The sequence below is a fragment of the Tamandua tetradactyla genome, chromosome 4 (genome assembly GCF_023851605.1).
Source record: "Tamandua tetradactyla isolate mTamTet1 chromosome 4, mTamTet1.pri, whole genome shotgun sequence".
NCBI lineage: Eukaryota > Metazoa > Chordata > Mammalia > Pilosa > Myrmecophagidae > Tamandua > Tamandua tetradactyla.
In genome coordinates, this window is record NC_135330.1 from 95,166,764 (window position 1) to 95,310,942 (window position 144,179).

The 144,179-nt window shown below is 37.3% G+C and overlaps 1 protein-coding gene and 4 pseudogenes across 1 annotated transcript; 1 reads left to right on the plus strand and 4 right to left on the minus strand.

The window, feature by feature from the left end:
- Window positions 1–30,051: 30,051 nt before the first annotated feature.
- LOC143680414 (nuclear pore complex protein Nup153 pseudogene) lies at window positions 30,052–31,068 on the minus strand (annotated as a pseudogene).
- LOC143679193 (nuclear pore complex protein Nup153 pseudogene) lies at window positions 31,066–33,340 on the minus strand (annotated as a pseudogene).
- Window positions 33,341–34,802: 1,462 nt separating this feature from the next.
- LOC143680415 (E3 ubiquitin-protein ligase Mdm2 pseudogene) lies at window positions 34,803–87,728 on the minus strand (annotated as a pseudogene).
- A 6,880-nt stretch (window positions 87,729–94,608) lies between these two features.
- LOC143679194 (olfactory receptor 4P4-like) lies at window positions 94,609–95,544 on the minus strand. Its single transcript, XM_077155812.1, has one exon. It carries the CDS (start codon window positions 95,542–95,544, stop codon window positions 94,609–94,611), a length of 936 nt encoding a protein of 311 aa, XP_077011927.1.
- A 28,307-nt stretch (window positions 95,545–123,851) lies between these two features.
- On the plus strand, window positions 123,852–124,662 carry LOC143680416 (uncharacterized; annotated as a pseudogene).
- Window positions 124,663–144,179: the final 19,517 nt, after the last annotated feature.

The window sequence follows — 144,179 nt, forward strand, 5'->3', positions numbered from 1 at the left end:
TACTACTTGGTGTTTTTAAACTATAGTAATTTTGTTATGGTTAATATTCATTTCAATTTTGGAAATAAAAATGTAGTTGAGTGATGACCTCACCTGAAAAAATTATGGAATGATGTATTGATTGGTTGATTCATGAATTCATTAATTTCACCAAAATAAATCTTCACAGATCTAGAAAATAATATCAGCTATAGTGTCTTTTCTTTCAACTTATGAATGTAGATATTATTTGTGGGAATCAATATTTATCTTAAAATATTGTGAAGTTTAATAGGAAGAAATGTGTTGAGTTTCCTGTGTTATGTTAAATATTGTTTTATCATACAAGTTGGACATATTTCAGAATGCAAATAATCTGAGATATAAAGATTGTTTTAAGTATATATGCAAATGTATCTATTGTTGATAATTTATGGATAATTAATGATAATGTCAGTACACAACCAATTCATTTTTAATATTCCTATTCATAATTTCCAATGTCAGCTAGAATGTTTTACTTGTTTCTGAGGCCTCCACATTTATGGGCTCTTGGGCGAACTTCCTAATAAACCCTAGTGAACAGCAAATGTCCTCCTTCAATTGCTTAAACTGTCTATTCTTCTTGATGTCTTTAAACTGTGGAATATACAATTCTAGACATGGTTATCATTCCACATTCTAATTCTTTAAAGGAACATTAATCACAGCCTCATATTTCACATTCTGGTTTTCTTATTCCCTTTTTCTTGTGATTGGTATTACCATTTAAAATACACAGAACCACTTATAACTGCCAGAAGGCAGGGCAGGTGTCATTTTGAGACTGTTCTCCTACATGTAAGAACTTAAATTCTCTCATTTACTCCTCCCTGATGGTCTTTAGCTCAGGACCATTTAAAACAGTTCATCAATAAGTTGTCTTTTCTTGCTGTTGTTTTATATGAGCATATTTATTGAAAGATTAGAAATAGAATTGTACAAATGAATTGGTTGAAAGTGGCTACTTCAGTATTTATATGCAGCTCTTATCTAGTGAAACTGGTTTCAAGCTGAAGGTTGAGAACTTAGGAAAATTTTAAAAATATTTTCTACATATCACATTACCCTTTCAAACCAATTACCAAAAACCACTACAATATATATAAAAATACAAGAGGTTTTCATAGTTTCAACACAGAACAAACGTCATTTTGTACCCAATAATCAACTTAAGGTTTCTAGTTTTAATTTACCTATGACAGTTTAGAGTTAAAATGTCACATCTTCATAGGAAGACATATTCTATGTCTAGACTCTTCCCCATTTGCTTGCTTTGTATTTCTGGGAAGCTTTTGAAGATCTTTGAATTATTAATATTTTATATAATATCTACCTTGTCATGGTCAGGTTCATGTGTCAACTCGGCAAAGTGGTGGTACCTGTTTGTCTGTTTGGGCAAGTGCTGGCCTGTCTGTTGTGATGAGGACATTTCATAGAATAAAATCATGATCATGTCAACTGCATCCACAGTTGATTCCATTTGTAATCAGCCAAAGGGGGATGTCTTCTGCAGTGAGTAATGCTTAAGCTGATCACTAGAAGCCTTTTAAGGAGGATTCAGAAGAGAGAGGCTGTTCTTGTTTTGGCTAGAGAGACACTCTTGTGGAGTTTGTCCAGACCCTCCATCGGAATCATTGGCTTCACAGCCTGGCCTACAGATTTTGGACTCTGTGTTCCCGTGATCACGTGAGACACTTTTATAAATTTTATATCTGTGAGTGTTCCCTGTTGATGCTGTTTCTCTAGAGAATGCTGAGTAATACATCTTGGTACCAGGAGTGATTCTTAAGAAACAGAATCTTAAAAATGGATTTTTATGAATGGTTTCCTACTCTGACTGGACTCAAAGGCACTAAGGACTCTGATTCCCATAATCAGAATGACACTCCCAATCCACAGAGTGAGTTGGCAAAAGAAATAGTCAAAATATCACCATTTGATTCTTCTAATGCTTAGGTCGTATGAAGCCAGGCTATGGGGAATAATGTTCTGGATGCATTTACAGAGTTTTGTGAAAATAAGAGGAAGAGAGATGTTGGCTGCTTGTTGTTAGATACACTGGCTACATTAGGGAGTGAAAAGGATGGGCTTAAGGCTTCAAACAAGAAGCTTAAGCGCCATCTGACAGATGTAGATGTTTCTATGAGTACCCTGAAAGAAAATCTTATCTCCTGTAGCTGTAGACTTGAGATCTCTGAAAATCAGACTCAGAATCTTATTGTTAGAGTAGCAAGTTTAAAACATAAGCTGAAATCGCAATGTTACATGGTGTCTGCTGTTAAAGTGAGGGCATTGATTGGAAAGGAGTGGGACCCTAAAAAATGGGATGGTGACGTGGATTGATAATGATGTTGGGGGTGAGGTTGAACCTCTAGGCCATGCTGAGTCTTTTGTATATAACCCTGTAATAGTTTGCCCTGAGGACATAGCTGCCACACCTCCAGCCTGCTTTGAGGAGACTGGCACCCCTCCTCCTGAAGGGATTACCCCTAGCGTGATTAATCCTGTTTTACCATATGAAACTGCAAATGAAGGCCCGGAAACAAATGGTTTGGAAGATATTTCTAATTCTTTTCATGACCCACCCCCACAACCCCTCATTTCATTGAGACCTACAACTAGACTAAAGTCCCAACAGGACCCTAAAGGTGAGGTACAAAGTACCACACATGAAGAGGTATGTTATACTCCATAACAACTGTGTGAGTTTTCCAATTTATATAGACAAAAATCAGGGGAATATGTGTGGCAAAGGATTTTAAGGGTGCAGGATAATGGTGGGAGGAATATAAGGTTAGATCAGGCTGAATTTATTGATATGGGCTGACTAAGCTAAAATTCTACGTTCAATGGAACAGGCTCAAGGGGTTAGAAAAGGTACTAACAGTTTGTTTGGATTGTTGGTTGAAACATGGATCAAAAGGTGGCCAATATTACCTGAGGTTGGAATGCCAGAACTGCCTTGGTATAATGTAGTTGAGGGGATCCAGAGGCTTGGAATGTTAGAGTGAATTTATCATGCAAAGCATGCTCTTACACCCCAGGAATGTCCAGAAGATGCACCTTTTACCATAACAGTGAGAAAGAAATTTGTGAGATTAGCACCATCATCCCTGAAGAGCTCTGTAGTTGCTCTTCTCTATGGGTCAGATATTACTGTAGGAATTGCTGTCACAGACCTGGAATCCTTAAACACAATTGAGATGACTGGATCCAGAGTTGGCAGAAGTCAGGTGGCAACACTTTACCCCCAAAGACAGGGTAGACATGGCTATTATAGTAGCAAACTCAAAGCAGGCATCAAATTTATATGACTCACAGAGATTTATGGCATTGGCTAGTAAATCACGGGGTACCTAGAAATACAATAGAAGGGCAGTCTACTAAATTCGTGTTCGAGATTTATAAACAAAAGAGTTCTAAGTCAAGTGAACAGAAGTCTTACCTGAATCACAAAAACACGGAATCATGGCCCCTCAATCAATTTCCAGACTTGAGACAGTTCACAGACCCACAGACCCGTGAATGAAGGGGAGCCCAGGTCCCTTTGAGAGAGAACCCTGCTACACTGCCACAAATTTATACTGTTATTCTTCCTCTAAGCTTTCCCCAGAGAGACCAACAGCCTTTTATCAAGGTAACTGTGCATGGGGAAAATTAAATGATCAGATATTTTGGGGATTGTTAGACGCTGGTTCAGAAGTGACACTAATTCCAGGGGACCCAAAACGTCACTCTGGTCCAATAGTCAGAGTGGGGACTTATGGAGGTCAGGTGATCAATGGAGTTTTAGCTCAGGTCCGTCTCAGTGGGTCCAGTGGGCCCCCGGACCCATTCTGTAATTATTTACCTGGTTCCAGAATGTATGATTTGTATAGACATACTGAGCAACTGACAGAATCCCTACATTGGCTCTCTAACTCATGCAGTGATGGCTATTATGGTGGGAAAGGCCAAGAGTAAGCCACTAGAACTGCCTCTACCAAGCAAAATAGTAAATCTGAAACAATACTGGATTCCTAGAGGGATTGCAGAGATTACTGCCACTCTTAAGGACTTTAAGGATGCAGAGGTTGTGATTCCCACCACATCCCCATTCAATTCTCCTATTTGGCTTGTGCAGAAAACAGATGGGTCTTGGAGGATGAGACTGGATTGTTGTAAACTCAATCAGGTGGTAACTCCAATTGCAGCTGCTGTTCCAGATGTGGTATCATTGCTTGAGCAAATCAATACATCCCCTGGTACCTGATATGCAGCTATTGAACTGGCAAATGCTTTTTTTCTCAATAGCTATCAGTAAGAACCACCAGAAACAGTTTTTTTTCAGCTGGCAAGGTCAGAAATATACTTTCAATGTCCTACCACATGGGTATATCAACTCTCCAGTCCTATGTCATAACCTTGTCTGTAGGGTCCTTGATTGTTTCTCCCTCCCACAAGACATCACACTGGTCAATTATATTGATGATATCATGTTGATTGTACTTAATGAGCAAGAAGTAGCAACTATTCTAGACTTACTGGTAAGGCATTTGCATATCAGAGTATGGGAGATAAATCCAACAAAAATACAGAGGTCTTCCACCTCAGTGAAATTTCCAGGTATCCAGTGGTGTGGGGCATGTCAAGATATCCCTTCCAAGGTGAAGGATAAGTTGCTGCATCTGGCCCCACTATGTCCAAAACAGAGGCACAACACCTAGTTGGCCTTTTTGGATTTTGGTGGCAACCTATTCCTTATTTGGGTGTGCTACTCTGACCCATTGATCGAGTGACCAGCAAAGCTGCTAATTTTGAGTGGGGACCTGAAAAAGAGGAGGGTCTGCAACAGGTCCAGGCTGCCGTACAAGCTGCTCTGCCACTTGGGCCATATGATCCAGCAGATTCAATGGTGCTGGAAGTGTCAGTGGCAAACAGAGATGCTGTCTGAAACCTTTGGCAGTCCCTTATAGAAGAATCACAATGAAGACCTTTAAGATTCTAGAGCAAAACCTTACCATCTGCTGCAGATAACTACTCTCCTTTTGAGAAACAGCTTTTGGTCTGCTACTGGGTCTTAGTAGAGACTGAATGCTTAACCATGGGCCACCAAATTACCATGAGTCCTGAGTTGCCTATCATGAGCTTGGTGTTGTCTGACCCACTGAGCCATGAAGTTGGCATGTGCAGCAGCACTCTATTGTAAAATGGAAATGGTATATATGGGATAGGGCCAGAGCAGGTCCTGAAGGCTCAAGTAAGTTGCATGAAGAAGTGGCCTAAATATCCATGGTCTCCACTCCTGCCACATTACCTTCTCTTTCCCAGACCAGAGATATGGCCTTTTAGGGAGTTCCTTACAGTGAATTGACCGAGAAAAAGAAACCTCGGGCCTGGTTTACAGATGGTTCAGCAAGATATGTAGGTATCACCCAAAAGTGGACAGCTGTAGCCCTACAAACCCTTTCTGGGGTGCTCTTGAAGGACAGTGGTGAGGGAAATTCCTCCCTGTGGGCAGAACTTCGAGCAGTCTACCTAGTTGTTCATTTTCCTTGGAAGGAAACAGGTCCAGAGATGTGTTTGTATACTGACTCATGGGCTGTTATTAATGGCTGTTACTAATGGATGGCCTGGGATTGGAAAGACCATAATTGGAAAATTGGTGACAAAGAGGTCTGGGGAAGATGTATGTGGATAGACCTTTTTGTGTGGGCTAAAAACATGAACATATTTGTTTCCCATGTGAATGCACACCAGAGGGTGACTTCAGCAGAGGAAGGTTTTAATAATCAAGTGGATAAGATAACCCACTCTGTGGATACCAGTCAACCCTTTCCCCAGCAACTCCTGTCATTGCCCAATGGGCTCATGAACAAAGTGATCATGGTGGTAGGGATGGAGGTTATGCATGGGCTCAGCAACATGGACTTCCACTCATCAAGGCTGAGTTGGCTACAGCTACTGCTGAGTGCCCAATCTACCAGCAACAGAGACCCACACTCAGCCTCCGATTTGGCACCATTCCCCGAGGTGACCAGCCAGCTACATGGCAGCAGGTTGATTACATTGGACCCCTACCTTCATGAATGGGCAGCTATTTGTTCTTACTGGAATAGACACATACTCTGGATATGGGTTTGCTTTCTCTGCACACAAAGCTTCTGCCAAAACTACCATTTGTGGGCTTACAGAATGCATTATCCATCATCATGGTATTCCACATAGCATTGCTTCTGATCAAAGAACACACTTCACAGCAAATGAAGTGTGGGAATGGGTACATGCTCATGGATTTTTCTGGTCTTACCATGTTCCCATCATCCAGAAGCAGCTGGATTGATAGAACAGTGGAATGGCCTTTTAAAAGCTCAATTACGGTGTCAACTAGGTGGCATACCTTGAAAGGCTGGGGTTATGCTCTCCAGGAAGCTGTATATGCTCTGAATCAGCCTCCACTGTCGGTGCTGTTTCTCCCATAGCCAGGATCCATGGGTCCAGGAACCAAAGGGTGGAAATGAGAGTGGTGCCCTCACTATTACCCCTTGTGATCCACTAGGAACATTTTTGCTTCCCCTCCCTGCAGCCCTGAGTTCTGCTGGTCTACAGGTTTTAGTTCCAAAATGGGAAGTGCTTCCATCAGAAGAAACAACAGTGATTCCATTAACCTGGAATCTAAGACTGCCACCTGGTCACTTTGGGCTACTTATGTCACTGGATCAACAGGCCAAGAAGGAGATTACATTATTGCCTGGGGTGATTGACCCTGACTATCAAAGGGAGTAGGAGTTCAACTACATAATAGAGCTAAAGGAGAGTTTTCTTGGAATATAGGAGTTCCCCTAAGGCCTCTTTTAGTACTACCATACCCTGTGATTAAAATCAATCCAAAACTGCAACAACCCAATCCAGGCAGGACTGCCAATGGCTCTGAAACTTTAGGAAAGAAGGTTTGGGTCACCCCACCTGCAAAGAACCATGTCCAGCTGAAGTGCTTGCTGAGAGTAAAGGGAACATGAAATGGGTAATGGAAGGTAGTGATAAATATGAACTTCAACCACATGATCAGTTACAGAAAGGAGGACTGTAATGCTCTTTTGTTCATGTTGTACTATTTAAGTTGTAAGATATAAAGTTCAGAATGAATATTACCCAGTGATTTGCACCATATTCTGGAGAGATTTAATGTGTTTCCAGTTATATTCAGGACAGTTGAGTATTGTTAGGTTAAATAAAAAAACATGTGCTTTATTGTTTTTTTATTTAGAAATTAGGTGCGGTTTAAGGATGCATGCATAGCTGCCAAGTTGACAAGGGTGGACCGACATGGTCAGATTTATGTGTCATCTTGACCAAGTGGTGGTACATGTTTGTCTGGTTGGGCAAGTGCTGCCCTGTCTGTTGCAATGAGGACATTTAATAGAATTAAATCATGATCATGTTATGTGCATCCACCGCTGATTCCATTTGTAATATGCCAAGGGGGAGTGTCTTCTGCAATAGGTAGTGCTTAATATGATCACTGGAAGCCTTTTAAGGAGGATTCATAATAGACAGGCTCTTCCTGGTTCAGCTGGCAAGCCTCTCCTGTGGAGTTCTTTGAGACCCTCCATTGGAATTATAGGCTTCACAGATTTCCCTGCATATTTTGGACTCTGTGCTCCCACGGTCATGTGAGACACTTTTATAAATTTTATATTTGCGATTGTTCCCTGTTGATTCTGTTTCTCTAGAGAACCCTGACTAATACATACCTCATGAATTTAATATTGAGAAAATATTTCAAAAGAGCCAATCCTCAAAATGGTGGCTACATTAAAGAATAATAAACCAGCAGGAATTAAAAATCATTGGTAAAATTTTAGTATTATGATGCCTTTGGTCCTTTATTTCTTCCATCTTAAACCCATGGTCTTACTATTTTGAAACAAACAAAGGAAGATGAAATAGGAAATTTCTGTTAACAACTATATGACAGGGCAGGCCATGTGGCTCAGTAAGCAGAGTTCTTGCCTGCCATGCCAGACACCTGGGTTCAATTCCTGGTGCCTGCCAATGAAATAAAAAGTATAATGACATTTTAAAATATTCTGAAATGATTTGTATAGAGATTGAAAAACCTAGACCATTTCTTTTTTGCAGATTGGTCAGTATCAGGAGGACCTCTGCACAGCAAAGTTTTCCTGGGCTAAATAGAATATTGTATATCTGCTCTTATCCCATGCAGCATAAAAGTAAATTTAATTTACTTTCATACGTAAACTTAAAGAACCACTAGTATAATTTTTCATTTATATTTTTCCATCCACACCTCCATGTAAATTTTAATGTAATCTAATTCAATATTTGAAAATAGTTAAGGGTGAATAATGCACACAATGGTCTGAAAACTGTGTGCATGAATCCTGAACAAATGCTTACATGATCTTTCATAATATACTATGAGAAATCCCCAGAATTCCACTTGAAGTATAAGGAATTACATGTATATTTTATGTTGATGACAAGGTTTCACTTTTTCATTTTGTACAACCTGAATTTAAAGCACAGAGCTTAGCACAGAGAAGAAAATGAGCAGATATTTGTTGTAATTAATTCAATAGCAATAATATAATAAAATCCAATTATTAAGATAAACAAAATTTTCCATAGTTAAATTTATTTAAATAATTTAAATTAGTATTCTGCATACTGAAACATTGGATAAGCAAAGACTTCATGGCCCTCCCTGGCATCTGTTCCATTAGGTGCTGTTATACAATTACTTTGTATTTTTATTAACTATGCAAAGTGATTGAATAATAACACCTTGTGGAATATAATAAAATTATGATGTTACTAAATATCATACCACTGCCTTCTTGCTTCCATGTTTTCTGCTAAGAAACCCTCACATACTCTTACTGAGCTCACTTTGTATGTGCTGGATTGCTTTACTCTTGCTGCTTTCAAAATTCTCTGTTCATCGTTGACATTTAACAATCTGATTAGTAAGTGTCTTGGAGTTTGTCCATTTGGAACTATTCTGTTTGGGGTATGCTGCACTTCTTGGATCTGTAATTTTTTGTCTTTCATAAGAGATGGGAAATTTTCAGTAATGGTTTCTTCCATTAGTCATTCTCCTCCTTTTCTCTTCTCTTCTCCTTCTGGGACACTCACAACATGTATATTCATGCATTTCATGTTGTCATTTAATTCCCTGAGGCCCCAATCATATTTTTTCCTTTATTTTCCCTATATTTTATTTTTTGTTTCATATTTCAGATGTCCAGTCTTCTAGTTCACTAATATTTCCTTCTGCCTCTTCGAATCTATTATTGTAGGTTTCCATTTTTCTTAATCTCTTTTATTGTGCCTTTCAATCCCATAAGTTCAAATGTTTGTTTTTCAAACTTTTTTTTTATTTGTCCATTGTCTTCTTTATATCCTCCCTCAACTCATTGATTTGGTTTTTGATCAGATTTTTCACGTCTGTGCAAACATTCTGAATTCATTGTTTTCAACTCCTGTACCTCATTTGAAGTGTTGCTTAGTTCCTTTGACTGTACCATATCTTCAATTTTCCTATTGCGACAGTCATTTTTTGCTGACATCTAGGCATTTGATTGCCTTAATTAGTTTACTCTGGAGGTTGTTTTCACTCTTTTACCTAGGTTTTTCTTGCTGGATGGCTTTCTCATTTACCTGTTCTTTGATACTTAGGTCAATCAATTCTATAACCTTAGCATAGTTTCTTTAACTGATAAAATTTTTTTCAGTTCTTGTATTTCTGTTTCTTGGCCCAACCTGTATAGAGCCTTTTATTTTCAGGAGGGACTCCTCAGATGTTATAGACCTCCGTCAGATTATTCCAGACCACATAGCCCTTCTTTTCAGGAGGAAAGTGTATCCAGTATCAGATTTCCCTGGAAGTGAGATCCAGCAGATTGTCAGACTTTCTTATGGAAACTCTCCTCTCTGTGTTTTTCCTATCTTGTTCAGGTATATGGTGCTTCTCTGTCTATAGCTTCCCCCCAGGTTAAAGTGATGTGGTGCCTTTAACTTCAGTGGACTCTTCCTGCCAGGGGTGTATTGAGACTGAAGTGAAGTAGTAGGATACATTTTACTGTTTCTGTTTTCCAATCCCTGGGGCTTGAATTCCTTGAAGGAGGGATTCCACTTGAACTGGGTCCCACTCTGTTTACTTGGGAAAGATACACCCAGGAATTAACCACTTTCACCTGACTAGTTACTTTGTCTCTCAAATAATTTAATTCCACCATTGCTTGGAGTAGTTCTGGAGCTTGAGAGTGATTCCAGTTCTGTCTAATGAGCTGTTTAAGGAGTGAAAAAAAGCAAAAAATCCTTTTCAGAGGTGGGCTCCCTCTTTTTGTGCTTGTCAATCAAGAGTCTGCATTGATACATGGCTCTATGTATATCCAGGCTCCATGTGCCATGTTTTCTTAGGGTAAAGTCATTTTCCAGTATTTTTTGCTGCCCAACCCAGAAAAGACTGTTTTTAATCCATCAGCTCTGCCTCCTCTCTGTCAGGCCAGAAAAATTCCCAGTTCCTTTACTGGTTATTCCAGGTTTATCTGTGCTGAGGGTCTGTTTATGGTACTCAGAATTTGTTGATTAATTCAACAATTGTACCTTGGTTGAGCTGAGCCTTTGCTGCTAGTAAAGTATGTTTCCTTTCCCCTTGGGAAACCAGCCTGCTAGGCCCATTGTGGAGGGGCATCAGCATCCCTGACTTGGGGGATTTACAGTTCTCTTTGAGGTCTCAGCCTTTTTACCTGTTTCAGACTTGTGTACATTGTGTGTCCAGTCACTGATGTTCCTCCAGCAGTTTTTCAGTGCCATTCCTGGCTATTTACTAACTTCTCCTGAGGATGAACCAAATTCTACATGCTACTGTGCTGCCATCTTGCTCTGCCTCTGAATACTTTAATTCTTCTTTGCAATTTCATTGTGTGCTTTTTGTTTGGAGCAATGTGTTCACAAAACTCTATGATTTTACTGGTTGTTTGTATTAGAAATGAAACACATATAATTCTGCAGACCTAAAGGTCATTCAGAAATGGGGTACAATTTCCTTTATAAACAGACTAGCATGTATAATTGTATATCCTATATAAAGATGCTTCCCCATTGTGAACAAATCAGTTCTCCTAATACAGAAGGACAGAAATACCAACATTTCCTACCATCTTGTTTAAAGAACTGTCAAAGTGAGGCAGGTTAGATAGGGAAGAGGGAGGGGGAAGTGACCCTAAGACCCATAAGAAGTTCCTTTTGGCATGCACACACCAAGCCCCCACACACTCATCCCTCACTCAGGTCAGTACCTGAAAAGAACCAATGAAAAGTGCAGCTCATCAATCCCTCATTATTATAACTAGAGGGAGAAAGGCCCTTCCAAGTCCTTATAATGCAAGAATCCCAGTCTCAGGGAAATTCTCCTCCTTTGGAAAAAGTCCAAGCTCAATCCCTTTGAGTGTGTATTTCTAGTATGTGTTAAACTTTTTGGGCTGTACACACTGACTACTCCTTGGATTCTTTGGTTGTTCACACTGGCTAATCTGCAGAGAAATCCCAGATTTCTGTAGCATCCAGCCTAGAACTTCCAGGGCTCTCCTGCATCAAACATATTAAACTATTTGACTATACACACTGATTAGTCCTTGACTTATTTCTTGCAACTGAACCAAAAACTCTCATGGCACCTGTCCTTGGTTGAGGTCACAACTTCCCTGAGAATTCATGGGACTGTCCAGCATCTAAAGTAGGGGTAGGTTCCTGTGCCATTTCATTGCAATAGAAACTGCTCTTTTGCCTGTTCTGAATCCAATTGCTTTTTCTTTTTTTTTTCTTTTTTTTTTATTAATTAAAAAAAGAATTAACAAAACAATTAGAAATCATTCCAATCTACATGTACAATCAGTAATTCTTAATAACATCACATAGTTGCATATTCATCATTTCTTAGTACATTTGCATCGATTTAGAAAAAGAAATAAAAAGACAACAGAATAAGAATTAAAACAATAATAGAAAGAAAAAAAAACAAAAAAAACAAAAACAAAAAACCTATACCTCACATGCAGCTTCATTCAGTGTTTTAACATAATTGCATTACAATTGGGTAGTATTGTGCTGTCCATTTCTGAGTTTTTATATCCAGTCCCGTTGTACAGTCTGTATCCCTTCATCTCCAATTATCCCTTCTCTTGCTTTTTCTTTTGATGACTGATAGGAACACCCACCATTTCCCCACCCATCCACCCAGGCGAGTGGTGTGAAGATCCATCCCTGTGTTGCTGGAACAGCCATCCTTTGCCAACATTTCAGAGCTATGGCTCAAGCCTGTTGATGGTCAGATATACTAGTGAACATTACTCCTCCTGCATCTTGCAAACAAGCCTTTTGTCAAATATGTCTATCATGAATATTTTCTTTAAATCTATGGGTTGACTTTTAATTTTGTTAATGGTGACAATCTAAGAGAAGAACTTCTAAATTTTAATGAAATCCAAGATGTTATTTCTCTTTTACCAATCTTAACTTTGTGTCCAATGTAAGGATTCATTGTCTACTCCAAGATCATTTGAATATTTTCCTATGCTTTCTTGTAGGAGTAGGACAACTTTAACTTCTATGTTTCAGATTTTATCCAGAAAATATAAAGAACTCAGGTCCATGTATCACAATTCACAGAAAGTCAATTTGAAATGGATGTGATTCATGGAAATGTAATCTATGCCTCAAGAATGTGGCTCAGAAGAGGGCTGCTCTCTTTTCCACTGCAGACTTTGGGCTGGGAAGCTGGCCTGGGAATGAGCCTAGACAGTGGAAACAGATGTAGCAGAAAACAAGCAAACTGATGTGCTTACTGAAGGAACCACCTCCAGCTGAAGTTTGGGTAATGACACTTTCAGCTACATAGGAATGAAACCCTTCTTTTTTTCTTTTGAACATGAGCCAAACCCAGTCACTGTTGCTACAGTGAATGTTTGCTCCCACAGTGTGGTAAGAGTTGACACTCCCTCAGCAGGTGGACTAGGTGAAGTAACTAGTGGCTTCACACCAAATAAACTGGTCAAAGCCTTGGACATGCAAAGAGGACAAGTTGATAAAACTTTCTAAGTGACAGGAAACAAGACAAATGGATTTGTAAGATTAATGAAAAGAGTCACAAAAGCCTAATTTTTTATTTAGGCAATGAGGCTAGGCTATAAAATGGAACCTCATCTTTAACAACTCAAGACAGAAACAAAGAAAGCAATTTCCAGAAAGCATGAGGTAGCTGAAGGACAGTGAAGCAAAATGGAAACAAAACCCAGCACTGACTCCAACATGTGTCTTCTAGCTCCCCAGCCTGGGTCCACTCCTCTGTCTCACAAATTCTGCAGATAGTTATCTGCAGCTGCCCTTCTTCCCTGGTCCTGGATCTTACCCCTGCCTTAGTCCAGACATAGCCCCAGGCTCTGATGCAGTTTGGAGCACAGAAAAGAATGAGAAGTTTATTTTCTATGGTTTGTCCATTGACATAATCTATATATATGAAGGTCTTAGACTCAGAAGTTTGAAATCTGAAAGAGTCAGCACAGCTACATGGTTTAGTTATAAGTGCCTACTCAAGGCATCTTCATGCATCTTTTGTTTGTTGAATTGTATATTCTCTCAAGAGAAGTTTATTCAGATTTAAGGTGGATTACATTTAAGAAAGCTACATGAATAAGACAAAGGTAAGCATATCTCCAAATAGATATTATATGGAGAGCCAGGCAGAAGGTAGATAAGATAGATTACAGGTAGAATAGATGATAGATATAGATAAATGATAGATGATTGATATACAATTGATAGATGGAGATAAATAGGTGACTGATAGAGTAGATGGCAGATAGTTGAAAAAATAGATGATAGATCAATACTTGACAGATGATAGAATAGATGATAGATGATATACAGATATGTAATTGAATAGATAAAGGAAGATGATAGATAGATGATAGATATAGATGCAGATAGATTATAAATAAGATGTAGATAGATATAGATAGATATATAGATAGATATAGATAGATATCTATCTGTAGAGATAGAGATAGATAATAGATAGATATAGATAGATAGATGATAGAGATAGATAGGTTTAGATAGATATAGATAGAGAGATATATAGATGATAGCTGCACTTAGTCATTCAGAATTCTGCATATTTACAGTCTTAAAAGTGTTTGCCCTTGCCTACCATGAGGCCTGCTGCCAAGGTCCAGGTGGTGCCAGCAGGTACCTCCCTGAGGACACAATGGCATGTTGGGGCATGAGTAGGTAGCCTTGAGTCTCCAACTCTGGTGGGACATCCCTGTGGGGGCTCTGTGGGCCACTGAATACCAGGCACCTGTGATTGCCCCTCTTTGTCTGGAACATCTTAGAATTGTCTTCCCAGCAAAGGACTCACTACCAGAGTGTTCTATTTGCTAGCTGTCAGAAAGCAACATGCCAGAAACAGAACAGCTTTTAAAAAGGGGAATTTAATGAGTTTCTAGTTCACATTTTAAAGGCCCAGAAAATGTCCCAATTATAACAAGTCTATAGAAATGTCCAATCAAAGGCATCCAGGGAAAGATACATTGGTTCAAGAAGGCTGATGAAGTTCTGGGTTCCTCTCTCAGGTGAGAAGGCACATGGAGAACACAGTCAGGGCTTCTCTCTCAGCTGGAAGGGCACATGGTGAACACAGCATTATCTGCTAACTTTCTCTCTTGGCTTCTGGTTTCATGAAGCTCCCCAGGAGGTGTTTTCCTTCTTCATCTCCAAAGGTTGTTGGCTAGTGGACTCTGCTTCTTATGGCTATGTCATTCTGTTCTGCTCTTTCTGAATCACTTATTCTCCAAAACATTTCCTCTTTTATAGGATTCCAAAAAACCAATCAAGACCCACCCAAAAAGGTGGAGACATATTGTCACCTAATCCAGTTTAACAATCACTCTTGATTAAATCACACCATCCAGCGAGATGATCTGATTACAGCTTCAAACATAAAGTATTGAATAGGGATTATTTTACCTATATGAAATGGGATTTTGATTAAAACATGGCTTTTCTAGGGGGCATACTTTCTTTCAAACCAGCACACAGAGCTTCTCTGGGTCTGCTTCTCTGGGAGCAGAGAGCCCTTGGTCAGGCTGGACACATGGCTATTGAAACACACTCCCACAATACAGCATTGGCAGCACTCAGTAAGGCCATGTATATGAGGCCTAAGAAAGCCTGCCTCTGGGGGCTTTGCAGGAGATAGACTTAGCATGGAAGGGCAGGGAAGATTTGGTGGAATTTAGGGCCTGAGTGTACAGCGACCCTGAGTGCATGCATGCTGGAAGCTCTGAGTGAAAGGACTTTGTCCCTTCATGTGTCTGGTGATATTATCCAGCAACACTTGGCTCTGGGCTTGTGAGAAAAGGCCCAGATGCACAGAGTCAGGATTTATGGAGAAAATAGGGGAAAAGTTCACTACAGCTGAGTGCATAATAAAGTGTTGACAATACTAATTATATCAAAGATTATATTTTAGAATGTGTATTCTTAAATGAGTCTCCATTCTTAGCATATTTTCAAAGACGTTTCCTAATTTATTTAAGCAAAAATCACTACCACTAATTTTATATCATTTTTCATTCTTGGGAATTGTGTTGGGCTGAAGAATAAATATTTCCAGTAAGAGCAAAATATAATAGGCCATTTCTGGGTAACTATCTGTTTTAGTTTGCTAAAGCTACTGGAATGTAATATACAGAAATGGAATGGCTTTTAAAAAGAGAATTTATTAAGCTGTAAGTTTATAGTTCTAAGGCCATGAAAATATCCAAATTAAGGCACCAACAAGAGATTGCCTTCACTCAATGGTTCCCTCTTAAAGGACTCCAGTAAGAAACCCCACCAACAATTGGGTGAGTCACTTCTCCATGGAAATAAATTAAAAGATCCCACCCAGCAATACTGAATGAGGATTAAAGAACATGTTTTTTCTGGGGTACATGACAATCTCAAACTGGTGCACTGTCCCACTCCAGACACTTTTTCTCTTTATTTAGTAAAGTGATGCTAACCTGTCATGTCACATTCCATCAGCAGTCATCTACTATATTTAAAATAACTATCTTCCTATGGAGGCTCCTTTCTAGAATGCTCCCACAGCTTCTGGGATCTTTGCCTTTTCCTGTTACACCCACACTCTGGCTATGCTGTTTTGAGACAGAAGAGCCACTGGATGAGGACATGAAGGGAGCTGAGAAGGAAAGAACTCCCACAAGCTGTGCTATGTCCACCTGTTCTCTGCTCTCTTTATAACAAATGACAGAGGGTTTTAAACTGTCCTTACAATGATTTAAAGTGCAGCAAGGCAATCTTTTATCCACTCTGATGGTTAGGTTCTGGTGTCAACTTGGCTGAATGATGATGCTCAGTTGTCTAGTCAGGCAAACACTGGCCTGACCATTGCTGTGAGGATATTTTCTTTCTGGTTGATTAAAACAGTCAGTTGATCACATCTGTGGCTGATTATATCTGAGATCAACTAAGGAGTGTCTCCCATGAGGGGATAATCCAATCAGTTGAAGGCTTTCAAGGAAGAAGAGAGACTCTTTCACCGATTCTTCAACCAGTGAGCCTCTCCTGTGGAGTTTATCCAGACCCTTTGTTGGAGCTGCCGGCTTCACAACTTGCCCTATATATTTTTGACACTTCCATTCCCACAGATGCATGAAAAACCTTTATAAATCTCATATTTACAAATCTTTCCTGTTGATTCTATTACTGTAGAGATCCCTGACTGACTCTCAGGCCCTAATCCACCAAGGTTGTCAGGGCCCAATCAGGACAATGACTTGGCAACAGGGACCATCTCATTCAGCTGTGTTGAGCCATGGGGACTACAGGGAGTTCTTCTCTGAGCCAGGAGAGTGTGAGCATTCCCCAGGGACAGAAATGATGGATAAAATGTATTGCCAGAGGCTGAATCTGTGCCCCCCAAAAGGCATGTTCAGTTACCAACAGTTACCCCTATAAGTGTGCTCCATTTGTAAATAGGACCTTGGGGCAGATTGTATTTTAAGGTATGATCAAACTAAAGGAGGGTGAGCCTTAATCCACTAGGGCTGAAGCCCTATAAAAAAAGATAATGGACACAGTACAAAAAGCCATGGGGAGTGACCAGAACATGGAGGAGAAAGAAGATGGTTTCCCCTGGTTCTTTGCCATGTGACAGAAAGCCAAGGAACCCCAAATACTGCCAGAAAGCCTGGAGATTCCAACCCTAGGAGGAATCACACATCTAGCTTCATAAACTATGAGCCAATAACTTTTTGCTATTGATCTGACCCATTGTGTGGTACTTGCTTTAGTAGCAGGAAACTAAAAGTAGCATGATCTAATTTTAGATCATTTTTAACACCCCCCAAAGAGGCCTGTAGTCATCAACCATAACTCCTCTCCAGCACCACCCCAAGCCCTAAGCAACCACTAGTCTACTTTCTGCCACATTTCCATAATCTGATATTTCATATAAATACAATCATACAATTTGTGGACTCTTGTGTCTGGCTCAGTTCATTTAACATGCTTTCAAGGTCCATCCATGACATAGGATATATCTAAACTTCACTCCTTTTTATGGCCAAATAATATTCCTTTTTACAGATACAACACATTTGTTTTCTACATTATTGGTTGATGGACACTTGGGCTGTTTCCACTTTTTGATGAATAGTCCTGCTATGAGCATTTGTATACAAGTATTGCCAGGTTTTTAAACATCTGTAAGACCTGAGGTAAATTCAGTGCTAAAAGAATACTTTGGTGCCTTTAGCAGAGAGGGAATTGAGAGGGAAGATGTTGGGTAACCCAAGGGCAACACTATACCAGGAGGTAAACAGGTGGAAGGGTTCACCTTGGAGCAAGGACTGGCCTGGGGAAAAGGATATGGGGTTCAGCAGTAGAGGGAAGGGGGTGCAGGGAGATGCCACAAAAGCCATTCAGATGCCCTCCACCCCTTCACATCCATGTTCCAGTCTCTGTTATGCCCCAGAACTAATTCCCAAAGAACACAATGAGCCATGTCCTTGTTCCCACCTCACAGAACCTCATGCAGGTCTCAGCTTCAGGCATAAGCCCTGCAAAGCCATGCACTGAACAGCAGCAAGCCTTTCTCAGCATCCTTGGCCAGTGGTCTCCACACTACTTCCCACCTGGTCCCTCCTTCTCCCCATCAGCAGCAGCCCTTTGGGATCCAGGTGCATCCAGACCAGATCTTCCTCTGATTCACTTTATTTTATGGCTCTATCAAAGGCTGTCTTTTTGGGAGGAAAGATGATGTAAATTACATGGAAAAGAGGAGAGAAATTAAAGGATAGAGTTAAAGACATCAGGCTGAGGTAAAAAGGATGCTGTAATTGACGAGGGTGCAGGGAAGGGATGTTTGTGATCTCAGGCACTTTCATCGCCATCTTTGAGGTCAGTATTTTTGTTTCATTTTAAAGCCCTACAAGGTTTAGAATTTTAATTTCCTTGAAGCTTTTGGAAGCAGCAATGGATCCAGATTTGTCTCTGTGACCACTGAGAGTCCACCCTGCACCCAGGGCTGGAGGGCACCTACAACCTGAATCTGAACATCAGCCCCTCTCACACTCCCCTTTCAGCAGAATGAGGCTGATCCCGCCCAAAGCATGTGGGAATGCACAGTCCAGAATCAGGCCAGTTACAGAAGCACATTGGTCTTGAAATATGTATGTTGGTCATTCATTTCTGGTATGGACACAGCCCTCAGTGACAGTACAGAGTGCTGTGGTCAGTTCTCCCACACAATGAGGCCCTGTTGAGTTTTAGCTAATATTCTTTCCCTGAGAAACTCAAAGTGGGATGTTTGGGATAATGTACAAAGCAGTTGGGGCAAGACTGGGTTCCACTGTCTTCTGCTTTGGTTCCCTGTGTTATCTGGGAACAAAGTCACCTATCTGGTTTCCGCATCGTGGTGAGAAACTGCTGAGAGCCTGAGAGACTGTGGCTAGAGCAAAGCCACCATGCATGTTAGTTTTCTGTGTCAATGCTATTGGCACATGACTGTGAGGCTTTACATGCAGAATAATTAACATGGGTTTGTTTTCCATCCTGAATCAGGAGGTGGAGTTAGCCCTGGAATTCAGTATTGTTAAGAATCAGTGTGTGGACATGGATGAAGTGATCCAATAGCTGAAAAAAAATGGGAAACAAAGACTGTTAGTGGGAATGTTATGGATGCCCAAAGGGAGCCAGCCTGAAGCAAGTTGGCAACTGTGAAGGGGCAAACACATTCCAGTTCATCACCTGCCCAGGTATAAAAGAGACCAAAGAGAATCTATGATGAATCCCTGTGTTCCCTTCTTGAACCAGATTTTTAATCTTGAAACTCTGTGGCTGGTGGCTTTGTTTGAGACAGCTACTTTACTTGGCCCAGAAACTTCTGAATCAGTGGGTGCTGATTTTGTGAGTTATTTTGACCCTCTGAAACAGGCCTTGCATTTTTCAGGTTCCACTAGGGTAGCCCTAGGACCGAGAAGATTTTGTGCCCCTCCACTTTTATGCCCTACCTACCCTTTGGGATGCGGACATGGCAGTTCCATCTGGGACCATGCATGGGGGGAAGGTGTCCTAGACAGGCACAGGGATGGCCAGAAGAGTGTGGGTCTTGGAACCTTCCAGTGCTTCCCAGACTATCACACCCTATGAACCACACTGTTGTGTGCTGGCTGTCAGACCAAGAGAATACACAGAAGAAGGAGAGAAGGTTTAGTTTGCATTGAGACTTAGGCTATGGACTTCAGACTTTCCTAGTTCTGGGGCCATGACTGCTGAGTCTGGTAGCCACTGTTGGAGCAGAAGCCACCCTGGGCAGCATTGGCACCTCATGAGGGCACTGTGCTGTACTTTTGCATCCACGCCCATTCGACACCTTCCTCCTTAGCACTCTACCCTGGAACAAGTAGTTTTGAGAAGTAGACAGGCAATGCCCCACTAAGTGTGTTCTTCTGTCTTTGTCATTGTATGCCTTGAGATCCCAGAGCCCTGTCTGGGCAGCCTAGAAGAGCCAGATCATGAGGGATGCCAGCCAGAGTCTAAGTGGTTGAAGGTCAGCACATAAGTGAGCACAGAGGTTATCATGGAGGTCAGCACAGAATTCTTTTTTTTTTCATAGATTCATAATATTTTAATATCTTCTTATAATTTTTATGCAGAGCACAGTGTTAGCTGATGGGGACATCATGGCGAGTTTAAATCTCTGCCTTTATGGAGCTCATATTAAACAAGTGCAATTAAAATTGCCATATACACTATGAAAGAACAAAAATGCCATTTGAAAGTATTATGTATCTACCAGTTTGAATCTACGGTGGACCCTAGAAAAGCCATGTCCTTTAATCTTCATTCAATATTGCTGGGAGGGAGCATTTCGATTGTTTCCATGGAGATGTGACCCATCCAATTGTGGGTGGTAACTTTTGATAGATGATTTCCATGGAGGTGTGTCTCAACCCATGAAGGTGGAGTTGCTTACTGGAATCCTTTAAAAGAGGAAACATTTTGGAGAAAGTCTCTTTTGGTAGAGCCAGGAGAAGGCCAGCAGACACTGCCATGTTCGCCACGTGTCCTTTCAGCCTGTTTCTAACTCCTGCTGGTCTCTGTTACCAGTGATATATTCCAAGTTGATTCTCGAATGTCGGTTCACATCAGTGGGACCATAGAGTATTTGTCCTTTAGTTTTTGGCTTGACTCTCTCAGCATAATGTTCTCTAGGTCCATCCATGTTATTACATGCTTCATAAGTTTAGTCTGTCTTAAAGCTGCATAATATTCCATCATAGGTATACACCACAGTTTGTTTAGCCACTCGTCTGTTGATGGACATTCTGGCTGTCTCCATCTCTTTGCAATTGTAAATAACACTGCTATAAACATTGGTGTGCAAATGTCCGTTTGTGTCTTTGCCCTTAAGTCCTTTGAGTAGATACCTAGCAGTGGTATTGCTGGGTCATAATCCATTCTGCCAGTCTATGTCTTTTGATTGGGGAATTCAGTCCATTAACTTTTAGTGTTATTACTGTTTGGATAATATTTTCCTCAACCATTTTGGCTTTTGTATTATATATATCATATCTGATTTTCCTTCTTTCTACACTTTACTCCATAACTCTCTCTTCTGTCTTTTCGTACCTGACTCTAGTGCTCCCTTTAGTATTTCTTGCAGAGCTGGTCTCTTGGTCACAAATTCTCTCAGTGACTTTTTGTCTGAGAATGTTTTAATTTCTCCTTCATTTTTGAAGGACAATTTTGTTGGATATAGAAGTCTTGGTTGGCAGTTTTTCTCTTTTAGTAATTTAAATATATCATCCCATTGTCTTCTAGCTTCCATGGTTTCTGCTGAGAAATCTACACATAGTCTTATTGGGTTTCCCTTGTATGTGACAGATTGTTTTTCTCTTGCTGCTTTCAAGATCCTCTCTTTCTCTTTGACCTCTGACATTCTAACTAGTAAGTGTCTTGGAGAACGCCTATTTGGGTCTATTCTCTTTGGGGTGCGCTGCACTTCTTGGATCTGTAATTTTAGGTCTTTCATAAGAGTTGGGAAATTTTCAGTGATAATTTCTTCCATTAGTTTTTCTCCTCCTTTTCCCTTCTCTTCTCCTTCTGGGACACCCACAACACGTATATTTGTGCGCTTCATATTGTCATTCAGTTCCCTGATCCCCTGCTCAAGTTTTTCCATTCTTTTCCTTATAGTTTCTGTTTGTTTTTGGAATTCAGATGTTCCATCCTCCAGTTCACTAATTGTAGCTTCTGTCTCTTTAAATCTACCATTCTAGGTATCCATTGTTTTTTCCATCTTTTCTACTTTGTCCTTCACTTCCATAAGTTCTGTGATTTGTTTTTTCAGATTTTCTATTTCTTCTTTTTGTTCAGCCCATGTCTTCTTCATATCCTCCCTCAATTTATTGATTTGGTTTTTGAAGAAGGTTTCCATTTCTGTTCGTATATTCAGCATTAGTTGTCTCAGCTCCTGTATCTCATTTGAACTATTGGTTTGTTCCTTTGACTGGGCCATATCTTCAATTTTCCGAGCATGATCCGTTATTTTCTGCTGGTGTCTGGGCATTTGATCAGATTTCCCTGGGTGTGGGACCCAGCTGGTTGAAAGGTTTTTCTGTGAAATCTCTGGGCTCTGTTTTTCTTTTCCTGCCCAGTAGGTGGCGCTCGTGGTGCTCGTCTGTCTGCGGGTCCCACCAGTAAAAGATGCTGTGGCTCCTTTAACTTGCCAATCTGAATCTCGCAGTCGGCCTGGGAAACCGTGCGTGGAGGGGGGGTCGCCGGCCAGCGCAGCTTGGGGGACTGCTGGTCCAAATTGCCCAGCTGGCCCGAGATGCCAAGTGTGGCGGGAGGGCCCCACTATCCAACGTTCCCAGTCGGACTGGGAAGCCACGCAGCACAGAATTCTTAACATGAAGGTCAGCATTGAGGTCAGCACAGAGGTCAGCATAGAAGGTCAGTATGAGATCAGCATAGAGGTCAGGTCAAGGTCTGAATGGAGGTAAGCACGCCCCTGCTGTTCCAGAACAGTTTAGGCATAAGGAGTCAAGGGCCCAGGATGGTAGATACATGCTGGGTACTATGCTGTAGCTCCAGTTTTCTCTGTCCTTAGAGGGATTCAAGGTCTAACTTCCTCTGAAAGCCAATTGCCCACACCTACTGCCCTCCCCATTCCCTGTTAACACCAAGTGCTGAAGCCATCCTGAGTTACAGAAGAACTTCATACCCTTTGTTTTGCTTCAATCCCCAAGTAGATGAAAGGTACTAAAGGAAAGAGTGCACAATATCTGTGCTTTGCCACCTGTTCAATAGCACCAAGAAACTATTTTCAAAAAACAGTTGGTGAGCACTCCTGAGGGAATCAATATCTTGGGTATCTGATTTTACTCTTCAATCAAATTGTCATCCCACACTAACCCTTAGATGTATTTAAACAGTAACACAACCATAGGAGATGCATTGGGAACATGAATGGAGAATATGTGGTCAGAGGAGGTTGCACCACCACAGAGCACCAAGTAGTGCCCTGTGTTCCAGAAGAGGTGAGTGCACAGCTCCAGAAAACAAGAGAGGGACGTGGGTTCACAGAGAAGCATGAAAAAGGAAGGAAGACTGCACAGAGTAGAGAGTGCCTGGGCTCCTCAGACCATCTGTCCTGGTCCCAGCTTGAGGGCATACTGCCATCTTTTTTAATCACAAGTGACTCAATGTAATGGTAAAGATGACAGGAAATTCTGGAGGTTACCCTTATGCAAGCTTCACACAGATATTTCATATTGCCTGAGTATATCAAGCCCCAAACAACAGCATTCCTCCAAACCCTAAAGGTACCCTAGGCTCTATCTAAGGTTTTATAAAAACTTTTCTTACTAAGTTATTTTCTTCAGACTATAAGGTCTCCAGATTGTACCTATGCCCCCCAAATCCCTGAATCCCAGAGCTACCAGTCCCTCCAAGAATATCAACCAGTTTTACCCCTCAAGCCCATAAAGTCAACTCTTTGCAGCACGAAGAAGTTAAAACAGTCACTGCTGAGATATCCCTGAAGAAAAGGGAATTATCAATTGAGAAGGAGGTGGTATAACTGAGAAATTAGCATCTAATGAATGATTATTATTACTGACTTGTTATATGGATATTTCTTTTTAGTTTCCAGTGTGTTCAAATAGTTAGAAGGAAATATTATAAATTTTTGAACTGTAGTCAAGTAGACATGCCCTTTGATAATAATTGTATAGATGCACAGCAAAAAAAGTCAGTTGCCCAGGTTTGTATGGATTTATTTCTAGCTGTTCTATTCTTTTTCACTGATCTAAACATCTATCTCTGAAAATACTAAACTGTGTTAGATAATCTACCTCTATTGTAAATCTTAAATTGAGTAGAGTGTAATATTAAGGGTCAATAGGATACTGGGTTAGCATTATGGGACTTATTAAATTTCTTTTTCTGGAATAATGCAACCTCCACATCAGGCAGCCAGCTGCTCAATGCCAGAACATGTTCAAAAAGCAGGAGCAGCAGGTGGGTTTTCTGTTGGAGATATTGATGAATGGGGGAAACCCCTGTCCTCCGAGCTTCCTCAGCACTGCTGCAGGAAGTGTTGTGCATGGCAGGGTGTGCCACAGAAAGGAGAAATCAGCATGAATCAGTGCCCACGTGATAATGGACACAGCATTCTGACAAAATTGACCAGGAATGGGCACTACAGAAGGAATTGTGATGTAGGAAGAGGCCAAGGGAAAATTAAGAGGGAAGTTCAAAAATGGGGAATTGCTGAGTATTGTCTAATCATAAGGATGGCAGAGAACTGAGCAGTCCTGTTCTGGGCCCACTGAGTGATTATGAGAACTGTCAGGTAAACCAAGGCAAGAGATTCCCAGAAGAGCTCCAAGAGTAGACCCTCAAAGTCAGAGGGTTGCTGTCAGTGCTATGCTGTCAGGGCATGTGGTAGGACATGGGTTCACATCTGTGAAGAGCAGGAATAAGGCACAGGTGGACTGAGGTATCCACAAGCAGGTGGCTGTAATGCATTGGAGTTCTGAAAGTCCTGAGAGACAAATATGGGTCAGCTGCCATCAGCCCTCAAGAGGGTATACAGGCTGAGCCTGGCAGCCCAGCAGGAGGAGCAGGTGAACCACACTGGAGGGGGAAGATGAGGTTTATAGCAGCAGAAAGCCTGGAGGATTGCCAGGCAGTGGGTCAGGAGGTGAGTTGGACCAGCCCCAGAAGCTGTGATTTCTCTTTCTCAGGGGACTTGCTGGGTCCCCTGTGCAGAGTCATCTCACATCTCATACCTCCACTGGGCAAAATGTGCTAGTGGGGGACATGGTCACCTAAAAGGAGTTTCTACTAGTCTTTAGAGCACTGTATGCCCTGAAAGCAAGTGTAAATATTGACATACAGTGAACTCCCACAAAAATGAGCAGGATTCTTAATCTGATCTGCTCAGATGATTATTTTGGCACAGATGTGAAATATGCCCTTTCTGTCTCTCTACCTCCAACTGCAAACCCAGAAATATAAATTGATTGAGTTATTTTTGAGACTGGCTTTGTCAGAGAAAGTGGACTGCTGCACAATAGGTAATATTTAAAGCAGGTGGGGAGACAATTTTGAGCGGGTCTGAAGAATAGTTTCTAAATCAGACCAGATATATAATGCTTCGTGGCATGAAGCCACTACTGCCAATGCTAGGAAATATCAATTATATGTTTTGAACAAAATCTGGGAGGACCAGCTTCTGAGATGAACACATGGAGAGCTTAAATATGCCATCAGCAGAGTTCTACAGAGAAATGGGAAAACCAACAGTAAGTGATGTTATTTACCAGAACCCAAGGAAGATGCTGAAATTTAATGGCATTTACCATGTAACCTTGAATTTTTCCAATAGTAACATCACCTCTAAGTGGAAAACTCAAGTGCTGAGATTTCCATGATGTGTCAAATGTGATTATTAAGTTTCAGTCCTAACAGGTACCTGTGCAAGGCTATTAACAGACAGTGATGGTGTCAAATTCATAAAGTAATTATTCTTGTTAAACTATTTTGGATATGTGTAACAAAAGCTGTGTTCACATTCGTGCTCCTGCAGGTCTCAGTGACACTGTTGAGAGGAGACATGTCTTAAGTGGCCATGGAGGGCTCAGATTCACCCCCAGCATGCCCCAGACTGAGGTACTTCTTGGTGGGGAGAAACTTGCCTGTGATTGGTGGTAGAGGGGTAGTGGTAGGTGTCCCAACTGATGTTTTAAGTGGGGGTGGGCAAATGTGGCTGCCTGGACCTGGAGACCCAGAGAGAATTCCTTGCAGAGAAAAACAGTTGTTAACCTGATTGCATGGAAACCAAGGGTGGGCTTTAAGGGCATGTATGCCTGATAGAGACATGCATCATTTAGCATGTGTGAATGCCAAGGACATATATGCCCAGCTTAGATGTGTATGCCCATCTGGGACATGCATGTATTCGGGTGGGGTGTGCCTATCTGGGAGATATATGCCCACTTGAGACATGTGTGACCACCTGGGACGTGTGTGTTCACATGGGAAATGAATGCTCACCTGGGACATAAAAGCCCACCTGGGACATGAGTGTGAACTTGGGAATGTGTGCCCACCTGGGACATATATGCCCATCTGGGACGTGAATGCTTTCCTGGGATATGAGCATCCTCCTGGGACATGTGTCCACCTGGAACATGAGTGTCAACCAAGGACATTTGTGCACTTTTGGGATGTGTGTGTGTGTGCCTTGGACATGTGTGCCCATCTGGGAAATTAATGCTCACCTGAGACATGAATGTGCACTTGGGGCATATGTGCCCACAGGGGACATGAGTATTCACCAGGAATGTGTGTCCATCTGGGACATATTTCCACTTGGGACATGGGTGTCCACTGGGGCTACTGGCCAGCCAAGTTTATCTGGCATTTGATGTGAAAGCACCACAGTGTCCCCATATGGGTTGGTTCTTGGGATACAGAGCAGGAAGGAGCAGGTAGGAGGGTAGGTTTTCAAGTGAAGGTGGCACCTCCCTCTCTAGCACATATAAAGTTTCATAGGCACAGGTCTTATCTGAGGACTCCAAGCTCTTCTGTTGTCTGACTAGAATAACTTCTAGAAGCTTTTGTAGTTTCTAGAAGCCAGTGCATTGTTTAGATATGGAGGTAGAGTGAAAAGGGGGAAGCAAATTAAATTCACTTTAAAAGAAAATGAAACAGTCCCAGCAGCAAACACAAAGCCTAGATGCAGAGATCAAGTAGGAAACCCCACAATGAACAGGGAACTAAGCTCTTCCATGCCCATGTATTCTGGAGTTGCTGTACATGGAGACCCTGTCCTACTCTAGTGGAAGTAGAGTCTGAGGAGTTACCAGGCTCAGCCACCTGAGGGAAGGCCCTCACCACTGTGATAGGACGTGCCTCCAGGAGTGGTCATCCTGGGCGGAGGCCCTAAAGTCTGTGATAGCGACTGCCTCCAGGTGTCACAGTTACTAAGGCCTCACAACAAGAGACAATTCCCCATCTCCTGTGGTATCTGAGGTTGGCATGGGGGTGATGGGACTGGCCAGGAGATTCTGGTTTAGCCTCTCTGTTGGGGTCCTCTCAAGGCTTCACCATAGCAAGAAGAACACTTCTAGGGGACAGGTTCCTTTGTGGGCATCAGTGCCCTCAGCATCTTCCTAAAAGCATATTCATAGGGTTGCATGAGGACCCTCCAAACATGGAAGTTTAACTGACCACCCACCAACCCAAGACAGAAGCTTCTCTGCCTCTGCAGCTAGAGTCTTCAGACCTTGAAGTCTTCCCTGAGGCCTCACTCACAATCTACCACAAACTAACTGCATCTCCTTGGTCCCCCAAACAGAACTCCAGAGGACTTCTCTCCATTCCACACCAACCCCAGGCACTATCACTCATCCAAAAGTTGAGATGGCCTCCTTGTTCTCATTTCTCTAGAGCTCACAGGGAACTATTCCCAATGCTAGCCAGGCTGGGTGTGCCACAACAGCACTTGAGAACATAACACGGGCTCACAGCCTGCCTTTTTCTCATTTCACTCAATATGCCTCAGGGAAAAGTGATGCCATCAAGCCTCCACCTCATGCTCTATTCACCCCCTACCTCACGCTGTTCTCTGCCTTCACTTGGATAGGGCATGTAGGCTTCTCTGCAACACCGATGTTAGGGATATACATGGAAACACTGAAGACAGGGACATGTGGGGACATTTGCACACTGGTTTTTATGGTGATATCACTTAGGGTTTGTAATGGATTGAGGGGGTATATCAACTGAATTGCTTCTTATAAAGGACAAAATAAAGTGGTTTCTAGAAATGAAATCTATTGCTGGTGAAGATACTGTAAACATTGTTGAAATGGCAGCATAGGGTATAGAATATGGCACAAAATTAGTGATAAAGCATCAGCAAGTGATGAAAGCATTGACTCCAATTTTGAAGGAAGTACTACTGTGGATAAATGCACATCAAACAGCACTGTATGCTATAGAGGAATCTTTCATGAAAGGAAAAGTCAAAGTGACAAACTTCACTGGTACCTTATTTTAAGAAATTGCCACAGTCACCACAAGCTTCAGCAACCAACACCCTGAACAGTTAGCAGCCATCAACATCAAAGGGAAGAATCTCCACCAGTAAAAATATCATGATTCTCTGAAGACTCATATGATATTTAGTGTTTTTTAGCAATACATTTTTTATTTCATAATTTTTTATTGATGGCATTTATACCATGGTTTAATATGTTACTTATACTGTAATAAATGTGGCTTTAATATTAAACGTCCTTATTATCCAAAATAATGTGGGACATGACTTCCACATGTGTACATCTCCCTGGCAATGTGGGATAGAACTCTAGAGATTCTCTGGGACCAAGCATCATGGGATTGAGAAAGCCTATTAAACAAAAAGAATAAAAGAAATGAGACAAAATAGCACTTCAGTGGCTGAGAGATTTCAAACAGAGTCAAGAGATTATCCTGGATGTTATTCTTATGCATTATATAGATATCCCTTTTTAGCTTATCATGCATTGGAGTGGGTGGAGGGAAGCACTTGAAATTGCTGAACTGTGTTCCAGTAACCATATTTCTTGAAGACAATTGCATAATGATAAAGTTTTTACAATGCCATTTACAATGTGACAGAGTGATGGTGAAAATCTTGTGTCTGATGTTACTTTTAACCAGGATATAGACAGATGAGTAAAAATATGGATAAAAATAAACAATAGGGGAGTAAGAGGTAACATATACTGTGTAGATTAAAATACCTACAGTCAATGAGAAGGAGGGCTAAAGAGTATGGTATTTATGAGTTTTTTCTCTTTTCTTTTTATTACTTTTTCTGGAATGGTGCAAATATTCAAAAAATGATTGTGGTGATGAATACACAAATATATGACAATATGATGAGCTGTTGATTGCACACCAAATATGGACTGTATGTGTATGAAGATTAGTCAATAAAAATATTTTAAAAAGTCATCATGTCCATTTCAGTAAATATAAAAAATATATGATTAATGCTTTGTACAATATTGATTTTGGTCCACAAAACCTGGATCATAAAAGTCAATATATTCACTTTAACAACCATCAATTTTTAAGAAAACTTCCAAATAGATTAAGGCAACTTTGAATAATAAGATTGACATAGTAAGATCTGGACAAGACTAAACAAGTAACAACAAAAAATTTCTAACACAAAAATAAATTTCAAGTTCACAATTTATTTTATGCCAAAAAAGTATAGAAACAAAATTGTATTTACACATTTTATGATAAAACAATGAAAAAGGCAAGGCAGGTGATAATCAAAAGAAGGAAAGTAGAGAAATAGCATATAATTATTAAGCTGAGAACTAGATAGTTGTAACAAGTCCTGTACATGGACCAGTGTTAATCAGGCTTCTTCTGTCAGAAAATTTTAATGCACAATGCACCCAACTCACTCACTTCACACATACACCAGCACAAACTTAGCATAGAAATCATTCATTTCAACACCCTCTTCTATATATAAAACTCCTCAATTATAACCACAACTTCAAAGAATTCCCTAAATACATATCAATGAATGCTAAGGTACAGACAAAGAGGTTCTATACAAAGTCAAATATTCAGGTTTGGGCTCTATTCCTGGGTACACCCAGACCAGGTAAAATCGATGAGTAATTTGCTGCATCATATATTATTTTTGTGAAGAATCAGTCATCAGTCCAGCTATTATTTAAAGGGGTGGGTTGGGGTCGGGGTTTTCTATAAAGAAAGAGCAAGGAAGAAAATCCCAAAGTTAATCCTCAGGCAGATCTGACTTCAGATAACTTCAGCACATAGTACAATCCCTTGTTTGAATGAAGGGCACCAGCTCTTGTTAATGAAACTATTGGGTATGAACCATTGTGACTTTATTTCCTGTATCTAACAGTAGTTTATCTTCTGAGCAGAAACTGAAGTTCCAGAAGAGGAAAGCATATATTTCCCATTTGACCCCACTGTAAATGCTGCTGGAGACTGGTTAGATTGAAATCCTCCTGAGCCTGAAGGCTGGGCTGGAACTACATGTGTGGCAGGATTTGCACCAAATGTGAACACACCTGATGGATTATTGTTGCTAAGTTGAAATTTGTTGTGCTGCTGTTAAGTTGGAAGACCAAACTGAAATTAGGAGTTGTTCCAGAGCCAAATGTAGACCAACTAGGCTGTTATGCAAACACAGGAGGCTGGTTACTGCTTGACACTGTACCAAAAGTAGGTGGTGATTCAGGCTGAGAACCAGTTGATAATATTTTTGAAGATGATAAAACTATAAAGCCTGGAGGATTAGGCTGGTTTCCACTTTGACTTTATCCAAATGTTGGAGTCATTTTAGCACCCAATACTGGACTGTCAGATAGTGTTGAAAGTCCAGTACCAAATACAAAGGACCCTGCAGAGTGAGATATGGTTGTAGCTCCAAAGTTGAAACCGGAGATTGAGGTATAATTACTATCGCTCCCAGATCAAAGACAAGTGGGGTGACAGCTCTACCAATGCTAGATGTGGTTGCTGGTTAGCTATATTGAGAAAATAGCAAAGACTAACATGCGCTGGATTCAGCCCAGTTCCCAAAGGCAGAGCTGCTCACAGGATTGCTGACCTGTTCAAGCACAAACGTGGCCTTTGGTAGAAGAGATGGTTCTACCAAAATGCCACAACCAACTGAAGTGGCTGGTGCACATGAGCTAGAGGAACTGTTGTTTATGAAATTAAAAACTGGCTTTGCTTTTCTTTGATCAGCCATAGTATTGGTTTGAGCTCCATAAGCAAAGCAGCCTTTGTTGACTGTTCTGATTCTGTCTCAGATGGTTTTGTCATGTTGAAATTAAATGTTGACTTTGAAGATTTCTCATCTTTGATTTGCTCTAAATTTCCACAGGAAAACACTGCTTGGCAATTTTAATTCTGGTGGTTCCAAAGCTGAAGCTGCTCTTGTTCTCAGATGTCACTACAGTAACCACAGCAGCAGGATCAGGGTTAACAACGTCCATGCCAAAGCTGGTATCACAACCCAGTTCCTACTCCTGGCTTACATTTGTGTTCAAAGCCTGTCCCTAATGCAGAGACAGTTGGTTTGCCATTTATATTTGGTGTGCCAATTCCAGTCCGTTTAGCAGCACTTCTTAGTGGCAACTTTGCAGGTTGACAGGTCATGAACACCTCATCTCTAACTTTGTTCTGGAGTAGACATGTATCACACTGCCATGATGATTGAGCTTTTAAACTTCCCCCAAGTCCAATTACACTAGAAGTAAAGCTACTTATCAGTGATGTTGTATAAACTAACCTGGCTTGTCATAGTAGGCTAAGCAGCAAAAGAATCTGCCTTTAGTGATATGAAACCAGGGGTTTTCAGAACATCTAAGACACTTCCTTATTTCAGATATTTTGCATGTCAAAAAGTGTCCTCAGAACCTTCATCTGGTTTCTTCTTACAGCTTGGACTATTCACAGCAGTGATATCTTGAGCTGAAGTAGTTATCATTGGGTCTGAAGAACAACTGGTGTAAGAAAGTTCTGTTTTTTCAATAGGCACATTAAATGGAAATCCAGTAGATGAAGGAGTTAGTACATCTGTCTGAGTAAATTTTATAATTGGAGGTGAAAATGTAAACACAGGGCTGTCACTGCTGCTTGGAGAAGTCATTTGTACCTTATTGGTTAATAATTGTGAATGACTGATGGGTGATGGGGAGAAAGGTGTGGTCACAGAGGAACTAAAATTGCAGACAGGCAGTGAAGAACTGGTGATTGGTGGAGGGATTTTTGGTAATACTGGCACTTCCATGCCCTGCTCCAATGGCAATTCAGATGCAGCAAAATGTAGTCTCTCTTGTATTTTGCAGCCTCCATTCCCTATTCCAGAAGATAATCCAATGGCTGAAGGCAGACTGAAATTTGGATCTGGAAAGCCACTTTCTTGTTCTCCATTTTGTCCTGGTGTCTTACTTTTTTCATATTGAGTACAGCACTTGTGAACTATTCTTTGATTAGTCTTTCCCAATTTATGAGATGGTGTCATAGATCGTTTAAAATACACAGTGTGGTTTGTTGCTATGGAAACTGGCTTTGGGATCAAGAGTTGCTGAACAAGGGGATACGGAGAGTTCCCCTTAACCCTTTTGGCATGAAAATTTGTGGAATCTATACCACTTCTATCAAGAGGATTCACAGGAGAAGAAACAGCTAAAGGAATTTTTTTTGCATCCTGTAGAGGGCTGGACATCTTCTCTAAGGATTGTAATATTCGCCAAGCTGCTAAACTAGTCACAACAGGAGATTGTTCATTGAGTTGCTTAGCTTTCATCTGTCTTCTAACTGGTGCCTGACAAGGTGTACTTAGTAGTTTAAACTGTCCTGCAGCAGCTGCTGCCCCACCATATGTTGTTTTTCCAGGATAAAAAGGAGAATCTCCAAGCTGATATTTTTTAAGGATTGAAGAATTCCCAATTGAAGAGGAAAGTGTTCCAAAGGCAGCCAAGTTGAATGTTGGTTTCTTTGAGCTGGTGGTAGTGTGCTGTGGGAGTGCATGAGAAGGCTCGGCCTCTGTGGACCACAGATGTGGGACTGAAGTATTTTTTGGAGCAGCGATGTCTTTATCAGAAGCTCTTGGAAAAAAACTGCTATTAGTTGAGCTGTTATCATTATGCTGAGAGGTAGACTCTTTAAATTCCTTTACAAGGGAAAATCCAGAACTGCCAATTGGCAATGTGGATGATGTGCATGGCTGGTGGTGTAAGTCAGAGGATTCCAACCTGGAGAAGCTCAGATGGCACTGACGAAGAGAAGGACTTGACACATCTGCGCAATTTGAAGCAGCGCTACTTGTTGAGGGTTCTTCTGTATTATCGACTTTTGGTGCAGGAGTGATCCTCCCATCACTAGTATTGGAGCTCTCCTCATTTGCCAGCATGAGATGCACATCTTCTCTATTTTCCTGCCCACGTGGTACCTCCCCCGTGTCTGCTGAGAACCTGTGTACATCTTCATTCCTGTTGAAGTATCTCTGCAGCCATCCTGGCACAATATTCCTAATCGATTCTGTAAGCCTGATAAGGATACTGCGACGCTGCTGTCGCCCCTGGGTGTAAGGATTAACTGGTCCTTGGTGGCTACGCCGTGTCCAGATCTTGCCGCCGCCCCCTCCTAGTCCTCTGGCTCCGGAGGCCATGGCGAGGCTCTGCGGCTCCTTGTCGGGCAGGGAACTGGGAGAGTAATGGAGCAAGTAAGGGGGGTGGAAGAGGTGGAGGTGGGACCTTGGGGCAGTACCTGCTGGGACCGGGCCCAGATGTCCGCCAGATGGGGTCACAGTCACCCCAGGGACCGCAAGGTTGAGAGGACAGTAGAGCAACAGTACGCACTGGCAGAGAGGGTCCTTGGCAGTTGATAAATAGAGAAGCTGACTCAGGTCTGGTAGCCCCCCGCTGAGCCCTGCGTCTGTGACGTCACAGTCTCTATGGAGATGCCCCACAGAGAAAGGCACTGGCGCAGCACGTGCTGCTGAGGTCCAGCTGGGCCCATGATGGTGGGAATTCTTCCCGTTGCCCAGGTGATCACTGCTGCACCTGAGGCCCCTGGTGTCGTCCGCCTTCGTGTCCCCTTTGAGCACAGCACTGGCCCCGCCGCGGTGGATAGCGCAGCTGTGCCTAGTCCGTTGTTTTAAATTAAGGTATGTCCACGCTTTTTATACCATAATTCTGTTGAGCACTTAATACACTACAGCATATTGTGAACATAACTTTTATATGCACTGGGAAACAAAAAACAATGTGGAACTCAGTTTATTGCAATGCTTGCTGAATTGCAGTAGTCTGGAACCAAAGCCTCAATATCTGGGACCTGACTGGATAAAGATTAGGGGCTGCCTAGTGGTTTGGGTGGAGAGAGGGAGGGATGAGTAAGTGAAGGTTAGGAGATCTTTAGGAACTGTGATATTTTTCTCTCCTCCCCTCGTCCCCAAATTTAGCTAATTTATTAGACTTCTTTGTGTCCTACTTTGATGACTTTGGCACTATGGTAGTGCAATAGAAATATAAGGTGTGAAGTTTTCTTCATACTCTCTGGAAGCAAAAGTTCACGGTTAGTGGCAGGGTCAGTGGCAGTGGTGGGAGGGAAAAGGCAGAGGACTTGTCTTCCATCTTCGGCACTGAGAGTGACAAAGTAAATTATTTATTTTATTTCACAGTTGGAGCATGTCCTCTGAAGACAGATGCTCTCAGTGCACTTCAGCTGACCTTTAGCCAGACCACTGCCCTCTTCAACATTCACTGTAACCCTCAGAGGTCTTTCCAGTCTGCTGAAGTTTTGTGCTGCGGTGAGGGACGTGGAGATGCAGGAGCTACAATGAGTGTTTTTAGGAGATTTTTACATAAATGGAGAATTATGGCAAAGTGGAGAAGAAGAGCGTGTGTGATAATCCTGTTGCTTTGCCCTTTGAGCTTGAACCGTGCTAGCCTTCAGGGTAGACTCTCTGTGAGCAGCTGCAGGATTGTCAAAGTTGACAAAACCAAACCCTTTGCCTGTGTTCCTTGTCTTATCCAAAATTACCTTTGTGGAGACTGTTTTTCCACAAGGCTGACACACCTTCCCCAGGCCTTGGCCGTGGTGCTGCCAGGGAGTCCTCAGATATTCATTTACTGTGCTGATCCCACTGTGGGGTGCTCCTGCTGCTGCTGTGACTGCTGGTGGAGCTGGGCCTGGGAGCCGCCGTGGGTGGGCTGGGACCAGAGACTGCTGCTCCAGATGGGGCGTCCTACAGTGGTGCCGCCCGGGGGTGTCTGCTGCTGCTGGGAAAGAACATCCAGGCAGATGTGCAATGTGGGGGTGGGGCAGCCCCACCGGGAGGGAGGGGAGCCGGGAGGGGCCGGCGGCTGGTGGTGCTGCAGCTAGGGGTTGAGGCCGACTTCCCCACCCTCGAACTCTGGACTCACCTACAAGTAAGGGGCGGCCAGGGGCGCCCTGGCCAAACAGTTGTCGCTGCCCTGTGGACTATGAACCTAAGGCTGCTGGCTCTCCAGGGGCAGTGGTGCTGGTTCTTCACGGTTGCTTTGTGATAAGTTTTAAGATGGAGAATGTGATTCATCCAACATCATTCTTCTTTTTCAAGATAGCTTTAGTTATTTAGGGTCCTTTGCTCCTCCATATAAATTTGGTGACTGGCTTTTCTATTTCTGCACAGAAGGCAGTAGGAACTCTGACTGAGGTTGCAGTGAATCTATATATTGCTTGGGTAGTATTGCCGTGCTAATGATATTTAGTCTTCCAGTGCATGAGCATGGAATGCCCTTCCATTTATTTAGGTTTCTAAAATTTCTTTGAGCAATTTTTCATGGCTTTTTATGTATGAGTCCTTTGCAACCTTGCTTATATTTATTGTTAGACCTTTGGATTCCCTTTGCTATTGTGGGTGGTTCTTTTTCATGATTTCTTTTTCAAATTGTACACTGCTTTGCTATTGTGAGTGGTTCTTTTCCTTGATTTCTTCTTCAAATTGTACACTGCTTGTATATAGATATACTCCTAATTTGGGGCTGTTGATCTTGTACCCTGCCAGTATGCTGAATTCATTTATTTTCCTTAGTAGTTTTGTTGTGGATTTTTCATGTACATGGGATCGTATCATCAATATACAGGAAGTATAAAGTTTTATTTCTTCCTTTCCAATTCAGATGCATTTATTTATTTTTCTTGATTAATTGTTCTGGCAAGATCTTCCAGCATAATGTTGAATAACATTGGTGACAATGGGTACTATTGTCTTGTTCCTGATGTTAGTAGGAAAGCTTTCAATCTTTCGCCATTACATATGGGGTTTTATATACACCCCTTGTCAAGTTAAGGAAGTTTCTTTCTACTCCTAGTGTGCTTAGTGGTGTTATTAAGAAAGGGTGCTTTACTTTGTCATATGCCTTTTCTGCATCAATTGAGGAGATCAAGCAGTTTTTGTCCTTCACTCTGTTAATGTGGTGTATTATATTAATCGATTTTCCTTTGTTCAACCAACCTTGCATACCAGGTATAAATCTCACTTCTTGATGACTAATTCAATTTCTTTACTGGGAATTGATTTCTTTAGGTCTTTTACTTGTTCTTGAGTCAATGTAGGTAGCTTGTGTGTTCCTGATAATCTGTCCATTTCATTTAGGTTATCTACAATCATTCAAGGTATTCTCTTATAATCATTTTTTATTTCATTGGGATTTGTAGCAATGCCCCCTTTTCATTTCTGATTTTTTTGTTATTTTTATCCTTTTGTGCTGTCTGCAATTTTACCTTCTTTCTTTGGATAGGTCATTCCTCATTTCTCTGTTTGTCTTGAGTTTTTTTTACACACTGTATATTTTCCTATTTTAAAGTTGTAATTCTGGAATTTATCCCCTGAGATGTCTGTTTCTTGTTTTGTAACAAGAAAGTCAGTGATAAGTCAGAGATTTTCTTGAGCTTCAACCCTTCTCTCTGGAAGGTCTGCCCAAGAAAAAGGCACATGCAATGTGCAAGGCTTTTTCTATCTTTTTTGCCCTAATCTTTTTCTTGTTAGTCATTTTGGGTCCCCAATTTATAAGACTTGGCATGTCCCTCTCTTTCACAGCAAATGGGCCTCCCTTTCCCAGGTGTTTGAAGCCAGCAGGCCTTAGTCCTAGGCTCTCTTCTTCTGCAGATTGTTATACTTCTCCCATTGTCTCTAACTGCTCCTTCCTGGAAGAAAAAATCTATAGGAAGTGTCACCCTTGTCATAGCAGGGCCAGAGACCCATAAAAGAGGTGCAGACTGGCTCCAAGCTTCCCTAAAGGGGTGATCAGGTAGGGTGCCAAAATAATCTCCAATGGGTCCCCCAAAATGAGTTATCCTGGCCTGCCCAGCTATTGCAGCTCATTCAACTAATTGTCCTCCAAAGCATTCTGCAGTCCTAATTCTTCATCACCTCTGCCCTTAATCTCAGATATTTGAAATAATGACTGGCAGCAACTTTTCCAGCGTGGTGGGGAAATACTGACTGCCACCACTTTGCTCCAGTGTAGTTGAAACAGTAGCTTCCCTCAGAGCTGGGCCCCAAGAGATCTGTATCTACCAACCAAAAGCCATGTCCAGTGGATTTTACATGAAAGATGAGGTTTCATTTAAGAAAAGAAACCATATGAAATATTATCACCAGTATATGGCAAAGATCATCAGTACCTATTTTCCCTTGGTATGGATTCCTTTTTACCATTTATAAAGGCAGTTTACCTATGGGGGAGTTACACTCTTGCAATGGGCAAAGTCATGTCCCTGATACTTCCTGGAGAAACTCTAGAAGATCTTTTTGCAAGGCTGGCATCTGATGTGAATACATTTCCTCCTGAGGTAATGTGCTGTGAAGACTACCAGACTGGTCTGGAAAACAGAGAACTTCTAGGGTGGTTTCACTCTCATGAAAGGTAAAACACCATTTCTAGTAATTATTTGAAAATTAAAGTGTGATGAATAATCTGAATAAAAACCTTTAGCACATTGTCATCTAAATATAACATGTATTTCTGTTTAATACTGAAATCACATAAAACCTCTCCTCAATAATAATATGGAGACTTTACTTTCATGACTAATTCTGTCTTATGCTTTGTTGCTCAAAAGACCATCTACTGGAAAATCACTCAAAATATCACAGAGAGTTTATCTACCTTTCTTGTGTAGCACAGTATCTTTGCAGATATCTACCCACAGCTTCAGGAAATATTTAAAGCTAGCTTTATAATACATTTATTTTTTAGGTATAAACATATTTTTATTATTTACCATTCTAAATATTTTATTTACCTTTATAATGCACTGTTCTATCAGTTGCTGTATCTTGAGGACACATGACATGTCAAGCACTGCTATGAGCAGTGGCCTTACATCGATGGACAGGGCAGGTGGTTGCTTGCTTCTGGAGGAATTTATATTATTTGGGTTATAATTAATTCAAAACAAAAAAAATTCAATGAAAAATCAGGCATTGCTAATCCATACATTTGCATTGAAGAAACATAAGCTTTATAAATGAGTAACATGTCCAGGCCACATACATGACAGGAAACCAAGCTGGGCCTATGATGTCTGGCCCAGTGTTCTGTCACCAATAGCAGGTCCCCCAAAATCAACTGATTGTATTTAACATGAAAGAATTCAAAAAGGTAAACAATTTTTCCTTACATAGTTTACTCCCACAAGTGTCTATTTTTCAACTTTTCAACACACAGAAATGCATACATGCAATGATTTAGACTGTTTTCAACTTGCATAGAAATTCCCCTAGTGAGAGTCTAGGTGAGGTCAGTTTCAAACCTATCAGTAGGTCAGGCTCCCCTAAAGGCCCCTAAGTCACAGCTTAAGCTTTAAATGATGATGGGGAACAGAGGCAGCACAGGCATCCATCCTGCCCACAAGCCACACACCTGGCACCTCCGTGGACTACTTCACATCCTGAAGATCTATGCAGTACAGCATTGCAAAGGCCAGAAACCCACAAGAGGGAAGGGGTCTCATGCCCTTCACACTGCCTGGATTCAGAGTGCTTCAAGAGGTTGAACTGTGCCTTGCAGGCAACCCAGAAATGCCCAGTGTCAGTCAGGGATACAGATGAGAGATGTAAAAATCAGGATGTAAAGTATTTACCTTGCTGGAAAAATGACCTTGCCGTGAATCTGTTCCCAGGTGGGCATCCAGAGCTTAGAGAGGCTTAAATACAGCATTAAGTCCTGCAAATAATGCACCAAGGAGATACAGGTGCAAGGGGAGGTACTCTTGTGAGGAACAATGTGTTCCTTATGACTTTCTGACTGGAATTTCCCCCACCCTACAGAGTGCTTCTCCTTCCTCAATGGAACCAAACTTCATAGTGGTAAACACTATTTACCTTTATGGTTTATGTTCACAGAGGTATACCTAACACTCTTTAGATGGTGCCCAGGTTCAAGTGGGCACTCTTGTGACTCTGCATGTGTTGGGAACAAATTGGGTGCACCTAAAGTTTACTGTGTCCCTGCAACTGATATTTTTGGATGAAGTGAGAGAAGAGGAAGAAGAAAGAAAAAATGGAGGCATACATAGCCCTTCTCACATGGTCTCTACTGGCTCTCCAAGGCATCAGAATGAGCAGCCTGGAAGCAGTGTAGCAACACTGCCTTGCGCTGGAGCAGCTGGAGTGAGGAGCCTCTAAAATTCAATGTCTGTCTGAGGCTGGACAATGCCCCAGACACAAAACAAACCCTCATCTTTGCCTGAAAGGATTTTCCCCTAGATACAACTGCCACAGTTCAGCCCCCTCCCTCTTGAGTCTCTGCTTTGCTGCCAGGATATTTCCCATGGAGGCCCTAATGGGGAAGTTTTGTGTGCTTACTACTGGGCTCTTTCCATGGTCCAGCCTACTCCTGGGCATTAACTCTGAGTGAGCCCTGAATGGATTTCTGGACCCCAATTACAGAAGATCTGGACACTGCCCTGAAATAACCTGTTTCTAAACTCTTAACCACTCAGTTGCCCTTTTTCTGAGTAGGGTTTCCAAGAGGATTGGAGAGGTTGGGACTATGTAAAAATATATTCTTTTTAACACCAGATACAGTAAACAAACAAATCAATAAAGCAATGCCTAAAATGAAGATGATATTGTGGTATATTTTAGATGTTTGCACTTTAGAAATAATATATCAACACACACAATTTAACACCTACAGTCTTATGTGACGATAAGGACACAATCTAAATTTGAGCCCCTGTGTGTCTGTGAGGACTTGGCTCTGCCCCTGATGAGCCATGCAAAATCTATGCAATACATAAATTTGCTCTTGCTTGTTCTACACTTTAGAATGCTGTACATTTTAGAACATTGAAGAACTGGAAACTTTTTAATTTGTTGTACCTTGATGATGCTTAATCCCTTGCGGTCCTAAATGAAACAAGAAAGCATACCTGCCATGCTGCTCATGCAATGGCAACTGTTCTTCTTAGTTGCAGGAAATCTCTACAATAGCAAGATATGTGCCTTCTACCACAGCTGGCCATTGCTGGGGGCAAAATTGGTGGCCAAAGAGATAATTTCTGAGCCATTTATGAGAGAAGGAACTTCAAACAGCTGGAAAGTAAAATGTGTGCAATTAGAATGATGGCACTTGATGACTTGTCCTACCACTGAGAAGCTTCAGAATAACCCTTAAGAAAGTTCATCAAATCCAAGATTCTCCTGCAATAAAACATTAGATCTGGTAAGTTTATACATTAATTAAGAGAAGACACTTTCTATAATAGGAGGAAGGTTCACTTTAAGGAAGAACGTACAACAGAATGAATGCTTCAAGCTGAGCTGTCAAATGGGGAGAGACAGGTAGTGGTATATTTTTCTGGCTGTACACCTGTTCTGCAGTTTGAACCCAAGAAAAATATCAGCACTTAGGTATACTGCAAGTCAAAGAATATTTAAGGAATGATTCTCAATTCTCAGGTATAGAGTGGAGGAAATAATAACCATAAGGGACTCCAAGTTTTTTGAAAACCTTGGTGAAGTTTATACTCAAGTGGCATAAAACAAAGTGATTGCCTTTGACACCATCTTTTAAAATGAAGAGAGAACTCCTTGGATTTGGTTACTGTTTTATGATGTATGCTCAAAACTTGAAGGCATATGCTACAATTGAATCTGAACATGAGGTGGCAAGCCAGAATTTCTGCTACAGAATGTCTAGAGGATATTATTTATGAGGTTTCTATCAGGATAAACCACAGGTTCCTGAATTGTTGCCTGTAAGTGTATGAAGGACATCAGGTAGTCTCCATGAGAGTATTTATTTGGTCCAAAATTTAAATTTTCTGTAACACATTATGCAATTTAACTTCTCTGGTCATTTTATTTAAACAACCTAATTACAGGAAACTAGAAAAGTGAATGAAATCTTATTTATTCTGAATAGGTTAATCTAATAGTCCAATACATCCAGCAGTATTTTGGGCAGAACAAAACAAGGATTTGCAAAGACCCTTTGGGTAAAAATGTGATACTATTAAACTTCCCTACCTGAATGATTCCTGATATTTTTTTCAAGTATTAGAAGCTACCAATACAATAAGCTAAGCCCTCAGTCTTCAGGCATGCCCTTTTGAAACTTATCTCTGCAATGGCGAAGCTAAGCCAATTTATATGTGTGCCTATATTCAACCCCTAAGAACTTCTTTTGTTGCTCATATGTGACCTCGCTGTCTAAGCCAGCTCGGCAAATAAGCTCACTACTTCCCTCCTGTATAAGACATGACTCCCAGGGCAGTAAGTCTCCCTGGCAACATAGAATATGACTCCCAGGGCTGGCCCTGGCATCATAAGACTGAGAATGACTTCTTGATCAAAGAGGGGAAAGAAATGAAACAAAACAAAGTTTCAGGGCTAAAAGATTTCATATATATGTGAGAGGTCATCCTGGAGGTTACTCTTAAGCAAGCTTCACTCAGATATTTAAAATTGCCACAGTATACCAAACCCCAACCAGTAGCATTCTTTAAAAACCCTAAAGATATCCCAGGCTCTATCTAAGATTCTATAAAAGTTTTTCTTAGTAAGTTATTTTTCTCAGAAAATAAGGCCTCCAGATTGTACCTACGCCCCAAAGACTCTGACTCCCAGAGGGCAAGGCTGTTCAAGAATTTCAACCAGTTTCATTCCTGTACACCATAAAGTCGACTCTTTCCAGCATGATGAGTTTGAAACAGTCACTTCTCATATATCCCTGAAGAAAAAGAAAATGATAAAATGAGAAAGAGGTGGTGTAACTGAGAATTGGGATTTAAGCAATGGTTATGACTACTGACTATATAGATATTTCTTCTTTTAGCTTCTAGTTATTAGAATAACTAGAATGAAATACTATAAAATTTTGAGCTATAGTTAAAGTAGCCATGCTCTTTGATAATGATTGTATAAATACACAACAAAGTCAGTTGCACATGTTTGTATAAATCTACTTCTGAATGGTATATTCTTTTTCACTGGTCTATGTATCTAACTCTGAAAATACTAAACTTAGTCAATCTACCTTTGTTGTACATCTTAAGTTGTATAGGGTGTAACAGTAAGGGTCAATAAGATGGGAGGGTTAGAGATATGGGACTTTTCATTTTTATTTCTCTTTCTAGAGTAAAACAAACATTCTAAAATTGAGATTGGTGATGAATGTACAGCAATGTGAAGATACTGCAAATGATTAGTTGTGTATGTATTGTTTTGATGGATTGAATGTATGTGAATATATCTCAAAAATTGCAATTAAAAAGAGAAGTTTCCATGAATACTAAAGAATTCTTTTATTTACAGTACTGAAAGGCAGCAAAGAAGTTATTTCCAAACCCAGCAATCAAAAACTATTATGATGAAAGAATTCTGTGGCTTATAAAAGTGAAATATTGGCTTAGCTGGTAATTTTTGCATTGTAGATAATCATTTATAGAAATTCAAGATTTTATCAATTCCCTATGAAAAATTAAGGGAATGAACTGTTCTTCAACATATGGTGCTGAGACAACTGGATATCCACATGCACAAGATTGAAGTTGGAACCTTACCTCACACCATGTATAAACATTACTGTAAATGGATCAGTGAACTAAATACAGGAGACAAAACTATAAAACTCTCAGAAGGAAGTTTAAAGGTAAACCTTCATGGCATTGGATTTGGAGGTGGATTCTTAGTTAACACCAAAAACACAAGTGACAAAATAAAAAATAATAATAATTTTTTGGACTTAATCAAAATTTAAATTTTTTTTGTGCTTCACAGGACACTGTCAGAAAAGTGAAGAGACAACCAATAAATGAGAGAAATATTTTCAAATCATATCTGAGAAAGGACTTGTATCAAGAATATATAAAGAACTCTACCATGCAACAATAAAAAAGCAATAGCGCAAATAAAAATGGACAAAGGATCTAAATCTACTCCAAAGAGATTTACAAATGGTTAATAAGCACATAAAAAGATGTTCAATATCATTACCCATTTGGTAAAACAAAACTACAAAGAAATATCACTTATGACATATTAGTATTCCTATAATAAAAATGTCAAGTAAAACAATATTGATTGGAAAAAAGAGAAACTCATACCCTGCTAGTAGGAATGCAGTATGCTGCAGCCATTTTGGAAAACAGCCTGACAGTTCCTTAAATCACTATGTGTAGAGTTATCATATGACCCAGAATTTCCACACGTATGTATATACTTTAGAGAAGTAAAAACATATTCCCATGTGAAAGCTTGTACATGAGCCTTCATAGCTGCTTTATTCATAATATCTAAAATATGGAAAAGCCCAAATGTTTTGCAACTGGTGAATTGGATAAGTAAAATTTGGTATGTCCTTATTAAAGTTTTATTATTATTACAATTTTCAACTGTAAAAAATAATGAAATTCTGGAACATGAACCTTGAAAATATTGTGTCAGTGAAGCCTTGAAAACATTATGCTAAGTGAAAGAAGCTGGTCATAAAATACTACTGACTCTGTGATTCCATTTATGTGAAATGTTTAGCATAGAGATGGAAAATAGCTTACTAGCTTCTTAGTGTTGAGTGTATGGAGTTAAAGGAGGATGCAGGCTAAAGGAGGTATTTTTTAGGTACTGAAAATGTTTTAAATTGACTGAAGTAATGATTATACCTCTCTTAATCCATTAAAAACCATTGAATTGTGTACTTTACATGATAAATTCCATAGTATTTGGCTTATATCTCCATGCAGCTGTTTAAAAATGCAAGTAATATAATACATCATTTCAGTAGAATGAAGAGCAAATTCTACATGATCTGCTGTGCAGACACAGAAGAAACCTTACAGGGAATGCAGCACTCATTTGTAAAGGAAAAGTTCAACAACAAAGACTGGAGGTAGGGGGAGGATCTGTGCAAAACTCACAGTGAACATTACACTTGATGGTGAAATATTAAGTGCTTTCCCCCAAGATGCAGAAATGATATCCTCTCTCTTGACTTATATCAAACACTGTGCTTGAGGTTATCACTTGGCCAACCATGCAAGATGGAGAAATGAAGGCATTCTGACTGGAAGGAAGAAATAAATCTATTTCCATTTGCAGGTGGCATGATCTTATAAGCAGAAAATCCTAAGTAATTTAATGGTATTGGGCAGAATTAATGGGTTCAGCAATGTTGTAAGATGCAAAAGTATTATACAAGTATCAGTTGCATTTCTACACAATAGCAGTAAATAATCCTAAAATAAAATTAATAAACAATTCCATTTATAATAGCATAAAATAACAATATATGCATGAATAAATTTAACAAAACACATGAAAAAGCTGTACCATAAAACTATAAAACATGATTGAAAGGAATTGATTAAGACTCAAATAAATGGAAATTCATATCATAATATGGATTGAGAGTCTTAATATTGTTATAATGGTCATACACCACAATGCCATCCCTTCCAAAGTCCTACCTTCCTTTTTCCTGCTTTCCAAAAAGTCATAAGGAAATTCAAGAGACTCAGAATAGCAAAGCAATCCACAAGAACAAAGTTGGGGGACTCACATTTCATGTTTTAAAGCATAATTACAGAGCTACACTAATAAAAATAGTGTGGTACTGGCATATAGATATACACCTAGATAAATCAAATAGAATTGAGAACCCAATCATTAAGTTACTAGTTAATCAGTAACTATTACATTTATAATCAATTTAATTTCAGTAAGAGTGCAAAGTAATTCAATTTGAAGAAGAGTCTTCACAATTGGTGTTAGAACCCCTCAATATACACATGTGAAAGGAAGTAGCTGGACACCTTCCTTACATCATATACAAAAATTAATTCAAAAGATAACATAGACCTAAATATAGAGTTAATACTATAACATTTTTAGGAGAAAACAAAGGCAAATCTTTACAATTTTGGATTCAGCAGTAGATTCTTAAATGTGACAGTAAAAATATAAGCAACTACAGAAAAAATAAGCAAGCTTTATTTCATTACAATTAAAACCTTTTGTGCTTCAAAAGACACCACCAAGAAAGGGAAAAAATAATCAATAGAATGGGAGAGAGTAGTTGCAAAACATATATCTGATAAGGTACTTGTATCCAGAATATATGAAAGCTGTTACAACTCAACAATTAAAAGACAAATAACCCCATTTTTAAAATGGATATAGGCTCTAAATGAATATTTCTCCCAAATGACCAATAGGCATATGTAAAAGTGTTCAATATCATTAGCCACTAAGCAGATCAAAACCACCAGGAGATACTATTCTGACTTATTAAGATGACTGTAATCAAAAGGATAGATAATAACAAATGAAGCAATTATGTGGAGAAATTGGAACTCACATGCAGTGCTGTTCATGGCATGTAAATAATATGAGCACTTGGGAAAAGAGTTGCAGCTTCCCGAAAAGTTAAAAAGCAACTTATCTTGTGACCAAGCAATTTCATTCTTAGGTATAGAACCAAGAGAAAGGAAACATATATTCACCTAAAAACTTGTATGCAAATGTTCATAGCAGCATTATTCATAATAGTCAAAATGAGGAAATATCCCAAGTGTCTATCAACTGATTATGGGTAAAGAAAATGTGGTATGTATCCATAATTGAATACTATTTAGCAACATAAAGGAATGAAAGACATTATCAAATTCTCCCAAGAAGAAGCAGAAAACCTGACTAGCTGGATATGTATTAAAGATTTGACCTCCATGTTAGGTCAAAACTTCTCATAAAATCTCCAGACAATGATGTCTTTACTGTTGAATTTTCCCAAGTATTTAAAGAATAAAACAACAGAAATTCTACAAGAACTCTTCCAGATAATTGAAGAGAATAGTTCTAAACTCATCTAGACCAGCCTTGTGATGTTACCAAAGATATTACAAAATGATACTACAAATCAATTGACCCTCATGAACAGAGATGGAAAAAAATAGTGAATTAAATCCAACGTAATATAGAATGAATAACACATGATTTATAAGTTGGCTTTACCCCATAAATGCAAGATTATTTTATCATTTGAAAATCAAAATAATCTACCATATGAGCAAATTAACAACAAAATCCATATGATCATCTCAATAAATACAGAACAACATCCGGATTTGAAGAAAATTATGTTGATGTCAGGGGGTTTGGCTATTTCTGTGTGTGAGTGTTTGGATGTGTATTGGGAAGGGTAAAGATGTGGATTCTGCAGGAAGTGTGCAATGGGGGATGCATTTTTCTCTTTAATAGAATCTTTATCATAAATGGTCAGTGTTAAAAATGTGAAACATTTGGAAGTCTTGGCTTGCAAAGTCATTTGCATATTCTAGCTGCTGAGATGCAGAATCTAGTTCTTTGATATATAAAAGTACAGATTTCCTGAGCTTGGGGTTTGCTCTTCTTACCAGGGTCATAATAATGAAATCATACTATATCTTTCCCTCTGTGTTTGGCTGATTTCTTTCAGCATTATAGCCTCTAGATTCATACACATTGTCATATGCTTCAGGACCTCATTTCTTCTTATCACTGCACAATATTCCATTGTGTGTATATACCACATTTTGTTTAACCACTCATCTGTTGATGGACACTAGGATTATTTCCATATTTTGGCAATTGTGAATAGTGCTGCTATGAACATTGGTGTGCAAATATCTGTTCATGTCACTGCTTTCAGCTCTTCTGGGTATATACCATGTATTGGTATTGCCATGCCATAAGACAACAAAATATTTAGTTTTCTGAGGAACTGCCAAACTGTCTTCTATAGTGGCTATACCATTACACTTTCCCACCAGCAGTGAATATATGTCCCAATTTCTTCACATCCTCTCCAACATTGGTAGTTTCCTGTTTGTTTAATAGCAGCCATTATTCTAGATAGAAGATGATATCTTTTGAGTTGCATTTCCCTTAGAATTAATGAAAATGAGCATTTCTTTATGTGTTTTTTTTTTTAGCTATTTGTAGTTGTCTTTAGAAAAATGTCTATTCATGTCTTTTACCCATTTTATAATTGGGTTGTTTGTTCTTCTGTTGTTCAAGATATCAAATTTTATCTAATATATGGTTACCAAATATTTTCTCCCATTGTGGTGGTTACCCTGTAATCTTTTTAACAAAGCTGTATATATATACAGCTTTCTCTCACCTGTGTTGTAGCAGAGGGCAGGACGTTAATGTGACCCAGGGTGTCATGGTTAGGTTCATGTGTCAACTAGGCCAAGTGGTGGTACCTGCTTGTCTGGTTGGGGAAGTGCTGGCCTGTCTGTTGCAATGAGGGCATTTCATAGAATTAAATCATGATCATGTCATCTGCATCCACAGCTGATTCCATTTGTAACCGGCCAAGGGGAGGGTTTTCTGCAATGAGTGATGCTCAGTCTAATCACTGGAAGCCTATTAAGGAGGATCCAGAAGAGACAGGCTCTCTTACTGCTTTGTCTGGCAAGCCTCTCCTGTAGAGTTCATCCAGACCCTCCATCAGAATAGTTGGCTTCACAGCCTGCATGAGGATTTTGGACTTTGTGTTCCCATGGAGATGTTCAGCCAGTACCAAGGCTGAGGGCCTGGCCACACTTAATCCCTGTGTGAGAATTTTCTGCTCTGTTTTTTTTTTCTATTGTTCTTTTTGTTAGATTTTTAGATGCAAATAATCCAAGTCTGAGAAGATTTCCCTGTTCTTTTTGCTTTTTGAAAGGTTAATAGGAAGCTTTAAAATGATCCTTTCCTGTTAAATGTCTCCCTGCTTCTGTTCATACCATGTCTATGGAATTACAGAGCTTTCTAAAACTGTCAAACAGAACGAAAGAACAGCTATTTAATATCCAGTATATAAAGGTAAAACTGTTTTAAAAATCACCCCAGGAGGAAAAAAAGCATCAAGTTTGGGTAAGAATGGTGATTCATAAAGGTCTCTTGGCATCATCTTTAGGTTAGAGAACATTTTGCTGGCATTTAGACAAGCAAAATGAATTTAGCAGATGACATTAATCCTCATTCAGGGCTGGCAGGCTGTAGACAGGGTCTCCTAGTGCTTTGAATGGCTGCTCTTATAGCATCTCCATGAGACAGGATAACCTCCCTTGGCCTTGCCAGTGGCACTGTGAGCCAGCAAATGCACTCCTCAGGGGCCTGGCCTGGTGTGTAGGTGTGCATTTTGAACTCTGTCTTTACCTTCTCTGAATTGGATGAGTGGGAGTTAATTCTCACCCTCTCCAAAGTGAATCCCACCTCCCTGTGCAGGTTTCTGCAGAGAGTCTACCTCTCCTTCTTCCCTGTACTCAGTATTTATGGACTCATGCTGTCCTCTGCTTGGCCTCTCACCAGCTGCTCCATGATCCCTCTCCACTTCCATCCCTACATGCCTGCTCTATCCCTTCTTTCACCACACAGACATGCACATACCACCACCAGGAGCTCACTGATGTCACACCCCCAGCCTCCACCCTTGCTGTCCAGAGCCCATGTGGTCCTTAATATCTTCTCAATTTCTGGGTTGCACTGTTTCCACAGATGCTCCCACCCCAACTTTGGTCACCTTCTCCCCTACTGCATCTGTCAATTCATGGTTCCTCTTAGGCCTTCTGTTCAGAAGCCATGACCTCTATCCTCTCCATCTCCACCCTCTTGGATCCAATCATTGTGTGGTCCAGTGAATCTTCTGTCCCCATCTCCTGGCCCCTCCCCACCCTGAGCTCCAGGCTCCCTTGCCCTTCTGGTGCACTCTCCTACAGCCACCACAGACTCAGTGAGACAGCAAATTACCATGTACCCATTTCACTCCCTAACCTATCTTTGCCTTGGAAAATGGTAGCTGACAACCATCCTCAAAAACCTTTCCTCACCAACACATAAAATTCACCACCAGCCTGCAGAGTAAACTTTTGTAAACATCTCTTGGGTCCACCCCAAATTCATGCTGGAACTCCATCTGCCAGGTGGAGTGATGTGACTCCATTTAATTCTACCATGTTCCCTCAGTGCCCTTCACCAGTTCTCATGCTCCATGACTCCATTTGCATGTCGATTCTTCCCTGTTTCCAAGACAGGGTTAGAACCTTGAAGTTGGAGATGTTTATCATTCATCAGCTCAAGAATCATTTGCAGGGGCTTCAGCCTCCATGCAGCACCACCTCCACTTGTAGCTTTCAGTCTACTGCACCTCCTCCCAGCCAATCTGTGCCTCCTTTGGTCTATGGCTCCCCCAGCTGAGAGATGAGAGGGGAGCTTTGGTGAGAGGTGGATCCCTGAAAGACATGGCATATATTTCCATGGGGTCCTCTGGCCATTTGGGAAGGTAAGATGCACCTGGGGTGGACTCATTGGCTGAGGCAGTAGGTGAACAGAGCTGGCCTCACATTGTGGGCATGCATGAAACACCACATTGGGAACATGCTGACAGGAGAGGTAGACTCAAGTGGATCCTGAGCCTGGCTTCTGAAGAGCTGGCACCACCCTGCAGGGGGTAGGTGGTACTCTGGAAGGCAGTGTTCATGGCTGGGCATCCAGAGACCAGCTGGTATTAGAAGGTGCTCAGTAAATGAGTGTTGAATAAGTATCTGCTTAATTGGGAGCTATTAGAGTGACCCAAGAAGGCCAGGATATGAGCCAGTAACAGAGATGGGGCTGTGAGTGTAGGAGACACACACCTGTTATAAGGAATGCTCTGACCCTCAGTAAGCATCTGCTTGTATGAGGGACCAAGGAAGAGAAGGGCAATGGAGGTGAACATCCTGGTTTCAGTACTGGACAATGGTGTGTACTGGTACCACCCAGCAGCTGGAAAAGTGAATTAGTTTGGAAGAGGCAGTTAGCTTTCAAAACTTTTGGTTTGAGTTGCTGATGACAGATTCATTTGGAAAGACATGAGAGAAGGAAACTTGGCCTAGAGACACACACCATCCACCAAGGACAGAGATGGTCTTTGTGGCCTTCTGCCTGGACAAGCCCTGAAATTCTCAAATATAAGTAATAAAGGTGCAAAAAAGAGGAGAGCTTCAAGAGGAGGCCCCAAAAGGCCACCTGTCCAGAGAAGGAAGAAGGTGTGCTTCCGAATGGAGGTTAAAAATGTGATGTGCTGCTGAGGCCAGGGAGTGGGTGGGGTGGGAGGTGGGAAGGATTGGGCCAAAGAGGGGTCCTGGGGGCCCTTGTGGGGCATTGCCTCAGTTCAGCAAGAAGCACCTAGTCCCTGGGAGAGATGGTCACAAGCATTTCATATCTCCTAGAGCTGATGTAACAATTAGCACAAACTGGAGGGCTAAAAACAACAGACAAGCTTAATTTCTCCTTTGTCTGGAGCAGTACTGGAGCCCAAGAAAGCTTCCATTTTTATCTAATGAGGTCTTAAGTAATAGAAAGTGAGCAAAAAATCCTTTAAGAGTAGAACTTCCACTTCTCAGGTTTGTCAGTCAAGAGCATCAGTTTGTACATGGCTCTATGTATCTCCAGGCTCTATGTGACCCCTTTTCTTGGGGTCCAGCCCTTTTGCAGTATTTTGTGCTGTCTGATGCAAAGAGTCTTGGTTTTTTTCCCCATCAGTCTTGCCCTCTCTCTGATGTGGAAAAAAAACTTCTAGTACCTTTAGTGCTTATTCCAGATTTTTTCTGTGCTGGGTGCCTATTTTCAATAGTCAGAATTTGTTCATTAATTCCACAAGTGGAGCTTGGTTGAGCTAAGCCCTTGCTGCTAATAAAGTCTGTTTCCTTCCCCCTCAGGGAAACAGCCTGCTGCACTTGTGGAGGAGGGGCACTAGATTCCATGACTTGGGGACTTACAGTTCTGTGTGGAATCTCAGCCAGTCCAGCTTGTCCAGACTGGTGCATGCTGTGTGTCCAGTCACTGATATAGCCCCAGCAGTTGTTCTGTACTGGCCTTGGCTGTTTACTAGCTTTTCTGGAGGATGAACTAAATTCTGCATCTCACTAAGCCATCTTCTTGACACTGAATTATTAACAAATGTTTACATCAAATTGTGTTATTATTGTAATTAAAGCTTTTATTATTAATCCTCATCATCTGTCCTCAAGATACACATGCATTGTATACAGTTTTAGCCTTAATTTCATATCTGGTTTTTCATTGATATCCTATTTAATTTCCTTCTCAACTTTCCCTATTACTGATCAGAATACAGAGATATTTCACCTGTAAATCAAAAAGGTTACTTATTTTTATTTGAATAAAATAGCAATATTGAATATATTACTGGTTTGAATTCTTCTAAAAATAGTCTGTGGTGCGTTTTCATTTTCATAAATAAAATCATATATGTGAGAATAAAAATCCACCCAGAAAATATGCCCATTATCTCCCCTTAAACATAGGAAGGCTCTTATATGAAATTAAGATTCCAAGGAAAAGTAATTCAGGGGAAGTTCTCAGGCAAAACCAGGTAATCAATCACTCTGTATTTATTAATGCAGAAAATAATCCTAATATTTGAATTTACTCTGCTTCTGAAACTATACAAGTATGCTTAAAATATTGCTTGAATCTCTAGTTGCGTTAGTTTAGAAAGCTGCAGCTGATGTTTAATGTCCTTGCTTGACAATCCTCCTTCTTGTTTCAGCTTTTTTATAGACTGATGACCACCATATTAATTGCCATATATTTTAGTGAAAGTAAAAGTTGAATTATTCATTGCATTTTTTTAGGAATTCCAGGTTACATGGAATCTTTCAGAAAATAAATTATATTCTTCTCAGCCAAAATTTTACTGTCTTTCCTCCTAGAATTGTAATAAATTGTCCCTTTTTAATGTGCAGGCTTCCAATGAACTAGGCAGTATTATTCTATGATTTTCATCTTATTTTTCTAGAATATGTCATCCCTCTACCAGTAGAAAGCAGTTCCTCCTTAAACTTATTTTCCTTTTATTTATTAAAATTATCTACTTATTAATTATTACAAATTTATGCAAGATAATAGGGACAGAGAAATAAGTAACATGTATGATCTTCTGAATTTATTTTGAAAATTTTCCCACCTATCTTATAGTCCTGTTTTTTTTCTTTATCAAAATTCTGGAATTTCTTTCCTCAACTATTTAAATGATTCCTTTGAAATTTCTGATATGTCATTTTTCTTAGCACAGTCCATTAGTGATATTAATTCATTTTGCTTTCTATTTTCCTGCAATTTGTACAAAAGAAAGTTAAGCAAAATTTGTACCATTGTAAGAGTTATTGTCGTCTGTCAAACATCATTTCAAATAAGTGATGAGGGGTTAGCTCACAGAGAAAGATTGAAGGAAAAGAAGTACTGTTTTCCTAAAATAATCAGACCATAGTCTATATTAACTTTATTTCCATCACCAAACTATTTCTGAAAGCTTCCAGGCTCAAGTGTTAAGTACAATTCTAAGTGAAGAACATATTATAAGGGCAAGTACATTCTTACTCATGGTATTGATTATTTTATTAAAGCTCATTATTTATATATCTCTAAGTAACCAACGTCCCAATTAGAATCCCTTTAGATTCAAGTTAACAGACAGACTCCACAAATGGAACATAAATGCTGGGCTGTGCAAAAATCTTACATATAATTGGATTATTCTATTCTGTTTATTACACAATCCTCATGAGCTTTGATGATTTGTAATTGGTCATTATGCAATTTACTTCCTTGTCCTTTCTCTGTGTATTAGTTAGGGTTCTCTAGAGAAACAGAATCAACAGGGAACACTTGTAAATATAAAATTTATGAAAGTGTCTCACGTGACCGTAGGAACACAGAGTCCAAAATCCATGGGGCAGACTGCGAAGCCGATGACTCTGATGGATGGCCTGGATGAACTCCACAGGAGACGCTCACCAGCCAAAGCAGGAATGGAACCTGTCTCCTCTGAGTCCTCCTTAAAAGGCTTCCCATGATTGCATTTAGCATCACTAATTGCAGAAGACACTCCCCTTTGGCTGATTACAAATGAAATCAGCTGTGGATGTAGCTGACGTGATCATGACCTAATCCTATGAAATGTCCTCATTGCAACAGACAGGCCAGCGCTTGCCCAATCAGATGAACAGGTACCACAACTTGGCCAAGTTGACACCTGTCCCTAACCATGACAGTCCACCCCTTGTCAACTTGGCACCTATATATATATATATATATATATCACCTTAGACCATACTTAATTTCCAAATGAAAAAAATAAGCACACATTTTTTCTTTTACCTGACAATACTCAACTGTCCTGCATATAACTGGAAACACATTACATCTCTCCAGAATAGGATGCAAATCCTTGGGCAACATTCATTCTTAAACTTGATATCTTACAACTTAAATAGTATAACACGAACAAAAGAGCATTACAGTCCTCATTTCTGTAACTGATCACAAGGTCGAAGTTCATATTTATCATTACCTTCTTCCACTACCCATTCCATGTTCCCTTTCCCCTCAGCAAGCACTTCAGCTGGACATGGTTCTTTGCCTGGTGGGGTGACCCAAACCTTCATTCCTGAAATCTCAGAGCCATTAGTGGTCCTTCCTGGATTGTGTTGTTGCAGTTTTCCATTGATTTTAATCACAGGGCATGGTAGTACTAATAGACGACCCAGAGGTTCTCCTATATTCCAAGAAAACTCTTCTTTCCCTCCATTATGTAGTTGCAGTCCTACTTCCTTCTGATAGTCAGGGTCAATTACCCCAGACAATAATGTAATCCCCTTGTTGGTGTGTTGATCCAGAGGCATAAGTAGCCCAAAGTGACCAGGTTGCAATCTTAACTTTCAGTTCAGTGGTATCACTGTTGTATCTCCTGGAGAAAGCACACCCTGTTTTGGAACTAAAACCTGTAGACCAGAAGAACTCAGGGTAGCAGGGACAGGAGGCAAAAATTTTCCTAGTGGATCACTAGGGGTAATAGTGAATGGCACCACACCCATTTCGACCCCTTGGTTCCTGGACCCATGGATCCTGACTATGGGATAAACATCACCATATAGCGGACGCTAATTCAGAGCATACACAGCTTCCTGGAAACATTACCCCAGCCTTTCAAGTGTTTGCCACCTAGTTGGCACCGTAATTGAGTTTTCAAAGGCCATTCCACCTTTCTATCAATCCAGCTGCTTCTGGATGATGGGGAACATGGTAAGACCAGAGAATTCCATGAGCATGTGCCTATTCCCGCACTTCATTTGCTGTGAAGTGTGTTTCTTGATCCGAAGCAATGCTATGTGGAATACCATGACGATGGATAAGGCATTCTGTAAGTCCATGGATGGTAGTTTGGGCAGAAGCATTGCATGCAGGGAAAACAAACCCATATCCAGAGTATGTGTCTATTCCAGTTAGAACAAATTGCTGCCCCTTCCACGAAGGGAGTGGTCCAATGTAATCAACCTGCCACCATGTAGCTGGCTGGTCACCTCGGGGAATGGTGCCATATCGGGGGCTGAGTGTGGGTCTCTGCTGCTGGCAGATTGGGCACTCAGCAGTGGCTGTAGCCAGGTCAGCCTTGGTGAGTGGAAGTCCATGTTGCTGAGCCCATACATAACCTCCATCCCTACCACCATGACCACTTTGTTCATGAGCCCATTGGGCAATAACAGGAGTTGCTGGGGAAAGAGGCTGACTGGTATCCATAGAACGGGTCATCTTATCCACTTGATTATTAAAATCTTCCTCTGCTGAAGTCACCCTCTGGTGTGCATTCACATGGGACTCAAATATCTTCATGTTTTTAGCCCACTCAGAAAGGTCTATCCACATACTCCTTCCCCAGACCTCTTTGTCACCAATTTTCCAATTATGGTCTTTCCAAGTCCCTGACCATCCAGCCCAACCATTAGCAACAGCCCATGAGTCAGTATACAAACGCACCTCTGGCCAGTTTTCCTTCCATGCAAAATGAACAACCAGGTGCACTGCTCGAAGTTCTGCCCACTGGGAGGATTTCCCCTCACCACTGTCCTTCAAGGACACCCCAGAAAGAGGTTGTAATGTTGCAGATGTCCACCTTCAGGTGGTACCTGCATATCGTGCTGAACCATCTGTAAACAAGACGCGAGTTATCTCTTCCTCAGTCAATTCACTGTAAGGAACTCCCCAAGAGGCCATAGCTCTGGTCTGGGAAAGAGAAGGTAATGTAGCAGCAGGAGTGGAAACCATGGGCATTTGTGCCACTTCTTCATGTAACTTACTTGTGCCTTCAGGACCTGCTCTGGCTCTATCTCGTATATACCATTCCCATTTTACAATAGAGTGCTGCTGTGCATGCCCAACTTTATGGCTTGGTGGGTCAGACAACACCCAACTCATGATAGGCAACTCAGGTCTCATGGTAACTTGGTGGCCCATGGTTAAGCATTCCGTTTCTACTAAGGCCCAGTAGCAGGCCAAAAGCTGTTTCTCAAAAGGAGAGTAGTTATCTGCAGCAGATGGTAAGGCTTTGCTCCAAAATCCTAAGGGTCTGCGTCTTGATTCTCCTATAGGGGCCTGCCAAAGGCTCCAGACAGCATCTCTATTTGCTACTGACACTTCCAGCACCATTGGATCTGCTGGATCATACGGCCCAAGTGGCAGAGCAGCTTGCACAGCAGCCTGGACCTGTCACAGAGCCTCCTCTTGTTCAGGTCCCCACTCAAAATTAGTAGCTTTTCTGGTCACTCGATAAATGGGCTGGAGTAGCACACCCAAATGAGGAATATGTTGTCGCCAAAATCCAAAAAGACCAACTAGGCGTTGTGCCTCTTTTTTGGTTGTGGGAGGGGCCAGATGCAGCAATTTATCCTTCACCTTAGAAGGGATATCTCAACATGCCCCACACCACTGGACACCTAGAAATTTTACTGAGGTGGAAGGCCCCTCTATTTTTGTTGGATTTATCTCCCATCCTCTGACACGCAAATGCCTTACCAGTAAATCTAGAGTAGTTGCTACTTCTTCCTCACTAGGTCCAATCAACATGATATCATCAATGTAATGGACCGGTGTGATGTCTTGTGGGAGGGAGAAACGATCAAGTTCTCTGCGAACAAGATTATGACATAGGGCTGGAGAGTTGATATACCCCTGAGGTAGGACAGTGAAAGTATATTGCTGACCTTGCCAGCTGAAAGCAAACTGTTTCTGGTGGTCCTTACTAATAGCTATTGAGAAAAAAGCATTTGCCAGATCAATAGCTGCATACCAGGTACCAGGGGATGTATTGATTTGCTCAAGCAATGATATTACATCTGGAACAGCAGCTGCAATTGGAGTTACCACCTGGTTGAGTTTACGATAATCCACTGTCATTCCCCAAGACCCATCTGTTTTCTGCACAGGACAAATAGGAGAGTTGAATGGGGATGTGGTGGGAATCACCACCCCTGCATCTTTCAAGTCCTTAAGAGTGGCAGTAATCTCTGCAATCTCTCCAGGAATATGGTATTGCTTTTGATTTACTATTTTGCTTGGTAGGGGCAGTTCTAGTGGCTTCCACTTGGCCTTTCCCACCATAATAGCCCTCACTACATGAGTTAGAGAAACAACGTGGGGGTTCTGTCAGTTGCTCAGTATGTCTATGCCAATTATACATTCCAGAACTGTGGAAATAACTACAGGATGGGTCTGGGGGCCCACTGGACCCACTGTGAGACGGACCTGAGCTAAAACTCCATTGATCACCTGGCCTCCATAAGCCCCCACTCTGACTGGTGGTCCAGAGTGACGTTTTGGGTCCCCTGGAATTAATGTCACTTCTGAACCAGTGTCTAATAATCCTCGAAATATCTGATCATTTCCTTTTCCACAATGCACAGTTACCCTGATAAAATGCCGTCAGTCTCCTTGGGGAAGCCTTAGAGGAAGGTTAACAGTATAAATTTGTGGCAGTGTAACAGGTTTCTCCCCCATAGGGACCTGGCCTCCCCTTCACTCAAGGGGCTCAGGGTCTGTAAACTGTTTCAAGTCTGGAAATTGATTAAGGGACCGTGACTCTATGTTTTTGTAATTCAGGTTAGACTTCTGCTCCCTTGACCTAGAACTCTTTTGTTTATACAGCTCCAACAAGAATTTAGTAGACTGCCCTTCTATTGTATTTCTAGGCACCCCATGGTTTACTAGCCAATGCCACAAATCTCTGCATGTCATATAATTTTGATGCCTCCTTTGAGTTTGTTGTCTATTATAATAGCCGCGTCTACACTGTCTTTGGTGATTAAGTGCTGCCACCTGGCTTCTGCCAACTCGGGATCCTGTCATCCCCATTGTGTTTAAGGTTTCCAGCTCAGTGACAGCAGTTCCTACAGTAATATCTGACCTACAGAAAAGTGCAATCACAGAGCTCTTGAGGGATGATGGTGCTAGTCTCACAAACTTATTTCTCACTGTTCTGGTAAAAGGTGCATCCTCTGGACATTCCTGGGGTGTAAGAGCAGGCTTTACATGATAAATCCACTCTAACATCCCAATATCTCTAAGCCTCTGGATCCCCTCATCTACATTATACCAGGGCAGTTCTGGCATTTCAACCTCAGGTAATGTTGGCCACCTTTTGATCCATGTTTCAACCAACCACCCAAACAAGCTGTTAACACCTTTTCTAACTGCTTGAGCTATAACATTGAATGCAGAATCTCTGCTTAGTGGGCCCATATCAATAAATTCAGCCTGATCCAGCCTTATATTCCTCCCACCATTATCCCACACTCTTAAAATCCATTGCCACACATATTCCCCTAATTTCTGTCTATATAAATTGCAAAACTCACACAGTTCTTTTGGAGTATAATGTACCTCCTCATGTGTGATACTTTGTCCCTCAAACAGGCCTTTGACTAGAGGCCTGTTGGGACTTTAGTCTAGTTATAGGTCTAGAAGAAATGAGGAGTGGTGGGGGTGGGTCATGAAAAGAATTAGAAATATCTTCCAAGCCATTTGCTTCAGGGCTTTCATTTGCAGTTTCATCTGGTGAAACAGGATTAATAACTCTAGGGCTAATCCCTTCAGGAGGAGGTTGGGTGGCCAATCCCTCAAGGCAGGCTGGAGGTGGGGTGATTATGTCCTCAGGGAAGACTATTACAGGGTTATCTAAAGAAGACTCAGCATGGCCTAGGGTTTCAACCTCAACCCCAACATCATTATCAATCCATATGTCACCATCCCAGTTTTCAGGGTCCCACTCCTTTCCAATCAATGCCCTCACTTTAATGGCAGACACCATGCAAGACTGAGATTTCAGTTTACGTTGTAAAGTTGCTACTCTAACAATAAGATTCTGAGTCTGATTTTCAGAGATCTCAAGTCTACGGCTACAGGAAATAAGATTTTCCTTCAGGATACTCATAGAAACCTCTACATCTTTCAGACGGCACTTAAGCTTCTCGTTTGAAGCCTTAAGCCCATCCCTTTCACCCTTTAATGTAGACAGTGTATCTAACAACAACCAACCAACATCTCTATAACTCTTATTTCTACAAAACTCTGTAAAGGTGTCAAAAACATTATCCCCCAGAGTCTGGCTTCATACAAGTGAAGCATTAGGGGAAACAAATGATGATATTTTGACTATCTCCTTTGCCAACTCACTCCATGGATTGGAAGTGTCATTCTGATTATGGGACTCAGAGTCCTTAGTGTCTCTGAGCCCAGTCAGAGTAGAAAACCATTCATAAAAACCCATTTTTAAGATTCTGTTCCTTAAGGACCACTCCTGGTACCAAGATGTATTAGTTAGGGTTCTCTAGAGAAACAGAATCAACAGGGAACACTTGCAAATATAAAATTTATGAAAGTGTCTCACGTGACCATAGGAACGCAGATTCCAAAATCCACAGGGCAGGCTAGGAAGCTGATGACTCCAATGGATGGCCTGGATGAACTCCACAGGAGAGGCTCACCAGCCAAAGCAGGAATGGAACCTGTCTCCTCTGAGTCCTCCTTAAAAGGCTTCCCATGATTGCATTTAGCATCACTAGTTGCAGAAGACACTCCTCTTTGGCTGATTACAAATGGAATCAGCTGTGGATGTAGCTGACGTGATCATGACCTAATCCTATGAAATGTCCTCATTGCAACAGACAGGCCAGTGCTTGCCCAATCAGATGAACAGGTACCACAACTTGGCCAAGTTGACACCTGTCCCTAACCATGACACTCTGCAATCTTAAGAGAATGTCTTACTATTGTCCTTAATTTAAAAAATGATCTCCATTCATTCTCATGAATTCTATTTATCTTGTTTTCTGGGTGAAAAGAATGTGTGTGTGTTGCTTAATGCATTTCTGCTTGAGATAGATTTTTTTGGAACTTACATACAGAAATTTCATTTTTTTAGGGAATTTTCAAAGTGCCCATTAAGATAATGTGTCAACAGTGCACTTCAGTGTCAAAGTCAATACTGTGTAATTTTCCTCTGTTCCTATAAGTATCAGCAATCCTTTTGTTACATCTATATTAAAAATAGTGCTTTCTTCATCTTTCCTATATGTGCTCATAATAGCAACTATTAAGCAAATATACTCACTATCAGGTGTGAACCAATTCATGTAGGCTTTAGCTTATCATCTTTACAACAACCTTTTAGGAGAGATTCCATTAAAATCCCATTACTTGGGTGGTGCAACAGAAGCTCAGTAGCAGAATTCTTGTCTGCCATGTTAGAGACCTGGGTTTGATTCCTGGAGCCTTCCCATCCCCCTCCCCCCAAAAATCCCACTACTCAGATGAAGAAACTGGTGCATAATGGAGTTACAGGACAAGGGGGGATGAGAACAGCCTTTAGGCAGTCTGATATCTTTCCCTAGGACCGATAAATACATCATGTGCTCAGGACCAGAAGTGTCTGGCAAAACAAAACACAATTCCCTAGGGAAATGAGGGCATTGCTAGTATGTTCATTCTCCTGTTGTCCTGAATATGTGTAAATAGCCACTGCAAACAGTCTGATTAAAGTGAGCATACTTTATGGCATCCAGCTCACATGGTAGTGGTGTATCTGTCCCTAGAGGGGAGAGAATGGAATTCCTTCACAATAGCACACACACACACAAGAGAGGGGTGCTCCATACAGAACATCTCCCCGTATGGATTGACACCTGTAGCTATGGGAACTGTTGGGTCATTAGTGATGCTTATTTTACCTTTTCTCTTCTTTGTATGAGTAAAATGTTGTTCTATAAAGTGCTGTGTCAGTCATGTTTCTGTTGGTGACTCCCACACCTGCGAATATAACAATAGGTTGGTTACCTTATCTAGGTTTCCAGCTGTATGGTGCAACTCCAACCCTAGAATCTCAATAGGTGTCTCTCTTTCTGAGCAAAAACAGGAAAGTGATTTCATGTGATAAAGGGGGCATCTAGGGGTGGAAAGAGAACATGGTGGTTGTGCAAATGGAATGATTAATGACTATACTAAACATCTTGGGCTTTTGCTTGAGCTTCTGCTTTATCCAAGAAGTCATGAGACTGGATGAGTCAACATACCAGTGATCCTTTGCAGTGGCAATGGAGACCTATGCACCTGTAAGCAAAACGTCAAGGCTGGTGACAGCATGTTTGCTGACATTCACCAAATGGCCTCCCTAGGTTTACTTATTAAGCAACCATTGGCTCAAAGATATTCTTCTCCAAATAACTCACACCTACCCTACATGCTCCCTCTCCCTTGAGTGGTCAAATAAGCCATCTCTAAACTACAACTCTCTGAATAGACCTCCATTCTGAGACAGCTCCACATGCATGTGGTCTTTGCACTATAAAACCTTATTCTTGTCTTTCAGCAAATCCCCTCATTATTACTTTCATTGACCCTATGAAAGCATTTCAGGATGCTATTTCTTGTACTAAGTAAGGGACATATCAGTGATTAACATATATATCCATTATTTGAACATTAATATTTCTATAGGTGTCTTATCACACAATTAAAATTTAAATAGTAAAAGTATAAAGCTAGTGCATGGTCATCACTGAAGGTACTGAAAATTAATGCAGGTTCTAAATTTGTTTTCTCCCTGAAGGATTAATTGCCACAGGATTCTAGGAGAGCTGTTACAATCTATAATCCAATGAAATATTTTCTCAACAGTTTGCTCTTTTCCTTTTAGATGCCTTCCCCAATTTTGATTTAGTGTTTTCATGTCTCATACTAGTCTTTGAATTATCTTCAAAGGTGTCTTTATGCTTCCTTTTCCTTCTCACAGACTTCTGACTCACTATCTCATTATTTCTAGCTATACATTTTGCTCAAAAAATAATTCATTCACTCCATGAATTGTATTATCATCCCTCTTAATAGAAAACAATTTTTCCTGAGTTCTTCAAAAACACATTTACAAACACTGTATTTCTGAACTCTCTTTTCTATCCCATTGATCTATTTAACTACACTTCAACCAATGCCACAATCTTTTGATTATTGTAACTTTATAGCAGCTCTTGAAATTAATTATTCCTCCAACTTTGATTTTATTTTTCAGATATATGATAGTTATTCTAGTTCCTTTGCCTTTTCGTATGGATTTTAGAATCATCTTGTCAATATCAACAAAACAGCTTGCTGGGATTTTGGTGATTGTGGGTGCATTGAATTATTGATAAATTGGGGAGAATTTACACCTTACCAGTATTGGATCATCTAATTAACAAACACAATGCATTTTAGAGGCACAGGTTCTGGCCAAGACAGAAGTCTTCAGCTAATAACTTTTATCATTTCACAGCTAAAAGGGTCCACAAGAGGAGGGGAAGAGATTCCTGTTACTGGTCTTTCAGGGTGGCCAAAACTGCTTAAGTCAGGATCTGTTATGGTAGCTCCACATGCTCTGTTTCCTATTGGATGAGAGACAAGTTTGTGTGGTTGGAAGAGGTTATTTCTCCAATTCAGGGGGTGAGGCCCTGGCTCTAAGAGTTTTCTACACTGACAAGTATCTGGAGTTACTTGGTCTTGGTTTCCTGGTTTAACAACCAGTTAAATCCTTTCATGAGTCCTTTTGCATGTTGATATAATGATATGGTTTTCCTTATTCAGCCTATACATATGGTGATTTAGAAGCATTTTTTTCCAAATATAAAACCAGTCTGCATTATTGAGATGAATTTCATTTTGTTGTGATGCATTATATTTTATATATAATTCTGGAATCATTTTATTGCCATTTGCTAAGGAATTTTTAGCCTATGTTCATGAAAGATATCCATTTTTAGTTTTCTTGTAATATGCATAAAATAATATTTCGGATTAAAATCTAAAGTATAAGTTATGGATGTATAAGTCTATACTAATATAAATAACTGGAATAAGAAAATTTTGTTTATTAAATAAAAAATAAATTGGAGCATAAAAAAAAATCATTTTTCAAATACACCTATTAAATGTGGAAGTTAACCCCACCACCATTGAGGTTAAACTATATTTATTCACCCACATCCAAAGATTATATTTGGAAAAGGAATATCTACTATCTTTGTAGTGGAGTAACATGGCATCACTTAACCAAGTGATAGTGGTTTATATTATCAGTGATTTCCAGTGGACATCTTGTACTTTTGGATTTAATGTGACAGAAGGACTATTCACTTCTGTGGTATTATTTCTCAAAAACCATAACTTATATTAGGGGATATTCTGCAGGACAACTAACCAGTATCCCTGAAAACCAAAAATTAGAAAGAGGGAAAATTGAGGTGCTGTCACAGACCTCAATTACTCCCTATGAGTAATAGGGAACAAGATAAATAAATTGAATGTGGTATCCTTGATTGAATCCTGGAAGAGAAAGAGGACATTGATGAAAAATCTGCTGAACTTCAAATAAAATCTAGGTTTAGTTAATAGTGATGTAGCAAAACTGATTTCAAGTACTGAAAAATGTACTATGTGGGAAAATTAGGAGAGAGGTATACAACAACTCTGTTCAAAATTTGAAACATTTCTGTACATCAAAAATTAATCAGAAATAAAAATTCATTTAAAAATACTAACAATTCCTCTAACTCAAGATAGCTGATTTTATTGTGTAATTTATCACATACATAAATATACATGCATATATAAGGCACATTCAATATACACTGAGTATGTATTTTTCAAAATTGTTTTTCAGTTACTATTAAATTTTTCAATAATATAGCAAAATAAAGAAGCAAATAATAATCATTATAGCACTATAACCAGAGATAAAGAGCCAATATTTCAAGTATTTTCCCTTTTCATTATTTATATTTTCACATACTTGAGATCATACTATATCCTGCCTTTTAAATTTAATATTGTCTACCAACACTTTCTTATGTCATAAAATTCTTGATCAGCACCATTTTGTCCAAGGAAATTTCTGGGTTTTTTTTTTTAGGAGATTTAACACAAATAAATGAAGAAAAGTATTTTTCCTAATAATATATTAGAAACAGTAACAAATAAAGCTATGCTTTCAAGTTGAGGAAATCAATTAAAAAGGGTAATAGAGAATAATCAGAAACAGTTTAGTTTTATTAGGAAAGGTTTCCTTATATGGGGAAATATGAGTAGCCCATGGTAAATTAGGGGGCATGGATTTAACACAGTCCATTTCACTAATAAAAAAAGGAAGGGGCTAAATAATTTAGTAATGGAGAACAGCAGGATCAAAGACACTGAAGCAAGGTGAGCATGATTTCTGTAAAAACTTTTGTGGGCATTCAATAGAGACTGAACTCGCCAGTCATTTGTGAATTATTTGCGGCTAGTAGGGTGTGACCCAAGACTGAAAACAGCTTCAATCTTAAATTAAGCCTTCTGTTGTATTGTTGGCATGCTTCTATCCTGTAACTTAATAAAAAATGTAGTATTTTGGTAGGTGTATTAATTTGCTAAAGCTGTTGGAAATGCAATGTACTGTAAATGGAATGGCTTTTAAAAAGGGGATTTATTAAGCTACAAATTTGCAGTTGTAAGGCCATAAAAATGTCCAGACTAAGGCATCCAAAGATACCTTGGCTCCAGAGAAAGGCCAAATGGTGCCTGGGATTTCTCTGTCAGCTTGGAAGTCATGTGGCAGTTTCTGCTGGGTTCCTCTCCTGGTTTCTGGTTTCTAACAGTTGCAGGTCCTTGTGGAGCTCTCTGGCCTCTGCCTGTGCATTTCAAAACATCTTTTCCTCTCAGCTCTGAACTGTTTCTCTCTCTGTGAGTTTTTTAAATACTCCAGAAAACTAATCAAGACCCACCTTGAATGGGTAGAGCCACTTCTCTGTTTAATCAAAAGGTAACACCCATAATTGGGTATGACAAATCTCTATGGGAACAATCTACTCTATGGTTCCACCCTAAACAATAGTTTTACCTCCACAGATGTGACTTTTCAGAGGTACCTAAAAGTTTCAAACCAGCATAGGATAAAACAAGTAAAAAATATGTCTAATATTGAATCCCTTCTTCAAGAAGATAGAAAGAGTCAAAGCACCATGAGTGCAATGCCATACCCATCAATTGCCATAGAAACAGTTCAGTTATTTTTGCTGTAAAACTCCTTATGTGGGAAATATTTTCATGTGTCTTAAGCACTGTGCAACTGAAATTCATAGGCATTCTTATTTTATGATTTCAATTCAATGTGATATCTATATAATTATATTAAAAATTTTAATTATAAATGAAAATTCTTGAATTCCCAAAGGTTAATTTGGTCAAATTAAAATCAGTAAATGTGGAATACAGCTGGGATTTGTAGCTTTGTAATTTTAAAAGCACATTTTTTTTTCCAATATTAATCTCAGTGCATTTTGTTGAACACACAAGCATTGAGCCCCTATTGATTCCAACTGCCTTGATCTTGAGTTTACTTTGACTCATCTCTTGCTGTGTAAGATTATTTTTTATCATGAAAGACACAAAGGTTATATATGCTCTGAGTCTATATAAATGTTGAGGTTTATATTTTTTCTTTCATAAACAATGAAATACAAATAGCTTGGTAAGAGAATTTGTCATTTTTACATATTTTCCCTCAAAAACTTAAGTTTTCTCATATTGTTTTTTTGTTTTACATGGGCAGGCACTGGGAATCGAACCTGGGTCCTCTGGCATCACAAGCAAGCATTCCTGCCTGCTGAGCCACCGTGGCCCACCCTCTCATATTGTTTTTTGATAATTTTTCAGAAGAGAAGATAAATCTGTAAAATATTATTGCTTATTAATAACTTGCCAAAATAGTAATTTGTTCAGTTCTTGTATGCTGAAATTAGCTCTGCTTAATGCTACCTCCTTCATTATATTTTCTTCTCTTTATCTTTCTTCATACAGTGCCTCCAGAATGTTTGTAACTCTTGCATCACATTCAGTATTTTCAAACTTTTTCTCTATTTTAATTATCTTCCTTTACATTAATCTTATTAACTAGTCCTTTCTTATGACATTTATCCTGTATCCTAACAGTTCATTCTTTCCAATTTTCTTTTGATTTTTCTTTAAAACATTTTCTCAGAGGACTTCTTTTCACAATCATTGAAAGATTGTTAGCTTGAACCATTGGGTTCCAGTGTTTTCTGATTGCTGGCTGTATATCTGTTGGCTGTTTGGTGGGTTGATTGCTTTTTTGGCTCCAAAATAGTTGTTTTTGCTTATTTTTTGCTTCTTCTTAACAAGAAATGTATTTGGATTTTGATCCAATACTTTCCACTTAATTATCAGTTTTAGGCAAGAAAGGTTAGAGTAACAGTTGCACTCTATAATTCACTTCCTTAAGCTTTATGAAAAGTTTTTGTTTGTTTTAAATCTGACCAATAGTTAGAATAGCAGTGAACATATTAACAATATGTTGAATTGATTTTCATTATCTTATATTATTTTTAAAAGGGAAGTCAGGAGAATTGACACCACAGAACCACTTTTAAACCAGATTCACTTATCCTGACTCTGTTGCATAATTGATTCCTGAATATCACTAGCAGACCTCCATGTGAAGACCTTATCATAAAGATGTTTATTTTACTTATATATTGCGATTTTTTCTTTGCCATAGAGAATGTGTCACTATGTTGTCTGGCAACCAACCCCAAGATGTATAGTAAAGTATCATTAAATCTGTGCTTTTTGCATCATAATTCACCACTTAAAATAGCATTGTCTAATTGCTATAGACCACATGAATTGTTTTGCATGCAAGGAACCATATTGAAATGAAGCAAATCATAAAATTGACTACATTTCCAATTCATTTCTATTGGATAGAATTATATTTGATCAGTGTAATTGGTATATAAATCACTTAGCTGAGTGATTTCTTTAAAATGAGTAATATAATGACATAGGAAACAAATCAAATAACAGATGTCACTCTGGTGCCTAATCCTGAATTGGCAATTATAAAAATACCAGTAATAGGTATCAGTACAGGGAACTTACAGCAACCAGGAGGTATCATAAAACAGTGATAGATTTTATTATGATCATAATGTATCAACTGAACTGCTAGAGAAACTAGGTAAGTAAGGGACAGCCTCAATAGCCCAAGCAGCGAAGACTAAGAGGTTGCATGATAATCATGTGATGGAGAGGTTTGCACTTGACAATCAAAGGCCATGACGGTAAGAATAACGCCTGCAATGCCTCCACACACAGGAGTAGTCAAATCTGTAAAAGACACTTACCATAGGAAGTAGTTTTTCTTTCCACCAGAAGGTCACCAATCAGTTTGGGTGTCACATGGTAGGAATAACAGGTGACCCTAAAGGATAATTGTCTGAAGAAATAGGTGGTGAAAGAGGGTTGCTTTGAATGGAAATGGGGACAAAAATCAGGCAGTTTCCCAACAACAAAGCAATGCAACAGAATAAGAAGTACACAAAGCAATATATCTGTATGTTTTGGTCATAAGAAAGCCCCAAAAGAGTGAACTTTGAGTTGTTCCTCTGTTTATATACATATATATAATTTTGGTGTATGTAATAAACAAAGGAATTGAATACCTGAAAATAAAGAAAACATGAATTTGCATAAATATTAGCCATACGGTAATCAAAATAGATCAATAGGCATGGAAATGATAAAATCCTTTTTTATATACATGTAAATAAGTTGCCTTATTATGTCTTGCATTTTGTATATCGATTTTTAAATAATTGTGTAGTGGGAATAGTGATAAATTTTGTTCAATTCTACTGGCAGTCAGGAAAATATTTTAAAAATTAGTTTGTTCATAAAGAAACTGTTATATTGCTGTTAATTATAGTATAGAAACAAAGTTTAATTTATCTAATACAAAGTACAACAAAATTTGTTTTGCATATGATTAAAGGAATATGCCTTATCTTTAGAGCCAACATTCTTTTCCAACATGACCTGGTTAACCTCCCTAAGTTATCTACACATGTATCCTCAGGAAATGCAAATATGTTTAAAACCTCCCAATCCGTATAATTTAATCTGTGAAGAGGGCTCTCTTATTTGCCAGGCAGTCCAAATGCTGTCAATTGATTATGCTAAACACAGTTAAATTAAAAAGCAAAAATTGGTTGAAAACTATGCAGAAAAAGTCAGAATTTAAGTAATAACAAAGTTGTGAAAAATAATCAGCAAATTCACCTCTATTTACAGTTCGTGTTAAGGATAATTTAAAAACTTTTAAGTTAAGATTAATTCATATTTGTGCTGGCAATCAGTAAATGATAGATCGGTTGAATTGCTCAAGTATTTTTAAATTGTGCATATTTTATTGGCTTTTGCTAGAAATTTCATGTGTTGGCTTGTGTAGGCTCTGAAAGTTGAACTTGGATCTCCAGCATGGCAGGTGAGAATTCTGCCACTGAGCCACTGTGGCACCACCCCAAACTTTTTCTTCTTCTCTTTCTTTTGGTGCATAGTCTGGGAATCAAACCCAGGTATCCCACATGAAAGGTGAGTATTCTACCACTGAACTACACATGCACCCAAATTTCATGTGTTTTTAAGTACAATTTAGGCAAGAAAAGTCAATAAAAAAGGAGATGACACAAAAGGTAATCCTAAAACAGACTTTGTGGTCAGTTTACACTCAGTAGTTAAATGGATGAAAGATTCACAAATTTGTCTCTTTTGTGCCTTTTGTGCAATCTTGGAAAGTGTTTGCAGAGAGGAAGAGAGAATGCAGATTAGAGAATATCAATTCTATGATATATTTCACACACTGATAAGGAATTAAGGACCCAATGGACTACAAAACATATCTTCTGCCTTAGTCTGGATCTAATGTGGCTGTCATTTGGATCTGATAATTATTTATTTTAAAATATGGAATATTTTTAGCATGTTTATTTAGAAATCACCAACCCCAATGATACACAAATTCAGCATCTGTGTCTGCAAAATTATTTTGGATGTCAAATAGGTTAACAGGTATGACACTTAAAAACAGTTCATACTGTGAAAAACTAATTCTATTTTAACCAATTCTTTTCAACAAGCAGAAAATGTCTGCTCCTACTATGACTTTAGTATAGCTACAAGGTTTCCTAACTTCCATTTTAAGTCTCATTTAATAAAGTGCTTATTTATTTGAAAATCAATAAATAATATATGTATACTAGTCTAAAAATTTAAACACCCAAAACTACATTAGTAATCCATAGATGTTTAGAATGTAATTCCATTTGTAAATAGAGTTCAATGTTTGTAAACAGCCTAATTACTGCATGCATATACTCTGAATGTAAAATCAGTTTATTTATTATTTCATTTATACCAGTAACTCTCATTAGGATGCATTCTATTTGGTTCTAGATGAAGTATCATAAATTCCAAACTAATATTTCTTTACTGTATTTGAGAATAGCTCTGGCTCAAGTGCTGTTTCCTTCAGCAGTTTATTTTCATCTTACATATGTATACATGGATAAAACATGTATGTATAGGTTTTTTTAATTTGTTGAAATCTAAAACAATCTATTGCTAGTAAGAGATGCACAAAGTTGCTGAGTAAAACTATCTCTCCAGTATTCAATATTCATATTTCAGTTGATTATATTGTCCTAATTGGAGAAAACACTGGGACCTTAAATTAAACTTTAATTCTACTTCTCTAAAGGTTTTGTTACTTATACTATTCTGCTGAAGATTCTATGCAAATGTAAATTACATTTTGAGAGCTATTTTAGGACCCTATGACCCTTTAATTCTAGAAGAAAAGTGATGTATCATTTTGGAATAATTCAGAGAGATATTGACTTGTCCAGCTATTTTTTTATACTCTTTTTTTAATCATCTCAAACAAACTTCACCCTTAAGCAATCACGGCCCCCACCACTCTTTTCTTTCTTCTTTTTTTTTTTTTCACATTTATTGTATTTTTTTTATTTTTTAATTTTTTTTATTAATTAAAAAAGAATTAACAAAACAATTAGAAATCATTCCAATCTACATGTACAATCAGTAATTCTTAATAACATCACATAGTTGCATATTCATCATTTCTTAGTACATTTGCATCAATTTAGAAAAAGAAATAAAAAGACAACAGAATAAGAATTAAAACAATAATAGAAAGAAAAAAAACAAAAAAAACAAAAACAAAAAACCTATACCTCACATGCAGCTTCATTCAGTGTTTTAACATAATTGCATTACAATTGGGTAGTATTGTGCTGTCCATTTCTGAGTTTTTATATCCAGTCCCGTTGTACAGTCTGTATCCCTTCAGCTCCAATTATCCCTTCTCTTTTTTTTTTAATTAACGGAAAAAAAAGAAATTAACCCAACATTTAGAGATCATACCATTCTACACATGCAATCATTAATTCTTAACATCATCACATAGATGCATGATCATCATTTCTTAGTACATTTGCATTGGTTTAGAAGAACTAGCAACATAACCGAAAAAGATATAGAATGTTAATATAGAGAAAAAAATAAAAGTAATAATAATAAAATCAAAACAAAACAAAACAAAACAAAACAAAAACCTATAGCTCAGATGCAGCTTCATTCAGTGTTTTAACTTGATTACTTTACAATTAGGTATTATTGTGCTGTCCATTTTTGAGTTTTTGTATCTAGTCCTGTTGCACAGTCTGTATCCCTTCAGCTTCAATTACCCATTGTCTTACCCTGTTTCTAACTCCTGCTGAACTCCATTACCAATGACATATTTCAAGTTTATTCTCGAATGTCCGTTCACATCAGTGGGACCATACAGTATTTGTCCTTTAGTTTTTGGCTGGATTCACTCAGCATAATATTCTCTAGGTCCATCCATGTTATTACATGGTTCATAAGTTTATCTTGTCTTAAAGCTGCATAATATTCCATCGTATGTATATACCACAGTTTGTTTAGCCACTCTTCTGTTGATGGAGATTTTGGCTGTTTCCATCTCTTTGCAATTGTAAATAATGCTGCTATAAACATTGGTGTGCAAATGTCCGTTTGTGTCTTTGCCCTTAAGTCCTTTGAGTAGATACCTAGCAATGGTATTGCTGGGTCGTATGGCAATTCTATATTCAGCTTTTTGAGGAACCGCCAAACTGCCTTCCACAGTGGTTGCACCCTTTGACATTCCCACCAACAGTGGATAAGTGTGCCTCTTTCTCCGCATCCTCTCCAGCACTTGTCATTTTCTGTTTTGTTGATAATGGCCATTCTGGTGGGTGTGAGATGATATCTCATTGTGGTTTTGATTTGCATTTCTCTAATGGCCAGGGACATTGAGCATCTCTTCATGTGCCTCTTGGCCATCCGTATTTCCTCTTCTGAGAGGTGTCTGTTCAAGTCTTTTTCCCATTTTGTAATTGGGTTGGCTGTCTTTTTGTTGTTGAGATGAACAATCTCTTTATAAATTCTGGATACTAGACCTTTATCTGATATATCATTTCCAAATATTGTCTCCCATTGTGAAGGCTGTCTTTCTACTTTCTTGATGAAGTTCTTTGATGCACAAAAGTGTTTAATTTTGAGGAGTTCCCATTTATTTATTTCCTTCTTCAGTGCTCTTGCTTTAGGTTTAAGGTCCATAAAACCGCCTCCAGTTGTAAGATCCATAAGATATCTCCCAACATTTTCCTCTAACTGTTTTATAGTCTTAGACCTAATGTTTAGATCTTTGATCCATTTTGAGTTAACTTTTGTATAGGGTGTGAGAGATGGGTCTTCTTTCATTCTTTTGCATATGGATATCCAGTTCTCTAGGCACCATTTATTGAAGAGACTGCTCTGTCCCAGGTGAGTTGGCTTGACTGCCTTATCAAAGATCAAATGTCCATAGATGAGAGGGTCTATATCTGAGCACTCTATTCGATTCCATTGGTCGATATATCTATCTTTATGCCAATACCATGCTGTTTTGACCACTGTGGTTTCATAATATGCCTTAAAGTCAGGCAGCGCGAGACCTCCAGCTTCGTTTTTTTTCCTCAAGATGTTTTTAGCAATTCGGGGCACCCTGCCCTTCCAGATAAATTTGCTTATTGGTTTTTCTATTTCTGAAAAACACGTTGTTGGGATTTTGATTGGTATTGCATTGAATCTGTAAATCAATTTAGGTAGGATTGACATCTTAACTATATTTAATCTTCCAATCCATGAACACGGTATGCCCTTCCATCTGTTTAGGTCTTCTGTGATTTCTTTTAGCAGTTTTTTGTAGTTTTCTTTATATAGGTTTTTTGTCTCTTTAGTTAAATTTATTCCTAGGTATTTTATTCTTTTAGTTGCAATTGTAAATGGGATTCGTTTCTTGATTTCCCCCTCAGCTTGTTCATTACTAGTGTATAGAAATGCTACAGATTTTTGAATGTTGATCTTGTAACCTGCTACTTTGCTGTACTCATTTATTAGCTCTAGTAGTTTTGTTGTGGATTTTTCCGGGTTTTCGACGTATAGTATCATATCATCTGCAAACAGTGATAGTTTTACTTCTTCCTTTCCAATTTTGATGCCTTGTATTTCTTTTTCTTGTCTAATTGCTCTGGCTAGAACCTCCAACACAATGTTGAATAATAGTGGTGATAGTGGACATCCTTGTCTTGTTCCTGATCTTAGGGGGAAAGTTTTCAATTTTTCCCCATTGAGGATGATATTAGCTGTGGGTTTTTCATATATTCCCTCTATCATTTTAAGGAAGTTCCCTTGTATTCCTATCTTTTGAAGTGTTTTCAACAGGAGAGGATGTTGAATCTTGTCGAATGCCTTCTCTGCATCAATTGAGATGATCATGTGATTTTTCTGCTTTGATTTGTTGATATGGTGTATTACATTAATTGATTTTCTTATGTTGAACCATCCTTGCATACCTGGGATGAATCCTACTTGGTCATGATGTATAATTCTTTTAATGTGTTGTTGGATACGATTTGCTAGAATTTTATTGAGGATTTTTGCATCTGTATTCATTAGAGAGATTGGTCTGTAGTTTTCGTTTTTTGTAATATCTTTGCCTGGTTTTGGTATGAGGGTGATGTTGGCTTCATAGAATGAATTAGGTAGTTTTCCCTCCACTTCGATTTTTTTGAAGAGTTTGAAGAGAATTGGTACTAATTCTTTCTGGAACGTTTGGTAGAATTCACATGTGAAGCCATCTGGTCCTGGACTTTTCTTTTTAGGAAGCTTTTGAATGACTGATTCAATTTCTTTACTTGTGATTGGTTTGTTGAGGTCATCTATGTCTTCTTGAGTCAAAGTTGGTTGTTCATGTCTTTCCAGGAACCCATCCATTTCCTCTAAATTGTTGTATTTATTAGCATAAAGTTGTTCATAGTATCCTGTTATTACCTCCTTTATTTCTGTGAGGTCAGTAGTTATGTCTCCTCTTCCATTTCTGATCTTATTTATTTGCATCCTCTCTCTTCTACTTTTTGTCAATCTTGCTAAGGGCCCATCACTCTTATTGATTTTCTCATAGAACCAACTTCTGGCCTTATTGATTTTCTCTATTGTTTTCATGTTTTCAATTTCATTTATTTGTGCTCTAATCTTTGTTATTTCTTTCCTTTTGCTTGCTTTGGGGTTAGCTTGCTGTTCTTTCTCCAGTTCTTCCAAATGGATAGTTAATTCCTGAATTTTTGCCTTTTCTTCTTTTCTGATATAGGCATTTAGAGCAATAAATTTCCCTCTTAGCACTGCCTTTGCTGCGTCCCATAAGTTTTGATATGTTGTGTTTAATTTTCATTCGCCTCGAGGTATTTGCTAATTTCTCTTGCAATTTCTTCTTTGACCCAGTCGTTGTTTAGGAGTGTGTTGTTGAGCCTCCACGTATTTGTGAATTTTCTGGCACTCTGCCTATTATTGATTTCCAACATCATTCCTTTATGGTCCGAGAAAGTGTTGTGTAAGATTTCAATCTTTTTAAATTTGTTAAGACTTGCTTTGTGACGCAGCATATGGTCTATCTTTGAGAATGATCCATGAGCACTTGAGAAAAAGGTGTATCCTGCTGTTGTGGGATGTAATGTCCTATAAATGTCTATTAAGTCTAGTTCATTTATAGTAATATTCAGATTCTCTATTTCTTTGTTGATCCTCTGTCTAGATGTTCTGTCCCTTGATGAGAGTGGTGAGTTGAAGTCTCCAACTATTATGGTATATGAGTCTATTTCCCTTTTCAGTGTTTGCAGTATATTCCTCACGTATTTTGGGGCATTCTGATTCGGTGCGTAAATATTTATGATTGTTATGACTTCTTGTTTAATTGTTCCTTTTATTAGTATATAGTGTCCTTCTTTGTCTCTTTTAACTGTTTTACATTTGAAGTCTAATTTGTTGGATATTAGTATAGCCACTCCTGCTCTTTTCTGGTTGTTATTTGCATGAAATATCTTTTCCCAACCTTTCACTTTCAACCTATGTTTATCTTTGGGTCTAAGATGTGTTTCCTGTAGACAGCATATAGAAGGATCCTGTTTTTTGATCCATTCTGCCAATCTATGTCTTTTGATTGGGGAATTCAGTCCATTGACATTTAGTGTTATTACTGTTTGGATAATATTTTCCTCTAACATTTTGCCTTTTGTATTATATATATCATATCTGATTTTCCTTCTTTCTACATTCTTTTCCATATCTCTCTCTTCTGTCTTTTTGTATCTGACTCTAGTGCTCCCTTTAGTATTTCTTGCAGAGCTGGTCTCTTGGTCACAAATTCTTTCAGTGACTTTTTGTCTGAGAATGTTTTAATTTCTCCCTCATTTTTGAAGGATAATTTTGCTGGATATAGGAGTCTTGGTTGGCAGTTTTTCTCTTTTAGTATTTTAAATATATCATCCCACTGTCTTCTAGCTTCCATGGTTTCTGCTGAGAAATCTACACAAAGTCTTATTGGGTTTCCCTTGTATGTAATGGATTGTTTTTCTCTTGCTGCTTTCAAGATCTTCTCTTTCTCTTTGACCTCTGACATTCTAACTAGTAAGTGTCTTGGAGAATGCCTATTTGGGTCTAATCTCTTTGGGGTGCGCTGCACTTCTTGGATCTGTAATTTTAGGTCTTTCATAAGAGTTGGGAAATTTTCAGTGATAATTTCTTCCATTAGTTTTTCTCCTCCTTTTCCCTTCTCTTCTCCTTCTGGGACACCCACAACACGTATATTTGTGCGGTTCATATTGTCCTTGAGTTCCCTGATACCCTGTTCAAATTTTTCCATTCTTTTCCCGATAGTTTCTGTTTCTTTTTGGAATTCAGATGTTCCATCCTCCAAATCACTAATTCTATCTTCTGTCTCTTTAATTCTATCATTGTAGCTATCCATTATTTTTTCTATGTTTGCTACTTTATCCTTCACTTCCATAAGTTCTGCGATTTGTTTTTTCAGTTTTTCTATTTCTTCTTTATGTTCAGCCCATGTCCTCTTCATGTCCTCCCTCAATTTATCGATTTCATTTTTGAAGAGGTTTTCCATTTCTGTTCGTATATTCAGCATTAGTTGTCTCAGCTCTTGTGTCTCATTTGAGCTATTGGTTTGTTCCTTTGCCTGAGCCATATTCTCAATCTTGTGAGCGTGGACAGTTATCTTCTGCTGCTGGCGTCTGGGCATTTATTCAGATTTCTCTTGGTGTTGGACCCAGCAAGGTTGTAATATTTTTCTGTGAAATCTCTGGGTTCTGTTTTTCTTATCCTGCCCAGTAGGTGGCGCTCGTGGCACACGTTTGTCTGCGGGTCCCACCAGTAAAAGGTGCTGTGGGACCTTAAACTTTGGAAAACTCTCGCCGTCCTGGGGGTTCGCTAGCCGAAGCGGCTTGAGCCGGCCCGGGGTCCAAACGCAGGGAGGGTGTCCAAACGCAGGGAGGGTTGCTGGTCGCCGCAGCCAGGGAAAGAGCCCATCCGAATTTCCTAGTCGGCCCTGGGCAACAAGCGTGGCGGGAGGGCGCCAGCGGCAGCGGCCCGCCCGAGAGAGTGCACGTTCCCCGGGAGTCACGGGGTCACCGTTCTCCGCGGCCTGGGGGTTTCCGATCCAATTCTCTCAGTTGGTCCGGGGGCTGCGCGTGGTGTGGGCGCCAGTCGCCTTGGTTTCAGGGAACCACCTCTCCAATTCTCCCAGCCGGCCCGGGAAGGGGGAAGGGAGTAACTCCGGCTGCTTGCCACCCCGCCCGGTAAGGCCCGCGCGCCTCGGCGATCTCACCCGAGCTGCTTCTCTCAGCCAGCCAGCCGTTCCAGGATGGGGTATGCTGTCTTTTTTATCTCTGTTGTGGCTTTGGGCGCTTTCTGTATCGTTTCTACTCCCCTAGTAGGTGTCCTGGAGAAGAAACTAAGATCCGCGCGTCTTACTAAGCCTCCATCTTCCAGGAAGTCCCTTCTTTCTTCTTTTTAAAAAAATTTTTTTATTAATTAAAAAAATTCCAGAAAGAAACACAAACATTCCTAATATGTGATCATTCCATTCTACATATATAATCAGTAATTCACAATATCATCACATAGCTGCAGATTCATCATCCTGATCATTTTTAGAACATTTGCATCAATTCAGAAAAAGAAACAAAAAGACAACAGAAAAATTAAATGAAAACAGAGAACAAAACCATACACACCATACCACATACCCCTCCCTTTCATTGATCACTAGCATTTCAAACTGAGTTTAACATTTGTTCCTCCTATTATTTATTTTTATTCCATATGTTCTACTCATCTGTTGACAAGGTAGATAAAAGGAGCATAAGACACAAAGTTTTCACAATCACAGTCACACTGTGAAAGCTACACCATTATACAATCATCATCAAGAAACATGGCTACTGGAACACAGCTCTACATTTTCAGGCAGTTCCCTCCAGCCTCTCCATTTCCTCTTAGATAACAAGGTGATATCTACTTAATGCGTATGAATAACTTCCAGGATAACCTCTCAAATCTGTTTGGAATCTCTCAGCCATTGACACTTTGTCTCATTTCACTCTTTCCCCTTTTGGTCGAGAGGGTTTCCTCAATCTCTTGATGCTGAGTCTCAGCTCATTCTAGGGTTTTCCTCAAACCCTTGATGCCGAGCCCAAGTTCATTCTAATATTTCTGTCCCATGTTGCCAAGAAGGTCCACACCCCTGGGAGTCATGTCCCCCATAGACAGGGAGAGGGTGGTGAGTTTGCTTGTTGTGTTGGCTGGTGAGAGAAGCCACATCTGACCAACAGAGAGGTTCCCTTGGGGGTGACTCTTAGGCCTAATTTTAAGTGGGCTTGACCTATCCTTTGTGGGGTTAAGTTTCATATGAACAAACACCAAGACTGGGGGCTCAGCCTATAGCTTTGGTTGTCCACACTGCTTGAGAGAATATCAAGAATTCAACTTGGGGAGGTTGCATTTCTCCCCATCTCACCATTCCCTGAAGGGGAATTTGCAAATACTTTTTTGCTCACTGATCAAATCACTCTGGGACTCATTGGGGCATCACTCTGGACAAACCAACAAAATCTCTTGTCTTACCCAAGGTTCCATGTACTTATGTTGTTCAACCAAGCTATCTACATAAGTTATATTAGGAAATGCACTAGTCAAAATATAAATTTTGTACTAAATAAATATTTTTTGCTTTAGTCTCACACATAAGTTGAAATTTTAAAATATTAATTACCATCTAATTTCAGCACCCTGCAGTAATGGCATTCCTTTGTTCTTTCTCATGCAAAAACATTTTTTAAATTTGTAAATTTAGTCACTGTCATTATACACTCTAGGCAATCCTAGATTATACCATCTTAATCTTTGTCGTCTATCTTTCTTTCTGATTTCATTATACACTCTAGGCAATCCTAGATTATACCATCTTAATCTTTGTCATCTATCTTTCTTTCTGATTTCATTTGTGCCTCCAGCCCTCCTCCCTCTATCATTCTCACATTCAGTTTCATTCAGTGTTTTAACATAATTGTATTACAGTTAGGTAGCATTGTACTGTCCATTTCTGAGTTTTTACATGCAGTCCTGTTGCACAATCTGTATCCCTTCAGCTCCAATTACCCAATATCTTACCCTATTTCTATCTCCTGATGGTCTCTGTTAGCAACGAAATTCTCCAAGTTTATTCACTAATGTCAATTCATATCAGTGAGACCATACAGTATTTGTCCTTTTGTTTCTGGCTAATCTCACACAGCATAATGTCCTTAAGGTCCATCCATGTTGTTACAAACTTCATAACTCTATTCTGTCTTACTGCTACATAATATTCCATTGTATGTATATACCACAATTTGTTTAGCCACTTGTCTGTTGATGGACATTTTGGCTATTTCCATCTCTTGGTAATAAACATTGGTTTGCAAATGTCCGTTTGTGTCCTTCCCTTCATGTCCTTTGAGTAGAGACAGCATATAGATGGTTCCCATTCCCTAATCCACTATTCCCCCGATTGGGAAGCTTAACCCCTCAACATCAGTGTTCTTACTGCCCAGGCTTTTTGCCTTTTGGCTTTTATATGTCCTTCTAATTTTCCTTCTTTTTACCTTTAATCATGGTGTTCCTTTCTATATTCTTCTCCACACCTCTCTCTTCTGCCTTCGTATCTGTCTCTAGTGCCCCCTTTAGTATTTCTTGCAGAACTGGTCTCTTGGTCATGAATTCTCTCAGTGTTTTTTTTGTCTGAAAATGTTTTAATTTCTCCCTCATTTTTGAAGGACAATTTTGCTGGATATAGAATTCTTAGTTGGCAGTTTTTCTCTTAATATTTTAAATATACCATCTGCTGTCTTCTTGCCTCCACGGTTTCTGTTGAGAAATCTACACATAGTCTTGTTGGGCTTCCCTTGTATATGATTAATTGCATTTCTCTTGCTGCTTTCAAGATTCTCTCTTTCTCTTTGAGCTCTGACATTCTGATTAGTAAATGTCTTGGAATATATCTATTTAGATCTGTTCTCTTTGGGGTATGCTGCACTTCTTGGATCTGACATTTTAAGTCCTTCATAAGAGCTGGGAAATTTTCAGTGATAATTTCCTCCATTAGTTTTTCTCCTCATTTTCCCTTCTCTTCTCCTTCTGGGACACACACAACATGTATATTTGTGCTGTTCATATTGTCCTTCAATTCTCTGAGTCCCTGCTCATATTTTTCCATTTTTTCCCTGTATTTTCTTTTTCTTGTCGGATTTCAGATGTTCCATCCTCCAGTTCAGAAATCCTATGTTCTGTCTCTCAAAATCTACCATTGTAGGTTTCCATTGTTTTTTCCATCTCTTCTACCATGCCTTTCATTCCCCTAAGTTCTGTGATTTGTTTTTTCAGACTTTTGATTTCTTCTTTTTGTTCATTCCTTGCCTTCTTTATATCCTCCCTCAATTCACTGATTTTGTTTTTGATGAGGTTTTCCATGTCTATTCGTATACTCTGAATTAAATGTTTCAGCTCCTGTATCTCATTTGAATTGTTGGTTTGTTCCTTTGACTGGGCCATATCTTCAATTTTCCTAGTGTGATTTGTTTTTTTTTTTGCTGGTGTCTAGGCATTTAATTACCTTAATTGGTTTATTCTGGAGATTGCTTGCACTTCTTTTACCTAGGGTTTTCTTGCTGGATGAATTTGTTTTCTCTTTGTTCTTTGACCTTCAGTTCAGCTTTTTCTGGGCCTCTAGCTTAGGTTTTGTTTAACAAAGGATAATTTTTCAGTTCTTGTTTTCTTGTTTATTGCCCTGTTTTTAAGGTGCCTTTTCCCTCCCCACTCTTAGGAGGGTCTACATAGGTATTATAGACTCCAACCATGTTTTCCTGGACTAAACTGACCTCCTATCAGGAGGAAGGAGTCACCTGCATCACTTTTCTCTGAATGTGAGACCCAGCAGGTTAAAAGACTTTTCTGTGAAGTCTCTGGGCTCTGTTTTTCTTATCCTGCCCAGTATGTGGCACTTGTCTGCCTGTGAGTCCCACCAGCAAAAGATGTTGTGGTTCCTTTAACTTTGGCAGACTCTCCCTGCTGGGGCATGGTGGAGACAGAGGAGCATTTTTAGGCTGGTTTTCATGGCTTCAAATTACCAAGCCCTGGGGTCTGAATTCCTTGAGAGATGGATTTCACCTGAGTTGGGTTTCACCCCTCCTCTGGGGAAGGCACAGGCTCAAGACAAGCCTTTAATGGAGCTTGTTTCTGCCTATGCCTGGGGCAGTTGCAGTCTGAGGAGCCCTGCCAATGTATCCAAAGGCAGTCAAGCCTTTGTACAAACAGAGCCACAAAAACCTCTCTTTCTTTCTCCTTTTTTCCTTTTTCCATCAGCCCTGCCTCCTTGGAACTGGGGCAAAAATGAGTGACCTCTGCTTTGACCAGGTTCACCTGAGGTGGGGGCCTATTTTTAGTAGTCAGAATTTTCCCACAATTAATTAATTGTTAATTAATTAATTCCACAATTGGCATTTGGTTGGGCTCAGTCCCTGCTGTTGGTAAAGTCTCTTTTCTTTCCCCTCTGGGAAGCAGCTGTCGGGGAGGGGTGCCGGCCACCACAGCTTGGGGAACTTATGGTTCTGGGGGAGCTTGCTGCTGGTTCAGCTTGTCCAGACTGGGGTACATTATGTGTCTGGCCACTGACATGGCCCCAAGAGCTGTTCTGTATTGTTTCTGGTTATTTAGTAGTTGTTCTGGAAGATGAACTAAAACATGCACATTGCTAAACCACCATCTTGGCCTGCTCCAGCTATTTTTTTAAATAAACAGGGGGGAAAAGGGTAGTTCAGCAGTGGAATTCTCACTGGCCATGTGGGAGACCCAAGTTTGAATCCCGGCCCATGCACTTACCAAACAAACAAGCAGACAAAGAAACAGAAATTCAACAAATGGTGCTGCAATAAAGGGATACTCACATGGAAAAAGAATACATGCAGGATACAAAAAACCCCAAATACCTAAACAGATGTTTTTTTAAATCTAAGTTCTGATTTTATCTTTCGGAATTCACTGGTTCTTAAAACAGGCTTTAAGGAAAGGCCCAAAATCTGAAAAACTAATAGGGACTGTGTAACCCAGCCTAAGAAGGTACTTTAAATTGTCCCAAGTTACTTTTCACTTAAGAGGAACAATGGGGCAGGCCACAGTGACTCAGCAGGTACAGTTCTCACCTGTCATGCTGGAGACCCGGGTTTGATTCCCAGTGCCTGCCATGCAAAAAGAAAAAAAGAAACAATGGATTTCCACTAAATCCTGAAATTCTACATCAGGTTGGACTGCCCAGAACATATAAAAGTACTACTATGCAGCTTAAAAGATCTCTTTTGAGTAAATGGTAGCCATTATCATAACTTTCTCAAATGACACATCATTACCACCTATCTCTTACTATACCAAAACATGCTGGAGAATAAAATGTGCCTTTCCAGTTATCATCATATATAAGCAATTAAGTAGAAATGTGCCTTTCTACTTATCATAACATATAACAATTATAGCTACCAAATGCTTTTTTATCTTTAAGAGTATTTTAAAAGGTTTTATAAGAGCAGAGTAGAACATTTGAGCATATAAAATTCAAATATTAAGTCTTTCATGAAAATTTACCTCCTTACATGAAAGTTAATACATAAGTTACATTTAAATGTATCATAAATATTTCAAAAATTAGGTTTGTTTAATATATGAAGGGGAGGAGTAAAGATGGTTTATATATTCAATTCAAATTGCATTAAAAACCAAATACACAATATAAACAGAAGTGAAATTTTCCTAAAAGGAAGTGAAAATTCACTAACCTCTCACTCCACAAGTAGTTAAATTAGACTAAAGAGGAGAAATATGCCTGGATAAAGATACTTTTTCATTTGGTATGTGTAAAAAATGAAAATAAATTTCATGTTGCCAAAATAACTGACTAAATTTTATGGTTATATAGTCTAAAATATATAATTTTACTTTTATAATCAAGTCACATGGGGAAATAAGTTAGCACAATCATTTGAACTGTGGTTGCCTACATATTGGGCAGACATTTTTCATTTTTTGTATTTCTTGTTTTATTTTTAGTTTTTTTGTCCAGGTAAAACACTTCAAAAGATGTCCTGTTTCAAATGGACAATGCAAGCATTTTCCTTTGACTTTAGGCAAATCACACAAGTTTCAATGGCATGAAGAGGAATAGATTCCAACATGTTCTTCATTATTTTTGTCTCTTTGCTCTCTAGCTCTCTGATATCTTAGCTACTAAAATGATATGATGGCTGAGAATTCTTGGAATTGGAAGGCTTGTGTGATTTTATCATCATTTACCTTAGTACATGATTCTGGAGTCATTCTCTTTTTTAGAATCTAGAACAATCAAAGGTCTCTTCTACTTGTGTTGAGTTTTCTAGTTTGGTTCTTTCAGGTATTTTTTTTTTTAACATTTCCTTTATCTTCAGCAAGTGAATTCTCATGAAATGTTCACCATCTGTTGTAATGTGGTGGAAGGGGAGGATTCACTTTATTGCATGAAGTACACTCCAATAGTCATCTAGAGAAATTTTAGGATCTTCCTCAAAAGAATCTGCATCACTCTCCTGATACAGATATAGAGCAACATCTTCCTCAGAGTTCTTGTCCTTTACCTGAAGGCTATAATCTTCTGATCCAGAGATATAACTTCAGATTCTACACTGATGTGATCTGAAACTGAATCCTGAGCCAAAAAATCTCATTGTGTTCCCTCATTCCAGCATCAAAGATCCAGATATGATGGAGTTTGTGGATATGCTGCATATGCTTCTTTTACAACATCTCCCTTATTATATTTTGAGCAAGAATTTCATAAAAAAGGGAAATTGTTTCAAAATGTAGCACACAAAACCTTTGAGGATGTGGCTCTTACTAAATTTAAGCAAAGCAAAAATAATGATTAAGATCACAGTGTTCAGCAGTTAACAGTAATGCAATAAAATTTAATAACTTCATTTTGTTCATTGGTCAATGAACAACCAATACTAACTTCTTTCTTAGGAAATGGTCAATTTTTTATTTTACAAATATATTATGTACCTAAGACAAATTTTGATTTAAAGGGTATTGTTATAAATGTAGGCTGCCTGAAACCTAGAGGGCCCAGCCTATTCAGAATATCAGCTAGTTCCATCTCCCTGACCCCATATTATTGACAGCTACTTCCAACATGAAAAAGTTAGAATGGCCATAACCTAAATGCCCCTGAAGAGTGGGATAGAAAGATCAAAGGTGATGATGGAGTTCTGCAGAGAAGGTAAGGTTTAACAAATGAATATGATTGCTGAATCATTATATTGATATTTCTTTTAGTCCACAATCTCTTAGAGCAGCTAGAAGTCAAAACCTAAAATTTTGGAATTGTAACCCACACCAAACTCTGAAATCTTTTCTACAACTAATTGTTGTGCTGTGCTTTGTAATTTATTGCTTTTTTATGTATATGTTATTTTTCACAAAAAAGTTGATTGTGATGATAAAAAATATTTATTCCTTCTAGCCTCCTATATTCTGGAGCAACTGGAAGGAAAAATCTGAACAGATGTTATGGAAACCCATGGAAAACTCTGGGGCTGGCCTGTAACTACTTGTTGAAGAGTGCTTTGAAAATTATTGCTTTTTTGCTTCCATGCTTTGTATATATGCTATATTATACAATAAAAAGTTTTTAAAAAATGTAGGCTGGTGAAGAACTGAACTGATTTCATTTGGTTAATTCAAGTCCATGACTTTTAATTAAATAGACTCAGATCTATAGAATTTCAGTTCAGAATCACTAAATAATACTGTTGCTATTAGAATCTTGATGGCTTGATTCTCACTGTTTGGTGCTGTATCTGGGGCATAAGAGCAGCGCTAGTTGGGGAGGGTGTCCTGGAGGACAGCAGTGAGAGAAAGTGTTATAAATCATCATATCATTAGCAAAGAATATGGAAAGTGATAGATTACCAGATAACCCAATTGGCCTTTCTGAATACTTACATATATTTTGCTGTTAATATAAATATGCATTCCAGCATTTTCAATTTAAAACCATTCTGAAATAATTTCCTTCACTTTTATCAAAATGTGCATTCCTTAAGTCAAGCTTCTTGCTTGTTTTCTAGATTGCAATGGTGTTGAATCTACAAAATCTCTTAAAATCCATCCTCAATTCTGAGGGAACATCCTATTTTGATCACTGCTTCTAGCAGAAGTAAAAGGGAAATGTGAGAAGATTTCTATAGACAGGTGAGAAGGATTCTCATTAAAATAAATAATATTTCCAATGCCATATTGTCTCAATTTGTAAAATAATTGAAGTCATAAATGATGAAAGGAAGATATTATAGGCATCTACACAGAAAATGGCTTGTTCAGTGGATTAAAGAAAGAAGTAAATCTGTGAAGAAGTGAGAAGCAAACTGAGAGTTAATTATTTTGATTCCTTTGTGGTTCTGTAGCTATCACCATCTAAATATTTAAAGAAAACCAGTTATCTAAAAATTGGTAATATGCAAGTATTTGATATTAAGTAGAAAATGTATCTTTACACTTGCTTGATTTTAAAATTCTACTTATGGTTGATGTAGAAGTTCAAATATAAAAAATCATGTTAATGTTTTCTGAAAAATCAATCACCAAGTATAAGTATAGGCACTATTCAAAACTTATTCATGCCAATTTTATTAAACATTTATTTCCTATATATCAAAAACTTTTAACAATAAAGTGAATTCATGAAACTACTCTTTTATTTCCATAACATTTGTGAAACTTGAGCTTGGACACGCTTCTTTAAACCTCCTCATCCATGCAATTCAGATATCACTATATAACTCAGGTATGCAAAGAATGCTGCAAGAAGTAATATGAAATAACAGTCTGTCATTATCAGTTCATAACCACACATTAGCTTCCTTTTGCTTTCTTCCTTATCTAAGTGAATGTAGTAGTTTCTCTAGGTGCCTAGGTGCCATATACACATATGTAACAATGTCCAAAGAAGACATAGTGAAAAAACAATTTATTACAACACAGATTTAAGGAGAGTGATCAGAATAAAGGTCAATTTGAAGGCTCCCTTCATAAAAATAAATGGTGACCCTGATAGTTTGGTTATCTTAGGATATTTATAAATTCTAATTACTAGTATGAATTTTTCCTTACAGTATAAAAATTATAATCAAATGACTATTTCTTCAGTAGTAATGCATACAAATTCTGTTGGCCCTTTGGGTTGTGGTATCTAAAAAATAGAATAATTACTATTATGCTTAATGTAGAGTTTCTACCATTGTTAAATTTTTCCTAGTGCTAGTGATAACAAAATGTCACATATTATAAATTTATTTCAGTTGGCTCAGATTGATCTAGTTCTATTTTAGGATGACAGATTTCTTAAAAGTTAGGAAATTTTTTGTGATTGTAGATTTTATAGCTTAAACTTGGTACTCCATTATAGGAATATGGAGGAAAATATTTAAGCATCAGAATGGGACCCAAAGTTCACTGCAACTTGAAGATTTTTATCAAAGTTAGTGTAAATGTTCTCAAATGGAATTTGTTTTGTAATAAAAGTCAAATTATGTATGTTAAAACAATTTTATAATAATCAAAAGTTTTTATGCTGCAAGAGAAGTAATATTTCTAACTGGAATAAATGTAAATAGTATAAAACCACCCTAACACATGGTTACTGGGACTCTCTCCAAATCAAGATGGTATGGATAATTCATTGACCACCATGTATGAGTGGCCTTCAGAATTGATTTAAACTCCCTTTGGAAGAATTCCTCCTAAGATACTCTACCAGTTGGTCTCCATTTTCTAAGTATAAAATAAATGCAAAAATTACATACTGGTAACTCAAATACAAGTAGATTAATTCTCAAAAAATTTTTCTATTTAGAAATTTCTATAGGATTGCAAGTGGAATGGACTTTAAGTAGTCACTGAACCCATCAGGGTTGCAATCAGTAGTGGATTTTTGTTCCATGGAAAAACAAGCTAGGATTTTGAATGCAGATTTAACATCACACTAGCTCAAACTTAAAATAAATGAAAAAGATTTTGTATTTTCTACAAAACATAAAACTGATATTTAGATCTTAGGAGTCATCTATTTTATGCCTATGCCTGACAGAAGTTTGTTTTGGTAGAGCAGAATATAAATTTATGATACCACAAAAATTAATATCTTTGAATGTTCTTAGAAATATATTCCCTGAGGCATTTCTAAATATAATCTTGCCAAATATCCTTAAACTACTGGTCACAGTAATGCACTTCATTCCTCTAGATGTTTACTTTACAATTTTGAGTTAGTCTGACTTAGGCATTGCTTCTCTGGACATTCCAAAAAGCAATCTTCAGAGACAGTTCAGGAAACCCTGCGATTCTGTACCTATCTATCTTACTGAAGAATAGGGGAAAGGTAATGTGGCCTAGAGTATTATTAGGAGAGCTATTTGGGGAAACTGATATGATAAAGGGCAAGGAATCAAAGACAAGGATTTATTGTTCAAAAATGACCATTTTTAAGTATTGCATAGATGTGCAGCAGTAGATAGACTGATAAAATTAGTGACCTGCAAAATAAACTGGAACCTGATTATTTATTTCCAGGAACTAGCATTACTGTAATAGATGTTTGGGAAATAGAAAAGAAAAGAAAAAAGAATAAACATTCCCTTCCTTTGCATACTAATGTAGAAAACAATATATTATTGAGTGGAAAAAGGAATTCTCAGAGGAAATCAACACACAAATGATAGCAAAGCTTTTATTCTCTTAATGATTGGATTCTTTCTACCCACCACTGCACTGCTACAATTATATAGCCTCAGCTCAAAATGCACACATAGAAGTCTACCAATCTCTCACTACCATGCACAAATATGTACATTTAAAAGTTGTCTTCACACAGGTAAACCTTCAGGAAATCAATTTATTATAACATCTTATCTGGCTCAAATAATAATTATAAAAATTTGTTATTAAGTGCTCTAAGTTCATCATATCAGTTAATCATGACAAGGATGCATATTTTGAAATGTCTTCTTACTTCTATTATGCTAATACGAACACTGAAGCTTCTACAAGTTAGAAACTATCCAAATAGCTAATAAGCACAGAATCAGGACCCTGTTTGTTCTGTAACTGAGAACAGAAGGAAATTTCTAATTTTAGTACTTTTTACAGATGTTGAATGTTAAAACTGAGTAAATGAAGGATTCTAACACTTCAGAATGAAGGGTACCACAACCCAATGTTTGACTGGCTTTGCATTTTATAATAATGGCTGATATTGACCACATTTCACTTATATGGTCCTGTCTTAATACAGAAAAGGAGGTAGCTGATCATACTTCTAACCACTCTTCTTCCACAAACACACACACACACAGATATTCATTATAAATATATGCATGTGCTCACATAGAGACCCAATTCCTGATTCATGTCTCTTCTTTCCACCATGGTCTGCTGAGAGTTCATTTTAATTCTTCTTCTCCCAAATCCCCTTCCAATAACTTTCTGTTCCATATATTATCTGAATTTATTTCCAAAAATGAGATTATTTGGTAATTTTTCTAAATGGATGAAAGTAGCAACTTTGCACATATCTGGAAAGTTAAAATGCATTCCTGAAGAAATAAGGCTGGAGGTGGTATTAGATTCTCTTCTAAAATCTGGAAGTCCCAGAATGGCCAGAGAAGCAATAACAGAATCAGATTCAAATAACATATTTTAAACAGTTGTACTGAAGTGGCATTCCAATTAAAAAAAACTGGCATAATGAATATATTGGGAAAAGTTCTGACTCACGTATACACATATAAAAACATCATCACAATGAAAAAATGAATATACCATCTCTCTCGCAGTTTCTTGATTTTGTCCTTTGTAATTCTAACTTTCCACCTGTTTTAGTTTCTACACTGCTAAAACACATATCATACATTGGTTGGGTTAATAACATGAATTTATTGGATCATGGTTGTAGAGCTATCTTTGGGGATGGATATTTTCCAGATAGCTGCCAATCTTTAGGGTTCCTTGGCTTTTCAGTCACACAGCAATGTACATGGCAACAATCTCCTCCTTTCTCTTCCTGTTTCTGTTGACTTCCAGCTTCTTACTTCTCCTGTGGCTTCTCTTTATGGGGCAAATTTCCCTTGCTTATAAAGACTTCAACCATATTGGATTAAGGCCAACTTTCATACAGATTGGATACAGCATTACTAGTAACATCTTCAATAATCCTACTCATAAGAATAAGCTCACATCCACAGGACCAGGGGTTGTTATCTGAAAATACCATTTTTAGAGGACATGATCTGATCCCCAACACTGCTCCTCTGGCAATGCTCAGGAAAATACTGATCTGCCTTCTGTCAATATGGATTAATTTGAATTTCTTAGAATTTTGTAAAACAAAAACACAGTATGAACTGTTAGATGGGGAATGGATTTGAATTCTTTCACATAAATTATGTATCCTGAGGTTCATTCATACTGTGCATATATCAATACTTTTTCTTTGCTGGAGAATATTCTGAGGTATGAAAAGGCCACATTTTCTTTTTGCCCATTTCCCACTGATGGACATTTTCTTGAGTCCATATTTTGGCTATCACTGATAAAGCTGCTGTACGTGTTCATGCACAAATAATTTCATGGAAAAAACTGCTGTGTATTTATCCAGATCTTAGAAATAACTTTGCATATTTATGTGACACCTGAGACTCAGAGTTAGAGTGGTTGAATTTCTGGTCATACAGGAAGTGTTAATTTAATATTTTAAATAAATTTCCAAGCATTTTTTCAGAAGTGGTTTTTCATTTTACATGCCCATAAGCAACATATGAGAGTTTGATTACTCCACATACTAACCAACAGTTGATATTATTAGTCTTTAATTTTAGCCATTGTAATGAATATGCAAGAGTACCACTGTGGCATTCATTTGCATTCACCTAACATTGAACAGTGTCTAGCACCTTTTTTCATATACTTATTTTCAATGAGTTTATCATAGTTGACAAATTATTTGCCCATATTTTATTGGGTTGTTAATTATGTTCTTTTGGGGGCTTTCAGAGATAATTTATATATTTGAATAGTTTTTAAACAACTATATGATTTTAAAATGTTTTCTTTCTGAGTGTAACTTGATCATTTCTTATGTTAACAATCTCCCTCTTATACCAAAAGTTTTCATTTTGATGAAGTTCAATTTATCATTTTATTTATTTATGGATCAGACTTTCATATCATAGCTGACAAGTATTTAGTAATCCAATATCATGGAAATTTTCCTCTATGTTTTATTCTAAACAATTTATTTTTAATTTTCATAAATATCTATGATCCACTTTGAATGAATTTTTTAAATGGCATGAAATATAAATATTTTCTGTGCATATGAATGTCCAATGATTCCACAACCATTTGTGTAAATGCTATCATTTCTCCACTGAATTGCTTATAGCTCTTTACATGTATTTCTGGACTTTCTAGGATATACCATTAATTTAATTGTTCATCTTAATATACCACACTGGTTTGATTTTTTTGCTTTATAACATAACTTGAAATCAAGCAGTGTAATTTCACCAACTAGTTCTTTTATAAATTTGTGTGGGCTGATCTAGATCCTTTGCATTTCATTTAAATATTAGACTCTGTTTTAAAATTTGGGGAGGAAAGGCCTACTCAGATTTTGGAGTGATTGCATTGAGTCTAAGGATTAATTTGGAGGAAGTATTAGCATTTTAATAAGGTTGATGCTTCTGCTCTTTCAACACAGAATTTCATTCCATATATTAGGATATGCTTTAATTTCTTTAGGCAAAGCTCTGTAGTTTTTAAGAGTATTTGTGCTGCACATATTTTGTCATATTTCCTTTAAGTATTGCATATTTTTAATGTCCTTATGAATGACATTTAAAAATTCAATTTCTTGCTCTGTTACTAGCACACAAATTGTTCATTTTATACATTTATCTTCTGTCCAAAACTCTGCTATACTTCCTTATGTATAAAAAAAACCCAAACAGTTAGCCTGGATGGATAGCAAGAAACAAAACCCTGTCTATTTTTACAGGTGCTATTATTGTCTATGGAAAGTAAAAAAAAATGTAAGAAAAATTTACAATTGTTGTTATCAGAGAAATTCTGGACTGATATAATGAGTTAAGATGTATTCTATTCTCACCTTTTCTGGAAATGATTTTGTAGAATTGATATTATTTCTTCTTTAATATTTAGTAGAGTTCATGAGTTAAGTTATATGGACAAGGGGTTTCCAGTTGGAAAGATTTGAAACTACAAATTCAAAATTTTTAAGATATATACAGAGCTTTTTATCTCTGTGTGTGTGTGTGTGTGTATAGATATATATGTTCATAATACAGCTTTTCCTCTCAAAATGAAACTGCACTTTATGGTCTTTAATGACAGTGGAACCAGGAGAGGGTTCCAATTGTTGAGTCTCTAGACTAATTGGTCTAGGCAACCACTCAAGGTTGGCAACTGGGAAATTCCATACCAAAGGGGCTGCAGATCCTCATGCAAGGTGTCCTAATACCTTTATGTTCCCTTGGCATTCACCAAATTGTTATCACCCAAGTAGACTTGTTGCCAAATGTGCATAGAAGTCAATGTTTTGACATCAGGATTTCAAGAAAATGAAGAGTGTATTGCAAGGGGGCCCACCAAAGAGATAGGAGAAAGCTCAAATCTGTCTCATCGAGCTATAGAGGATTGGGACATTTTTATGCATCTTGGAGGGGGTGGCTTAGGGAAATGGGAGAGTTTGGATTGAGATGACATAGTTCAGGAAATAGGGTTAAGTGGAACATGCACTATTACAAACCATTGTCAGTTCATAAATTGCATTTCCAAAACGACAGTTTAATGTGTTGAGTGGGCATGATTTTTATTATTATAATTAAATATAGGCAACAGTAGGTAGGGGTTTCTTCTATTTGAGCATGCCCAAATGGTGATGAACGGGTTTTGGTTATTCTGCAGGAGAAGAAGAAAACAGGAACTTATCTCTAAGTGAAGCAAGTCTCTCATTAGTAATCATAAGGAGGTGGGTTTTCAAAGAAATGGAAAGGGAAACTTTTTTTAAGAAAGTAAGAGATTTCTCTGAAAGTGGGTTAGATAGCAGTGGTTTCAAAAGTTGTCTTATCTAACAATTCTTTGCCTGATCCAAGGATATGAAGATTTTCTTCTGTGTTTCATTTAAAGTATTTTTTATCTTTTATTTTGTGTAAATATCCATAATCCACTTTCAATTAATATGTATATAATGTGTGAGCTAAAGGTCAAGGCTTATTTTCTGTGTGTGGGTAACCAATTTTTCCACCAACATTTGTTGAAAACACTATCCATCCTCCAAAGAGTTGCCTACAGCCTTTGTTAGATTTACTTGACCATATATGTGTGGATACACTTCTGGATTCTTTAAGCTGTTCAACTGATTTTGTAACTGCAACTTTATAATGTATTGCAATCAGGAAGTGTAATTTCTCCAAATTTGTTATTTTTAAAATATTTGTAGGCTAATCTAGATGCATTGCATTTCCATGTAAATTTGGAATTAGATGTTAAATTTCTAAAAAAATAACCCTAAAAGCTAGCTTGGTGGTATTTGGGAGGATAGCATTCAATATAGGAATCAGTTTTGTGGTTATGCAAAGGTATTTTAAAATTATTTAATTGCCTCATTTATGAGGTAATCTGTTTAAGGAAATTCCATTCCATTTACTATAGTAATATTTAATTTTCTCTTTTAAAGTCATACAGTCCTTAGTGTAGATGATTTACACATATTTTTCATATTTAATTAACTACTAATAGATATTAAAATTAATGTATTAGGTATTGTTATGCCTTTATAATAACATTTTAAAATCACTGCCTGATAATTTGTTAAAAATAAGATCTTAAAACAATTTTAAAGTAAAATCTCTATAATCAATTTTCATATATTTATTTCACTTTCCCCAAATCAGCTAATCACATTTATTTTAAAAAAAACATCATCCAGATTAAATGAGAGAAATAAAACTGTCTGCATTTACTGGCAATATTATTGCCTAAGAATTAAATCCTAAGTAATGTAAAGAAAATCCATTATATTTTATGAGTATCAGAGAAATGTTGGCCTAATAGAATGAGTTGTTATATTTCTCTTTTGTTCCTTTTGCTGGGACTGTTTGTGTAGAATTGGTATTATTTCTACTTTAATGCTTGATAGAATTTACTTAAACAGTTATATGGACTTGGAGATTCTTTGTGGGAACATTGAAACAACATATACAATGTCTTTAAAAGTTATGACTAACTGAATAATATTTATTTTTCATAAGCTTTGTAATTTATATCATTTGAGCAATTTTCCAAATCTAAGCTTTTAAATTTATTGGCCTTAATGTGTGAATAATATTCCCTTATTTTCTTCTTAAAATATGTACAATGCGTACTGATATCATGTCCTTAAGAAATAAAATGTTTGATAAATCAGAGATCTAAGTGCCCTAGGTATCAATATGTATGAAAATAAAAGTAAATTAAATCTAAATAATATAAAGACAAGTGTATAACAAAAATAAGGAAACACCTCAATGACATAAATGATGGTTCTAAATATAGAGTATCAACAAAACCAGAAGTTGGTTTTATGAAAGGATCAGTAAAATTCAGAAGTCTTTAGCATGATCAATCAAAAAAAAGATAAAAAACACAAATTACAAATATGGTGAAATTCTTATGTGATAATGTTAGCAGTGAAAAATTGTAAAAAAAAAATACCTTGACACACTCTTTGAGGGCATCTACTAAATCTATCATAAATCATAATCCAAGTATACTTGTTTAAAATACTATCAGCTTGCATGATTATCAGCAAAATATCATCAATAAGAAGTAGTTAGAGGTTCATACCAGGTTTTAGCAGAGAAAATGAGAATCATGAGCATACGGTCACCCTTCTACTATGTCTGCTCTTCCTTACAATCAATTTCAAACAGCAGATGAATAAATTAATCTCAAAGAGGGACAGATAAATTATTCTTGGACTTAAAGTGAAAGTATATGTCCACTTCAGTTCAGACACCCAACGTTCTTCTGAACAGCAGTCTCTTTGATGGCAAGGGCCTTTCCTCTGACATCTCATCAAGAAATGCTCACCCACCCATGCCATACACACATGCAGACACTTTCAGCATAAACATCCAAGCACATGTCACCTAGACACTTCATTTAAAAAGTCCTCATATTCTTTGCATAAATGGTACATTAAACCAAATCAAATATAACTATTGAACACCTAACAAGTCAGATCTAATATCCTTTGGAATAGAAATAAATCATAACAAGAGAAAATGCTGGCACTAAAGGCAAACATTGCTGCCAATGTGGATTTTCCTAGATCTCCTACAGGCTGTAAGCAAGAGAAACTCAATCAGAATGCTCTGTGGAATTAATGCAAACATTGTGTTGAGATATACACAATGTGCCAGGACAGGGATAAAAATCTGGAGAAATGGGAACCAGGACACAGAGTTAGAATGGTTCATGTGCTTTATAAAATGTGGAGGTCAGGATTAATTGGGAAAGTAGTATTACCTTGACATAGGAAATAACTAACTAAAAGGATGCAGGAGTCTGATAAGTCTGGTAGATTTCATTTTCCCCTTGGTTTACACTTGGGGATATATGTTCAGGTGCTGTTCTTCCAGACATCACTTATTTCATTATTCATTAGTAATAGTAGTGACACAAGAAATGTTTGCACCTGTGAGAAAGGTTATGCACTAAAATAAAGGAGCTGTTATATTTGAATACTTCTAGACATTTTTAAATGAAAGTTACATGTTGTTACACCATGCACTTAGTAAATGTAAGGTTTTATTTTTCTCCTCCCTAAACAATGAAATACAAATAGTCTGGTAATAAAATATCTCATGATCCATACCTTTCCCTCAAACCTTTAGACTTTGCTATGGTTTCTTGTGATAGGTTTTCGAAAACGAGTTAAATCTGACAATATATTTTCTCCTTTATTAGTAACATGACAAATAATAATTTTTGATTTGCTTTCTACCAAAAGAGCTCTATCTAATTTTATCTCCATTATTTTTTCTCATTTATCATTTTTTCTCATCATTTATCCTTCTTCATGTAGTACCTCCAAAATGAGCATATATATATGTATGCTGAAACACTTTCTGTATTTTAATTACTTTCCTTTTAATATAATCCTCTTTTCTATGCCCTTCTCACTTATAAGAAGTTTTCTGTGTTCTAAGAAATAATTTTTTAGGAACAACTTTTTTTTCTAATTTTCTTTTGATTTATTCAAGAAATCTTTCCCTAAAGTCTCATCTACAAGATATTTACAAGATAATTTGCTTTATGTATTTTATCACAATGCTTTCTCCTCTCAGATTTCTGTGTTTATAGACCACATTTAAAAAAATTTTTTTGAACATTATTTTTCATGCTAATATGAAATGTCTTTGTCTCTGGAAGCTATGGCTAACAATTTACTTTCCAATTATAGGTAGATTGGGGTGGGTCAACACTTACATTAAATAATTCAGTTCCCTAAGCTATAAGGGAAAATACTTTCAATTCTGCTCAATATGTGGAACACCATTAATTTTGTAATCAGCTTTATGATTATTGAGTTTCAAACTATTTCTGTAGCTTTTTTTTAATGGGAATTCAGGACAGCCAACTCCCAGTAAATACTTTAAGTCAGATGTATCATACTGGATTCCTTGTTAATCAAAAAAGGATGTGTAGGTAAATATCAAGTATAATTTAAAATTTATTACTTAAACTCTAGATTTAACTTCTCCATTAAAACATAAATTTGGTAACCTATCACCTTGTGGACTTCCTAGGAGCCTGAATTTTTAGATAAAACTGTAAGTAACTTTTTTCATTAAAATTCACTCTTCAATATAGCATTGCCTTAATTGCTTAGACTCAGATAATTTTTTACAAGTATCCTTCAGCACTATCTCACTACTCCAAAAAATCAATTATATTTATGAATCACTTTTGTCTGTTAGAAATAATATTTGATTTGTAATTACAGGAAAACTGTAAGACCTATTAACCTCATCTATTGCATTCATAATAACAATAAAATAATTAATCCCTGGCTTTCTGATTCCACATTAATTGTGTGCTTTCTTTGAAAATAACATTTGACACCAAATTTTTCTTATGGCATTTTTCATCTCCATATTTCTCAGAGTATAGATTAAGGGATTGAACATAGGAGCAATTATAGTGTAAAACAGTGCAAATATTTTATCCTCAGGGTAAGTGTTAGGTGGTCTAAGGTAAGAAGAGATTGAAGGCCCAAAGAATAAGACAACTACTGTGATATGAGACCCACAGGTAGATAGGGCTTTGTGAATTCCTTCAGCTGAATGATTTCTTAAAGTTAATAATATAATGACATAAGAAACAAATAAGACAACAAAGGTTACTAATGTGACCATACCTGAATTGGCAGCCACAAGGACACCTGTGATGTAGGTATCAATACAGGCAACTTTTAGCAATGGGAAAATATCACAGAAATAATGATCAATTACATTTGGACCACAAAAAGGCAACTGGATTGTCATATACAATTGAGGAAAGGAATGGACAGCCCCTCCAGCCCAAGCAGCAAGGATTAGAAGATTGCATCTTGTCCTGTTCATAATAACCATGTAGTGCAGAGGTTTGCAGATAGCAACATAGCGATCAAAGGCCATGGCAGTAAGAATGAAAACCTCAATAGCTCCAAAGAAGTGCACAGTAAAGACTTGTAACATGCAGTTATTGTAGGAAATGGTTTTTGTCCCCACCAACAAGTCACTGATAAGTTTGGGTGTAACACTAGAGGTGTAGCAGATGTCCACACAGGATAAATGGGTGAGGAAATAGTACATGGGTTGGTGAAAAAGGGAGCTACCTCGAATGGAGACAAGGATCAGGAAGTTTCCTGCCAAGATGGAAATGTAACAGAATAAAAACAGCACAAAGCAAAATACTTCTATGTCTTGGTCATAAGAAAGTCCCAAAAGAATGAATTCTGAAATATTTTTTTGACTTTCCATATATTAAAATTTGTTAATATTGTGCACAAATGAGTTCAATGTCTGAAAAGAAAAAAAATAAAAATGAATTTGAACAAAAATTGACAGTGTGATCACAATATAAAATTTATCACATCTAATCTTACAAAAATATTCTTAAATCATCATATAATGGGAATAATTATGTATTTTTTACCTTTTGACTGATAGAGGTTAAACTATAAATGTAGTTTGAGAATCAAGAATACATTTTCTTTCTATTATGTTGTTTAGAAAACAACAAATGTTTTAGTAGCACAATAAAAATAAAACAGATTTGAATATTTTTAAATGAACTGCCTTAGCTATAGAGTCATCTTTCCTTCTTCCAGTATGAACTGGAAAATACAAATGTTCAAAGCACCCAGTTTACATTGGTAAACTTTAATTTGGTAAACCTACTGAGAAAATTATTATCAGGCACAGAGTATTTAGCAGTTAACTGTTGCAAAATAATATGGAATAGTTAAAGAATGGTTCATAATCTTATCTTTTATTTATTATGACTGATACCAATTGATTGTTAATGAAATGGTATATTGTTAATTGCCAAATATAACCACTTACTAACAATAAATTTATTTAAAGATAATTATCATATAAGTAAGTTGTTGAACTACTTAAACAAAATCACTCAATTAATTTAAGTCCATCATTTCTAGTAAAAGTGAATTAGATTAAAGGAATCTCAGGGAATTTTCAGAATCTGTATGTGATATACTGTTGATACCAGGAGATAGATATCCGGATTCTTTGTTAGTTTGGTTTTGTGTGTCATGCATAAGGGTGTTATGGGGTACTGCCCAAGGAGGAACTTCTGTCAATCCTCATCTCAATGGAAAAGATTATGGAATTCCTTACATTATTAGATCACCCAGTCAGTTTTCCTGAATCTTTATGTAAAGCTATAACAGGCAGCCATATAAATTATAATTCTCAGTTTCTAAAACATCTGATATAATTATACTTCATTTTTTCCAAAATTCTACATTCCTTAGTTTACAATTCCTACCTGTTCAATAGATTATAATGAGTATTTAATCCACAATAGCTCCTAAAGTCCCATCCTGCAATCTGAGTGAACATGCTATTAAGATCACTGTTGTTAGCAGAAGTAAAAGGGAAAAGTGAGTAGTTTCAGGTGAGAAGAATATTTGTCATTAAAATGTACAATAGTCTTGACCAAATAATCAGACATCAAATTGCCTATTAAAGAATTGAAGACATGAATGAAGAAAGACAGAAATGGAAAGGTAGAGAAGTGTAAAATAAACTATGCAGTAGTGAATGGTGCCCTCACTGCTTTATCTCCTTAAACCCCATTTTCCTTCATTATACAAATAAGAAATTATTATATAATTCAGAACTATAAGGAATAAATGAAGTAACATGAAATACCTTAGTACCATATGTGTCTCATGCCACAAGCCTTGTTTCACTTGTTTCTTCTTTGATCAAGCAGTTTAGCAACTACTAAGATTCTCCTGTAAATGTGCATGAGTAATTCCAATAAAGAAATAATTAGGAAAAAAAAGAAAAGCACAACACAGAATTAATGGGTGACCAAATGAATTTCAATATCTATAATTCATTAGTGGATAAACAGTCATTTTAATGATAGATTGTCTATCTTAGTCAATCTCAGGCAATTCCTAACACTAATTACTAGTCTGATTTTTGTCCTATAAATACGTAGATATAGTAAATTATGACTTCACTTTTTTGATAAATTTAAAAAATAATCTAAAGGCCTTTTCTTATATGGTATAGCATAATAAAACCTGATGTTCTTAGTGTTAAGCACAATTTCTATGAAAGTTCAATTTTCTTCTAGCAGTATCAGAATACGCCATCTTTTAAACCTACTTTAGTTGACCAGATGCATGTCATACATAGGAAGGAAGATTGTTTGAAACAGCAAAACCTTCTTATTTTTGATAGCAAATATAAACACAGATATTCCTTGATAGGAATATTGTGGAAGATATATGAACACTCGAGTGGGACTCTGAAATTTACTGCCAGCCTTAAAGTTTTAATAATGTTAACTCTACTCTTCTCAATTAGAAATTGGCTTGTTCATAATGCACTGAAGCATTTTTAGAGCAATAAAATTTAACTTATGCTCCAAGAAATGGTAGATTCCTAAAACTAAATTAAGATGGAATTAATGTAAATGACACCTAAACTTTCTGAAACCTGGTTAGTGGGATTCTCTCCAAATCAAAGTGGCATGCATAATTTAATGACCAAGAAGTCTGAATGGCTTCAAGTTTAGATTTAGGTTGCATTAGGAAGAATTCCTCCTGAGATACTCACTCTTCTAGTTCTTCTTCATTATCTGAATCTGAAATAAAGGTGGAAAACTGTAAACCAGTAACAAACAAAACTAGGATAATTCTCAAAAATACTTTTGAAATCTCAAAATGCCTTAGAATCATCTATAAGTTTGCAAAGAGAAGTGGATCTTCACTCCGTGGAAAAGCAAGCTGGAACTTTTGAAAGCAGATTTAAATCTTCATACTAGCTCAAACTAAAATAAACAAAAAAGAATTTGAGAGACCCACAAAAAGTTAACACAGGTGCTTAAGTCCTCAGAGTCATCCATTTTAAACATGAAAGAAATTTTGTCTGGAAGAGCAGAATATAAACCTCTGTGGCAATGCAAAAATTAGTAGTTCTTTGAAAGCTTTTAGAGATTATATTCCCAGAGTCATGTGTACCTGATCCTCATCAAATATCCCAATGCCTCTGTCAATGGCAATTTTTCTTTTGTGCCTGGGCATTTCCTTTATACCTTTGACTTGGCCTGGCTCTGGCACTGATTCCCTGGAGAGCACAAGATGCTACCATCAGATCCAGAGCAGTTCAGGGAACTCTGTGGACTCTGTGTTAAACTGGTTTACCAGAGAAAGGAAGAAATATAATACAGCCTGGATTGGATGGATTGGCCTGTATTAGTCAAGAATATCTGACAAAGATAACTAAAAGCAGGCATCACAATCCAAACATGGATTTTATATTTTAAGTATAGGTTTAATATCCATTCTGAATTAATTTTGTACCATGAGTGAGGTATGGGTACTGATGTCCAATTGTTTCATAATCATTGGTCGAAAAGTCTATTGTTTTTAACTGATTCCCTACTTAACTTTGTTGAGAATTATTTGAAAATGTATGTGTAGGTCTACAATTATAATTTCTACACTTTTCCATTGACAACCCATCTAATTTATGAAAGCCATGCTAATTTGATCATTGCAGCTTTATAATATATCTTGACATCAGGTATTATAAATTCTTCAAGTTTTTCCTTTCTAAAATCTGGGGTACATTTTAGATCTACTACATTTCCATACAAATATTAAAAGAAGCATGTTAATTCATGAAAATAATACTTAATTAGATTTTGGCTGGGATTGCATTGACATAGGGATCAGTACAAGAAGAGCTGAAATCATAATAAAATTGAGGCATCCAATCCATAAAAGCAGCATTTCCATTAAGGTCTTCTATAATCTCAGCATATTTTATAACGTTCCATGTAAATGTCTTTAACCATGCTATATCACATTTATCCTAAGGATTTCATATTTTTTGATCTATTATAATTGATTTTTTGTTGTTAAATTTTGTCCCCTTCCCCTTCAACATATGTTCTATCCTAATGCCTTGTCTTGTGATGTGACCTTATTTGGAAATAGTCTTTGAAGATTAGTTAAAATGAAATTAAACTGGTTTAGGATGGTACCTAATCTAATATGACCTCCTTGTAGGTAGAGGGAAGTTAGAATGCAGAGACAGAAAAAGGGGAATTCTATGTGAAGATGGAAGTAGAGACTAGAGTGATGCATGTGTAGGCCAAGGAACAGCAAGGACTGCTAGCAAATGGAAGCTAGAGGAAAAAAGGAAAGATTTTTCCCTGCAGGTTTTTGAGGCTATTTGATTTTTCAACTTCTACCTGCAAAAGTGTTAGGCAACAAATTTCTGCTGTTTCAAACAACATAGTTATAATATTATGCTATCACAGCCCTAGAGATTTATGTGAATAACATTTATTAAGTTGTGTTACTAGTATAAAAACTAAAAAAGATTTCTTTTTTGGCATGGGCAGGCTCCAGGAATCAAACCCAGGTTTCTGGCATGGCAGGCAAGAATCCTGCCACTGTGCCACCATTGCACTGCCCTACAGATAATTTTTTAATGGTGATCATAACCTGAAACCTTGCTAACCTTATTAATTTAAACAAAAACACACAGATTGGATAGAAAGGAATAAATTTGTCTGTAATCAGAGATAATATGATCACCTATGTGGAAAATTTCATTGTATATTATAATTATCAGAGAAATACTTGCCTAATAGATGGGTATTTGGAAGAAGTTGTATATAATCATTATTATTTATTCTCTAATAATTGATAGTATGAATAGGTGAAACTATACATGGGGAAGATTTAACATAAATGCAATGTCTTCAGAAGATATATCTTTAAAAGATTGTTTATTATTTAATTACATGAAGTTTAATAACTTACATGATTTAAGGAACTTTTTATACTTAGTAAGTAGTTGAATTTAAATATCTTAATAAGTGAATAACTTCTCCTTAGTTATTTAAAATCTATAGATATTGTGGTTTTCATCTCTCGTATTGTGCCTTTATTCCCATAAGTTCTGCAGTTTGATTTTTCAAACTCTCAAGTGTTGGTTCCCAAGGACCAGAGCTCGAAGAACATTAAGGAATGATGAGAGAGAGACAGAATCAGGGGGTCTGAAGATTAGTGACAACAGACAACTTTATTCTTAACCAGATCCTGCTTCTATACTGCAGGGTGACAAAAGGCATGCATGCATTTCCTAAGGGAACAAGGTGTTTATCTTTCAGTGCTCTCTTCCTTCATACTTAACATAACCATTTGGGGCTAACAAACATTCTCTTCCTCTCAGACTGTTCTCCATTAAGCAGATAACAGTCTCCACAGTTTACTGCCACCACCAATCTGATGCCAGCTGCTCCCAATAAATTCCACAGGTCTTGTTTTAAGCCTTGCTCCTACACTCAAGTTCTTCTTAATGGTCACCAAATATCTTCTTTATGTCTTTCATCTCTTTTACTATATCTTCCTTCAACTCATTGATTTGATTGAAAAATTTTGTTTGAGCATTGTCTTATTTGCAGTGTTGATTTGTTCCTTTGGGCCATATTTTCATGCTTTCTAGTATGACTCATGAATTTTTGCGGGAGTCTAGGCATATAATTTCCCTGATAAATTTATTCTGGAGTTTGTTCTCTCTCTTTTACCTAGGGTTTTCTTGTTGGTTGGCCTGGTTCTCTATCTATTTGTTTTGGTTTGCTAAATCTGCAAGAATGCAATATACCATAAATGGGTAAACAAGTTTACAGTTCTATGGCTGTAAAAATGTCCAAAATAAGGCATCTAGAGAAAGGTGCCATGACTCAAGAAAGGCCAATGGGTCCAGATCACCTCTATCAGTTAAGAAGGCCCATGGCTGGCATTGCTGAGGTCTTTGGCTTCTGGTTTCCAACAGATTCCCCAGGGGTATCATGTGCATCTACTCTCTTCCTCAGCCCTCTGAGCTTCTTCAAATATCTGCATCTTTGTCACCTGTGAGGAAACTGTGCTTTTTCCAAAATGTCTCCTTTTTTATAGGACTCAAGTTAGCTAATCAAGATGTACCTTGAATGGGTGGAGTCACACCTACATCTTATCAAATGGCCACACCCACAAATTAATGGGTCAGTCTCCATAGAAACAATCTATTCAAATATTTTGACCCTACAATATTAAATCAGGACATGGTTTTTCTGGGATACACAACTGTTTCAAACCAGCACACTGTCCTTTAACAACCAGTTCAACTTATTCTTGACCTGTAGCATAGCTTCTGTTTAACTGATCAGGATTTAGCTGTTCTTTTCTATTTCTCATTCTGAATATATAGAACTTTTATTTTGAGGAGGGTTCCCCAGATATGATTGACCCCAACTAGATTTTCCCAGATTAGATAGACCTGGGTCTCAGGAAGAAAATGTAATCAATACCAAGTTTCACCGAGGATGAGACTCAGTAGCTTCCTGTGAAGACTTTTTACTCTGTGCTTCTCCTATCCTCCCTAACAATTGATATTTGTCAGCCATAGGCATAAAGTGATGTGGTGCTGTTAATTCTCAGCAGACACTTTCCATGCCAGAGGTATGGTTGAGTTAGACTCTGAGGTAGAAAGTGGGCTTAAGATGTCTCTGCTTTCCAGCCCCTGGGTTTTGAATTGTCTGAATGAGAGCCATTTCTTGTGGGGGACACTGCCCACAATCACACACCTTTCTTGGGGAAGATATAACATTTAGAGAATTATCTCCTTCACCTCACTGGCTGCTTTGCAATATTTGATAGGTAAAATAAAAGGAAATATGTTAGTCAAGGCCACAGATAACAACAATAATTTGTAAATATTTGTTCTAGTTTGCTAGCTGCCAGAATGCAATATACCAGAAACGGAATGGCTTTTAAAAGGGGAAATTTAATGAGTTGCTAGTTTACAGATCTAAGGCCGAGAAAATGTCCCAATTAAAACAAGTCTATAGAAATGTCCAATCAAAGGCATCTGGGGAAAGATACCTTGGTTCAAGAAGGCCGATGAAGTTCAGGGTTTCTCTCTCATCTGGAAAGGCACATGGCGAACGCAGTCAGGGCTTCTCTGTCAGCTGGAAGGGCACATGGCAGACACGGCGTCATCTGCTAGCTTTGTCTCCTGGCTTCCTGTTTCATGAAGCTCCCCGGGAGGCGTTTTCCTTCTTCATCTCCAAAGGTCGCTGGCTGGTGGACTCTCTGCTTCGTGGTGCTGCAGCATTCTCTGCTCTCTCTGAATCTCTCATTCTCCAAAATGTTTCCTTTTTTATAGCACTTCAGAAACTAATCAAGACCCACTCAGATGGGTGGAGACATGTCATCCCCTAATCCAGTTTAACAACCGTTCTTAACCAAATCTCATCAACCAGGGAGATGATCCCATCACAGTCCCAAATACACAGCATTGAATAGAGACTATTCTACCTTTAAGAAATGGGATCCATATTAAAACATGGCTTTTCTTAGGGGGCATATTTCCCTTCAAACCAGCACAATATTGTACCTTTATTTTCAGACCACTGTAATAAAGTGAATATTGCAATAAAGCAAGTCACATTTTTTTGGTTTCCCAGTGCATGTGAAAGTTATACATATACTATACTGTAGACTATTAAGTATATGATATCATTATGTGTAAAAAATGCATTATGCAAAAAATTCAACAAATGGTGCTGCAATAACAGGATAGTCACATGGAAAAAGAATGAAATGTGACTCCCCATAATACAGCATAGAAAAAATAAAAATAATTAAAAAACAATATGCATACTTTAATTAAAAATACTTTGTTTCTAAAAAACAAATGCTAACCACCATCTGAACCTTTAGGAAGTTATGAACTTAGTGCTGGTGGGGGGTCTGGTCTTGATATTCATGGCTGCTGACTGATCAGGATAGTGTTTGCTGAAGCTTGGGGTGTCTTTGGCAGTTTGTTAAAATAAGACAACAATGAAGTTTGCCACATTGATTGACTCTTCCTTTCACAAAAGATTTCTTGGTAACATGCAACAGTACATTATACATGCAACAGAACATTTAAAATTGTAGTCAATCTTTTAACCCTGCTGCTACTTTATCAATTAATATTCTAAATACCTTGTTATCATTTTAACAATGTTCACAGTGTCCTCACCAAATATAAAATCTATTTCAAGAAACCACTTTTTGGTTCGTTCATAAGAATCAACTTCTCGTGCATTAAAATTATATCATGAGAATGAAGCCATTCAGTGACCACTTCTATTAGTACTTCTTGTGCTGTTTTCACTCTATCTGCAATTAGTTATTCAGCTGAACTATTGGACCCTTCAGAGTTATTCACGAGGGCTGAAATCAGCTTCTTCCAAACACCTCTCAATTTTGATATTTAAGCCTTCTAAGAATCACAGATATTCCAGAAGATTTTCAATTTACTTTTTCCATATTCATCTGTGGAATTACTATCTATGACAGTTATAGCCTTATGAAATGTATTTTTTAAATAAAAATACACAGAAATTCAAAATTATTCCTTGATCCATGGACTGCAGAATAGATTTGCTGTGCTAGCAGGTATGAAAACAGCGTTGCTATCTTTGTATATCTCCATTAGAGCATTGTCTGATAACTAGATGCATTGTCAATGTGTAGTCCTATTTTGAAAGGAATATGTTTTTTCTGAGTAGTAGGTCTCAAAAGTGGATTTAATCATTCAATAAACCATATTGTAAGCAGATATGCCCTAATCTAGGCTTTTCTGTTCCATTTACATAGCACACGCAGAGTAGGCTAGCATACTTCTTAAGGGCTGTAGGATTTTCACAATGGTAAATGAGCATTGGCTTCAGTTTAAAGTTAACAGATTCATTAACCATTAATAAAAAAAGTCAGTCTGTCCTTTGAAGCTTAGAAGCTAGGCACTAACTTCTTTTCTCTAGCCATGAAGGTTATAGACGTTGTTTTCTTCTAGTATAAACCTATTTCATCTACACTGAAAATCTGTTGTTCAGTGTAATCACTTTCATCAATTCACTTTGCTTGATCCTCTGATCAAAGTTTTGCAACTTCTACATCAGTATTTTCTGCTTCTCCTTGTACTTTTCTTTCCTTAAACTTCATGAACTAATCTCTGTTAAATTCAGAGTTTGCTTATGCATCTTCATTGCCTCTCTCAGCCTTCACAGAATTGAAGAGAATCAGGGCCTTCTTGTTGGATTAGGATTTTGCTTAAGGAAAAGTTGGGGCTGGTTTGATCTTCTATCCAAACCACTGAAACTTTCTCTGTATCTGCAGTGAGTCTGGTTTGTTTTCTTAGCATTCAGGGGTTCACAGTAGTAGCACTTTTATTTTTCTTCAATAAGTTTCCTTGTTATTTGTCACTTTATTAACTGGGGCAAGAGGACTATCTTTCAGTCAGTCTGGGCTTCTAAATGCTCTTACTCACTTAGCTTAATTATTTCTGGCTTTTGATTCAAAGTGAGAGAAATGCAACTGTTTCTTTCATCCTTTCTTTTAAAAACCATCATAAAGTTACTAATTGGACTATTAGTATTCAACATTTCAATATTATTATGTGTTCTAGTTTGAAAACTGCTCAAATGTGACATACCAGAAATGGAATGGCTTTTTAAAAAGGGAAATTTATTAAGTTGCAACTTTACAGTTCTAAGGCCATGAAAATGCCCAAATTGAGGCATCCAAGTAAGGACACCTTGGCTTCATAAGGCCGATGAAGTTTGGGGTTTCTCTTTCAGCTGGAAAGGCACATGATGATGTTTGCTAGCTTTCTGTCCTTACAGAGGGCTTCCCCAGGGGTGTTTTCCTTCATCATCTACAAAGATCTCTGGCTGTCTGGTCTCTGATGGTTCTGGTGGCTCTGAAGCTTTTTCCAAAATGTTTCCCTCTTAATGGGGTCCAGTAAGAAACCCCAGTTTAAATGGGTGGAGACATATCTTCATGGAAAACACCTAATCAAAAGTTACCACCCATAATTGGATGGATCACATCTTCATGGAAAAATCAAAAAGGTCCCACCCACCAATATTGAATGAGAACTAAAAGACATGGATTTTATGGGGGTACATATAGTTTCAAACTAGCACATTGTGTCATGAAGAACAGTGAAGCCTGAGGAGAGGGAGAAATGGGGAATGGCTAGTCAGTGGAGCAGCCAGAACACATATAACTACTATTAACAAAGTTTACCATGTTATAAGGGCATTGTTCATGGCACCCAAAATGATTATAATAGTAATATTCAAGATATGGGTTTTTGCCTGGTGGGATTACTGTGATCTTCATGATTCTGAACTGAGAGCTGTCTTGTTATTGTTGGGCTGTGGTTGCTGCAATTACCCATTTACAGTTATCATTTGGTATGCAAGCACTAAGGAATGTTTTGTTGAGTCATCAGTGTCCTGTCCCTTCTCCACCTCTATAGTGGCATCCCTAGCTACTCATGATAATCAGAGTCAAGTATCCCAGCCAAAACAGTAACTTTTCTTTCCTGCTGTTTCACTGGCATAAAGAGCACAAAATATTGGTTCCATTTCAATGTAACCCACATGGTGTCCCCACCAGTTGTCTCATCTTCTCCAGGAACAAGGACATGAACCTTGTTAAATTTAAGACTAAGAAAGTGGGTATCTAGGAGTTTCAGTAACTGAGACCCCTTCTGTTTCCATCCATTGGATCCCACAATGAAATATATGAGGAAAATGGGGATACAGCTCGCTATGTCAGGCAGGAAGCCAGTGCATATATTGCATACTGAGGACATCAGAATTTCTCAAACAGTTGAATTCACATGGTTCCTTAATGGAGTCCTTGATATGCTTTTATGGTCTTTATTCAGGCAGACTACTTATGGGTGATAAAGTACATGGTAAGATAAGTGAATTTTGAGATGATAAGAAAAATTTCACTCATGTGGCAGGCTCCTAAGATTTCATGGGATTTGTCTTCCACCAAATGCCAGGTTTTTAACTTAATATGACAATTAACATACTTGCCAATTCCTGGCCACAGGTCCAGTTAGCATGATAACATTAAAATATACTGAAAAAATGTTCAGAAGATAAAGTATCCCAAAGACAAAATTAAGAAAAAGGATAAAACAATATGACTCTAGTGAAAGAAATGATTGCATACTTCTGTACTTTTAATGTAAACATGAACTGATATTGATTTTCCCTATTTATGACATCAAGAAGAATGAATTTACCTAAAGACAGCATTTCTGGAATCAGACAAAATGCTGAAGGATTAGGAAAAATAACTGTGATCACAGCCCCACTGTCATCCACCATAATGCATTTTGTTTTTGTAGAGACTAGACAGGTTAATAAGATGGAAATATGATGGAGAATATTGTCTCTGCATTTCTCACTCCTTTGGTAATATCCATAAGCTATGAAGTGACTCCCAAGATGAAGTATTGATTCTAATTTACTATATTTCTTGGGATAGGTAAAGAGATGTTTCAATAGCTATCATATGGCCATATCTATCAAATAGGTACTTATTCCACATAATATAAGCAAATAAAAATATGTCAGCTACCAAATAAATTCAGAGATTGAGAAATTAACCTGAGGTGAGTCCATAGGTCCATGGCCTCACTGTCGAATGAACTTGAACTGAACTCTAATAGCTGGCCTTGGGCCACATCTTCATGCTTCCTACTATGACTCATGATGTTTAGCTGGTGTCTAGGAATCTGATGTATTTGATTAGTTTATTCTAGATATCATTTTCCCTCTTTTCCTTGGGGTTTTCTTATTGTTTGGCATTGTTCTCTATCTGTTCTTTGATATTGAGTCCAACATATTTCAGACTCTAGCATAGTTTCTGCTTAACTGATCAGAATTTTTCAGCTCTTGCTTTTCTGGTTCTTACCCTGTCTATATGGAAACTTTTTAAGGAGTGTCCCTGCATGTTTGCTTGATCCAATGAGATTTACCCAGATCAGACAGTCCCAGCTCTCAGGAGAAGTGTGTAATCAGTATCAAGCTGCCTGAGAATGAGACACAGTAGGTTATCAGATTTTCCTGTGAAGACTTTTGACTTCGTGCATTGCCCATGCTCCCCAACAGGTGGATCTCATTAGCTCACAGCTCCTCAGCTGTATAAAGTGTGGTGCCTTTTGTTCTTAGCAGACCCTATCTCTTTCAAGAGCACAGCAAAGACAGAGGCTAAGGTAGAGTCAGAATTTAACAGAATTTAAGCTGTTTCTGTTTTCCCGTCCCTGGGGTCTGAATTCTCTGAATGAGAACAGCCATTTGAGCTTGGAAGGCACCAGGATCTGCACTTAGAATTAGAATTACTTAGAATACTTAGAATTCTGAGCTGCAATATCAGCCATTTCACCTGTTCCAGACCAGTGTACAATGTGTGTCCAATAACTGATGTTACCCAAATAGTTGCTCCAGGCAGTTCCTGGCTATTTACTAGATGACCTACAGGACTAGCTAAATTCCACACCTCCCTAACTCATCACAATTTCTTAAGGTACAATGAGACACTAAGACTATTTATAATTAAGGAAAAGGAGAGGGTTGACATTTGCCCTCAATCAGAAGAATCTTTCAATTTTCAGGTTTACAGCTTAAGTACAAGGATTTAGAAAATGAGCTCAAGAAATTTCAAATGATAGCTGAAGCTTCTCAATAGAAATTTTGTCATTTATTCTTGAATGTCCACAATCTGACATCAAGAAATAGAAGACAGAAAAAGTGAGATAATATTTATCTGTAGCTATATGGAAGATACTAGAAAAATTATTTATAGACATATCATATTTTAGGTACATTTATGTGCACATTTATGCAATGTTTTGCATATATTACCCTAATAATAGCGCGATTAAAAGTGAAATAATTGTCAGACTAGTAAAATATACTTACAACACTAAAGGAAAAAATTTCATACATAAATACATTTCACAAGTCGGCATTTAAAAAATGACAACTCGAATAATAGACAAAAGCCCCACAATTCTACAAGTCCCTTCTTTTTATCAAAAGAATTAAATATATAAGAATATGCTCAATCTAATTCATTGCTAACTATATTGAAATAATAATCCCTGATAGGTATACTTTTCATCCATTATGTTAATAAAATTATCTTTTAATGAATGTTTTAAATATAAATTGCTGCCAAATGTGCAGGAAAATCTCAATTTCATGTATCTTCATAGGAGTTTAAGTGGGTGCAGTCTGTTCAGGGGTGATTTTCAATATCTGTAATCTTACAACTGCACATAGAACTTAGCCAAATGTTTCTATTTCCTACACATACAGTTACTTATATGTACAAAACCAATAATGATGCCATTTTCAGGGAATCAAAGGATGAGAGACAACTCAAATGTTCATCAGAAGGAGAATGAATAAATCCTACATGATACTTTCATGCAACCATTGATAAAAATGAAGCACATACTAGAAAATAGTCTCTTAAATAGTTGGTAAAGTGAAAAACCTGAGGATAGAACTATATGCTTAGAGTGCTAATATTTTCATTAAAAGCATGTAATTTATATTATACATGTTCTTTTATCTAAATGGATTGTGTCTAGAAGACTGCCAAGAAAGGCATAAACTGTAGTCTCTGGGGAAGAAAACTGCTTTCTAGGCCTCAGAGATGGAAGGAAGACCTACTTTTTAACATTTGCCCTTAGCAATATTTGCAAATACATTATAATCATGTATTTTACTGAAGTATAAAGATTTTTATAATCTTACCTTAGGAAAGGATTTGATTACATATTTTCTTTGGCATATCACTGAGACCTGAAACTCCCTTCTGATATAGACCAAGAAGAAGAGCAATATTACTAGGACAATACTGATATTCAGGAGCTTGAGCAAGCTGGTGAATCAGATGTAGTGGTAGTTTTGGAGCTCAGCGCTCTTTACACCACACACCACCACACTGTCATTAACTTTAGGGTCACTTGCGCTCTTGGAAATTTTCCTAATGCATTTTTTTCAAAGCTCCTCAGCAAAAAGAAATGATTATTTTCAGTTTTTATTACCAAAGTGTTTAAAGAGATAGTTAGATAAATAGATGGATGATAGATATAGATATCTGGTAGATAGAGAAATAACTTACACAGACAAATAAGTAAACAGAAATACATGCATATTTATATTTCACATCATTGATATATAGTAGAATGAAATGTCAAAGGAATGACTCACATTTGGACAAAACAATATAAGGATACAGATATCTATCTGTTCAGATATCTGCGAAATTTTTGCCACTAGAGAAAAAGTGAGAGCTTAATTAATATTTGTTGAATGAGTAAGATGATTCAAGAAGATCTCCCGTAGATAAAATTCTATAATGCTCTACAGTATTTTATAGTTACTTTCCATTGAGAAAATGAGAAGTTTATAGCTACTATATTCATAACAAAATCATCATCTCCATGAAGTATTTCCTAGAACACCAAAACAGATATTATTCCTATCTTCTTGTCCCTCTCATTACTACTTGGCAATAGTACTTGCAGTTTAGTGCCCATTCCCATCAAGAATCGACATTCACAACTTTTTGAACTTCTCGCTTTAGATTTTAATTTACTTCTCAAAAACCCCTTGTACTTTCTATCCTTCCACAGGGTATCATATATATTAGGTTCTTAAAATGGAATTGACTTTTTATGAGTATTAACAAATTCAAATGTTATTCCCCAATAAAAATATTACCAGTCTTTGTACAGATGTTAAAAAGTTCTTGTTTATACCCAAGGTAATTTGTAAACGACTTACACAAAAAGAAGAAAAACTGCTTTTAAAATACTTTCTGATGATTTTGAAAACTATACATATATTTGATCTCACAAAATTGCATAGTTTCTCATGTGCCTGAATAAGGTAAACTAAGTTATTCCAAGTTTCAGTCCACACTTTCTGAAATCCACCATTGCATAGGATTTTAATGGAGAAATTGTTCTTTTTTTGCCTCCTTTGGAGGAGAGTTTAACATGAATGATGCAAAATATATGAGTCTGGGGAAGATCATTCCTTAAGTTGTCATGTTTTCACAATTAAGAAATAGGAACCAGATATGAGAAAGCACTTAATTTTCATTTTGTCTTCTTACATTATGAGATAACGGATGGCCTATTTTTTGCAATTACTGTTGTCAATTGGGCCTCAAGACGTTTCTTGACTAGAATAAATATACATTTTGGGTGGTGCAATCATGGCTTAGAGGCAGAATTCTCACCTGCCATACCAGAGACCTGGGTTCAATTCCTGTTGCCTGGGCATGAAAAATCATATCAATATGCATTCACCCAGTGCAAGATTGTGGCTTCCAAAACCATTGTCAAGGAAAGGAAACAGGATCCTGGGAGATTTGCTTGAATCTGGGGCTGTGACAAGGAATATAAAACTTGAAATGGAGCATATTTAGTGACACAAAATAAGGAAGAATTGAAGAAAAAAACAGCAAGCCATACACACACATAAACAAAGCAAAAATGAAGAAAACACATACACACACACACACACTCACATACACATGCACAATTATAGCAAAAGGACACAGGCACCAACTGAAAGAGTTCTCAATGGCTAATCTGGGAAAACATGAGAAACAAAACAAATAGCACTCTGTTGGACTTTGACCCAAACTATAAAATTAATACCTATGAATCCATACTGATATAAAGCAGTGATTCAAGAAAACTAAATAAATGGGGAGAATAGACAAATCTCCCATATAGAACAGTTAAAACAATTCCAAATTACTTTTGTGGCTATTACACTTTAAAGGAGGTAGAGCATAAAATTTCCCTTTATGGTGTGGGATAGAAATAGTGACTTCCTTCCAAGGAGTACAGTATAAAAAATGGGAAGGAGAGAAGAGTTAACTTATTGTGAAGAAACCTGGCAAACATTGACTCTATCACGTGAGCAATATTAACATCAACAGGGACAAGTCATATTGATAGTGGTTGTTCTTGTGTTGTGATGAGATGGAGTCTTTGTGGTCTTTCTCCCCAAAATACATACCCCAATCTAATCATGACAAACTCTGAAAAAATGCCTCTTGATTGATAATGCCCCAAAGGCTTGTCCATTCATCCTTACTATTGTCAATGTTAGCAAATCAAGGAAGGTTTGAGAAACCATCACTGTCTAGAGGTGTCAAAGGAGACATGATGGTTAAATGTAATACGATACACTGGGTGGGATTCTGGGATAGAAAAGAATGTTATATCAAAAATAAAGGAATCTTGATAAAATATAGAATTTAATTAATAATAATGTATCAGTATTGGTTAATTAGTCTTGACAAATGTACATATTGATGTAAGAACACAATAATAGGGCAAACTGAGTGTGGGGTACATGGAATCACTGTAAAATATTTGCCACATTTCTGTAAACCTAAAATGATATAAAATAAAAATGTATTTAAAAACAGTGAACATTTAGAAGTGTATGTGTAATTCTGTATGAAATACTCAAAGAATACCAGTTATATATAAAATTGTGATCTAAATTTCAGGGTAATCACCATTCCCTAAGATTTAAGGTGCCCACTAATTTTCCTCTTTAATTGTATTAATGTAAACTAAGCACAGTAGAAATGTACCTGGCATCTTTTGTGTACATATGGCTATCACTCTAATAGGAAATTTACTTGTTTAAATCTGACCCACAAATCTTTCAACTCAGATAATTTCATTTAGTATCAAAGAAAAATGGGGCTCAGAGTTGATAATCAATTTGTCTTTATCAAATAACTAGAGAAGAACAATGGTGGAATTGAACTCATTTCTGTGTAAAAAAAAACCTCTGGTTTATGCTTTTATGTATGTATGTATGTATTATTCATTATTTATTTTAAGACTACTTCTATAGGAGTTCTTGGTTTAAAGTAAAATTTGCAGAAAATAGTTTCACCTATACCCATTCCCCAGTTTCTACTTGTTTTAGTGTGGCACATTTGTTAAAACTGATGAGTAATTACTGATATCTTATTGTTACACTATAGTCTATAGTTTACATGATGCTTCACTATTTATATTTTAATAACTGCATAAGGCTATTTTTCTTTCACTATAATATCATACAAAATAATTTCACTGCCCTAAAATTTTCCTTTGCACCACCTATTCACCCTATATTTTATTTGAACTTATATGATTTGTAAGTAGTATGTATTATATACATTATGCTCATTTAAAGTATATCAGATTATTATGGCCTTAATTTTAATAACTTTTGGGAAACACATTTATGTTCAATTCTGTACAATTATTCTGTGCCTTCCAGCAAGCTAAAATAGTGTTAGAACCTAGAAATGTTTTCTCAGTTGAGCCCTGAAGGATTAGCAGATAGCAAGATGCCTATAGAGGAAAAGACATTACACAGTGTGAGAACAGTGAGACTGTCCACACCATCTCACTTTCTTATCAAGGCTCTTCTCATGCATGGAACCAAAGACATCTCATAATAGCCCTTTGAATGTCAGTCTAAAGCCATGCTCTTTGCCCTATTTATATTCTAGCAGGCACTTTAATTTCTTTTTCCCTGGTACATTGTGATTTGAATTTTCTTTATCTTCCTAGGTATGCCTGCCTAAGAAATAAGCATCAACTCCCCTTGGCCTTTAATGTCTATGGCCAGGAGCCAGCTGTGCCCTTAGGTAATACATAGACTTCATCACCCAACATCTGGTGAACACCAGCTCCATATTCCACTGTGGTGTGCCCTGGTGCCCAGTCCCCAGAACTGATAGCATTAAACTGAAATCTCAATCTTGCCTGTTGTCTGCCATTAAAATGAGGACATTGATTACAAAGGAGTGAGACACTGAAAAATGGAATGGTAACCTATGGATTGATAATGATGTCGGTGGAGAGATTGAAACCCTAGGTCATGCTGAGTCTTGACCTTCATCTGAAGGGATTAGGCCTAGAGTGATTAATCTTGTTTCACCAGATGAAACTGCAAATGAATGCCCTGAATCGAATGGCTTGGAAGATATTTCTAATTCTTTTCATGACCCACCCCCAGCACCTCTCATTTCTTCCAGACCTATAACTAGACTAAAATCCCAACAGGCCCCTGAATGTGAGGTACAAAGTATCACACATGAGGAGATACATTATACTCCAAAAGAACTGTGTGATCCCAACAACCTATTTTTTGGAAATAGAAAAACCAATAAGCAAATTTATCTGGAAGGGCAGGGTGCCCGAATTGCTAAAAGTATCTTGAGCAAAAAAACAAAGCTGGAGGTCTCACGCTGCCGGACTTTAGGGCATATTATGAAGCCACAGTGGTCAAAACAGTATGGTATTGGCATAAAGATAGATATATCGACCAATGGAATCGAATAGGGTGCTCAGATATAGACCCTCTCATCTATGGACATTTGATCTTTGATAAGGCAGTCAAACCAATTCACCTGGGACAGAACAGTCTCTTCAATAAATGGTGCCTAGAGAACTGGATATCCATATGCAAAAGAATGAAAGAGGATCCGTATCTCACACCCTATACAAAAGTTAACTCAAAATGGATCAAAGATCTAAACATTAGGTCTAAGACCATAAAACAGTTAGAGGAAAATGTATGGAGATATCTTATGAATCTTACAATTGGAGGCGGTTTTATGGACCTTAAACCTAAAGCAAGAGCACTGAAGAAAGAAAGAAAGAAATGGGAGCTCCTCAAAATTAAACACTTTTGTGCATCAAAGAACTTCATCAAGAAAGTAGAAAGACAGCCTACACAATGAGAGACAATATTTGGAAATGACATATCAGATAAAGGTCTAGTATCCAGAATTTATAAAGAGATTGTTCAACTCAACAACAAAAAGACAGCCAACCCAATTACAAAATGGGAAAAAGACTTGAACACACACCTACCAGAAGAGGAAATACAAACACCCAAAAGGCACATGAAGAGATGCTCAATGTCCCTGGCCATTAGAGAAATGCAAATCAAAACCACAATGAGATATCATCCCACACCCACCAGAATGGCCATTATCAACAAAACAAAAAATGACAAGTGCTGGAGAGGATGCAGAGAAAGAGGCACACCTATCCACTGTTGGTGGGAATGTCAAATGGTGCAACCACTGTGGAAGGCAGTTTGATGGTTCCTCAAAAAACTGAATATAGAATTGCCATATGACCCAGCAATACCATTGCTAGGTATCTACTCAGAGGACTTAAGGGCAAAGACACAAACAGACATTTGCACACCAATGTTTATAGCAGCATTATTTACAATTGCAAAGAGATGGAAACAGCCAAAATGTCCATCAACAGATGAGTGGCTAAACAAACTGTGGTATATACATATGATGGAATATTATGCAGCTTTAAGACAGAATAAACTTATGAAGCATGTAATAACATGGATGGACCTAGAGAACATTATGCTGAGTGAGACTAGCCAAAAACTAAAGGACAAATACTGTATGGTCCCACTGATGTGAACTGACATTCGAGAATAAACTTGGAATACGTCATTGGTAACAGAGACCATCAGGAGTTAGAAGTAGGGTAAGATAATGGGTAATTGGAGCTGAAGGGATACACACTGTGCAACAGGACTAGATACAAAAACTTAAAAATGGACAGCACAATACTACCTAATTGCAATGTAATTATGTTAAAAGACTGAATGAAGCTGCATCTGAGCTATAGTTTTTTTGTTTGTTTGTTTGTTCTGTTTTTTAACATATATTTTTTGTATTTTGTATTTTTATTTTTTCTCTATATTATCATTTTATTTCTTTTTCTGTTGTCTTGCTATTTCTTTTTCTAAATCGATGCAAATGTACTAAGAAATGATGATCATACATCTATGTGATGATATTAAGAATTACTGATTGCATATGTAGAATGAATGATTTCTAAATGTTGTGTTAGTTAATTTTTTTAATTAATAAAAAAAAGAAGCTTGGAGAGGAAGCTAGCAGACATTGACATGATCACCATGTGCTTTCCCAGTTGAACAGGAAACCCTGAATGTTATTGGCCTACTTGAACCAAGGTCTTTCCCTGGATGCCTTAAATTGGACATTTCTATAGCTTTGCTTTAATTGGGTCACTTTCACAGCTTTAGAACTCTAAAGCTCACAGCTTGTTAAATTCCCCTTTTAAAGGGCTGTTCATCTCTGGCAGCTAGCAGTCTAGAACACCCTCCAAAATGAGAAAGCATGGATAGTATCTTTAAGGAAATCACTGGTTATAATAAGTTCAACCACATTTCATAATTTCTAGTTAAAATCAGAAATAATCTCTGAATAACCATTTAATGCATATCATATTTTTCTAAATATCTAACATAGTGAAAAAACAAAAAAAAAAACAAAAAAAGAACTGTGTGAATTTTCCAATTTATATAGACAGAAATCAGAGGAATATGTGTGGCAATGGATTTTAAGGATGTGGGATAATGTTGGGAGGGATATGAGGCTGGACAAGGCTGAATTTATTGATATGGGCCCACTGATCAGAGATTCTGCATTCAATGTTATAGCTTGAGGGGTTAGAAAAGGCATTAACAGTTTGTTTGGATGGTTGGCCAAAACATGGATCAAAAGGTGGCCAACATTACTTGAGGATGAAATGCCAGAACTGTCCTGGTATAATGTAGATGAAGGGATCCAGAGGCTTAGAGAGATTGGAATGTTAGAGTGGATTTATTGTGGAAAGCCTGCTCTTACACCCCAGAAATGTCCAGAGGATGCGTCTTTTACCATAACAGTGAGAGATAGATTTGTGAGACTAGCGCCATCATGCCTGAAGAGCTCTATAGCTGCACTTCTCTGTAGGTCAGATATTACTGTGGGAACTGCTTTCACTGAACTGAAATCCTTAAACACAATGGGGATGACCAGATCCGAAGTTGGCAGAAGCCAGGTGGCAACACTTAATCGCCAAAGACAGGGTGGTTGCAGCTATTATAATACATAGCATCCTAACCCCAAAGCAAATAGAAGAAGAGAAATAACAAGGAATAAAGCTGAATTAAATGAATTGGAGAATAAAAGAAAATTAAAAGAATCAATAAAACCAAAAGTTGGTTCTTTGAGAGAGTCTATAAAATTGATGGACCCCAAGCTAGACTGACAAAGAGAAAAAAAGAGGATGCAAAGAAACACATTAAAAAATGAGAGGAGGGTCAACTATGTATAAGCATGACTATAATATTATCTTGAAAATATCATTAGTAATGATGAGAACAAATAGGAGATGGTGGCAATTAGACTGGAATCCTTATTAGGAAATAAATTTGACAAAGAGAGAAGAGGTCGCATACTGGAGGCAGATATTGAGTCATGTCATGAATTGCCACTGCCAAAACTCTGCAGAATTCAACCAATGCATGGCTCTCCCAATACCTTGATATGGAGCTATAGTGTCCAGAATAGTCTATCAAGCCAAACAGCAAATTTCTGCTATACTAAGCAAACCATTCAGTCTTATTTTGTAAGGCTACTCTTGGAATCTAAGATATTACATGCTACGTAAAGTGTAAAAATTTACATGTATTTTTCTTTCATCCATCAGTATATGAGAATGTTCATTTTCCTTGCTTGATTTGCTGGTATTTGATAGTTCCTTAAATTAAAATATATTTCAATTTGCATTTTATTGATGTTGATAAACTTGTTAAATGCATATTTCCAAATTTTTCACAGGTAAAAAAATTTCAACATTTTTCTTCACTACAGATATTGAATTTACTTTTTGTGCTAAATCATGACATAAAAACCCTGTATAGATTTTCATGAGATTGAAATCAAGCATAGACAGTCATCCATCAAAAATTTATTTCAGTATTAATTCTATGAAATAGTTAAGCATGACCTGGAGCAAATCAATATGGTCTCAAAAGAGTGAGCTGTATACTCTATTTATAGTGTATTTATCTATGAGAAAATGTTAAATCCCAAAGAGTGATATGCTGAATTTCAGTTATTATTAAAGTCAGCCCACTATGTGAAAAAAATACATATGTTTGCAATTGAACTTTAGAATGATAAGTTGAGGACACTTGCTGGTGTAAAACATGTAATGATGTTTAATCACAATTCTGAAACATTTTAAGTAGGACAGCATGTCTGTAATAGTCCTTCAATGTATGATATATTTCTCTGAAAATATTTTTTCCATTTACTTTGTAGAATTTTATTAATGTATTATCATGTCATACACCATCCTTCCTCTCTAAGTTGAATGCTTTTCTACTGTTTATTCCTGTTTGATTAAAGGCTAGTAATCAAGAATTTTGAAAAGATAAAGAATTTTTGACTTGGCAGATTTTCCCTCCCTGTAATTTAGATATATAAATATATCATCTCCATTTTTAAAATTTTATTGAGAAATCTTCACACACATACAGTTTATACATGATATTACAATCAATGGCTTACAATATCATCACATAGTTGTGTATTCAAATCCATGATCAGTCTTAGGACACATGCATCACTCTAGAAAAAGAACTAAAAATAAAAACTCATATATCCCATACTCCTTACACCTCCCTTTCATTGACCACTAGAATTTCAATCTATCCAACTTTTTTGTTTATCCGTTTGCTTATTTTTAATGTTTTTATTAAGAAATATCCACATACATATAGACTAACCATGTGATACAATTAATGGCTTGCAGTATCATTCAAATAGTTGTGTATTCTTCACCCTGATAATTTCTACATTCACATTACTCCAGAAAAAGAAATAAAAAGAAAAACTCATTCATCCCATACACTTTATGCTTCCCTCTAACTGACAAACAGTATTTCAATCTACCCAGGTTTTACCCTTTGTTTACCCTTATTGTATATTGTTCTAATTTGCTAGCTGCCGGAATGCGATATACCAGAAACGGAATGGCTTTTAACAAGGGGAATTTAATGAGTTGCTAGTTTACAGTTCTAAGGCTGAGAAAATGTCCCAATTAAAACAAGTCTATAGAAATGTCCAATCAAAAGCATCCAGGGAAAAGATACCTTGGTTCAAGAAGGCCGATGAAGTTCAGGGTCTCTCTCTCAAGTGAGACGGCACATGGTGAACACAGTCAGGGCTTCTCTCTCAGCTGGAAGGGCACATGGCAAATACGGCATCATCTGCTAGCTTTCTCTCCTGGCTTCCTATTTCATGAAGCTCCCTGGGAGGCGTCTTCCTTCTTCATCTCCAAAGGTCACTGGCTGGTGGACTCTCTGCTTTGTAGTGTTGCTCTCTCTGAATCTCTCCGAAATGTTTCCTCTTTTGTAGGACTCCAGTAAACCAATCAAGACCCACTCAAATGGGTGGAGACATGTCATCCCCTAATCCAGTTTAACAACCGTTCTTGACTAAATCACATCAACCAGGGAGATGATCTCATTACAATTTCAAATATATAGTATTGAATAAGGATTATTCTACCTTTTAGAAATAGGATTTATATCAAAACATGGCTTTTCTTAGGGGTCATACTTCCTTTCAAACCAGCACATATATTTACCTGCTTATCCTTATTTTTTTACTCATTTTTTCATACCCTGGATAAAAGGAACATTAGACACAGGTTTTCACAATCACGTGATCACGTTATAAAAAATACATGGTTATGCAATTATTTTCAAGAATCAAGGCTACTGGAACACACTTCAACAATTTCAGGTACTTCCCTCTAGCCAATCCACTACACCATAAACTAAAAAGGGATATCAATATAGTGCAGTAAAATAATCTCCAGGATAAACTCTTGATTATGTTTGAAATATCATAGCCTCTGAAATTTTATTTTCTATCATATCTCTCTTCCTCCTTTTGGTCAAGAAAGCTTTCTCAATCCCATGATGCCATGTTTCAGCTCATACTGGGAGTCCTGGTCCATGTTGCCAGGGAGATTTGAAACCCTTGGAGTCATGTCCCAAGAAGGGAGGAGGGCAGTGAGTTTGCCTGCCAAGTTGACATAGAGAGGTAGGCCACATCTGAGTAGCAAAAGAGGTTCTCTCAACATGACTCTTAGGTAAAATTATAATTAGGCTTATCTTCTCCTTTGTAGGGATAAGTTTCATAGAGGTGAACCCAAAATCTAAGGGCACAGCTACTGAATTTGTTATCCCCATTGTCTGAGAAAATATCAGGCATTTCCCAAATAAGGAAGTTTAATAATCCTTCCTTTCTCCCCAACCCCCCCAAAGAGATTTTGCAAATATTTTTTTATTTTCTGCCCAAATTACTCTGGGATATATCAGGGCATCACACTAACCTGTACAAACCAACAAGACCTCATAACCTATTCAAGATTCTATGTAATTATGGTGTTCAAGTAATGGAACACACAAGTTAACATGATGATTCACCACACAAAATATAAATTTCACACCAATTAATATTCCTTCCTTTGGCTTCACACAGAGGTTAGTTTTAAAATATGTACCATATCATTCTTTACTCTGTATTCTGATTTGTTAGTCTTATCCAAATCAGCTTCATTCATATCTCTAGTCAAAGTCTAATCAAATTTTTCAACTTTTTAAACAGATGCTGTGTGGGGCAATGCAGACTTTCACAGATTCAATACTGTAAGTCAGAGTGTCAGGCATCTCTTACACACCTGAAATTTCAGGGAATGACTAGGTTATATGTAAATAGCCCAGTACCTCAGAATTTACAAATAGCAGTTAATATTCCTGAACTTATGCAGCTGTTGTAAGAGCTTACAATCTAGGTCCCATTACAATGGGCCCCAACATGGTAACCCATGTATTTGACTTCAGTTCTCTGACTGTGTATATTACACTTCTTTGTATGTTATAGTTAGTCCATATGAGTGAGGAATGATAATATTTACCTTTTTGTTTCTGCTATTTCATTCAACACATTGTGCTTAAAAGTCATTCACCTATTTCCATGACTTACAATTTCATACCTTCATGCAGCTACACAATAGTACCTTGTATGTATACACCACAGTTCCCCCTTATTCCCACATTTGTTGCACCCTTAGGCCACCTCCATCCACTGCCAATCATGAACAGGCTGCTGTAAATACCAGTGTGCAAATGCCCATTTGTGTCCTAACTCTCAGTTTTACATTCAGTCTTATTTCACAATCTATATTCCTTCTGTATTAAACTTCCTTATTTGGGAAATGCCTGATATTTTCTCAGACAATGGGGATAACAAATTCAGTAGCTGTGCCCTCAGATTCAGTCTTATTCAGTCTTATTTCACAATCTATATTCCTTCTGTACCAAATTCACAATCTCTACTCACTTTCTATCTCCCAATAATCTATGTTCTTAAATTTAATTATCAAAGTTCACTCATTAATATTAGTTCATATTAGTGAGACCATGCAGTATTTTTCCTTTTGTTTCTGGCTAATTTCACTCAGCCAGAGTGAAATTAATTTCTTCAAGTTTATTCTACATTCTTACATGCTTCATGACTTTATTCTGTTTTACAGCTATGCAATATTGTCATATGTATATACCAAAGCTTATTTAACCACTCATGTGTTGATGGATGTTTATGCTGTTTCCATCTCTTAGCAATCATAAATACTAGTGCTATAAACAATAGTGTGAAAATGTGTGTTTGTGTCTTTGCCTTCACTTCCTCTGAATATATACCTAGTAATGGGATCACTAATCATATGGCAATTCTATACTTAGCTTCCTGAGGAACCACCAAACTGCCTTCCAGAGCAGCTGTACCATTTTACATTTGACCAACAATGGAAAAGTGTGCCTTTTTCTCCACATTTTCTCCAGCACTTGTTGTTTTCTGATAATGGCCATTCCAGTGTGTGTGAGATAATAACTCATTGTGATTTTGATTGGCATTTCTTTTCACTTTTACTGCAACATCATTTTCTATATAGTTAAGGTTTCCATAATAGCCAGTGAAGTTGAGCATTTTTTCATGTGCTTTTTAGTAATTTGTATTTTCTCTTCTGAAAAGTGTTCATGTCTTTTGCCCATTTCTTAATTTGATTGTTTCTCTTTATGTTGCTTAATTGTAGACTCTTTTTATAAAATTTCATTTACAATAGCAACCAAAATAATCAGATATATAAGAATTTTGCATTTGACATTCTGATTAGTATATGTCTTGAGCAGATATCATATAGTACTTTTTCTGTTTGGGGTAGGTTGCCCTACTTGAACATGTATATTATACCTTTTATAAGTTACCATTATTCATCCAAATTCTCCTAAAAATGAGGAAAAGCTCAAAAAATACACATATCAACAGAAACTAAGAGTCCATCAACAAATGATCAGCACTACAAAATAGTAAAGAGGTTCTGCAGATTGAAATGAAAAGATGAGACAATGTTTTGGAATAGTGTGAAGACATGTATATCTTCAGTAGGAATAACAAAAATGGCAAGTGCAAAACCCAAAAGTACTCTCCTCAATATACAAATCTATATAATTCTATAAGAATTGAAATACAAGTGAGCAACTGAAAAGCAAATTTCATGACAATGGACATGCAAAATATAGAGGTATTGTGGGACAACAAAACAACATAAAGAGGGGGAACAGAAGGATACAAAAGTAGAGAAGATATATGCTATTGATTCTAAGAAGGTATCCTTTCAAATTATTATGTGATAGATGTATGTTGTGTAATAAATCCCTTGGTAATCCCAAGAAAATAGTTTGAATACATTGAGAAACAGAAAAGAAAAATGGATTGGACAGATACTTTATAAAATCTTTGAAAAAGAAAGAAACCATATATTAATGTTAAGAATAAATAACTATCATAAATATTTATGCACCTAACCACATGCCTAAAACTTCATGAGGAAACCATTGGTAAAACTGAAGAGAGAAAGAGACACTGCTATAATAATAGTTGAAACGTCAATATATCATCACCTTATTAATGGGTAGAGCACCTAGAAAGAAGATAATAGGGAAAGAGAGAACTTAAACTTAACAGACATGTACAGAACATTGCACATCAACAGTAGGATATACATTTTTCTCATGTATAAATTGATTGTTCTCCAAGATAGACTACATGTTGGATCACACAACGAGTCTCACTACATTTAAAGGGATTGAAAGTATGCAAACCATCTTCTCTGACTGTTATGGAATAAAGCTGGACATCAAGAACAAGCAGAGAACAGGAAAATCTACACATATATTGAATGAATAACACAATTTTATAACAATTATGGGTCCAAAAGCAAACTGCAAAAAGAACTGTAAATTTCTGGAGATAAATGTTATTGAGAATCAACATATAAAAATGCATGGAATTCAGCAAATGCAGTTCTGAGGGGAAAATTATGGACCTAAATGCTTACATCAAAATGGAAGAAAGAGCTAAAATGAATACCCTAATTTTACCCTGGAGGAATAAGGAAAAGGACATAATGCAAAACAGAAACAAGCAGAAGGAAAGAAATTACAAAGATAATAGAAGAAATAAAATAGAGATTTAAAAGCAATAGAGAGAATTAAAAGAACCAATGGTTGGTTCTTTGAAAAGAGCAAAAAAAACAAAAACAAAAAACAAAAAAACTGAAAAAGCCATAGCTAGACTGACAAAGGAAGAACTAGAAAAGACACAAAATTAGAAATGAGAAAGGGAACATTAGTAATGAGCTACTAGAAATAAAAAAGATCATACAAGGATACTATGAATAATTAAATGTCATCAAACAAATTAGAGAAACTAGATGAAATGAAAAAAATTCTAAAAACATATGAATAACCTACTCTGGGTCTAGAAGGAATAGAAGATCTCAACACATAACTTACAGGTAAAGTGATAGAATCAGTCATGAAAACCCTCCCAACAAAAGAAAACTCAGAAACAGATGACTTCACAGGTGAATTCTACCAATCATTCCAAGAAGAATTAATCTCAATTCCATTCAAATTCTTCCAAAAAAATTGAAGCAGAGGAATAACCACCTCACTCATTCTGTGAAGCAATCATTTTAATACCAAATTCAGATAAATATACTACTAGAAAAGAAAAATATAGACCAATATCTCTTATGAGTCTAGATGCAAATATCCTCAACAAAATATCCTCAAATTGAATGCAATAGTATATCACAGGATTAATTATACACCATGGTCAAGAAGCTTTTATTCAATGTGTGCAAGGGAAATTCAACATAAAAGATCAGTAATGTAATATACCACATTAAACACTGCAAATGGAAAAAACACATGATCATCTCAATTGACACAGAAAAGGCATTTGATAAAATACAGAATCTTTCCTTGATATAAGCTCTTACCAAAAAAATGAACAGAAAGAAACTTCCTCAACATGATAAAGGTCATATATGAAAAACCCACTACTAATATGATACTCAATGAAAGACTGAAACATTTACCTCTGTAATCTGGAACAAAACATACGTGTCAGTGACAGGCACTCCAGCCATCCACATGCACAGGCTCATGTTTCGTGATCTTGCAGGAAAGAACCATTGCCAATCCTGGTGTTGAGCAGAGATAGGAGGGCATGGGTGGAGGCCAGAGTGAAGTGTAGTGAGAGGAGGTGATTACCATATTGGAGCCTTTTGGCTGTGTGTCTGAGGATCTGCCACAGGAGCTGAAGGTGGTTTGTTGAGCCCATTAGTTCCCGTGACTTAGACTCTAAATCAGGGCCATGTCCTGCTATCTGCACCCCCACTCCCACCCCAACACATCTCTGTTCGTGAGAAATGTGGCTGACAGCACCAGGTCTGAGGATTTGCATCTTGAATTTGATCATTGTGGTCCCATAGTTGATGTGTATGTTCCATTTGATTTCTACACTCCTCGCCCAAGTGGATTTGCTTATGTTCAATCTGAGGGTGTTCATGATGCAGAAGATACATTACGTAATTTGGACAGAAAATGAATTTTTGGACTTCAAATTGAAATCCAGTTTGCACAGGGGGATCAGAAGACACCAAATCAAATGAAAACCAAGGAAGGGGGGGGGATGTATACAGTTCTTCATGCTACGATTATTATGACAGATGTAGACATTCTAGAAGCTGAAGTTATGGAAGGAAGAAATCAATAAGTGAGTCTTTTGATTACAACTATAGAAGATCTTATAGTCCCAGAAACAGACCGATTGGAAGAACATGGTGTAACAGAAGCCATTCCAACAATGATAGATTCAAATGCCAAAATTGATCTTTTTCAAGATCTAAATCCAATTTAGGATCACTGTCCAAGTCCCAGCCCAAGAAAGAAATAGAGGCTAAATCACATTCTAGGTCTGTGTCTCACACCAAAACTAGAGGCACCTCTAAAACAGATTCCAAAACACATTAAAAGTCTGGTTTAAGATATGAAAAAGAATCAAGGAAAAAAAACTACCTAGATCTCTATCTCAGTCAAGATCACACTCTATGTCTATGTCAAAATCTAGATCAAGGCCTTGGACAAGTCTTTAGTCCAGTGGCCACAAATGGCTTGAACCATGATATTTTTAGGCATGTGTCATTCATTTACTCACAGTTGGCTTACTTAAATTAACAGGAATACAATGTGCAATAATGCCTAAAAAAAGACACTTGCTAGTTTTCCCTGTATCAGGCAATGGTTATAATTAAAATGATGCGCTGTTGAGAAGTCACTTTTAAGAGTCCAGTTTATTTAATATTAATGGGTAGCTAAAAATCTGTGATGTCCCTCTATATTTTTTAAATTTTCATTTTTTTATACTTGAAATATTGGTGAAAAGATATTGGCTGACCATAATTTTCACCATTGGTTTTTTCAAGATAAATTTCCATATCCCTATTTGGTAGAACTGCTAACCCAGAAGTGTAGCTTGTTAATAAAATAGAATGATACAAAAATGAAGTTGTAGCCACAGTTCAACATTGACTGCTCAGACATATTTAGGTTCAGGGTGGACCTTTAATGTCTTGTCAGGATATCTAGGTCCATTATCATAGTTTATTTATGAAGCAGTGTGGAATAGTTATTTTGTTATCCCCACTACCTTGGAGAATGATGCAACTGGGTTAAGTAGCACTTTCAGGGAATTGAGTCTTTAACAGAAACAAAGTATTCACTGCTTTTTTTAAATTTCAGTGAAGGTTTGAAACATGCAAAACATTAGAAGACAACACCTTAAATTTGAGCAGGTCTTTGATGACAGGATTAATTTTTAGGGAAAAGAATGATGTTCTGTAGTTATTCTAAATTTTAAGGAGCATCATTGACCATGATAGTGCTGGGTTTTCTTACTACTATTAGAAGTAAGTAAATTGTTTCAAAGCAGGCTTTTTGAATGTATGCACAGTGTAAAATAACTGAATTTTGATGCTTCTAGTGCTCAGTTGGTTTGTGCATTTGGTATCAAAATCTGTCCACCTATTTACAATGGAGGCTTGCTCTTCACACCTCAGTTTATTTTATGTGAGGCAAGTTGAAAAACAATACTCCCATTACTAGGGGATTCTATGGTGTCATGAAATTTTAAATAATTTGGAATAAAGGATTAGTATATTTTAAGTAAGAGTTACATCTCTTGCATTTTTAATTAATTATCAGTGTACTCATTGGTAATTAGCACGTTATTTTACATGGCAGTACCTGTATAAAAAAAGGAAATGATACTTTTAACCATTTATCACTTCCATTATTTCTCTGAAAGATCATTTTGGGGGTCAAAAAAAGTAACATGATAACATGTCCAATCTCATTTCAAAACAAAAGCTAGCATTTTTAGGAATCTCAAAATTGCTTGTTTGCAGATTTAAGTGAGAAATATTGTGGGAAAATGATCCCTTTTAGAGGATTGCTTTTTAATTTTTGGTTTTAGCAATCTACACATGCCTATAAAAAACAAAAGATGATTTTTAAATACTGTTTGTGGAATGTGTTCAAAGGATTGATCCTAGAACCTTTGTATATTTGATAGTATTTTTAACTTTCATTTCTTTATTGTTTGTAATCAATGTTCATATCCTGCTATGTAATCATTTATATGTATGTTCCTTTAATTTTTTTAGATTTTCATGGATGTATAGTTTAAACAACAAAAAAGTCTATTTAAAACTGTAGCAGTAGTTTGCAGGTCTAGCAAAGAGGAAAGTGGTGGGGTTAAACTTTGTATTTTCTTTCTTATAGAAGTGTCTAGAAAATTATTTTTAATGTGTTCTTTTTAACGAATATTGTGTACAACCTTTAAAACATCAATGTTTGGATCAAAACAAGTCCCAGATTATTTTCTGCTTGCTGTAAATTAAGCAAACATGCTAAAATAAAAGCAAAATGATGGAAGTAATGATTAACTGGAATTATTATAGTTTTGGATATGATTCTCAAATAACAATGCAAACAATCCTTTGTAGATTTAGGAATATTGTTAAATCAGTGTTGCACTAGGCATAATTAACTTTAACTTTGAATGAATAGAACTTGTCAGAAAGCTATATCAAAAGATGTAGTACTTTAAAATACATAGTACTTTAAAAATCCTTATGTAAAACATGTCAAATTTGTTTCACAATTGCTCATTAAACCTCTTAGATTAAATAACTTAGAGGTTATTTAGTAGTGTTAAGGTACCCGTTAAATGAAATTACAGGGCAGCTAATTGTAAGTTCATGTTTTCTTTATTTGATTGGCCCATATTTCTGCCCATATTGAGTATTTATGATATGCCAGACATTTTAAAAAATTGCTACATTTTAACCCATTTACTCTCCATTAAACCCTATGAGAAAAATATATTTTATTATCTTCATATTACAGAAAAGGAAACTGAGGTACAAAGAGTGTAAATGACAGAGCCAGGACTTGATCCCAGGCCTGGTCCTTACCTTTTTTGTTTTGTTTTGTTTTTGCTTTTTAAGAGATTAAAAAAACTTTCAATAATACCAGACCCTATGTTTTAGTGAGAAACTTTATTTTTTACTCGCCTCACTCAATTTTCTTGAAAGTCTTATACCTAACATCTTCAAAACTACTGTATTATAATTGAACCCATGATAGGGTCCCTTCAGTATTTGATGAGGATCTGTACACAATAAAACTAATTTAATTTTGGGTTGCAGCATTGAGTTCCACAATAAAGAAGAAAGATGTGAAAAAAGAACAAAAGAAGGGCAGTTTAAGTAATCAAAGTGTGGGTGAATGTGCTGCAGTATGAGTGCTGTATGAATACTTTGACACTGGTCTGAAAAAAATAAAAGAATATCAAAAAACTAAAATGCTTACTTTCAAACTTGAAGGGAGTTTGAAATAATTGAAATCTCTTCAAATTTGAAAGTAAACATTTTAGGACAAATGAAAGGAAATTCAACATTGTGCTTGTGGAAACTCATCCTTAAATATGAATAGGTTTATATTTATTCATGGATAAATTAGGTCCATAATAAATTATTGAAAACTGGGATGTCTGAATGTTAAAGAAAACAGCTATAGTTTCTTACAGTGCTTTTATTGGTCTATCTCAAACTGAATTGGTGGGAAAAAGATATGGTCCAATATAAATTTCTCTTTGGTCATCTCTGGAAGACAGTTCCAGTTTTGCTATTATTGGCAGACTTTGCCTATGTTTATTCCAGTGTTTAATTGTTTGCTTTGTTGGCATCTGAGTTAATTTACTTGTACCCCACATGCAGCTTGCATCTTCCTCCTTCCCAGGTAAATTCCAAATATGATTATTTATATCTGATGAAAAGAGTCTATTTCTTCTCACCTCTTACCTAGTCAGTATATTCAGCAAACTTTTATTGTACCCTTACTGATGGGCAAAGCAGTTTTACTGAATAATTGGGGAAAGAAAAATTGATACAATTCACTTAATTTTGTGGTTATTTGGCATTTCAAAGTATCTAGTATTTCTATTTGCATCCCATTAATACAAATAATGAAAAGTGATTTTTTAATCTGTAATAAACTGATTTATTGTGCAGTGACTGCAATATATTAGAGAAGTAATCCCAAAATAAGTATTAAGCCTTGCATTATATATAAAGGAGACTCTGGATGCTAAAATTATTATTTTGAGGCCGACAGAGCTGTTATCTCAACTGATTTAAGAAGTTCTGTAATTGAGGAAATGTACACCAATTTATTCTTTTTGCTGATTTACATATGCATTTTATAGGGGGCATGTTCTATGTATAGTGAATAGATAACTTTTATAGTATCACACATGTGCAAAAATACATGCCCACAGTCACTACCTTTATTCAATATTCTATTAGAATTTCTATCCAGACTATTTAGGCAAGAAAAGAAGTAATGTCTGTTCTTTTGGAAAGGAAAAGTAAATTTTTCCCCATTTGCAGATGCCTTGATTTTATTTACAGAATACCCTGAAAAATCAGGAACAGTGTTACTAGAACTTATAAGTGAATTCAGCAAAGTGGCAGGATACAAGATCAAAGGTAATAATCAGTAGCATTTCTATACACTAGTAGTGAGCAATTTGAGAAGGAAATCAAGAAAAATTCCATTTACAATAGCAACTAAAGGAATCAAATATCTGTGAATAAATGTAACAAAAGGTGTAAGAACATATACGTAAAAAACTTCAAAACTTTGCCAAAGTATATATATATTTTTTTGTTTTTTTTATTAATTAAAAAAAGAATTAACAAAACAATTAGAAATCATTCCAATCTACATGTACAATCAGTAATTCTTAATAACATCACATAGTTGCATATTCATCATTTCTTAGTACATTTGCATCAATTTAGAAAAAGAAATAAAAAGACAACAGAATAAGAATTAAAACAATAATAGAAAGAAAAAAAAACAAAAAAAACAAAAACAAAAAACCTATACCTCACATGCAGCTTCATTCAGTGTTTTAACATAATTGCATTACAATTGGGTAGTATTGTGCTGTCCATTTCTGAGTTTTTATATCCAGTCCCGTTGTACAGTCTGTATCCCTTCATCTCCAATTATCCCTTCTCTTTTTTTTTTTTAATTAATGGAAAAAAAGAAATTAACCCAACATTTAGAGATCATACCATTCTACACATGCAATCATTAATTCTTAACATCATCACATAGATGCATGATCATCATTTCTTAGTACATTTGCATTGGTTTAGAAGAACTAGCAACATAACCGAAAAAGATATAGAATGTTAATATAGAGAAAAAAATAAAAGTAATAATAGTAAAATCAAAACAAAACAAAACAAAACAAAAACCTATAGCTCAGATGCAGCTTCATTCAGTGTTTTAACATGATTACTTTACAATTAGGTATTATTGTGCTGTCCATTTTTGAGTTTTTGTATCAAGTCCTGTTGCACAGTTTGTATCCCTTCAGCTTCAATTACCCATTGTCTTACCCTGTTTCTAACTCCTGCTGAACTCTGTTACCAATGACATATTTCAAGTTTATTCTCGAATGTCCGTTCACATCAGTGGGACCATACAGTATTTGTCCTTTAGTTTTTGGCTGGATTCACTCAGCATAATATTCTCTAGGTCCATCCATGTTATTACATGGTTCATAAGTTTATCTTGTCTTAAAGCTGCATAATATTCCATCGTATGTATATACCACAGTTTGTTTAGCCACTCTTCTGTTGATGGAGGTTTTGGCTGTTTCCATCTCTTTGCAATTGTAAATAATGCTGCTATAAACATTGGTGTGCAAATGTCCGTTTGTGTCTTTGCCCTTAAGTCCTTTGAGTAGATACCTAGCAATGGTATTGCTGGGTCGTATGGCAATTCTATATTCAGCTTTTTGAGGAACCGCCAAACTGCCTTCCACAGTGGTTGCACCCTTTGACATTCCCACCAACAGTGGATAAGTGTGCCTCTTTCTCCGCATCCTCTCCAGCACTTGTCATTTTCTGTTTTGTTGATAATGGCCATTCTGGTGGGTGTGAGATGATATCTCATTGTGGTTTTGATTTGCATTTCTCTAATGGCCAGGGACATTGAGCATCTCTTCATGTGCCTCTTGGCCATCCGTATTTCCTCTTCTGAGAGGTGTCTGTTCAAGTCTTTTTCCCATTTTGTAATTGGGTTGGCTGTCTTTTTGTTGTTGAGATGAACAATCTCTTTATAAATTCTGGATACTAGACCTTTATCTGATATATCATTTCCAAATATTGTCTCCCATTGTGAAGGCTGTCTTTCTACTTTCTTGATGAAGTTCTTTGATGCACAAAAGTGTTTAATTTTGAGGAGTTCCCATTTATTTATTTCCTTCTTCAGTGCTCTTGCTTTAGGTTTAAGGTCCATAAAACCGCCTCCAGTTGTAAGATCCATAAGATATCTCCCAACATTTTCCTCTAACTGTTTTATGGTCTTAGACCTAATGTTTAGATCTTTGATCCATTTTGAGTTAACTTTTGTATAGGGTGTGAGAGATGGGTCTTCTTTCATTCTTTTGCATATGGATATCCAGTTCTCTAGGCACCATTTATTGAAGAGACTGCTCTGTCCCAGGTGAGTTGGCTTGACTGCCTTATCAAAGATCAAATGTCCATAGATGAGAGGGTCTATATCTGAGCACTCTATTCGATTCCATTGGTCGATATATCTATCTTTATGCCAATACCATGCTGTTTTGACCACTGTGGCTTCATAATATGCCTTAAAGTCAGGCAGCGTGAGACCTCCAGCTTCGTTTTTTTTCCTCAAGATGTTTTTAGCAATTTGGGGCACCCTGCCCTTCCAGATAAATTTGCTTATTGGTTTTTCTATTTCTGAAAAATAAGTTGTTGGGATTTTGATTGGTATTGCATTGAATCTGTAAATCAATTTAGGTAGGATTGACATCTTAACTATATTTAGTCTTCCAATCCATGAACACTGTATGCCCTTCCATCTATTTAGGTCTTCTGTGATTTCTTTTAGCAGTTTTTTGTAGTTTTCTTTATATATGTTTTTTGTCTCTTTAGTTAAATTTATTCCTAGGTATTTTATTCTTTTAGTTGCAATTGTAAATGGGATTCGTTTCTTGAATTCCCCGTCAGCTTGTTCATTACTGGTGTATAGAAATGCTACAGATTTTTGAATGTTGATCTTGTAACCTGCTACTTTGCTGTACTCATTTATTAGCTCTAGTAGTTTTGTTGTGGATTTTTCCGGGTTTTCGACGTATAGTATCATATCGTCTGCAAACAGTGATAGTTTTACTTCTTCCTTTCCAATTTTGATGCCTTGTATTTCTTTTTCTTGTCTAATTGCTCTGGCTAGAACCTCCAACACAATGTTGAATAATAGCGGTGATAGTGGACATCCTTGTCTTGTTCCTGATCTTAGGGGGAAAGTTTTCAATTTTTCCCCATTGAGGATGATATTAGCTGTGGGTTTTTCATATATTCCCTCTATCATTTTAAGGAAGTTCCCTTGTATTCCTATCTTTTGAAGTGTTTTCAACAGGAAAGGATGTTGAATCTTGTCGAATGCCTTCTCTGCATCAATTGAGATGATCATGTGATTTTTCTGCTTTGATTTGTTGATATGGTGTATTACACTAATTGATTTTCTTATGTTGAACCATCCTTGCATACCTGGGATGAATCCTACTTGGTCATGATGTATAATTCTTTTAATGTGTTGTTGGATACGATTTGCTAGAATTTTATTGAGGATTTTTGCATCTGTATTCATTAGAGATTGGTCTGTAGTTTTCTTTTTTGTAATATCTTTGCCTGGTTTTGGTATGAGGGTGATGTTGGCTTCATAGAATGAATTAGGTAGTTTTCCCTCCACTTCGATTTTTTGAAGAGTTTGAAGAGAATTGGTACTAATTCTTTCTGGAACGTTTGGTAGAATTCACATGTGAAGCCATCTGGTCCTGGACTTTTCTTTTTAGGAAGCTTTTGAATGACTAATTCAATTTCTTTACTTGTGATTGGTTTGTTGAGGTCATCTATGTCTTCTTGAGTCAAAGTTGGTTGTTCATGTCTTTCCAGGAACCCGTCCATTTCCTCTAAATTGTTGGATTTATTAGCGTAAAGTTGTTCATAGTATCCTGTTATTACCTCCTTTATTTCTGTGAGGTCAGTAGTTATGTCTCCTCTTCCATTTCTGATCTTATTTATTTGCATCCTCTCTCTTCTTCTTTTTGTCAATCTTGCTAAGGGCCCATCAGTCTTATTGATTTTCTCATAGAACCAACTTCTGGCCTTATTGATTTTCTCTATTGTTTTCATGTTTTCAATTTCATTTATTTGTGCTCTAATCTTTGTTATTTCTTTCCTTTTGCTTGCTTTGGGGTTAGCTTGCTGTTCTTTCTCCAGTTCTTCCAAATGGATAGTTAATTCCTGAATTTTTGCCTTTTCTTCTTTTCTGATATAGGCATTTAGAGCAATAAATTTCCCTCTTAGCACTGCCTTTGCTGCGTCCCATAAGTTTTGATATGTTGTGTTTTCATTTTCATTCGCCTCGAGGTTTTGCTAATTTCTCTTGCAATTTCTTCTTTGACCCAGTCGTTGTTTAGGAGTGTGTTGTTGAGCCTCCACGTATTTGTGAATTTTCTGGCACTCTGCCTATTATTGATTTCCAACATCATTCCTTTATGGTCCGAGAAAGTGTTGTGTAAGATTTCAATCTTTTTAAATTTGTTAAGACTTGCTTTGTGACCCAGCATATGGTCTATCTTTGAGAATGATCCATGAGCACTTGAGAAAAAGGTGTATCCTGCTGTTGTGGGATGTAATGTCCTATAAATGTCTATTAAGTCTAGTTCATTTATAGTAATATTCAGATTCTCTATTTCTTTGTTGATCCTCGGTCTAGATGTTCTGTCCCTTGATGAGAGTGGTGAGTTGAAGTCTCCAACTATTATGGTATATGAGTCTATTTCCCTTTTCAGTGTTTGCAGTATATTCCTCACGTATTTTGGGGCATTCTGATTCGGTGCGTAAATATTTATGATTGTTATGTCTTCTTGTTTAATTGTTCCTTTTATTAGTATATAGTGTCTTTCTTTGTCTCTTTTAACTGTTTTACATTTGAAGTCTAATTTGTTGGATATTAGTATAGCCACTCCTGCTCTTTTCTGGTTGTTATTTGCATGAAATATCTTTTCCCAACCTTTCACTTTCAACCTATGTTTATCTTTGGGTCTAAGATGTGTTTCCTGTAGACAGCATATCGAAGGATCCTGTTTTTTAATCCATTCTGACAATCTATGTCTTTTGATTGGGGAATTCAGTCCATTGACATTTAGTGTTATTACTGTTTGGATAATATTTTCCTCTAACATTTTGCCTTTTGTATTATATATATCATATCTGATTTTCCTTCTTTCTACACTCTTTTCCATATCTCTCTCTTCTGTCTTTTTGTATCTGACTCTAGTGCTCCCTTTAGTATTTCTTGCAGAGCTGGTCTCTTGGTCACAAATTCTTTCAGTGACTTTTTGTCTGAGAATGTTTTAATTTCTCCCTCATTTTTGAAGGATAATTTTGCTGGATATAGGAGTCTTGGTTGGCAGTTTTTCTCTTTTAGTATTTTAAATATATCATCCCACTGTCTTCTAGTTTCCATGGTTTCTGCTGAGAAATCTACACAAAGTCTTATTGGGTTTCCCTTGTATGTAATGGATTGTTTTTCTCTTGCTGCTTTCAAGATCTTCTCTTTCTCTTTGACCTCTGACATTCTAACTAGTAAGTGTCTTGGAGAACGCCTATTTGGGTCTAATCTCTTTGGGGTGCGCTGCACTTCTTGGATCTGTAATTTTAGGTCTTTCATAAGAGTTGGGAAATTTTCAGTGATAATTTCTTCCATTAGTTTTTCTCCTCCTTTTCCCTTCTCTTCTCCTTCTGGGACACCCACAACACGTATATTTGTGCGGTTCATATTGTCCTTGAGTTCCCTGATACCCTGTTCAAATTTTTCCATTCTTTTCCCTATAGTTTCTGTTTCTTTTTGGAATTCAGATGTTCCATCCTCCAAATCACTAATTCTATCTTCTGTCTCTTTAAATCTATCATTGTAGCTATCCATTATTTTTTCTATGTTTGCTACTTTATCCTTCACTTCCATAAGTTCTGCGATTTGTTTTTTCAGTTTTTCTATTTCTTCTTTATGTTCAGCCCATGTCCTCTTCATGTCCTCCCTCAATTTATCGATTTCATTTTTGAAGAGGTTTTCCATTTCTGTTCGTATATTCAGCATTAGTTGTCTCAGCTCTTGTGTCTCATTTGAGCTATTGGTTTGTTCCTTTGACTGAGCCATATTCTCAATCTTTTGAGCGTGGACAGTTATCTTCTGCTGCTGGCGTCTGGGCATTTATTCAGATTTCTCTTGGTGTTGGACCCAGCAAGGTTGTAATATTTTTCTGTGAAATCTCTGGGTTCTGTTTTTCTTATCCTGCCCAGTTGGTGGCGCTCGTGGCACACGTTTGTCTGCGGGTCCCACCAGTAAAAGGTGCTGTGGGACCTTAAACTTTGGAAAACTCTCGCCGTCCTGGGGGTTCGCTAGCCGAAGCGGCTTGAGCCGGGCTGGGGTCCGAACGCAGGGAGGGTTGCTGGTCGCCGCAGCCAGGGAAAGAGCCCGTCCGAATTTCCTAGTCGGCCCTGGGCAACACGCGTGGCGGGAGGGCGCCAGCGGCAGCGGCCTGCCCGAGAGAGTGCACGTTCCCCGGGAGTCACGGGGTCACCGTTCTCTGCGGCCTGGGGGTTTCCGATCCAATTCTCTCAGTTGGTCCGGGGGCTGCGCGTGGTGTGGGCGCCAGTCGCCTTGGTTTCAGGGGACCACCTCTCCAATTCTCCCAGCTGGCCCGGGAAGGGGGAAGGGAGTAACTCCGGCCGCTTGCCACCCCGCCCGGTAAGGCCCGTGCGCCTCGGCGATCTCACCCGAGCTGCTTCTCTCAGCCAGCCAGCCGTTCCAGGATGGGGTACGCTGTCTTTTTTATCTCTGTTGTGGCTTTGGGCGCTTTCTGTATCATTTCTACTCCCCTAGTAGGTGTCCTGGAGAAGAAACTAAGATCCGCGCGTCTTACTAAGCCGCCATCTTCCAGGAAGTCGCCAAAGTATATTTTTGAAAGATTTAAATTAATGGAAGTTCATTTCACACTCATGGATCAGAAGACCCAATAGTGTTAAGATCTTAATTCTATTCAAAATTATTTACAGTCTATATGCATTACCAATCAAAAACTCCACAACCTTCTTTCTCAAAGTGAAAAAGGCAATATTCAAATTATATAGAAGGGTCAATTCCCTGAATATCCAAAGCCATTTTAAATATGAATAGTACAGCTATAGGTCACATACTTCCCATTCTTAAGCTTATTACAAAGCCACAGTACCCAAAACAGCATGATACTGGCACAAAGATTGATACACAGACTAATGGAATCAAATTGATAGTTTAGAAATAAACCTCCACTTTTATGGCCAACTCATTTTTGATAATCATTCCAAATCCACTCAATTGAGAAAGAATATTCTCTTCAATGAAAGATGCTAAGAGAACTGGATATCCATATATAAAAGATGGAAGGAGAAACCCTAACACACCATATTTAAAGATTAAATAAAAATAAATCAAATACATAAATATGAAAAACAGGAGTAAAGAATACCTAGATGAAAATGCATGGAAGTGTCTTTTGGATGTTGCATTAGGCAATGGATTCTTAAACTCTACATCCAAAGTACAAGCAACAAAAGAAAAAATTAGATAAAGAGGACCTCATTAAAACAAAAAAGTACATTAAAGATTTATCATGCAAGTGAAAATGCAATTTTATTGAAGGGAGTAAATATTTGGAAATCACATATCTGAAAATGTTTAATATTCAGAATATAGAAAGAAAGCCTGCAACTCAACAATAAAAAGAAAAATGTCACAGTCAAAAAATGGTCAAGAGGGGCGGGCCGCGGTGGCTCAGCGGGCAGGAGTGCTTGCCTGCCATGCCGGAGGACCCCGGTTCGATTCCCGGCCCCAGCCCATGTAAAGAAAAACGGGCAAACAAACAAAATATAATAAAAATAAGGATGTTTCCCTTTCTTCCTTCCTTCTATCCTTCCTTCCTTCTCTGTCTTTAAAAAAAAAAAAAATGGTCAAGAGACTTGAACAGATATTTCTAAAGAGGAAATACACAAGTGGATAAAAAGCATATGGAAAGATACTCAATATCATTAGCTATTAAGGACATTGAAGTAAAAATCATGATATATCATTTCACACATATTAGAATGGTTATGATTAGAAAAATAGTAAACCACAAGTGTTGGAGAGGATATTGATAAATCAGAAAACTTATTCACTGCTGATGGGAATATAAAAAGGTACATCTGCTGTGGAACACAATTTAGAAGTTATTCAGAAGTTATTCAGTACATCAAAGTTATAAATCTTTGATGTACTTTTTTGTTTTAATGAGGTCCTCTTTATCTAATTTTTTCTTTTGTTGCTTGTACTTTGGATGTAGAGTCTAAGAATCCATTGCCTAATGCAACATCCAATGGAATTTCCATATGATGAAGCGATGTCTCTACTAGTCATATACCCAAAAATTTGAAAACAGAGACTTGAACATATGTTTGCCCTTTGATGTTCTTAGTGGCATAATTCACAATTGTCAAAAAAAGGGAGCAACACATATCCATCAAGTGATAAACAGATAAACACAATTTTGAAATACTATTCAGCATTAAAAAGGGATGAAGTTCTGGTTCATGCAACAACACTGATGAACCTTCATGAAAAGATGTTGAGTGAAATAAGACAGACACAAAAGAACAAATATTTTATGACCTCATTGATCAAAATATTAGAATAACTTATAGAGCTAGAATCTAAAATAGAGATTATGAGGAGCTGGGTTAGGAATATATTAGGGGGAGTTAATGCTTACGTTGTAAATAATGTCTTTTTAAGTTTATTATGGAGTTTGGAATGGTCATGATGGTAGCACAACATTTTGAGTGCATTTAACAGCACTGATTATATACATGAATATGATTAAAACAAAATTTTATGTCATAAATATTTTATTAGAATAAATATTAAGAGATAAAAGATAGGATTGTATAATACAGTGAATCCTTTTCTAAACAATGAAATATAGTTAACTGTACAATTGGCAAAATTATTTTTCAGGATTTGTAACAAATGTAATGCACTCTTGTAAGATGTTAATACTAGAGGTATATGAGAAAAAATGTACTCCCATGTAAAATACAAAAAACATACAAAAAAATAACAGCATTAATCTAATACTTTATTGAAACAAACACCCCATATTTGGGTTTAAGAATATTAAGATATGACATCATTCATAATAGCACAAAGGTGGAAATTACCCAAATGTTCATCAATAAATGAATGCATAAATGATATATGCATAGAGCAGAGAAGTATTCAACCCTAAAAAGGAATTAATTGCTGATACTTGCTACAATACGGATGAGTTTTGAAGACTTATACAAAGTGAAAGAAACCAGGCATACAAGGACACATATTGTATGATTTCATTTACATGGAATGTCAAAAATAGGCAAATTCATACAGCTAGAAAGTAGTGTTTTAGTTTTCTGTGGCTTGTGGAATTGAGGGAAATAGGGTGTATTTTAGTTTGCTAAAGCTGCTGAAATGCAATATACCAGAAATGGACTGCCTTTTAACATTCAGTTTAATATATCACAAGTTTACAGTTCTCAGACCATGAAAATGTCTAGATCAAAGCATCAACAGTAAAATACCTTCTACCTGAATAAAGGCTACTGGCAGTCTGGACTTCTCTGTCAGAAAGCAAAACACTTGATGACATTTGCTTGTCCTTCTCTCCCTGGTTTCCTTGTTTTCAGCTTCTGACTGCTCCCTCAGTGAGCTTTTTTCTCAACTTCTCTGGCTTCTCTCACTCAGATTCTCTAGGGGTTGTCTTTCAGTGTCTTCTCTTTGTCTTCTATATTATTATAAAGGACTCCTGTAAAGGATTAACAGTCACTATGAATGAGGTGTGTAACATCTCAACCTAAGTTTATATCTTATCACCAAAAGATCCTACTTACAGTGGGTCCACACACACATAATAGGGCTACACCCATAGGAATGTTTTACCTTTAAGAACATAATCTTTTATGGTGTACATACAGTTTTGAACTATCACACTACACTCTCTGGATCCCTAAAAGACATGTTCTTTCCATATGTAAAGCATATTCATTCTGGCACAATACCATAGAGGCCTTATATAATTTCAGTAGCAATACTCATCAAATTGGTTCCAGATGTAGTTTGTCCTGGGCATACTTACCATCTGGCTGTGGATCTATGAAACTTTGAAGATGTTGTCTGCTTCCAATATAAAAAGAATGGACAGTAACCAAGTGAACATTCTCATTGTTATGGGGAGAAATTGGGTGGTAGTCACCAGTCCCAAAGAGTACTGAAGTCCTACAGGGCAAACTCCATTAGTTTTCAAGTTCAGAGTAATCTATAGAATGATGTCTTGTCTTCAGGGCTTGAAGGAGTTGCAATCCCACCCTTTCCAGGGATTTGTGGTGCAATGCTGCTCTCTGAAAATGCTGGGGTAAAATCTCCAAATCTCCCATTGGGATGATGGGCAGAATCATGGCCCTGCACTACTTAAGCATTAGTGTGGTGGCCAAACTCACCACAATCTCTGAGACACAGGCTCAAACCCCTCAGAAAAACAGAGTTCTGGTGAGACTTTCCCCAGTCACCAGGGAATATGCTCTATCCTCTCTGAGACTGGGACAGCAGTGTTCTTCCTGTTCAGTAGAGCAAACAACCTCTGGGCAATCCTCCAAGCATCTGAAATCCCTGAGATTGTAACACTCTTACTGAACAATGGATGGAAGTCCATCCAAGTATAAGCTCCAGGCCATATTCACCATTTCCACATTTTGGGTAAGTCTACTCTCTTCACCTGAGAAGATGCCTCAGCTTCCATGGTTCTGCTTCTGAATTTATTTTTGCTTCAATCTGTCCCCTTTCTGTACCTTTTAGTCAGGCTGGCAGTGGTTCATTCCATTCATACATATCTTACAGAAAATCTAGTTATTTATACATGCATCATCAGACAATTGAACTTTCCACAGATCCCTTCTGGATAACTGCTTTTGCAATCCTGACTCAGACTGAAAAGGCTGACTGGTTCCATGTTCAGTTGAAGCCTCACATGGGACACTATTCTTTGGGCACTTGATTTTCTCAAGTTCAGAATCTTCCAAACCATCCAATTCTTTGCATCCAGGAGTTAACTTCTCAACTTACCATTTTCCATTTACATTTTACTATAAGCCACAAGGAGAAGCCAGGCTGCACTTTCCACTGTAAGTTTGGAAATCTCAACTAAATATTCAGTTTTATTAATTTCAAATTCTGCCTTTCATCTGATATCAGTACTCAATTTGCCAAATTCTCTGCCAGGAGATGGAAGAAAGGATGGCCTTTCTTCCAGTTTAGAATGACACATTCATTAATTCCTCCTCAGAAGTAACTTTAGTGTCTGTATTATTACAAGAAGTCCATTTAAAGCAATTCAGACCTTTTCTATCAAGCACCTAACAATTCTTACAGAATCTTCCCCTTACCCACTTATAAAGCCTTTCCAGAATGTTCAGTAGTTGCAATCACAGCATCCCTGGGGGTTTCTTTTTCAGGTGATGAAAATGTTCTAAAATTGATTGTGGTGATGGTTGCATAAGCTTGTGAATATACTAAAAACCATTGAATTGTTTACTTTAAATTTTTATATTAAGTAGGATGAATTAGATCTCTGTACAGCTTACATTAAGAAAGAAAAGAACTATCAATTAAAGTGCACCTTGTCTGTGTGCTTTCATTTCTAACTGATGCTTTGAATTAATTATTTATATTTCACACATTTAACTATATTAGCATTTATTAACAATTTTAGAGATGATTTTTCAGGGAATCTTTTCTTAGTTTTTAAGATGTTGACTTTTTTGATCTATTAAAAATATTATTTACAAAGTTTGACATTCTTTCTGCCCATTTGCTCAATTTGTAAGCATACTGTAAAACATTTTGACATCTTTGGAACCAGTAAAAATGCCTTCTGTGGATATTTCTGAGATGATGAAATATAAAATATATTTCTTAGGCTTTCAGTTTCCAGTACAACATTGAAACATCATTAAAATCATCATCCCAAATAAACAGCAAGAAAAATGCTGACAAATATGAAGAGCAACTCTTCTTATTCTATGAGGGATTGATTTCACACATCAATTGTCTACCTGGAAAACAGAGCACAGGTAGTTAATATGAATGGCTGCTAACCCAGAGGAAAAGTCCAGAAACAGAAGCTCTCTGCTGGAAACAGTAAAATTAAGAATGATTAAACTCAAGTTGGCTAATTTGTGGATGTTCAGTGTGGATAACTTGAGCTAAAGAGTCCAGGAGACCCAGTTTTAATGGGTAGAAACTATGATTTCCTGAGTCTTATTTCCAAGGGCCAACCAAGTTTACCACTGTGAATGTGGATGATGATCCTCTTTGAAGGATCCTTTAGTAGAAGGAGGAAAATTAACCATCTAAATATCTGCCTAGAGTGATCTGTTTTCCTTTAAAAGGACTACCCTAAATTCCTCCTATCTGTCAGTAATAATTACAGCTAATTATAACTTTACTTTCTCTCCTGGAATGGGGGAAGGTGTTACAAATATGAGAAACAGGAATGAAGTTCACAGCTCAGGGGCACAGTTTGCTAAATGATAACCCATCACAGATTACAGAATTCTTACCCTCTCCCATGCCACATAATGTCATCAATAAAGCAACTGTATAATAACAGCTTGATACAACAGAAAGGAATATAAAGCTGGCACCCTATTTAATAAGTACTCTCTAGGAAAACCCAAGGAAAATAGGGGGAGCAAAACTATGGAAACAAGTGGATATGCTAGCCTCTAATAGCATACAGCTACAGCAAACAGCTAACACAGACTGACTCCTAGCTGGATCAACATAAATTTGACAATTATGGTGAGTTAAAACATGTAATGTTTGTGTTGTGGGTGTTGTTAATTTTCATTTATTCCTATTGTAGATGGAATCTTTTCAAGATGTTATTATTTTGTTAAGGTGTGACCCAATTGAATGAGTTTGGGGTTTACACCTTTTACTGGAAGCTTCATGAAGGGATAGTTACATGGAGGAAAGAACTTAGAAATCAACAGAACTTGGAAAAAAAGGAGAGGACATGCCATGTGACAGGAAAGTCAAGGAAACAAGGAGTGTCAGACAACAAGGATGCTACTGAACCTTGGAGGAAGCAATCCTTGTGGCCTTGAAAACCAAAAGGCAATGAATTCCTGTTTTAGCCACTCTGTATTTCTCATGCAAACCAGGAAACTAAGAAAATTTTTGGTATTGGAAAACTGGTTTTTGCTATTACAAATACATACAAATGTAGAAATGGGATGGGGAAAATAAAAAGAGAAATAACTATGAAAAAACCTAGATTACATTGCAAAAAGTTGGGTAGAAATATGGATATTAAAGTTACCTGCAAGGAGGCTTAGAAAGAAATGTGGAATATGTAATTGAAAACTGCTCAGGTCATATTCATTATAAAGAAACAGAAAACTTGATGAAATTGTGTCCTGATAATGATTGAAGATAGGACTTATAAGCAATAAACTTCAATATTTAGCTGAAGAGGTAGTCAAGCCAATGATGGAAGGTGCAGACTGGTTTACCCACAGTTTATAGTAAAATGTTAGAGGAAAGGGGTAAACTGAAAGTTAAACTGTTAAGCAAAACCAGATATAAATTGTTGGTTTTGACTAGGCTCAATATATCCAGAAAAAGTTCATTGAGACTAAGGCCACAAGAGGATCTGTCTGGGATCTCCCTGAACTTTCAGGAAGTGACTTTCCAGAGAGGTGAGATCCTTTTAGGGTTTAAGTGAACAGTTTTGTTAAAGAATGTGTGGCTGAACATAGATCCAGCCAGCCTTCTCAGGGGAAGTCAGGAATTATAAAGCAGTGATTCAGGAAGTATATATGGAAAGTACTTGTGTCTAATGCTATGCAGTTCCTTACACTGAAAAATTGGTATGGACAGAACACTACCAAAATGAGCTGAAAGGGACAGAGAATGGACAAATTGAAGGCAAAAGGATGTTAAAGATAAAAACATGTAAACAGAGGTCTGGAGCAAAAATATCACTTTGGGCTAAGAGAGAAACCCCAACCACATGTATGGTAAGGGCAGGTCCACTCCTGTAATTGAAGGGGGCAGGCCATCTAACCCAGCATTTGGTGACAGTAGTCCTTGTACCCTTATGTTCAGCAAGAATGCCACCATCCAAAACTGTATATGATGGAGGTTATACACCTGTATTCTGGTTGAGCATGGCCACAATTCTGACATTTGAAGAGAGTGGGGAATATGCTCTGTTTTTCTGGCAGAGAATGATTGCTGTGCAAACAATTGGTAAGCATGGGGCTGTTGGTCCTTGAGACCTGGACATAAAAGAATTCATCCATAGAGGACTTTCAGATCTTACATTCTAATGAATTTGGTCCTGCTGTGTTTCAGACTTGCTTGGGTCCTCTGGCCCCAGTTTTCCTTCAATTTCTCCTTTCTGAAATGGGTTTATCCAATGCTATCCCACCATTGCATTTTGGAAACATATAAATTATATTCTAGGTTTCACAGATCCATCAGATGCTGTTATCTTGGCCCAAGACAGAAATATACTTAACTGTATGATGATATTTTGGACTGAAATCTGTAAATTAAATGACTTAAGGCTTTTGAGATGTGATGAACTTGAGTATTTTGCATAAGGGGAAACCATTTCTTCAGTGGGTCCAGAGAGCATACCATAGTCAAATGAATTATGTAGCCCCAAAAGCAGACAGACAAAAATAGTAAAATAGATGTCCTTAATTTTTGTCCATTCCTGTGGGTGTGAAATTTCTCTTTTTAGTAATGGCATGACAAAATAACAAAAGAATTGAAAAATAAACCCAAAGTCAGCAGAAGGAAGCAAATAAAATAAGAGTGGAGACACATGAAATAAGGAATAGAAAAACAATTCAGAGAATTTTTAGAAAGTCAATACTATGAAATTCAGCAGAAGTCACACAGCTAGACTGACAGAAAATAAGAGAAAAGACATAAATAGCTAAAATCAGAAATGAATATAGTTATGTTACTACATACCTTAAAGAAATAAAAAGATAATGAGTTCTAAGAATGATTTATTCTAACAAATTAGATGATCTAAATGAAATGGGAAATGTCATACAAATAAAAAATCATGAAATTGACTCAAGTAGAAATAGAAAAAGTCAAAACCCTATAGCAAGTATATATTTTGATAAATAGTCAATAACCTTCCACCAAGGAAAACTCCAGGACCAGATGGCTGCACTGGTAAATTAACATGAATGCTTTTCAAACTCTTCCTTAATATTCAAGGGGTAAGAACACTTATTAATTCACTATATGAGGCCAGCATTGCCTTGATACCAAACACTGAGAAGAATATCTCAAGAAAAGGAAATTACAGTTCAATTTCCTTTAAGAATATTGATGAATAACTCATGAACAAATCATTAGGGAATAGAATCAAACAACACATTAAAAAGATTATTTGCTATGAACCAGTAAGATTTATTCTAGGAATATATGGGTAGTTTAACATATGCAAATCAATCAACTGAATGCAACATATAAATAGAATAAACAAAAAACATGACTATCTCATTAAAGTAAAGCCTTTGACAGAATCCAGCATCCTTTCCTGATAAACACAAAGAAACCAGAAATACCAGGGAAATTTACCATTTAATGTAATTCTGGAAAATAATGTGAAATTTTTAATGCTTTAAAATTTAATAATAATAATCCATGTCAGCATTGTAACAAGGCAAAAATTTGCTGAGGTTCAGGGACATCCAGTGGAAATACAGTCCCTGTGGGTTGGCTGCGGGCTCTGGCTAGTCTCTGGGCACCCAGGGGCCATGTGTGGTGATGCATCCTCAGCCTGGGGACCCTTCACAATTTGCCCAGCCACCCAAGGGTTTGATGT

Excerpts from the sequence above, each read along its gene's own strand:
- LOC143679194 (XM_077155812.1), bottom strand. The coding sequence starts at position 95,544 with ATGGAAAGTCAAAAAAATATTTCAGAATTCATTCTTTTGGGACTTTCT.